Genomic DNA, 143,468 nt, shown 5'->3' on the forward strand with positions numbered 1-143,468 from the left:
CCCCCTTTAATTTTTTATTATTATTAATACTATGAAGCAGAAACAGCTTTTCCGCGCAAAGAGCTAAAGTGAGGGAGACCAGCATCACCTTCAGAATTTCTGCAGGTCAGGTTGCTGTTGATGGCACAAGAGCAGGGACCCTTAATAATTAAAAAGAAAAAAAAGAAATGGCGAGCAAAAAGATGAGCTTTATTCCTAAGGGAGGCAAGCAGCACTTTCCAGACGGAATAAAAAACTGCAGAGAATATGCTCTGGTACCACATTCATCTTTGCTCCTAGCAGTGAAGAAGTCGCTTTTGTGAGTGCAGAAATTGTTCCGCTGAAGGAGGAGGCGAAAATTCTCCATACAGAACTTTCTGCTCGAGATGTGGTGTGTGTGGAAGGGGTCAAAACAATGCTTGGACTGCTTTCTCTCTTTTTTGCCAGCCCTGCTTATTTTGCAGCGATGGCAGTGATGATCTTCCCAGTGCCAGATGATGCTCATTTATTAACCCTACATCTCTTCAGACTAGTGCAACTGTGTCTTCTTCATGAATCCCACCACCTCTTGAAATCATCGGGAGAGGTCTGGTTGCACTTACTACCAGCAACCCCTGACCGGGCCTTCTCTAGGGCTGCCCCAGGGCTCTGGAACACGAAGACGTTGTCCAAGTTCTCGCCTGGCATCTCCAGATAGGGCTGATAGAGACTCCTGCCTGCGGCCTTGAAGATGCCGCTGCCAGCCTGGGTAGACAGTACTGAGCTAGATGGACCAATGGCCTGACTCAGTATAAGGCAGCTTCCTATGTTCTTATGAGCACATGCAGAGTACTGTTCTTTCCATGGGGGAAAAACAATAAAAAAACAAAAAACCTTCAGAGAATCCCCACACTGTGCAGGTTTTCCACAGCAAAAAGTAGGACGGGGTAGCCAACCCAAGGTTCTCTGGCTGTTGTTGGACTACAACTCCCATCATCCGTTTTTATATTATGTCTTAACTTGTACATCTCCTGGAGATTTCTATATCAGGCAGTATAGAAATGTAATCAATTGTCAAGAGCAAACCATCCCCAGGCCCAGGGCTGCAGTCAGCAACATCGGACTCAAGCTGGCTACCCTGTTGGGTATTTAGAAAGGACAAGAAGTAGTTTTCCACACAGTGCATATTAATCTGTGGAATTCCTTGCCACAGGATGTGGTGCTGGCTACCAGCTTGGATGGCTTTAAAAGGAGCTTAGACAGATTCATGGTGGACAGGCCTATCAACGGCTACTAGTCCTGAGGGCTATAGGCCACCTCCAGCCTCAGAGGCAAGATGCCTTTCAAAAGCAGTTGCAGGGGAGCAGTGGCAGGAGAGAGGGCATGCCCTCACCTCTTGCCTGTGGGCTCTCTAGAGGCATCTGGTGGGCCACTGTGTGAAACAGGATGCTGGACTAGAGGGGTCTTCTTGGGCCTGATCCAGCAGGGCTGTTCTTAGGACCCTATGCCAGGGGTGGGGAAACTTGGTCCTCCAGGTGCCAATGAACTACAACTCCCATCTCCCCCAGCCACAATTTATTGTGGCTGCGGATGCTGGGAATTGCAGTCCAGAAACAGCCTTAGTTTGCCCACCCATCCTATGCCAAGGGTTCTCAAATTTGGTCTTCAGGTGTTGCTGGACTCCAGTTCTCATCATTCCCAGCCACAATGGCCCTGGGGATGATGGAAGTTGTCGTTCAATAGCATCCGGGGACCCGGCTTTGAGAACCCTTGCCCTATGCAGCATCTCAGAGTCTTGAGAGGCCAATCCCAGCTTGCTCCCGTCATGATGTAATGCAGCACACAAAAGGGCCCCATCCAGGCCTTGGCCAGGCCCAAGTGCGCAGAGTAGCAAGCACGTGCCTTTAGGCCGAGTACTTTGTCTCTCTGGAATAGGCATGGCAGTGCTATGCACATCCTCGACAGTAAGCTCCGTTGACCTCTGTGGCCTGGCCTTTGAGGATCGTGCTCCATTCAGACCCAAACGCTCCCAGGGATTCTCAGCCTTGGGTCCCCAGATGTCTTCCCCCAGGGAAGGCAACTCCCATCACTCACAGTCACATCGGCCTTGTGGCTGTGGATGATGGGAGTTGTAGTCCAACAGCATCTGGGGACCCAAGGCTGAGAAGCCCTTAACCTCCCCCAGCTTGTGTGAAGGTGGGAAACTGTTTGTGTCAGCTGAGCATAACTTTGTGAAATTAATTTGATCTGTGCCAGTCGGGGAGATCATCTGTCTGTACAATGTGGGTTCGCCTCGCTAGGGAAGCCGTAATCCCTGAAGTGGGAGTTCTCTGCAGTCCGTGGCGAGACAAAAGGCACTCTGCACTTGCTCAGGAGCCCTTTCATCCAGTCATACGTTCCCGGGCTGAGTCTTTTGTGGTGGTTTTTTGCATCCAGGATTGAACACTGGGGCGCTCCGGCACGACGGAAGCCCCGCAGCGTGACCCCCCACCCCGCCCCGCGGGTCCCAGTAGTCCACGAACGCCTCCGCGCCGATCAATCAGCCCGGAGCCACCAGACCCCGCGACCTTGCCGCTCGCCCGTCAGGCAGCCAGTTCCACGGGGCTTGCTACGAAGCCAGCGCGCCGTCGAGCGGAGCCTCGGCGGGGAGAGGAGGCCGGCCCGGGCTCCTCCGGGTCCGTCCCCCCCGGCTGCGTGCCTGCGCTCGCCAAGCCCCCGTTGCCCGCCCGCCTCGGGGGGAGGGAGGAGGGGCGGGGCCCGGCGCCGCCGCCCCGCCCCTCGCCTCGGAGCCTGGGGCTGCCGGCCCCGCCCCCAGGCCCGGCCCCGCCCCCTCCTCCCCGCTGGACTCGCCCGGCCGCCGGCCTCCCTTCGGCTGCATATAAAGCAGGCGCCTGGAGCCGCCCGGCCGCTGATCGGGCTCCGCGGGGGAAGGAACGCGATGGTCAGCCCGAGCGCCGCAGCAAAATGCTGGATGGACACCGCCTGCTGCGAGGGCTCTTCTCCTCCTCCTCCGCCTCCTCCTGCGCGCTGCTAGTGCTGCTGGCCTGCTGCGCCCCGGGACCCTCCGCTGCCTACTTCGGGTGAGTGAGTGAGTGCGTGCGTGAGTGCGTGCGTGGCCGCCGCCGGCATCTGACTCCGGGGTAGGCGCGGGCGGTAGGCAGGCAGAGGCTGCCCGACTGGCAGGCGGGGTTGCTGCCCTCGGCGGCACCTGCTGCTCCGGGGTCAGCGGCTTGCGGTGGGGCCGTCGCGTGCCAGCCTGTGCGCGTTTGGCGCGGCGGCGCGGTCCTGCTGCCGCTGCGGACCTTTGCCCGCCTCGCGGGGATGCGCGGCCGCCGTTCCGGGCACCGAGACCTGCGCGAAGGTAAAGCCGTCCTGCTGTGCGCGCTTCCCCGAGGCCAGCCTGCTGGCACTTCCGAGCAGCAGCTGGGCACAGGATGGCGCGCGCTTCCTCGGCGGAAAACCTGCTGTCAGATGCTTCTTTTGCTGGCTGTCTTCAGGAATGGGATGGAGCCGACTTGGCAGCCCCCTTTCGCTCCCCCCCCCGCCTTAATCAAGGGGGGTATGGGTGGACCGCGGGCAAGCAAGCGCCCTCCAGGCAAGTGGGGGGCGCACAGCGCGCCCACCCGTGAAGGCACTTTGCCCCTTCCGTGCCCTCCCCAGTTATTTTCTGGTGCCGCCACTGCGCGCCCCCTTGCAAAGCGGCGTAACCTCTTTCCGGCTCGCGCAAGGCCCGGGGCCCGGCTGGTGGCCCCTGCCAGTCTCCCGCCTGCAGCCCCTGAACCTGCCGCCGGGCTGGACAAGAGCTCCCCCCGCCCTTTCCTATGGGGCGCTCCGCAGTCCCGGCGCGCGCCCTGGAGGTGCCAGAAGAAATCTCTGCTGCGGCGGGGGGGGGGGGGGCGCCGAAGGGGCCGAGCCTGCTTTCAGGGGTGGGCGAGAGCTGGCGGGCCCCCCCGGCTGGCATTCAGAGGCAGCCATGGGGGTGATCGGGGGCAAGGCCCCGGCGGCCCTAGTCTGGGGGGCCCGTGGCGAGCCAGGGGCGCGGCGTGCAGCCCGGCCGCCTGGCTCGCTCTCCCTTGGCGCGCCCCTTAATCCGGTGCAGCCGCAGAAAGCCGGCCGGCGGCCGCGGCGGCTCTGCCCGCTCAGCAGCGCTTCCTTGGCGTGCAGGAGACTCGGCCAAGCCCCGCCGCGCCTCCTGCCCGGCTGCGAGCTGCCCCGCAACTGTCGGGCTTCCCTCTGGTGCCAGCCTCGCTCGCCGCCGCCGCCTTTTGCGCGCAGGAGGGCGAGGGCCCTTCGCGGTCGGGGTGCGGCAGCCCCTTTCTTGCGTGCCTGGCGCCGCTCTTTCGAGGAACCATTCTCCCCCCCCCCCACCCCCCATGCACCTTGCAGGCTCCTTTGCAGCCGGAGTCCGGGCTGTCTGGGCAGCGCAAGCCTCCAAATGCCTCTAGTTGGGATCGGGTCCATTCGAGTGTTCTCGTTGGCGCCTAATTCTCCCTCCACCCCCGCCCTGGGCGTTTATCACTGGGGGGGGCGCGAAGAGGTGCTAGGAATCTGCTTTTCTATGCTGGGGGTGGGCAGGAGAAGAGGGTCTCATGTGGCAAGTCTCCCCTGGCCCAGTGAGATCCAGCAAGTTGGCTGGGTCTCGTCTCCCCCTCCCCATGACCGGTGGGCACCTGTCTGCCTCCGCTGGGGAGAGCCTTTCCTCCAGCCCAGCGGGCGGGTGCACCCACTCCTCAGGTGTGTGTTAGGAGGTGCCCCAAGGCAGTCTGTCCTCCTCCCCCTCTGGGTGCTCCTTGGAGGCCAAAGGGTTTGCATCCTGGGGGTGCGGGTAGGGAAGGGGAGGTTTGGGAAGTGAGGGGACCTGGGCTGAGCCACCTCCACTGGACCCCCAGCTGCCCCCCTTTGGAAAGTGCTTCTCTTGGAACTGCCAGCAAAAGGATTTGGAGTTGCAACCTGTTGAAATGTCATAGGAGTAGATGTGAAGATGGCACAGAGTCCTTTGCTTAAATCACTCTAAATACTTCTGGACAGGAGGGAAGGGCCCTATTGGGGTGCTGACTGCCCCCTGAGCCAGCCCTCCTGGACGGTTCTGAGCTGGACACCTCTTGCTGCCAGATCACCTCTGCTTCCTTTACTGACCCTTTCCCAGGTCACCTCTAGATCCGAAGTTGCCGCCTGGCAGCTGGAGAACCCTTCCTTCCGCTTTTCCAAAGTGAGCTTTCCCCCTCTGGGACTGGATCTCTGCTTTGGCTGCTACTTTCCCATTTCTCTTGAGGCTAAGCAGGCTTTCGGTTGTGGGGAGGCGGGGGGGGGGGGGGGGAGGGCGCACATTTGCAACATTGTGCTGATCTGGATGCTCTCTGTTTGTTCTTCTTTCCCGTAAAGTTTAGTGGTGGTTTTGTGAGCTGACATTGGTTTTAATGCTTGGGGGCCTCCCTCTTTTCTGTCTCTTGGTTTTCTGCTGGCAATGCAATTTAATGATGACTGTATTAGGAAATTGCAAGAGGCACATCTTGTAAGCTTGGTCATGGGATGAAAAAGTGGACTTCTGGGGAAACCCAAGAACATCAGCTGTGCCACCTTCTGAGGCTGGCTAGCTTCCTGCTGCAGGAGCTGATGGGGGCAACAGTCTACTGCAGGCCCCCCAGGTATTGTTGCACTACAAGTCCCATTATCCCTAGCCACACTGACCAAAGGCAGGGGATAGTGGGAGCTGTAGTCCACAACATCTGAGGACCGAGTTTTGCCAGCCCAGATTTCAGTAGGCCCTCAGTCTCAGCTGGGTGCAAAATGCCAGGGGGCTTAGAGAGGGGGAGAGGAGAGGAAGATGTGTTGGCTAGACCGTGGAGAGCTCAGTCTTGTAAAGAAGTCTCACTGCATCCCTGCACTGCTATCTGTGGCCAGCAAGAAAAAAACCATCTTTAAGCACTACCTGTCCCCCTGGGAGCAAAAATGAATCTAGAATGAATCTAGAATTGTGGCGTGCAATCCTTCCAGCTGTGGATTAGATTTGAGGCTTGAGGTCGGGGTGTGTGTCCTAAAGACCGTGAGCATTCCAGGTGTGTTAGGTGTGGTCTAGAGAGGTCTGGGGAGTTGAGACGTGTGTTTCTGGCATGCCTGGTGCGTGCGGCTACCTTTCCCTCGCCCAAGTGATTGCTCCCGGCCTGTGCTCCTGACTCCAAGCTCTGGCATGATGTGGGCAGGGAGTCAAAGAGAACAGTCAGGAAAAGCTGGATTGTTAAACAGAAGCGTCTTCCTGTATTTCATGAGACTCCCTGTCTGGGACCCCCACCCCCAGCTCCCCTTTAAAGCTCACCAGCCTGTCTTGGAAGTCAGATCTTCCTTGGAGTGGGTCGGTGATCTCTGCCTGCACTGGTAATGGCCGCTTCTTTTTCAGAAAGGCACACCAGGTGTAGAGCTGTCATAGATCAAGAGGCTCCTCTGGGGACTGCAAAATCCCACCCTCCGAGAGGAAAGAGGACCCGATCGATGTGTGGCTGCCTCATGGTCCAGCCTGGATCTTGCAGGATGTCTCTTGTCTGACTTCCGCCCTGGGGCTCTTTGCTCCTGGGCTGCCCCATCGGCCACCTCGCCACCGATGTCTGTCTTGTCCCTGGTCCTGCGCTCTGGCTTGGAGTCCTGGGGGGAGGGGGAGCAGCTGTTCAAGGTGCAGTTCCTGCTCTGGCCAGCAGAGGGTTCCATTAACCCATGAATTAAAAAACAACCCTCTGGTGTTAAGACTTGCAGGTGTATCCTGTTCTCTAAGAAAATAAAATATTTTTCATGGGAAAGTTTTTCTTCTGGGCTCCCCCCCCCCTTTCTGTTCATTTCTATTTGTTTTGTTTCTCTCTGGGAGGATCCATTCTCCGCAGACTGGACTAGGAGGCAAATGCCCCCCCCCCCGCCCAACGCCACCGTGAGATGCGGTTTCTTTAAAGCGAGGTTGCTTTAAGCTTTAATCTGCTTTTCTGGTTGGTATGCACCTCTTCAACCTGCTGAGGCCCTCTTCTTGAGGCATGGCCTTCCTGCCTCCTAACCTGAGGTCTCAGCAGCTGCTTCACACTCCCAGGAACTTTGTGGCCAAGTGCATGCAGTTGTTGGAGACACCTATCACTAGCTCAAGGCAAAACACAACTTGGCCAATTCTGGGTGCCGGGGAACCATGGCACCTAGAAATCTAACCATGTCACCTGGGCAAGGCTGTTCATAGGCCGTTCCTTAAGACCAGGCAGCTCCGTTTCTGCTCCAAGTCCATGTAAGGGCTTCTCTTTATCCCCCCCGCCCTCCACTATGCCCAGCACTAAGTCTGGTAGTTTTGTCAAGGGTCCATGGTCTGGCTTCTAAATATTTGGGCTGACTTCTAGATCCAAAGGGACTTCTCAAGGCTGAGGGTAAGAGAGATGTGGGAAGGCTGGTGCAGCTTAGAGATTTTGAGGACATGTGGGGTGCACACTTATTTATTTATTGTTAAATTGGTATGCCGCTTTTCATTAAAACAATCCCAAGGCGGCTAATGAGCATAAAACACATATACTTCCCTGCTGGTGGTGGTGGGTGTCTGTCTGTTCCATACTAGCAAAATGGCTATTATGATAAAGGTGGATGTGGAGAATCTGTCTCTTTCAGAGATCCCCGAAGGTGTGCAGATATATCCCGCCCTCCCGCCACGAGTTTCCTTTAGGGAACACTGCAGTGTTGAGATTAGTCGGCTGATTCTGCCTTTGTAACCTGTAACTTGTGTAGAGGATAGGCGAATGATATGTGGAGCCTCCATATTCGGGAGCAGCGTACCCTTGAATGCTAGCTGTTGGAGAGCAACAGCAGGGAAAGGTTATTGCCTTCCTGCCGGCTTAAGTGTTTTTCCAGGGATGTCCAGATGGCTGCTCAGGATGTGGGATGAGATGAAACTTTGGGTTGACCCAGCAGAGCTCCTTCTCTTGTCCTCCTGTCCACCGGGGTGGGGGAGAATAAACCACCTTCGGGCAATCCTCAGCCATCAAAAGCCAAACCTCTCCCTGCTTAGCTCTCTGGGTTGGGTTTTATTCTTGCTGACGTTAGAGGGATAGAATGCTGAGCAAGTCTCTGCCCTGAGGAACTTACAATCCCGCTCTGGCCGTGGGACTACAAAAATGAAGGGTGGGAGAAGCAGGTGATGGCCCCAGATGAGTGCGAACAGTTGCTAGTGGGAGTGTGAAGGGTTTGTTTCAGTTGGAGATGCCTGCGATGGACTTGAACGATGGGCTTGAAGAAAGACTTGAAGGGGAGCAAAGTGATGTCCTAGAACAGGGGTTCCCAACCAATGGCACCCCAGAAGTTGCGGAACTACAAATCCCATCACCCTAGCTACAATTTACTGTGACTGGGGCTGATGGGAGTTGGAGTTCAGCAGCACCTGGAGGTTGGGAAGCCGTGCCCTCGAAGATTTCGGGGAGACCAGCTTTGGACATAGGTGGAAGAAGCAGGTAGAGCATTTGGGAACATGAGGCTTGAGGGTGGCAGAATTATTATTATTATTATTATTATTTTATTTTATTTTATTTTATTTTATTTTATTTTACATTTCATATCCTGCTTTTCGTCCCAGGAGTTCAGAGTGGTTTACTACATACTTAAGTTTCCTTCACAACAACCCTGTGAAGTAGGTTAGGCTGAGAGAAGTGACTGGCCCAGAGTCACTCAGCAAGAATTGTGGCTGAATGGGGATTGGAACTCGGGTCTCCCCGGTTCTAGTCCGGCACTCTAACCACTACACCACCCCTGACAGTAGCCCTTGAATGCAGCAGCGCTATAGGCAGCTGGGGTCCCCATAGGTTGGGCTACAACTCCTATCATCCCCGGCTGCAATGGCTGAAGGGCGTTGTGGCTGGGGATGATGGGAGTTGTAGTCCAGGGGCCCCTCTGGGGACCCCAAGGTGTCTGGCGATATAGAATTCCTCTGGCTTGGCTCGTGACGGGTTGGGAACAGGTTGCTTGCCATGTTACGGTCACTTGCCGAAATGTTTGGGGCGTGGAGGGCGGGGAAGGGGGCCGTGCAGAGACGAGTGGAACGGATGCCGATGTTTCTTGGAAGACGTTCTGTTAAGAAACTGGCAAACCGAAGCTAGAACTGGCTTAAATCCCTCCCCCCCGCCGCCGATCTGTTCTGACCGCAGCTGCTCTGCGCTCCCTGCAACATGTGTGGAAATGCCTCTTGCAGCCTGGCCAAACATCTGTAACCGCTGCCCCCACGGCCCGGTTCCCAGGGCTAGCAGCTGGGCAAGGGAGCCTGGCTGGATGGATTCGGAAGGCTTTGATCCTCCTGGAAGGGGGTGGCGTGGCTGAGCACCAGTGCTCACGGAGCAGGATCCGAGGCCCGAGTCTGCCGGAGTCCCACTCTGGAAGCGGAGCTTACCCCCCCGTGTTTTCCTGGCCACGGCCCCTCTGAGCATGCCTTCTGCACATGCCTGCCTGCCTGCTTGACTTGTGTGGGGCCGGGTCTTGGTGGTGCGAGATGCGGAGTGGTGGGGGCTCCGAGCTCTTGGACCGGCCGTGGTGGGGTTGCGTGGGGAGGGAGAGGCTGGTGTGGGCCGGGCCGGGTTGCACAGCATCGGCCTTTCTGCGGAGGGTGGACTACAACTCCCATCGTCCCTGACTGTTGGCCAGCGGCTGGGGATGACGGGAGTAGTAGTCCAAAAGCAGTGGGGGGGCCGCATCTGTGCCGCTCTGGGTGAGGGGAGAGGCTGTCAAGACAGGGAAATGCGGGGCTGTGCATGGCAGGAAGGAAAAATGGCCGTGCGGAGCCATGCTGGTGTCCGGAGGGAAGCAAATGAGATTGCTGGTGGGTCGCAAACGGCCGGGCCACCAGCGTTTCCCTTCGGACCAGAGTTCCCTCCAACAGGGCTTCCCAGATGTTGTTGACTACAACTCCCAGCATCTCCAAGCAAGAGCCATTTTATCGGGGGATTCTGGGAGTTGTAGTCAACAACATCTGGGAATCCCTGTTCGAGGGAACACTGCTTCGCTTCGGAGAACCTGAACCCAACAGCTCCTCCTTGAGCCCTGGGCCTGCTTGAAATGGCCCAGGGCAGCAGAGGTTTCGGCTGAGCTGTGCGGCTTCCACCCTCCAGTTTTGCGAGCAAAGGATTTTGCAGATGGGGCCAACGCACGCAGGCTCCTGTCGGCAGCAAGATCTCCCACTGCCCGTCTCTTGGGTAGGTTTCATCCAGGGGCTCTTCTGGTCTTCCATGGTGCATAGCTAGAATGGAGGGGGTGAAGAGGGCTTTTGTTTGTCTTTATTTCTTTATTATGCTTATATCCTGCTCTTCCTCCAAGGAGCCCAGAGTGGTGTACTACGTACTTGAGTTTCTCTTTCACAACAACCTTGTGAGGTAGGCTAGGTTGAGAGAGAGAAGTGACTGGCCCAGAGTCACATCCAGCAAGTCTCATGGCTGAATGAGGATTTGAACTCGGGTTTCCCTGGTCCTAGTCCTGCACTCTAGCCACTACACCAGGCATCCCCAAACTGCGGCCCTCCAGATGTTGCTGAACTACAACTTCCAGCATACCCAGCCACAAAAAATTGTGTCTAGGGATGCTGGGAGTTGTAGTTCAGCAACGTCTGGAGGGCCGCAGTTTGGGGATGCCTGCACTACACCATGCTGGCATTTACACCAGGGGTTTCCAACCTTAGGTGCCCAGATGTTGTTGGACTAAAATCCCCATTATAGTGGCCTTGGCCATTGTGGCTGGGGATGATGGGAGTTGTAGTCCAACACCTGGCGACCCAAGGATGGAAACCATACAGAGTGTGGTGCTGGGGCCTGTTGAACACCACACGGTGATGCACTCGAGACTTATTGAAGGTGCCCTGTGAGCATATATGTACACTTATCCTTGCAACTGCAGTCCGTTCCTTGATGTTGTCAAAATGAGCTTAGGGATGCTTCAGGTTGGCCTTAGGAACATAGGAGGCTGCCATATACCGAGTCAGGTCCTTGGTCCATCTAGTGCAGGTTTGTCTGCACAGACCGGCAGCGGCTTCTCCAAGGTGGCTAGCTGGAGTCTTTCCCAGCCCTGTCTTGGAGATGCTGCCAGCGAGGGAAGTTTGGACCTTCTGCAGGCAAGCATTCGAGAGAATGTACTAAAATGAGTGACAGGGAATGCCCCCTGGAATCGTTGGTTCCTTCCAAATGGCCATGGAATGCGTTGGCTTGGCCACTTGGAAATTCCAGGCATTCCTTTGGCCCTTTGGGGCATGAAAAGCTGCTTTCTACCAAGTCAGACCCTTGATTCATCTAGCTCAGTATTGTCTACACAGACTGGCAGTGGCTTCTCCAAGGTTGTAGCCAGGACTCTCTCTCAGCCCTCTCTTGGAGATGCTGCCAGGCAGGGAACTTGGGACCTTCTGCGTGCAAGCAGGCAGTTTCTCTTTCCAGAGCATCCCCCCCAGGGGACTATCTTACAGAGCTCACAGATGTCGTCTCCCCTTCAAATGCAAACCAGGGTGGACCCTGCTTAGCAAAGGGGACAATTCATGCTTGCCTCCACAAGGCCAGCTTTCCTCCCTTGGTGTTCAAGTGCAACCTTCGTAGAACGTCCCGGGTTCAGTCCCAAATGCTCCTGCTTAAAGGGGTTTCTGGGAGGCCTCGGGAAGATCGCTCTGCCAGAATCCTTGGAGCTGCACTGCCCTTCAGAGCAGAGGCCTCCCACCTTAGGTCCTCAGATGTTGTTAGACTTCAGTGGCTGCCATCTCTGGCCATGATGTCCCAAAGTGGAAATGAGTCTGGACTTGACGATCCTGTCGTGATACAGTGAGGCACCTTTCCCTCCTCCTTTTTTTGCTCATTGGGTTGGAGTTATGTTATGACGGGGTACCAAAGAGCTTTTCTGGCCGTCTCCCAAATGTTGGATGCATGTGAAGCTGCCTTATGCTGAGTCAGACCCTCGGCCTGTGCCATTGAGAGTTGTCTACACTGACTGGCAGCAGCTCTCCAAGGTTCAGAGGCGTAACTAGGGAAAACGGCGCCCGGGGCAAGCACTGAAATGGTGCCCCCTGTGCCCCCCTGCCGCCCCCCCAACATACTACATTACACTTAGGTTTTTCCTCACAAGCACCCGCCGCCAAGCCAGGCCACTGACTGGCCGCCAGGCGCCAGCAAAGCAATGGGGCGGGGCCGCAGGCGGTGCGGAAGGGACCGCTCGTGGGGGAGGGGGCACCGACGCGCTCCCTTGACTGCTGCAGCACTGCTGCACTGAGCAGGAACCATTTGTATTAACAAATTTTTTTAAAATTTTTTTTAAAAAATTGGTCATGGCGGCGCCCCCCACATGACCAGAAAAGATGGTGCCCGGGGCACCTGCCCCCCCCGTCCCCCCTATAGTTACGCCTCTGCCAAGGTTTCAGGCAGGACTCTTTCCCAGACCTCCTGGAGATGCTGCCAGAGATTGAACCTGGGACCTTCTGCATGCCAAGCAGATGCTCTGCCTCTGAGCTATGGCCCCATCCCCAAATGTGTAGGATAACTGCGCTTTGTCCCCTACAAATGTACAGGGTTAGGTTAAGCATTCACGCCAGGTAGGCATGAGGGCTTGAGTTATAAACTAACCATGGTGGAATCTTTGTCAACCCTTGTTGCCAGAAGTGTGAAGTAAGAGTGTTTCTGAGGATGTGCAGAATGCTTATCCACTGCTCTGCGTTGTGTTCTACATCATACCTTAGGAACATAGGAAGCTGCCATATACTGAGTCAGACCATTGGTCTATCTAGCTCAGTGTTGTCTTCACAGACTGGCAGCGGCTTCTCCAAGGTTGCAGGCAGGAATCTCGCTCAGCCCTATCTTGGAGATGCTGCCAGGGAGGGAACTTGGAACCTAGATGGTCTTCCTAGAGTGGCTCCATCCCGGGAGGGGAATATCTTGCAGTGCTCACACATCAAGTCTCCCATTCATATGCAACCAGGGCAGACCCTGCTTAGCTAGCAATAGCAATAGCAATAGCACTTACATTTATATACCGCTCTATAGCCGGAGCTCTCTAAGCGGTTTACAATGATTTAGCATATTGCCCCCAACATTCTGGGTACTCATTTTACCGACCTCGGAAGGATGGAAGGCTGAGTCAACCTTGAGCCCCTGGTCAGGATCGAACTTGTAACCTTCTGGTTACAGGGCAGCAGTTTTTTACCACTGCGCCACCAGGGGCACACCACCCCTAGCTAAGGGGATAAGTCATGCCTGCTACCACAAGACCAGCTCTCCTCGTCCTTGTGTGTCTAGGCTTAAGGTTTTGACCTCTCTTTCCCCTTGGGATGAGGCAGGTGTCTCCTAGCTGGTGGCTGGTAGGGTAAGCAAGAAGCAATCTGCTGCAGCTGGTGGAAATGTTCCTCCTGAGGGATCCTGGAGCAGGTCCCTGCTACAGAGGATGCTGCCTCTCGGAGTCAGACACTGGTCCACCTAGCTCAGAAGTGTCTGCACTAGTTGGCAGCAGCCCTCCAAGGTTTCAGATGGAGAACATTTCCCAGCCCTCCCTAGAGATTGAACCTAGGACCTTCGGCATGCAAAACAGATACTCTGCAACAGAGCTACAGCCCAGGCAGAATGATTTGGGGCAAGGTCCTTAAGTGGCGCCGTGGGGAAATGCTTGACTAACAAGCAGAAGGTTACCGGTTTGAATCCCCACTGGTGCTATACCAGGCAGCAGTGATATAGGGAAGATGCTGAAAGGCATCATCTCATACTGCGCGGGAGGAGGCAATGGCAAACGTCTCCTGTATTCTACCAAAGACAACCACAGGGCTCTGTGGGCACCAGGAGTCGAAATTGACTTGACGGCGCACTTTACCTTCACCAATGGGCTGGTTGAAGAGCAGGGGGCTGGTGGGCTAGAGCAGGGATTCTCAACGTTGGGTCCCCAGATGTTCTTGGACTTCAACTCCCATAATCCCCAACCAAAGGCCACGGGGGCTGGGGATTATGGGAGCGGAAGTCTAATAACATCTGGGGACCCAACGTTGGGAATCCCTGGGCTAGAGGGTGCTGGTGGGCTGGAAGTGATGTGCTGGAGAAGGGGAGGGCTGTAAGACCTCAAGTGGTGGGTAGAGCATCTGCTTGGAACGCAGAAGGGTCCCAGGTTCAGTCCTTGGCATTTCCAGGTCAGTCTGGGAACGAGCCCTGTCTGAAGTCCGGAGGAGCAGCTGCCAGTCAGAGGAGGCAGTGCTGAGCTAGGTAGACTGATGGGTTGACTTGGAATATGGCCCGGCGTTCCATTGGTCCTCCTCCAGAACAGCCCTGCTCACAAGGGAGCGTGAGTAGAATGCACGGTCTGGGCTGTGTGTGGCAGCAAAGAAGGCCTTGATCTTGCCGCCGTCTGCCTCTTGGCCGCTCCGCCCAGCCGGCTGTGGCAGCAGCTGCTGCCATCTGCCCAACACCACTTCCCAGCCGGCATCTGCAGCATGCATGTTCAGACTAAGCCTGTCGGGTTGTATCGGCCGCACTGGCTGAATCGGACCCCGACTCTGGACTCTATTCGGGAGGCTGGCTGCCCTCTCGCTTCCAGGCTGGTCTCGAAGGAGCCTGCCAGAGGGAAAGCATTTCTCCCACTGGGCCCCGTTGGATCGCAGTCCCGGTGGCCTCCCTCAGTGTCTGGGAGGAGAGCTGGCCTTGTTGGGAGCGAGTGGGAATTGTCGCCTTAGCTAAGCAGGCTCTGCCCGGTCAAGCCGCACAGCTGGGGAGCAAGCTTGGGGAGGGGCCCGTTTCCTTGACCGAGAAAGCTAGCAGGTCTGCAAACTTGTGTGGAGGAGCAGCCGGTCCTGGGGGCCCACCTTTGGTCCAAAGTGGGACAGCCCTGACACAGGCCAAGTGCAAGATGGGAGACCCAGCATTGGCTCCTGTATCTTTTCCCCCTTTGGTTGAAAGCAGTTGTAAAGGCCCCGAACTTGGATAGGGGATGCCGTGCTGAAGTCTGGGGGTTCACTTCCTAACTTGAATCTCCTCCTCCCAAATGGGTGTTAACTGCATAAAGGGAAGAATACGACAGATACCATCACACACACACACACACACACACACCCCGCGCCCCCAATGTGGTTAATACTAACTTCTGGGGCTGGTGATTTGTTGGAGAAACATACTGGTGGGACTGTGTAATTTCATGCTGGCCTCTGACGGTAATAAAGCTTGATTCTGATTGATTCACCGGTGGGAAAGGGTTAACCCCCCTTGCAGCTCTCTTTAGTGCCTTAGTTGTTCTTGCTTTTTAAAACTCCAGTTTTGAAAGTTTCAGCCCCTGTGGCCAGGAGTTCCTCACCTTGAGTTGCCGGAGGTGGACTACAACTCCCATCACGCCCTGCCTTTGGCTGCTGGGGATGGTGGGAGTTTGAGTTGCAACACCTGGGACCCAATGTTGGGAAGGCCTGCCCCGGAGATATCTGCGCCCCCCCCCATGCTGCTCCCCTCTCCCTAGAGGAGTGCATTAAGGGGCCCGGAGGCCTGACTTACCACTAGCGAAGTGGAGCGGGTTGCAGTCTGTCTGTCAAGACGCCTTTCGGCCCTTGGCAGGTGAAGACGAGCCTCCCTGGCCAGTGGCCTGGCTGTCTGAGAAGTGGGAGTCCCCTGCTTGCACCGGAGCGGCTGTCCCCCATGGGGTCTGCCTGGGCTGGGGGCACCAGCGGCTGGCAGCCATGCTCAGCAGATGTCGCGCGGCCAAAGCCCTGTCTGAGCCACCCCTGCTCCCCGCTCGGGTCTGCCGACGGGATCGAGACAGCTGGGGCTAATCTCTCGCCGGCCCAAACCTCTCTTTTGTTTCAAGCAAAGAATTGCCGGCCTCTCCGAATGCAGCAGGGCCCATCGGGGAATCGGGAGAGGAATCTTCCAGGGTTGCTTGTTAAGGAGATGGTGTCAGCCCACAGCTATGCTGCTTGTCTGGCCGGGGGGTGTCCTGGCAACTGGGGTGGGAAGGGACGGCGGTTTGGGTGGCCCTGGGCTGTCTGCTGACTAGTGACTTACTGTCCCTGAACGGGTGTGGCTGCCCCCCATCTCCCCCCGACGTGTGTGCAGTGGGGTGCCTGTACATCTTCCCCTGGAGAGAGGAGTTTTCCGCATAGGTTTAAACCTTTTGCGTTTTGCTTCAGAGGTGACGCTCCTGCCCTGTGCTAACCAGGGACATGCAAAAGCTTTCCGTAGTCAAGCCTGGGGACCTTCTGGAAATGGCTGTGTGGAGCTCTCTTTCTCTGCCCCACCAAATCCTACACCAGCGACCTTGATAAGGAAGTTGGGGTATTTGGGGCACCAGGTGACGAATGCTGGCTTCACTCCGAGGTCACAACTGCCAGGATTCTGCGCCTTCAGTTGACTTTCAGGTGCTCCACACTGTGGTTGTCAGGCAGGTGATTGTGCAATCAATGAGTTTCCCCTTCCGAAACAGTGTGTAGTATTACTCGGACAAGTTGGTTGTGCTGGTGGCTTCCCAGCTCTTGGCAACGTGCACACACCATTGCATCAACAGACCATAGCCATTTCCAGACTTTTACCTCTGCCTGATCCTGCACTTCCTTACTCTTGTGGGGTTAGGACTCTTGGATGGATTGATTTTCAATGCTGTCTAATCAGTGTTGACTCTTAGCGACTACCTAGATAGATAGATTCTCTCCAGGATGATCCGGTTTCAACTTGGCCTCTTCAAGCACCTCCAAAAGAGTGAACGCTGCTTTCAAGTCTGGCCTTCTGTTGGAGAGGACTGTCTCAGGGGCTTGCTGGGTTCAGGAGATCTCTTCAGCCGGGCCACATTGGCCTCCATGCTCTGCCTGCACAATGGGCTTCGTGGCTCCCTGCCCCTCAGATGCAGGGGGCATAGCTTAGCTCCCAAACAGGGCCATGTGGCCCCACTTACAAGCAAAATCTGGCCAGCATCACGTTGGCAGTGTGTCCGGGAGTGACTCTCCCTACCTTTAAAAGGCAGGGAGAACCCCTCTGGCCATGCTGTGAACACGACGCTGGCTGATTTTGCTCCTAAACGGGACCACGCGGCCCCATTTGCAAGTGAAATAATGCCCCTGCGGCTGATGTCAGATGCAGGGGCGTGGCTGGGGCACAAGGCATGGCCCCTGCAGCGTGGTGGCCCGGGCTCTTTGAACCCGTTCATACAATGGTGGCTCCACCTGTGACTATAACTCCCATCATCCCAGCTATTATGGACTGTGGCTGGGAATGTTGGGACTTGTAGTCATGTATGGAGTAGAGAGTGGGCAAAGAATTTTTTCTCCCTCTCACAACTCTAGAACCAGGGGTCATCCCATGAAACGGAAGGTCAGGAAATTTAGGACCGACAAAAGGAAGTACATTTGCACACAGTGCATAGTTAATCTGTGGAATTCTCTGCCGCAAGAAGTGGTGATAGCCACCAGCCTGGCTGGCTTTAAAAGGGGCTCAGACAGATTCATGGAGGCCAAGTCTATCAGTGGCTACCAGTCTGTTGTGTCTGTGGGCCACCTCTAGCCTCGGAGGCACAATGCCTCTCAATACCCGTTGCAGGGGAGCAACAGCAGGAGAGGGGGCATGCCCTCACCTCTTGCTTGTGGGCTTCTCAGAGGCATCTGGTGGGCCACTGCGGGAAGCAATACGCTGGACTTGATAGGCCTTGGGCCTGATCCAGCAAGGCTGTTCTTATGTTCTGTAGCTCAGCAGCACCTGAGCTCAGAGTCTTCCGTGATGTGACAGTGGGTGGGGCTCACAGCCAACGGGCTACCAGTATTGGTTTCTTGGGGAAGACGGGAGGGTCTGCAATGCCCCTCTTGGGTGGAAATGCTAAGACTCTGGTCTCGTGCCTATGCAAAGAGGTGGGGAGGCAGATTCTTCTTGTGGAAGCTGCTAATCCCAACGCAATGAGAAGGAAACCAGCCCCTGCGGTCCCGTCCCCCCCCCCCCACACACACACTTACCGGAAGCCTTTTGTGTTTAATAATTAAGAGACTCGTGCTTTATCTCTCAAATTAAAGTTTCCTGTTAGGCCTCCACAGTAGCAGGTAATTGAGTTAGAGGATCCAGGATTCGGAACCGGATATGGGAGTGGGGGGAGGGAGGCAGTGTTCCCTCTAAGGCATGTGTGTGTGTGCCCACTCACATGTTTTTTGATGTCTTCTCAGTTAATTTTAGAGCCCGCTCTGGCTGAATCCAGAAGCTCCCACTCTGAATGCAGGTGCGCACATATTGGCGCCCGGAACAAAACTCATTCCGCACTCAGATGGGAAAAATTAGAGAGAATCCTGGCGGGAGGGATCTCATACTGCACCCTGTGAGTGTGTGTTTGCTGTGTCTAGTCTAGGCTTGTGCAGTGTGTTTTTTGTAGAGCGGCCATGAAGCTCTCTGGGTTCAGGCCTGGATGGCGAGGGGCTTGCACTTCAAAGGATAGGTGAGGATTTTGTACCCCCACTGTTTCTCTGTTCAAATGCAGAGCAAGGTCCTTGTGTGACTTTTCACAGCGCCACCTGCTGGCCAGCGACGATCCCTTCTGAATTGCTGCTTTTCTGCCAAATGGACCGGGGCAGCCATTCCAAGGCTGTCATCTCAGGCAGCAGATTGACTGGGGCAGCAGTGAGGGGGCAAGCTGCCTTTCTGCCCCCTTCTTCTGTAAATGCCGCCAGGAGGGTGCACACCAGGGGCTGGCATTTAGTATCCTGCCTCAGGCGTGCAGGGGCCTTGAGTCGCCATTGGAAAAGGATCGGTGGTTCTGGGAAAACAAGAGCCGGCCAGCAGGTGGCGCTGTGAAAATGGTGCGAGGTTGCACCTGAACAGCCCTGGCAAGGCGGATGTGTGGAGGGTGAAAATCATGCTTAACTTGCACCAAGGCTTTTCACATCTCATGGCTGACTGCTGTCTGGAAGGACCCTTAAAACCACTCTCCTTTCTCCTGCACTATCTGCTTTATACGCAAGTGGGGAAGACGTGTTCAACATGGCAGCCCTGTCATGTTTAGTTTGGCCCAGTTGCGGAGTGACGTGGGGGTCGTTGATGGCTAGGTTTTTGGGCAGCTCTTTCTGCCATTGCCGCCCTCGGCTGCTGCTCGCCTCACTCCCATGTTGGTGCTGGCAAAGAACCAGTGTGCATGCTCCTGGGGTTGGGGGAGCTGTGCACTGGCTGGCTATGCAGCCGTCCACCCCTCTCCCTCCACTCTTATGTGGGCCAGGGGTGTCAGTGGCGTGGCATCACTACCCTGTGTTGGCTTTGTCAGCGCCAAGAGTGGTGGGGAAGAGGAGGGCAGGCATTGGTTGCCCCGGGGACATGGCCCCATGCCTGCTGTGGGGGGGGAGGGGGTGCTATGGAGGCAGGTGGGGCACAGCAGCCCTGGCCCCTTGGGTGTTCACTGCACATGGCTGCCAAGTGGTAGTTCCACCCCGGCCTGGCCCTGGCAGCAAGATGGGATGCAACAGTGCCTGTGCCCGTGTGGCACCTCAAAGGTCATCTGGAAGAGTCTGAAGCAGTCTTCTTGCAGGCTGAGACATCCTGTGGCAGTCGGGCTCTAACCAGCAAGCGTGCCTGCCTCCCTCCTTCTTGAGAGGAGGCGTCGCATGGGCGAGTGAGCCGGACTGTATTCCGGATCGTGACTGGGAGGGGGGGAAGGAGGAGTCTTGCCTGCCGTCCCTGCCTCGCTCAGTTTGCAACAGCCCAAGGCACAACAGTAACCCCCATGGCAAGACGTTCTCCTCGCAGCCGGCTGGCAAAGATGGAGGCTTCTGCTCCCAGGTTGACTCTGTTTTTTCCATCCTCCTCACTGCTGCAGATGCTGCTCTGAGCGCCTCAGTCGCGTCATGTCCTGTGTGTTGCATGTGGTTCCCAGCTTCTGTTTCCGATATTAAATTGCTCGTTTCCAGCAAGCGTTGAGGGTGGGGAGCTTTATGGTTTGGGTTTTTAGAAACCAGCGTGGGGAGGGGGAAGCGTTCTTCAAGACTGGGTTACTCCCTCTGGCTTAGCACTTGGCAGCCTTCGGCTTCGTGGAAGATGCAAGCGGTCCTCCACCACGGCAGTTCACGAACTTCACTAGGCTGCATAATTCTGAAGCAAGCGCCGATATTTGCAATCTGTGAATAAGACAAGGGTCTCGAATTTCCTCTGATCTACAAAATGTGGAATGCGCGCACACACATTCTTTAATGTAAATTGAATTTTGAGCAAGCTTGATCCTGGCTTAAAAAACCCTCTGACCGAACTCGAGTGTATTGCCAACTCGAGACAAGATGTTGGGTGGTGTTCAAGTCGCAATATGTTAACTGTAAGTCAGAGGCTAATGTTGAGAGCCAGCAAAGTAAAAATCCCTTGTCTCACTCAGACCCATGAGTGCTGGGGTTCTCAAGCTTGGATCCCCAGACGTAGGATGGCCATTTCTCCATTGCGAAATGGTTGATGGGAGTTGTAGTCCAGCAACCTCTGGGGACCCAGGTTTCAGAACCTCTGAATGGGCAGCCAGTATAGATGGGGTCAGGAGTCGACACTGATTTGACGGCACTATTTTACCTTTAACATTGAGTGCCGGGCATATCTTGGCTACTGATATGGTTAGGATCATGGCCAAAAGGTCACATGTTCTCCCATATTGTGAATTCCTCCCACTTCACCCTTTGCTTGCCAAATAGGAGAGGAGATCTGGTCTTGTAGCAAGCATGACTTGTCCCCTCAGCTAAGCAGGGTCTGCCCTGGTTGCATATGAATGGGAGACTAGAAGTGTGAGCACTGGAAGCAGAAGGTCCCAAGTTCCCTCCCTGGTGGCATCTCCAAGATAGGGCTGAGCGAGATTCCTGCCTGCAACCTTGGAGAAGCCGCTGCCAGTCTGTGAAGACAATAGTGAGCTAGATAGACCAATGGTCAGACTCAGTATATGGCAGCTTCCTATGTTTCTAGATGCTCGTGAGATGGCACCTTGATCAGGATTTCCAAGCAAGCTTCAACCTTGGTTAAGAAGCACTCCTCCTTGACTTTAACGCTGCTGGTGCTGATGCTTAACTGCAACGAATAGGCTGTCCTATACCAAGTGCCTGTGCCTGTTCTGTAACAGTGGCGCAAGTGGCCTACCTGATAGGGCTGTTGCATGACTTGGCTCAGTGGAAGAGCATCTGCTTTGCCTGCAGAAGGTCCCAGGTTCAGTCCCTGGAAGCATCTCCAGATTGCGAATGGGAAAGCCCCCTCTCTGAAACTCTGAAGAGCTGCTGCCAGTCAGGGTAGACCAGGGGTTCTCAATGCTGGGTTCCCAGATGTTGTTGGACCTCAACTCCCATCATCCCCAACCAAAGGCCACTGGGGCTGGGGATGATGGGATTTGAAGTCCAATAACATCTGGGGAACCAACGCTGAGAATCTCTGGGGTAGACAGTACTAAGCTAGATGGGCCAACGGTCTGGCCTGGTATAGGGCAGCTTTCTCTGGACTTATATATACCTGTGACTGCCGCTCATCAGTGTTCTCTCTAATTTTTTTCATCTCTGTGCGGAATGAGTTTTGTTCTGGGTGGCAGTATCAAGGCAGTGTGTGCACACCTGCGATCGGAGTGGGGCCCTACTGATTCAACCTGAGCGGGATCTAAAATTAACTGAGTGGACATTAAAAAAAAAAAAGAGCACGCACATGCACACCCCTTAGAGGGAACACTGGCGCTAATGCGTACGAAGTGCCCGCAGATCAGAGTCACTAGGTTGGAGGTTCTAGTGCTTACTGCTTTCAATACTTTAAAGTTGAGGCTCCTCAAACTTGGTTTTCCCAGATGTTGCTGGATGGCAATGTGCATCATCCCCAGAGGCCACCATGGCTGGAGATGATCAGAGTTGTAATCCAGCAACATCATGGGAGCCAGGTTTGAGAGCCCTGCTTTCAGCGGGCTTGCCTTTTCAAGGAGGAGACTCGTCCACTCTACTCTCAGGAGTTAGTGCACACCATAGTTCAGAGGAGCTGAAACTGCTGCATTTAAAACACCACGAGGCTAAGTCTGATTTGAAGGGAGGGGAGCTGGTCTTGTGGTAGCAAGCATGACGTGTCCCCTTTGCTGAGCAGGGTCCACCCTGGTTTGCATTTGAATGGGATGAGCACTGTGTGAGAATGGGATTTGCATTTGAATGGGATTTGCATTTGAATGGGATGAGTACATGTGTGAGCACTGTCAGAGATTCCCCTTAGGGCACGGGGCCTTTCTGGGAAGAGCACCTGCATGCTTGCATGCGGCAGGTTCCAAATTATCTCCCCGGCATCTCCAAGATAGGGCTGAGAGAGCCCTGTCCCTATCCTGCCTGTAACCTTTGGGGAAGCTGCTGCCAGTCTGGGCAGACAATGCTGAGCTAGATGGACCAAGGGTCTGACTTGGTATAAAGCAGCTTCTTATGTTCCGCTGAGCTGGGGGTGGTCCTTCAAAGTGGTTTTGGGCTGTCCTGGATGTGAAATGGGGGAGGAAGAAAAGGAGTGCTGGCAATTTTGGATGACACAGGCTGGCCAGGAAAGGCACAGCACTTGGGCCTTATTTACCTTGGGTCCAGGCCGCTTGGGCTGCCTTGTGGTGCTCTGACAAAGCAAACCATGAATGGAAAAAGCTGCAGGCGAGGGGTGTGTGTGGCCTGCAGCCACGCCACTGTGTTCTGTTTTCCCGCCAGGCTGCCGAGTCAAAGGAGGTCAGCGAATGAATGGGAGACCCGCAGTGGAGAACGAAGCGCTCGCGGTGGCTGCTGCTCTGTGTCGGAAGTGAACAAGAACCCGGCAAAATCGGGCCAGGTTTCCTTTTAGTCCCAGGCTTCATAATCCTGGGTGTCCCCAGGTGGTGCTGGACTCAACTCCCAGCTCCCCCTCTGGATGTTGTTGGGCTCCAATTCTCCTCACCCCCAGCCCAGCCACAATGGTCCATCTGGGGACCCAGGATTACAAATCCCTGCTTTAGTCCATCATAGAGCTGAAAAGAAAACTCCCCTAGAGCTTACACTGGGGAAACCCAAAGGTTCAAGCAGAGAGAAGCTAAACAGGAGAAATTTCAGCAGTGGGTGGAAAGCCTGAGCACCACCCCCCACCCATGCAAGGAAGGTGACTTACTCCAGTTGAGTAACAGTGGGCGCCTCTGTGGATTGCAGCCGTGCTGCATTCCATGCTCCAAGGCATGCTGGAGGTTTCTGGCCTCTTCCGGGTGGCTGTCCTGGGATGCCTCTGGTCTAGTGTGATGTCATGATGTGGCAGCATTCCAAGGGGACTTCCAGAGAGAGGGGCAGCTAGACCTAGGAAGGAGTCTAGTGCTTCCCACATGACTTCTGCCACTGCCTGGAAAGGCACAGCGTTTGCCAGAACAAGGTAGACTGGACTCTCGTGGAAAGCCATGATGATGATCTGCCTCCCACAAGTTGAGAGCTCTGCATGCTTATGCCCTTGGGAGTGCCACTCTAACTTTGGTTGTTGCAGATTGGGGGCTCAGCATCCTTGACTCAGCACCGAGGGCCAGTTTGGGCAATTGGAACGGTGATCCAGACCGTGCAGCTGGGTCTAGTTTGGATACCTGGCTCCACATGATGATGCAAGAATGGGGAATGGCACCAGGAGTAGGGCCCCCGAAGAAGCACTCTTGCTTTGCATGCAATGGGCCACTGGCCTGAATTCTGGGGGGCTCTTCTGTGTTAAAAATGGGCTCTGGCAGAGTGCTTTCCCCTTGCTGCTGAATAACCTGCCTTGTAGAGTCACAAGGGTCCTTTCAGACGACCAGTGCACTACAAATGAGTATGTGTGGGCAGGTTAGTAACTCTTGCAGGCTGATGTGCAAGGCTGTGTGATAAACAGCAGCTGAGTGGCAAATGTGGTGTTGTGCACTCTCTGGAGAGTGCACAACTACCTTGCCCAACCTCTACCCTACCGTAAGGTTGGTCTGTACGTGAGATGAACTACTGATGCTTGCCCCCACTTGAAGGAGCAAGGGCTCCTTCCAGGGCTTGCCAGAAGTTTCGCTTATTTCTTGGCCAGTCTCAACTTGACCTGCTGGTTTCCCAGCCACCTAGCCTCAAAGCTGTTTGTTCACAGCTGGGACCTTGGAGGCTTGGAGGGATCCTTGATCTGGCTAAAGAGAGGACCTGGTGGTTGAACATCCTCTTGCTGGGGACCCTTGGAGCAAATGAGCCTTCAGCTTTCTGTCTCGCTCTAGGAGTGTGTTCATGGCTCCTGAGTGAATTCAGTGGACATATGGATGTGTCAACTGGAACATCGGAAGCTGCCTTAGACAAAGTCAGGCTGTTGGTCCACCTTACTTCATATTGTCTATGCTGACTGGTAGTGGCTTCTTCAAGGTTTCAGGCAGGAGTCTTTCCCAGCCTTCCTGGGAGATGCAGTTGTGGATTGAGCTTGGGACCTTCTGTGCATAAAGCAGATGCGGTGTTACTGAGTACAGCTCCATCGCTGCTGAACTGAATGGAGGGCTCTTTCCAGATCAGACCCTGCAATGGGATCAGGACGTATCTCTGAAGTGTGCTTCCACACTTCCTGTGTTGTGACACTGCAGTCCCTATGCGGACAGTGGGCTGCTGTTCAGATTTCCCATGCCTTGTTTCAAATTTAATCATTGTGATATAGTGCTATGACATCGTATATCCGGCATAAAGAAGTTGCTGTTGTTTTCAGGTTGTTTTTGTGAGATTACTCCCCTTGTTTATGTTTGGAAAGCCATTTGCTTGAACAGAAGCATTTTGCTGCTGTTGAGCAGCTAATTTGGAATTACTGACGACACATTTCACCTGAGCTAGGAAGATACGGGAGCGTCTCGTGCAGGGGTCTCAGGCTAGTTTTCCAGCTGTTGTTGGACTGCAACCCATCATTCCCAGTACACTGGCCAGTAGCTGGGGCTGATGGGAATTGTAGGCCAACAACTGCAGCAGGGTCACAGTTTTAAGACCTCTGTCTAATGCTCACCTCTCCTTTAGCAACCCCCAAAGGCTCACTGCTGGGCTAATGCCCAGCAAACATCCCCAGAATCTGTAGTACAGATCAGTTCGACACTAGACTAGGGATGGCTCCTTGCCATGTACACACCTATCTAACCCAAGCTTGCTGTCCTGAAATCTCTAGGAAGTCCCTCAGTGAAGGTGGGGAGAGTTTTGCTGACCCGTGAGGCTGTCGATATATTGAGGGGTTCGAAGCCAACGTTTCCATGGAAGCCACCCCCTTTCCAGGGAGTTCGAATGGCAAACGTGTTTTATCTACCCTGTACATGAGGCCAAAATACTGAACAGCTTAGATAGGGAGATCTCCAAATTCCAGCATAGGGAACTACCTGCCCAGGCCTGTCTGAGCTACCGTTGGCTGCCCCCAGCTCGTGTGTGTTGTGTTCCTCTTGCTTTAGAAAGGAAGAAATCTGCCGAATGCCATGGAAACCTCCATTTCCAGGAGGGAGAATTGTAGTTCCATGCCGCAGCTTGGGAGAGGACCTCAGCTGTACGCTGCTTCTCTCTCCTCTCCAGGAAGTTCAGCCAGAAAAAATATCAACAGTTCCATTAAAAAGTCTGCTGGTTTTGCTAGAGTAGTGAAATAAACATACCTGTAGGCAGAACGGATTGAACCGCACAGGAAACATTAACTAGAGAGAACACACACGGAGCCTACTCCCTCTCCCCTGTATAATCGACCCGATAAAAAACATGGTGCACGCAGATGGCAAGGAATAAATCAAAACGGCAGCCAGGGGATTGTCCTGGATGTGGGGAGGGGGCGGCTGGGAGAAGAGAACCGCTTGGCTCAAAGGCAGATGCAGCCACAGCAGGGCCAGCAAAAAGACTCTGGCCACAGAACTTGGGATGCAAAGCTCCGAACTGGAGCTGCGGACGCCGTGAGAGCCAAAGTGGGCTACTTGGTCCCTCTGCAGGAGGGGAGGATCTGGAGCACTGTGGCAGAGCATGTGACTTGCATGACAGAGGTTTGAGGTTGGCATGGGGCCGTAGTTCAGTGGAAGAGCATGTGCTTTAGGAACATAGGAAGCTGCCATATACTGAGTCAGACCATAGGGCCATCTAGCTCAGTATTGTCTTCACAGACTGGCAGCAGCTTCTCCAAGATTGCGGACAGGAATCTCTTTCAGCCCTATCTTGGAGATGCCGCCAGGGAGGGAACTTGGAACCTTCTGCTCTTCCCAGAGCGGCTCCATCCATTGAGGGGAATCTCTTCTAGTCTCCCATTCATATGCAACCAGGGTGGACCCTGCTTCGCTAAGGGGACAAGTCATGCTTGCTCCCACCAGACCAGCTCTTCTCTCCTCCTTTGTATGCAGAAGGTCCTCCCAGCTTCAGTCCAGATAGGGCTGGGAAAGGCTCCTGCCTGAAACTTTGGAGAGTTTCAGTCAACTCTCCAAACGCTGCTGGTCAAGAGTCGTCAATACTGAGCCTAGGTGTTCTAATGGTCTGACTCCATATAAGGCAGTTTCCTATGGTGCCTGGCATCTCCAGGCAAGAGGGTTCCAGAAAGTCTGGGAGAAGCTCAAGGCCTCAAGGAGACGTTGTCAATTGAGGGCCTCCACACTGCCTTGCAGCATCTGACCAAGACCAGCGTCTGGTCTGCAGTTGCCACCCGGATGCTTCTAGAAGCTCAAAAGCAGGGCATGGTAGATGAGACCAATGTGTTGTCTCGAAACATGCTGTTCCCTGCAGGAAAGCTCCAGTTGGCTATTGTGGCGGCTGCTATATATAAGCCTGTCTAATCTGAGCCGGTTGATCTTTTGGAAAGGCAGTTCAGGACATCAAGAGAGCTCACCTCCAGCTTCTAGCTTCTCCCCCACCCCCATGGGCTCTCCAGCAACCGAAAGTTCCCTGGACGTTGGTAGCTGTCACAGTTGGACATCTGAGAAGTCATGCATGTATGAGTGTGAAGTGCCCTAATCTTAGTGTGCTACCAAAGGTAAAAGCTCCCAATGGGTTAGAATTCAGGAAGTGCTTTGTGGGAAGGTATCTGAGAATAGGGATGCAGGACATTAGGATTGATGGGCCAAGGCTTCGGAGGTGCAAGGAGGCATGGGTGGGACTGAACGTTGCATCAATTCAGAATAACCAACCGGATCAAATTTTTGTGGAGTGTCCGGGGGGTGCTACTTTTCTGATTCATCTGCATGTTGTCTTGAGCCTGGGGAAAAATCGGGCTTCATTTACACTAGGACTGCATTGGCTGTTTACTAGATTTGGTTTGGGGTGGGATGAACATGTCTTGAGGTGAGTTAATATTGCACAAAATTTAGCAGTCAGATACTGTTCAGCACATGGTTCCCCCGGCAGTCTCCGCTTCCCCCTCTTGGAATGGAATGCCAATCTTTATTGCAGTCATCAACCAGATTAAAAATATCTCAAGTCATAATCGTGCCTTAACCAGTACTTTCTTACAGAACACAGTTTAGAATATAACAATATATAGTACAACTGACACTCATGATTTTATGAATTGCTTCCTTACGCAGTGGAAACATTAATATAACAGTTGGACAAAAGACACAGAAAAGGCCAAAGGCCTACCTGGGAATTTAGACGGCATAGGTAACAAGTGCTAGATGAATATCTCTATAAAACAGACAATCAATCCACATATGCTTGGTCATCTCAACCACTCCTGACTGACACGGGCATAACTGAGAAAAAGGAATATCCAGTTAGCGACCCTCTAAAAGAGCTGAAGGCTGCACATTCAAGCGTGCCAAGGCAAATGCCCTTCTTGATTTGGCAAGGACAAGCTCATATAAATATTTAGCTGGTCAGTGGGGGTGAGCTACACGACCTAAGAAAGGTACGTGTCTGGCTTGGACCCTATCTTCTTGAGTTGCAATACCCCAAATCCACTGCCTGATTATCTCCTTGGCTTTTAAAATCCCTAAGGAGAGCAACACGGGGATACATAACCCATAACTTTCTAATTTCCTCAACGCCCTCTTTCCATGCAGATGCACATTCAGGGCCATAGGTGTGATGCCAAAATTTAGATTCAGATACTGAGAGAACTTTGCAACCCAAACATGTGCCTCAATTGGTACTAACCCCAATTCCAGCCTTAACGCTGCATTCGGCATTCCTCCTCTTGGAATTGGTCTCTGTGTGGACCCACCCAATCAGGGATCACATGGTGAACAGGACAGTTGAGTTGCACTACCTTTGTATATACTGCATGGCTCAGAACCACCAGTGGGAGTTGACTACATGATGACAGCACTCTAGGCATTTCAGCTGGCTGGACATCTTGCAAGAAACAGTGAAAATCGCCAGGAAGAGTGTGTGTTTCTCTGCCGCTGAAAAGGCTTGCCAAACACAGGCAAGTATTGGCTTCGTCTTAGTTAAAACAATCTCCAGAAATGTGCAATTTGGAGCATGTAGGTCCTGTATCTTCTATGCAGTATTCTCCCACTCCTTCCATTCAAACCAGGCAGGAAAAAAAAACCCCATCTGTTGATTTCTTGCTGCCTTGTTGGGTGTAGCAGTCTCTCGGCCTCATAACACCACTTTCCTGTTCTGGCATGTCGTAATCTGGCAAAAACTAATTCCATGGAACATGCCGTGTGAAACCTGGGCTGTTCTCATGGTCTGCCTCTCCAGGTTTTTTTGGTTGTTTTTTTAAAAAAAAACAAAAAACACTGGGCCTTCCTTGCCAGGAGGATTGATCATCCTCCCAGTCCTCTCCTAGGGATGGATGTAGATGAGTGAAAACTTGGCTGTCAGTGTTGAAACATTTGGCAAGGAAGCATCTGGGTTTACTCCCATCTCCCAGCTTGAAGGCTGGTCAATGGTGCTGGGAGCAACAACATTTCAGCAGATGAAGATAAAACACAACACCGCACACACCCTAGCATGTCAACACAAATTGCAGGCTTCCTGGAGCAAAACAGACCCTCCCCTGCTCCATAAATTAGAATACTCTGCTGATGAATCCTGGATGATTGGTCTGTGCATGACCACCTACTCTGAATGGGAAGGTGAAATAGAGATCTGGACTTCCATGGACACCCGGGGCGGGGGGTGGGGGGTGGGAATCTGTGTACCATGTACCTGAGCATTCCAGTTTCCTTGCTCCATTCTTAAAATGAGTGCCTCTCAGTGGTATAAGAGGGCTGTTGAATTGGACCACAAGTCCATTTAGTTTAGCATTGTGCTTCCCCTTCTGGTTAGCCCAGGACTTCGCAAGCAGGGTTCCCAGATGTTAGGCTAAAACTCACGTCATCCCCAGCCACAGTGGCCTTTGGGGGGTGATGGGAATTGTAGTCCAATATCTGAGATTCATGTAGCAGAGTATTGCCTACCTTGACCAGCAGTGGCTCTCCAGGGTTCTAGACAGGAATCTTTCCCAGCTCTATCTGGTGGTGATACCAGAGATTGACTGTGGAACCTTCTGCATGCAAAGCAAGTGCTCTTCCATGGAATTATGGCCCCATCCCCAACCTTCCCAAGCTGAGAGTTCTTGTTAATACAAGTTCCCTCCTTTTTGAGCATCTGCAGAACCAGGATGACGTAGGGCAGGTCTTCTCAAAACTAGGACCCCCTGATGTTGTGGGACTACAACTCCTATCATCCCCAGCCATAGTGCTCAAAGGCTGTGATGAAAGTTGTAGCCCAACGAAGGCCCCAAGGCTGAAAAACCTAAATGTGAGATGATAGACTTGGACTGGGGCCCTGGGTTCAAGTTCCCACTCCACCATGAAGCTTGCTGGCTGCCCTTGGGCCAGTCAGGATCTCTCTGAGAGAGATGTTAATATGCCAGAGTACTAGGAGTACTGCTCATATGCCAGTGCCTGCCATTTTTGGCGTCTTGCAATCTCGGCTGAATCCCCTGCTGTGTGTTAGTTTTCTTTTGATTTCAGTGAACTCCTATTTAACTCAACTGGATTGTGACGACTTCGAGAAATCTACAGCATCTGAGCTCTGGGGGCCTGGGTGCTTTAGCCACACACATGGAAACTGGCTTTTGCTCTGTGTAATCTCTTCATTGTATCCCATTCCCTGAATATCTCGGGGGCCGCACATGCGCTTTCTGTGACTTGTATTTGGGTCAGTCCAACTTGGGATGGTCACAACAGTGCCTGGATTCATGGGCTTGGAGCTATTTATAGGTGGCTTGGCAGCCTCTTTGGGGAACGGCTTGCAAAGCTAGATTATTCCCAATTGTTGTGGTCTTAATATAGTCTTAATCGGATCAGAATACTTTGCTATATTTCAGTGCACCTGTATGTCCCATTTCTTAAAGTGATGTAACAATGCCTTAATGAAGGCTTGCATGATCAGCAACGAAGTCGTCTAGTCTCTTCCTCTTCTTTCTCTCTCTCACACAGATCTGATTGCCCTATGTGGGCCCAGGATAGCTTTCTTCTCATATGGCTTGTGCACTAGAACCATTGGTAGGCCCCCAGAAGTGTAGCTAAGCGCTGTCCTTTCTTCATAGGCCAGTGGCTTACATTGTATGGTCTTGACTTCCCCTATGTCCCAAGGAGCTGTCTGCTACTAGGAATGCTTATACAGTATACTGCTTGGCAACAAAAGTTCTCAAAGCGCTTTACATTGGAAAAGAAAATGGTTCCCTGTTCCCAAAGGGCACACAATAAAAAAACAAGCATCTGGTAGAAACCAGCAGCAACCCCTGTCCTGGAGTTAGACAGGATCGGTTGCTTGACCCCAGCTAAGTGTAAGAAAACCGCCACTTTAAAAGGTGCTTCTTTGTTCAGTTGGAGTGAAGTACCCTTTCCTATGGTCTTTCAAAGACAACCACAGAAGGCTGTGGTACATGCTTCTCTGTTAGACCAGGGCTTCACAACCTGGGGACCTCCAAAGGTTGCTGAACTACAGCTCCCATGATCCCTGGCTAAAATAAATGGTGGCTGGGGATGATGGGAGTTCAGCAACATCTGAACCCCTGCTAACTTGGCAAAGAGGCACCCTTTAAACGTGGTGATTCTCTTTGTTGAGCAGGGGGAGCGTAACTGGCCCTCTCCACCCCCAGCACAGGACCTCCAGTGACTGTTGCTGGGGTCTATCTTATGTTTCTTTTTAGATTGTGAGCCCTTTGGGGACAGGGAGCCATCTTATTTATTTATTATTTCTCTGTGTAAACTGCCCTGAGCCATTTTTGGAAGGGTGGTCTAGAAATCGAATGAATGAATGAATAAATAATAGCAGCAACATCTGGTGGCCCCCAGGCTGGGAACCGCTGTGTTAGACCTTGATGCAGTACTAAGTAAACTGTTGGTTCACTGAGCTCGTCATGGTCCACAGGCAGGGTTTTCAAGCTTGGTTGGGTCCTTGGAAGTTGGACTACAATTCCCAACTTCCCCAGCCATAGTGGGCAAAGGCCCTTCTCCACCATGTGGCATGGGATGATGGGAATTGTAGGCAGACCCTGCTTAGCTATGGGGACAAGTCATGCTTGCTACCACAAGACCATCTCTCCTCTAAACATTCATATTTCCTGCTTGTGTCCTTTTTGGAGATCTAGAACTCTCGAGTCTTTGTAAGATTCTTCCTGGCAAGGCGTAGAGTGGAAGGAGAGCAAGTGCATGAGGGGAAATGAGTCTTTTGCCTTGGCTGGTGAAAGGCCGGCAATATTCAGTGCCTAACTCCGGAGGCTCATAGCACACAGCATTGCTTTGTAGGGCACTTCCAGCTCCTTGCGCTTCCTAGTACTAACAGTTGCCTAAAATCTGTTTGACACAAGATCGATTGGTGGTGTTTAAGCCAAAGAACTGTATTCTCCCACTGCCTGCAAAGAACAGTATTCACATTGTCTTTGGCAGCGAGCGTGACTTGTCCCCTTAGCTAAGCAGGGTCCACCCTGATTGCATATGAATGGGAGACTAGAAGTGTGAGCACTGCAAGATATTCCCCTCAGGGGATGGAGCTGCTCTGGGAAGAGCATCTAGGTTCCAAGTTCCCTCCCTGGCAGCATCTCCAAGATAGGGCTGAGAGAGATTCCTGCCTGCAACCTTGGAGAAGCCACTGCCAGTCTGTGAAGACAATACTGAGCTGGATAGACCAAGGGTCTGACTCAGTATATGGCAGCTTCCTATGTTCCTAATGTTGCAGGGTGGGGGCCAGCAAGGCAGTAGCTGTGGCAGGGGAGAAACCAATGCCAGAAAATGTGCTGCCTAAGGAATATCTGAGAGGTGACAGAAGGATGTAAAATCCTAGCCCCGGGAAACTGCCACACAGTCAGACCCTTGGTCCTTCTCGCTCAGTATTGTCTGCACTGACTGGCAGCAGCTTCTCCAAGGTTTCAGGCAGGAGTTTTTCTCAGCCCTAACTGGAGATGGTGCCAGGAAGGGAATTTGGACCTTCTGCATGTAAGGGTAATATCCGTGGTCTCCCGTCAAGACGTGACCACACCAAGACCTGCTTAGCTTTAGCAAGGTGGCTGGATTATGTGCCCTTAGACCACACACTGGGTTTTCTATGCTCCTTGAACCATCCCATTGATACCATAGTCCAGGGTAGCCAATCTGAGGCTCTTCAGCTTTTGGACTATAACTCACATCAGCCCCTGGAGCCACAATGAATTGCAGCTGAAGATGATAGGACATGTAGTCCAACAGCTAGAGAGACTCAAACTGACTACCCCTGCCACTGACCAACCCCTGCTAACTTGGCAAAGAGGCACCTTTAATGTGGGGATTCTCTTTATTTAGCAGGGGGAGAGTAACTGGCCCTCTCCACCCCCAGCACAGGACCCCTCCAGTGACTGTTGCTAATGTCTATCTTGTGTTTCTTTTTAGATTGTGAGCCCTTTGGGGACAGGGATCCATCTTATTTATTTGTTATTTCTCTGTGTAAACTGCCCTGAGCCATTTTTGGAAGGGCGGTATACAAATCGAATAAATAATAATAATAAATAATAATAATCCTTTTGAAATTAGGAAATTTTACCCACCCACCCATTTTACATGATCAACCTTAAGAGAAAATGACTACAGATAGCAGTGACTGCTTGGAATATAGACATTGATTGAAATGCCCTTTATGGCTAGGAATCCAGAAAATACTAAGCGCATTGTTCAGAGACAGTGGGTTATTCTAGCCTCCTGGCATGAAGCAGAAGACTCTGTCTTGGGAAGATGATTCTACAGCCTCTCTAGAGATCTTATTCCAGTTTGACCCTAAGCTGATCATGTGCTTATCCTGAAATCCTTGCCCATCTGCTTGCAGTGCATAATATGAACAGTGGTTCTCTTCTCTGAGATCCTTGTCCAACATCTGGGCACCCAGATGTCGGATTTCAAAATGTCACTACCACAAATGTAAGAGAACCTTGGCTCTTGGCCACTGCATTCAAATAGAATCTCCAGGGTCCTTTCAGGGTGCAGAGGTTTGGAGCATTTTCCAGAGTAGTGATGGATGTGCTGGCAGATGCTGTAGTGAGCTGCTCATGCGCGCAATGCCTTCTGGACAGAACAGCGTCCCATGTGGCAAAGTAGCCACCCTTCCTGAATCCCAACTACCCAGATCATCCAATGCTCCAGTTAACTTCCTGTACCTCCACATCTGTCTGTGAAATGGATCTTTATCACTCTTGGCAAGAAGATGCTCAGGCTCTCTTTGCTGAAAGGTGCAACTCAGGATGTTGTGAAGGGACCGAAAGTATGAGATACTTGCTTCCTGTTCCCTTTGCATTACCCGCAGTGTTCCCTCTAAGGCGTGCACGCACAAGATTTTATGTCCACCCAGTTAATTTTAGATCCCGCTCAGGTTGACTCAAGACCACATTCTGAATGCAACTGAGCACACACTGCCTTGGTACTGCCACCCAGAACAAAACTCATTTTGTGCACAGATGACAAAACCTAGAGGGAGCGCTGATTATCAGGACTTTAAAACCACTGACATGAGGCCCGTTCACATGGCATGTTTCACACTTGTATGAATGTACAGTGTATACAAGTACAGTCATTCACATGCTGTTGATCATATTGGTTTATGTATTATATGTATTTATCATATTTATAAACCTCCAGATATGTGTATCTCTCGGCAGTGTATACAACTTAACAAAACAAAATGATTTCACAGAATAAAAAGTTAAAACAACTTCATGGGATAAAAACCAGTAAAACAGTTAAAAATTTCGGTTAAAAGCCTGAGAAAACAGGTGTGTCTTGAGGATCTTCTTAAAAGTGATCGGAGATGGAGATGTTCTTATATTCCAAGGCTCTGGGGCAACTATTTTATTCATTCATTCAATTTCTATACCGCCCTTCCAAAAATAGCTCAGGGCAGTTTACACAGAGAAATAATAAATAAATAAGATGGGTCCCTGTCCCCAAAGGGCTCACAATCGAAAAAGAAACAAGACAGACACCAGCAACAGCCACTGGAGGTCCTGTGCTGGGGATGGAGAGGGCCAGTTACTCTCCCCCAGCTAAATAAAGAGAATCACCATGTTAAAAGGTGCCTCTTTTGCCCAGTTAGCAGGGGGCCAACTACAGAGAAAGCCTGGGAGCTTTCCAGAGTGGCTGCTCAAAAGTGGCTAAAGGCCTCGTTCCGGCAAATCGCATGCAAAACGTAAAATCTGCAGGGGGAGCAGTCTTGTGAAAACTTACAACCCACCAAACGCCTTTTTTTAAACGCAGAATACACAGCGTCCTAGCTCTGTATTGTAGCAATTAAATCAGAAACAAGGCTTTGGAAATGTGAACGGCACCCTGCTGTCCGTGTAGCGACTGCGGTGTCACAACGTGGGAAGTGTGGGAGCACACTTCTGAGGTTTGCCGTGACCCTGTTGCAGGGTCTAATCTGGAAGGCGCCCTGGCCCAGAGTCTCTACCAAACAAGCCAGTGGCAACTATAACCAGATCATCTTAATTGGTGGCAGGGTTCATGACCAAGAAACCATTCTCCAGTACCCTGAGTTATGCTGCGCACAGGTACAGAAGTACACTTCCTGTTGGTACCATGTATTTAAAGGGCCCGTATCAGGTTCAGTCTTAAAACAAACTCTGGTAATCATCCTCTCTTTTGCCTGTCTCTAGTACGCTTGTACAGCATAATGTCTGTGCTGTGGTGTCTGTGCAAGCCGAGTATTGCTTTGCCCTGCCCAGGACTTCCTCTTCATTGGAGAACAGCTGCTTTGGAGTACAGGAGGAGTTGAGTTTCAGTCTGGAGCCTCTTTGGGCTGACTCCCTGGGACTCTTAAACTCGGCTTTTCACTCTAGACTTCTTATTCACCTCCTGGCTCTGTGCATCTTTCTCACCATGTCAAAGTGCTGCTTCAACGGCATTCAGTGGCATTCATGTCCCCGACTCTGGGGCTTGTCAGATCGGCATGCACGCCAGCCTAGACTCTTAATTTGGTGCAGCTTTCCTCATTGGAAGAAGCAGCTTGCAGGGGGCTGGGTGGTAGGAAGAGAAGAAACTGGCTTGGCGTGAGAAAGCTCAGGGTCCCGCGATCCCTTTAAATCAAGCTGTGCTTTTGCAGAGTCTGCTGCTTTTATTTTCATCTTTTGACTCCTCCAGAAAGAGAGGTCCAAGGACAGGAATGCAATATTTCAACAGGCACATCACCCTAATTGGAACTTTTGCTCATAGATAGTTGAATGGTATTTGGCACATCAGATTTTCCCAGAGGAGTCTTTTGATCTCGGCTGGGGGGTGTCCAGTATCTTGAGCTCGTCTTCCTCACCTCTCATGAAGTGCCCAGTAAGGCTTATTTTGCCAAGAGGAGTAGCCTTTGATTTGTATGGCCTGGCTACGTAAACAGAGGAGGCACCCAGCCAGTGTGGCCCCTGGCTTCTTTGGGGCCCATCCCTGCTTGTTCGGGCAGGGTGAAGCAAAGAGCACAGAACCCATTGCTCTGCATAAGCAAACTTCTGCACACTGACTCACTTAATCGCGAGCGACTGAGGTGCTTTTAATCAGGTGACAGATCTAATATGTAGCCTGCTAAGGTGCTAGAGTACAAAAGAGATGCATCGGTCAGATGCAAAGTGTGCCTCTTTTCTTCTGAACCGTGCCTTGAAAATGCAATCTGGGGACCTCCTTCATGCAGTCAGCTTACACTTGTTCAGAAAGGCCCTGCACACCAGCTCCCTCTCAGCGTTGTCTGGAGCTTGCAAACACACATACTGTGAACGCTTCAGTTTGCAGCCCTGCAGCTGGACGCCACCTGCTACGCATCTTGAAGTGTCCCCCCCCCCGCCCCAGGCTCTTTCCCTGTGCCCACCTATTTAGTTGGTTGGTTGGTTAGTTTATATACTGCTTTTCATTACAATAAACTCAATGGTTTACAAGAGAGCCAGCGTGGTGTAGTGGTTAGAGTGCTGGACTAGGACCGGGGAGACCCGAGTTCAAATCCCCATCCAGCCATAATACTAGCTGGGTGACTCTGGGTCAGTCACTTCTCTCTCAGCCTGACCTACTTCACAGGGTTGTTGTGAAAGAGAAACTCAAGGATGTAGTACAGCGCTCTGGGCTCCTTGGAGGAAGAGCGGGATATAAATATAATAATAATAATAATATAATTAAAATAATGCATAATTAAAAAAACCAAAAGTACAGATAATAGAAATATTAAAATAATATCTATTTAAAAATGTAATAACCCATTTAAAAAACAAAACCCAAAACAAAGCAGCAGCAGTAAAAACAATACATTCATTCAAAAGCCTGGGTGAAGAGCCACGTCTTTACTCCCCCCCCCACAAAAAAAAAACTGTCAAGGAGACTGAGGAGCGGATGCCAACCGGGCAGCATTCCAAAGCCTGGGGGGCAATGACTGAGAAGACCCTGTCCCATGTGCTCGACAGCCGAGCCTCTCTCACCATCGGCACACAGAGCCGAGCCCCCTCTGCTGATCTTGTCAAGAGGGCAGAAACCTTGTTGTCTGAATAGGCTGTTCAGCCAAGAGTGGGAAAGCAGGGTTGAAAACCTCTTGAGTCTTTCAGGAAAACGCCCTTTCCCCAGTGCATAACTAACATGCAGTGTGCAGCTCTGTGTGTACTTGCATGGAACTGGCTGTCAGATGAATGTGCACAGGGCTGCAGCCTTGGAGAACTTCTTGCCCCAAAAGGTGATGAGTGCTACTAGATCAGGTTTGCTTGAAACGCATAAATGCATGGGTAATGGCACAGTGGGGAAGTAACTTGCCTAGGGAGCAAGAGGTTACTGCTTCGAATCCCCGCTGGTATGTTCCCCAGATTATGGGAAATGCCTATATCAGGCAGCAGTGATATAGGAAGATGCTGAAAGGCATCATCTCATACTGCGCGGGAGAAGGCAATGGTCAACCCCTCCTGTGTTCTACCAAAGACAACCACAGGGCTCTGTGGGCACCAGCCGCCGAAATCGACTCGACAGCACAACTTTAATAGCTTTATAAACGTCTACTAGTCAAGACAGCTAATTGGCATCTCACTGTACAGAGGTGACATACCTCTTTTGCAGCATTTACTACTACAGGGGTGCTCAAAGATGTTGATATTCTACAAGCCCCACAGTAGCCTATGAGGCTATTGTGGCTGGTGGAGGTGGGACTTGGGAGCCCAAGTTTAAGAACCCCTGTAGTATCCTAACAGTAGGTGTGCATCTGCTATGTGCCTGGCTTGGGGACTCTGGAGATGGTGGATGGATCTGGTCTGAACCTTTTTACCTTGAACCTCTGGAGATGGTGGATGGATCTAGTTTGACGCTTGCACCTTGAACCTTTGGAGATGATGGATGGATCTGGTCTGATCCTTGAACCTTTTGCCTCATGCTTAACCCCTGGAACAGCTAAGTAAATCAGAAGTTGGAAATGTGTCCAGGCGTTCCCATTGCATTTGGCATTCCAGTTAGACTCCAGAGGGCCTGTGCCAAGCCTGGCAGGAATAGCTCTATTGGTGGAGGACAGGGTGGGCATTGGGTCTTTGACCCAGTGGCCTCAAATGACCCCCCCTTGCTGGGAATTGCATAAAAGGGTTTTAAGGGATTAAATGGGTGCCATGCAGAGGTTGCTCCTAACAAACATTTTAAGCTCTGGGCATGAATCTGGCTTCGAATGCTTGTCCTTGTTAGTGCTCTCTAAAAAGAGAAGCTACCTTGGCCATGAAGTCTCAACATCTGGTGGTGATGCTGCTGGGTTTATTGCATGCGCCAAGTTCTCACCAGGGGCGACTCATGAACAACTAGTTTTTGGGAGCAAAGAGTCAGCAACACACGTTATTAGGGGAGTGAAGATTGTGCTATACTTTAAATACTTACAGAAGTGAAAGTAACTAACGGGTTGTTTCTCTTGCTAATGGAGCTTGCGTGACACTTTCAAACGTATTGAGCAATGGACCAGATTCCTCTTGGAAAATCGTCTCATTGGATTAGGCCAAACTTTCCAGTCTGCTTTCCAGGCTAGTTTCCTCTTCTACTGGTTTCCCATGACCATGTGGCAGGAAAGACTGGGATGGGGAGAGAGATCAGCACGAGGCCAGCTGAAATCAGCAGGGGAGGTGACCCTGCTCCCGCCTACAGTTGTGGTCTTGCCCTGCCCAGTTAAGAACATCAGAACAGCCCTGCTGGATCAGGCCCAAGGAAGCCCATCTAGTCCAGCATCCTGTTTCGCACAGTGGCCCACCAGATGCTGCTGGAAGCCTACAGGCAGGAGGTGAAAGGGGCATGCCCTCCCTCCTGCTATTACTCCCCTGCAACTGGGACTCAGAGGCATCCTGCCTTGAGGCACATGGAGTTCCTGGCCAGGAAGGCAGTGAAAGGGTTGGCCTGGCTCCTGGGAGGCTGGAGGAGTCTCCTAAGTATTTGGCTGCACTGGCCTCTGCTTGCTGTGGGGTAGAGGAAGGAAGGAGGGAGTGAGGCTTCTTTGAACACAGGCCTTTAAAACAATTAATTCAAGCTATAGGATTGCAATATCTGATGACTCTGTTGTATGACACTTTACAGCAAAGTTTGAGTCTGGTGGGTGAGGGAGTGCCGCTATTCTTTGGAGTAATAATAAGAACAAAAGAACATAAGGACAGCCCTGCTGGATCAGGCCCAAGGAGGCCCATCTAGTCCAGTATCCTGCCCCACACTGTGGCCCACCAGATGCCACTGGAAGCCACAGGCAGGAGTTGAGAGCATGCCCTCCCTCCGATGGTAGTCTGTTGTGAGACATATGGCTTGTTAAAAATGGCTTGCCATGAGGATTTCGCACGAGAGAGGGAAGCCCTCTTGGATGGCACCAGAGGTCCATCTGGTCTAGCATCCTGCTTCCTACAATGGCCCATTGGATGCCTCCTGGAAGCCCACCAGCAGGGCTTAAAAGCAACAGACCCACCCCCCAACTCTTTTTCCCCAGGACTGAGACTTGCTGCTTCTGAATAGGAAAGCTCGGCCGTGATGAGTGATGGCCACTGATGGGCTGCTCTTCTATGAGGTTGTTCAATCCCCTTTCTAGATATTCTTAAACATTTTTGCTCCCTTGATGCTGTAGAAATTTACTTGAGTTCAAGCTCCTCGGTGGCAGTTCTTGTAGACTTTTCTCTCCTCTTCTCTCCCCTCCCCTTCCGCTGGCTCCTGTTCAGGAGAAGTCTGGAGCCAGGAGCCTGGTGGCTCAGCCAGCAAGACCCTCAGTCACGGTGCCCACAGATGTTCCTACAGCTTTTGGTCAACTCCCCAGGAGTGGGTGCCAGCCTGGTCCTCAGCCAGCATGTTGTCACTTGATGCTGGGAACAGGATACGGTTGCACGTTCGCACTGTGGTGGGAGAGCAGGGCCCTGCCCGAAGGAACGTGGGGAGGGAACCTCTTTGCAGCCTCTTCCCAGTGATTCCAAAGGCAATCCTACTGCAGGCTGATTCCGAAGGCAATCCTCCTGCTAAGCAGAGTTAAAATCAGATCAGCCCATGCATGTTGTACTCCTTTGTATCTGGGTGGGTGTTGAAGGTGCAGAGATCGAGGGCAGGTCTACCAAACCCCTTGCCCAGAATGTTGCTGGGGTGGTTAGGACTACTCTGTGCAGACTCGAAGGGCTACATAAGCTGTCACTGTGTTTACCAATGAATAAAACTAGGTGTCTGGCGTTGGGAACTTGGATGCTCCACTGCAAGGGGTAACTGGAACGTAGGAAGCTGTCTTCTGAGTCAGACCCTTGGTGCATCTAGCTCGGTATTGTCTACACAGACTGACAGCGGCTTCTCTGAGGTTGCAGCCAGGGGTCTCTCTCAGCCCTATCTGGAGAGGCTGCCAGGGAGGGAACTTGGAACCTTCTGTGTGCAAGTAGGCAGGTGCTCTTCCCAGAGCAGCCCCATCCTCTAAGAGGGAATATCTTACAGTGCTTGTATGTAGTCTCCCATTCAAATGCAAACCAGGTTGGACCCTGTTTAGCAAAGGGGAAGTTTCATTCTTGCCACCACAATACCAGCCCTACACACTACTTTAAAAAACTCAACAACCTTTGTTTATAACACTTCTTTAAAAATTGCCACCCTTGAATTGTTTAGCTTTAAATTGATGCTCTTGCATAATATATGCATATGTTACCCTTCAATAATATTTACCGGTATGGAATATGCTAGAGGCAGACCGAAATTATGCTGGGTTCTACCGGCTGATCTCTGGGGGATTTGTGGAGACCAGCAAGTGTTTCTCTCTCTCTCTCCCAATAGGATAAGTAAGAAATTCTCTGCCATGACCTAGTGCCCACAGATGCTTATATTTAGGCTCGGTGTTCCTTACCTATAAAACGAGTGTTGCCTTTGTGCAGCTCGGTTTTGTGCTGGAATCTTTGATCGGAAGCAACTCAAACGTAGACTTGTCCTTCAATAGGCAGGCCATGCCAGTGTCCCCCACCACTGTCTTTCACATTGCTCCAGTTGGGAGTAGAAAAACATAGTAGATGACTCAGACCGTAAGCCTGAAGCCTCCTGTGGAACATGAGATGGCTGGAGCTGTAAGGCGTTGCTGGCGACCGTGTGCTGGGTAGAGCAGAAGTATGGGCCCGATTTGGTTCAGCTCTTCCGATGATCCCTGCCATTAACGCCTGCTCCCTTTCCTCCCCACAGGCTGGCTGGGAATGAACCCTTGACCATCCTCCCTCTGACTTCAGAAATGGAGGAAGCTGCCGTCAAAGCCCACTACAAAGTCTGTGACCGCCTGAAGCTGGAGAAGAAGCAACGGAGGATGTGCAGGAGAGACCCTGGAGTGGCCGAGACCCTCATGGAGGCCATTAGCATGAGTGCCTTGGAGTGCCAGTACCAGTTCCGCTTTGAGCGGTGGAACTGCACCCTCGAAGGCCGCTACAGAGCCAGTCTGCTGAAGAGGGGTGAGCTGGGGGACCGGCAGGAGGCAGGCTTCCCCTGGTGCTGGTTCCGGGGCTGAAAGTCGATTATTTCAGTTGGTTCAGCTCCTGGGCTGTTGTCTGAGCCTTCCTCAAGGTGACAGAGTTGCCCAGATGCTTCTGGGAGAATTGGGCAGGGGCAGAGGTTGTCCAGCACAATGATTCCCACCATCTCTGGGCACAGTGGTCTTTGGCTGGCGGTGATGGGAATTTTAGTCCAGTAACACTTGGTGGCCCGAGTTTGAGAACCCCTAGGACAGCGGTCGGCGACATTGGCTCTCCAGCTGTAGTTGAATTACAACTCCCATCATCCCCAGCTGTAATTTATTGCAGATGGGGATGATGGGAGTTGTAGTTCAACGACAGCTGGAGAGCCAGTGTTGCTCTCCCTGCCCTAGGCTAAGGAGTCTCTGAATGCCACTGGGTGATGGAAAGAGATAAATGAAGTGGTTCAGAGATGAGAAATAAAGTAGAGGTTGACAACCTGGAAGCTTTCTGGCTGAACCTGAGAAGTTTCGTCAGCCCAAAGTCTAAAGAGGGGTGTGGCAGATGTGATGGTGGTGGCTGTGGTACTTGGCAGGCTGGCTGTTCTGGGAATGGGGAAGAGAGTCCTGGCTGCAAAACAAATGGCGAAAATAAAGGGCTTAATCTGCAGTTCTCAGCAAACCGTACAGGCAAGGGATAGATGCGCCATATTCTGTTTCTCTTCCATCTGAACTTGGCAATGTCCTTTGACTTCTCCTGCTAAACACCCCCAGTCTCTTTGCCCCTGAAAAATTACCTATTTAACCCTGTATTGTGTGTTTCAAGTCTCTTTCCATATTCTCTGCCCAAACAGCCAGTGTGGTGGGTAGTGTGGTAACTTCAAAAACACACATTTAACTGTGTCTTAAATGATAGGGATGTGTAAAACATTTCGGGCACAGAACGATCTGTGCCTGAAACAGCGAAATTCGGGTGATTCGGGGCCGAACCGAATCACCCACGAAAAGATCCGAGAAATTTCGGGCACGAGCCGAATCACCTGAATTTCGGGCCCAAAAATTCGGGTGATTTGGACCTCCATTTTTTTGCCTTCCTTCCCCCCCTCCGTTTTGAGCTATGATGTCTATTTGAATTCCCCGCCTTTTTGCATCCCATTGACTTCAATGCAAAAAGGTTGGATGTGACGTCTGCTCGAATTTCGGGTGCCAGGGGCAAAATAGTGGGGTTGGGTGGTAGTTCCTAATGGGTGGAGGTTACCACCCCAATTGCAGAGGGATTGGGCAAAGGGCTGATTTTTGGTGAATTTCTGAAGTTTTAGTGTCTTTGGGGCAGATAGTGGCATAACGTGGGATCTGTGCCAAAAGGGTGGGGTGGTAGTGCCTAATGGGTGGTAGTGCCTAATGGGTGGAGGCTACCACCCCAATTGCAGAGTGATTGGGCAGAGGGCTGATTTTTGGTGAATTTCTGAAGTTTATGCGTCTTTAAGGTTTTCCCCGTGAAGGGTGTATCGCTTCACATCGGGGGGAAAGGGGTGTCCGAGAGCAGGGTGGGGTTGGTGGTAGTGCCGGGTTGGGGCAAGGAAGCTACCTGAATTTTTTCAAAGGATTTGGGCAGAGGGCTGATTTTTGGTTAATTGTTGAAGTTTTCGCATCTTTAAGGTTTTTCCTCATAATAAGTTATAATGGAGCTTTCATCAGCCCCATAAGTGCACTTAGGGGGTGTTGGGGTGGCCCAGAGCGAGTGGTGGTGTAGTGCACATAGGGTGCAAACCACCCCCATGGGTTTCTAACCCATGGGGTACAGGGTTCTGTTGTTTCTGAGGTTTTCCGAGTGTGGATTCTATGATAGCAAATGAGATTTTCAATGAGACTCCATGAATCCACTCTAAAAAATTCAGGTAGCTTCCTTGCCCCTACCCGGCACTACCACCAACCCCACCCTGCACTAGGACACCCCTTTCCCGCCGACGTGAAGCAATACACCCTTCATAGGTTGTGCTGGGGATGGATAGCGCCAGTTGCTCACTCCCTGCTAAATAAAGAGAATCACCACTTTAAAAAGTTCCTCTTGCTCAGTTAGCAGTAGGGGTGTGCACAGAACCGGCTGGTCTGGTTTGGTTCGAGTCCAAACTGGACTCAAACCGGACCGGGTCAGTTCAGTCAAACACCCCCTTGAATACCCCACCCCCCGGTCCAGTCCAGTGGGGGGCGGGGTGGTTCATGATTTTTTAAATTATTTTTTAAAAAAACTTATCCTCTCTGGGGGAGTTGCTCGAGGTGGCGGGGGTGGGGGGCTCCAGTTCTCCTCCCCCCGCCGACCTCCCGTACTGTCCAGATCGGTCCATTTGGCCCATCCGGGCCTGCCCCCTCCAGTGTGGTGGTCATGTTTGGGGCTGCCGTGCCTGTGCAATTGGCATCTGTGTGGCCCCAGTTAGAGCAGTAAGGGAGGCCGGCAGGAGGTGGGGGAACCACCATGGAACCCCCCTCCCCCGCTGCCTCGAGCAACTCCCCCGGAGGGGGGTAGGTCCATTTTTTAAAATAAACAAATAAATTAATTAAAAAATCACCAACCCCTCAAACGGCTGGCGGGGTGGTGGTTCAGTCCAGGGTCAAACTGAACAGGGGGAGCTTTGCTTTGACCCCAAACAGTCGAACCGAACAGGTTTGACATCTAACCTTTTTGTACATCCCTAGTTAGCAGGGGTGATGGGAGTTGTAATCCTTCACCTTGGGACTCGGTGCTGGAAACCCCTGTGTTACTCTGCCACATTACTACTTCTGTGCTGCAGGAGCATCATATCCTATCTGGTTGAAGAAGACCAGGCTGGGTTCCTCTCATGCTGGCTGAACGTGGCCTCCTTCCTCTTCCGTAGGTTTTAAGGAAACGGCCTTCCTCTACGCCATCTCCTCGGCAGGGCTCACCCACGCCATGGCCAAGGCCTGCAGTGCTGGGCGCATGGAGCGCTGCACCTGTGACGAGGCCCCTGACCTCGAGAACCGCGAGGCCTGGCAGTGGGGCGGCTGCGGCGACAACCTCAAGTACAGCAACAAGTTCGTCAAGGAGTTCCTGGGGAAGAAGTCCAACAAGGACCTGCGAGCCAGGGTGGACTTCCACAACAACCTGGTGGGCATGAAGGTGAGAGGGGGCACCTCTGTTGCCTTTGGGCACAGACAATGGGAGAGGACCTCATCCAGCAATGGTGTGCACGTTTGGCAGGCAGGAGGCCGCCGGTTCAGTCCTCAACATCTCTCGCTGAAAGGATTACATAGCAAGTGATGGGGAAAGATTTCTGCAGGAGATTCTAGAGTGGCTGCCACTTCTTGCTAGGTTGGATGGCCCATTGGGCTGGCTTGGCATCAGAATGGTATAATGCTTCTAGTTCAGCATTGTTGGCCAAGGTTTGGGTCTGTCTAGCTAAAGCTACCTGTGTGGTTCTGGTGGCTCGAAGAGGGGCTTGGACAGACACGTGGAGGAGGTCTGCCAGTGGCTAGTCTATGGGCTGTATGAGCTAGGCCTGTGTGGTATCGGATCTGGAATATCCAGTCTCGTCCAATCCAATATCCAGTCTTGGAGAGGAGAGCTGGTCTTGTGGTCGCAAGCATGACTTGTCCCCATAGCTAAGCAGGGTCTGCCCTGGTTGCATCTGAATGGGAGACTTGATGTGTGAGCACTGCAAGATATTCCCTCAGGGGATGGAGTCGCTCTGAGAAGAGCATCTAGGTTCCAAGTTCCCTCCCTGGCAGAATCTCCAAGAGAGGGCTGAGAGAGAGACTCCTGCCTGCAACTTTGGAGAAGCCACTGCTAGTCTGTGAAGACAATACTGAGCTAGATAGACCAATGGTCTGACTCAGTTTATGGCAGCTTCCTATGTTCCTATGTCCACTCTCCCTGGTGACATAGACTGTCCCCAGCTCTCCTGCTTCAGAAATGGCGTACCTCTGGATACTAGATGTTAGGGAAGCAGTGGAGTGGGCTTCACTACAGTAGGTTACAGGTGAGGGATGCCAATTTTGTATGCTCCCCGAGTAAGAAATTCCTTGAAAGGTAAAGAGTGGCACATCAGGGAGAGGACTAGTCCATTCTTATGCCCTGGTATGTATATATGCATGTGTACGCGCGCTCTCTCTCTCTCCTCTTATTTTTTTGCTTCAAACTTCCTCTTTGGGGCTAGCAGAAGCACCCAGGGATGGATCCTGCTCTGGGGGTGCTTGTGGGCAATATAAGCATGTGCATACATGTGGTCTCCTTCAGGAAGAGTCTATGCTTTCCTCAGCTTAACATCTCAGGCCCTTTAGACTAGTTTCTTGCACCTGGGGTTCCTAGCCTTGGATCCCTAGATGCTGGACTACAACACCCATCACCCCCCAGTCACAAGGGCCCAAGGCTCGAGACACAAAGGCATTGTGGCTGGAGGTGATGGGTGTTGTAGTCCAACATCTAGGGACCCAAGGTTGGGAGAACCCCTGAGCCTGAAGTATTGTCCAAAGTTGCCCAACTAGTGAACTGGCTCTGCTTGTATACCCTCTTTCTGTGGGGAGGGCCCCAGCTCATCCCATTTAAGTGGCTCTTGTACAACAGGAAGAGGAAAGGCCATAGAATAATAGAACATTGGTTGTAAAGCAGATAGGGCTGCTCTTGGAAGAGCACTTGCATGTAGAAGGTTCCAAGTTGCCAAATGGAGCAACTCTCCAAATGGAGAGTTTTCATAATGGAGGGAAGTAAGAAGTGGGGTCCCCCAGGGATCTGTACTGGGACCCGTGCTTTTTAATTTATTCATCAGTGATCTAGAAGCAGGGGTAAGCAGCAAGGTGGCCGAATTTGCAGATGATACCAAACTCTTTCGGGTAGTGAAATCCAAAACAGATTATGAGGAGCTCCAAAAGGATCTCTGCAAACTGGGGGAGTGGGCGACAAAATGGCAAATGTGCTTCAATGTTGGCATGATGCACATTGGGACAAAAAACCCAACTTCAAGTATATGCTGATGGGATCTGAGCTGTCGGTGACTGACCGGGAGAGGGATCTTGGGGTTGTGGTGGACAGCTCATTGAAGGTTCTGGTCACCACATCTAAAAAAGGACATTGTAGAACTGGAAAAGGACATTGTAGAACTGGAAAACCAAGATGATAAGGGGCCTAGAGCAAGGCTACAACACCTGGGGCTATTTAGTTTAGGGAAAAAACGACTGCAGGGAGAAATGATAGAGATCTATAAAATCATGCATGGTTTGGAGAAAGTGGATAGAGAGAAATTCTTCTCCCTCTCACAGAATACTAGAACCAGGGGTCACCCCATGAAATTGATTGCCAACAAACGGAAGTACTTTTTCACACAACACATAATCAATTTGTGGAATTCTCTACCACAAGATGTGACAGCCAACAGCCTGGATGACTTGAAGAGGGGTTTGGATAACTTCATGGAGGAGAGGTCTGTCAATGGCTACTAGTTGGAGGGCTGTGGGATACCTCCAGCCTCAAAGGCAGGATGCCTCTGAGTACCAGTTGCAGGGGAGTAACAGCAGGAGAGAGGACATGCCCTCAACTCCTGCCTGTGGCTTCCAGCGGCATCTGGTGGGCCACTGTGTGAAACAGGATGCTGGACTAGATGGGCTTTGGGCCTGATCCAGCAGAGCTGTTCCTATGTTCAAGTTCCCTCCCTGGCATCTCCAGATAGGGCTGAGGAGATCATTCTACCTGCAAGCTTGGAGAATCTGCTGTCAGTCTGTGCAGACAATACTGAGCTAGATGGACCAGTGGTCTGACTCTGTATAAGGTAGCTTCCTATGTTCTTAAAGGACCTTGGAGGTCTTCTGGTCCAGGGTTTCTTAACCTTGGGCCTCCAGATGTTGTTGGACTACAACTCCCAGAATCCCCAGCTGCAATGGCTCTTGCTTGGGGACTATGGGAGTTGTAGTTCAACAACATCTGGAGGCCCAATTTTAAGAAACCCTGTTCTAGTCCACTCCCCTGCTCAGTGCAGGAAACTGCAACAGCATCCCCAACAGACGACTGTCCAGCCACTGAAAGAGAGCCTAGCCCTAGTGGACTGTTGCACTGTAAATGGCTTTGGCAGTTCTTCTGAATGTCTAGTCTGAATCAGCTTCCTTGTCACTAACAACCCATTGCTTAGTCTAGCCCTCAGGAGCAACAGAAACGAAGTCTGCTCCTTCTATGAAACAGCCCTTCACATATCTGAAGATGTCTCTTCTAGCTCTCTGCCTCAAACCATGGAGAGCTACCACCAGTCAGGAGATATTATCCTATCAAGCAGACATTGGATCAACTGTTGGATCCCCCTCACTAGACTCAATGGGAGAAAGGAGCCCACTGAATACGCTGCCCTCCATGGAAGACCAATAGTTGACCCAGCATTTGCTTGATAGGCTAATGTCTCTTGCAAACTGCAAAATTAGACTTGCCACAGGTGCCAAAACTACCCTGAGGCCCCTCTGTAACTCACCTTGAATGCAGTCTTCATACTGTAGGCTTCATTACAACATAGTAGATGTGTCAGCAAAGGGGAAATTCCTCAAGAAAGGGTGTCTTTCTGAGGTATGTGTCATTTGCCGTAGATGCAGGAGCTATTTTCAATGTAGCAGTTGAATGTGACCCCACCCTCACAGCAAGCCCTTTGCAAAGGTTGGGAGGCAGATCAGAGATCCCTTCCCTCCAGCCCCAGAGGAATGTTGCTCTTCTGGAGAACTTTGACATTTCCTGAAATGGTAGCTTTTAAGGGGAAAGAAACCCCTGAAAACTTGGGAGTCCATAAGGGGGACGTTTGAAACTGACCAAGCTCCATTAGCTTAGGAACCTGAGTTTAGCCCGATCACTTGCTGCTCAAGAAATGAAGATTTTCTGTCAGCATGGCTCTGTTGCGGAACAGGCTTGTTCTCCAACTTGTGCAGAAGTGCCTTGAATGAAATGAATCAAAGCGGGTTGAAGTCAGACTTGAGATTGGGTTACAATGAAGACAAAAGAAGGCTTGCATAGCGGGTGGAGGAGCCAATCAAAGTAAACTGATGCTAATAAGATTTGGGCAGGGTAGTTTGTGATTGGGCCCTGAGATGCCAACACTCATGGGAGTGTTGCTAAGGCAGGGTTGGGCAAACTTGGTCCCTCCAGTAAATGGTGCCCCAAGAAATTGTGGCTGGGAGGACGGGAGTTGTAGTTCAACAGCAGCTGGAGGACCAGGTTTGACCACCCCTGTGTGAGGCGGATGGCTTTGGGTATGTCCTATAGGGGTGTGCATGGAACCAGCTGGTCCGGTTTGAGTCTGAACCATACCCGAACTGGACTGGGGCAATTCGGTCCTTTACCAGCTCAACCCCCCCCCCATTCAGTTGGGGGTTTGGTCCCCAAACTTACATTTTTTAAAAAACTTACTCCCTCCAGGGGTGTTCTCTGAGGCGGTGGCAGGGGCATGTCCATGGAGGTTCCTCCTCCCCTCACCGGCCTCTTTTCTTGCCAAAACTGGCCCATTCTACCATTCTTCAGCCCATTCAGGACTCCCCCCTCCAGCATGGTGGCCATTTTGGAGGTGGCCGCACCTGCACAATGGGCCTCTGTGTGGCCTGGGCAGCCTCCAAAATGGCTGCCATGTGGGGGGGAAAGAATGGGCCAGTTTTGAACAGAAGGGAGGCTGGCGGGGGATTGGGGATGAACCATACCACCCCCTGTTCAGTCCGACCTTGGACTGAATACACATATCCACTCCACTGCCTGTTTGGGGGCGTTCGTGAGTTTTTTTCCTTTGTTTTAAATTTTTAAAATATATATATTTAAAAACCTTACCCCATCTGGGGGTGTTCTCCGAGGCAGCCCGGGGAGTGGGGTCCATATTTTTTAAATTTAAAACAAAGGAAAAAACCTCAGGAACCCCCCAAACAGGCAGCACGTGTGTGTGTGTGTGTGTGTGTGTGTGTGTGTGTGTGTGTGTGTGTTTGGTTCAGGGTCGGACTGAACAGGGGGTGGTGTAGTTCATCCCCGATCCATCGAACCAAACTGGTTTGACATCAGACCGGTTTGCACATACCTAGTGTCCTGTTTGACTTCCCAGTAACAGCTGTAGAACAGGGGGCAGGCACAAGATGGACAAGCTTTCCACATTATCAGTTGAATTTTGAATTCAGTTGAATTTTGGGGGGGTGTTAATTCTTCTGCCATGGTTGCTTTTTTGCTAATGGCATCTCCTAGCCTCAGTGTCCCCACCTGTAAAATAGGAGCCTTACCTGGTTGCTATTGACTGGGCCTCTGGGTTCTGCTGTCTCGTGTTCAGTGGTGGCATAAGACCTCTGTTCACCTGAAGCAGAATGCCAAATGCAACCTTGCCTGCACACACTATCCTCCCCTTTCCCTTTTTGAAAAACAAATGTACAGGAGGACATCTTGTCCCCCACCCCCTAGCCAGGTGCCACACCAACCTGCTGCTGGAGGCAACTTCCTCGCCTCATGGAAAGGCCACCCCTACTTGGGCTGGTTCTGTGTGTGTGAATTCCGGGTCTGTAGGAACTCAGTGTAGACTTGTACTTCTCTGCAGGTCATCCCAGTGCATGGCTCATGGGCTGCAGGAGTCAACTGGCTCCGTCCCGTGATCTGCTGTTTTTGCACCTGGCTGGAGCTGGTCCTTGGGGTTTCTTCTAAAGTAGATCCTGGAAGCCTGAAGTTGACCTTGGTGTATGTCAGACAGAACTGTGTGTATTTCACACCTGTGCTGTGGAAGCGCAAGTGCATGTCCAGAACTTGGCCCCCTGAGATCCTTTGTGGCTCTGAATTAGTATGGCGTCCTTCCTTCTAGGCACTCGGGGTGGGGCATGGGGTCTTTCTCCCCATGTTGCTTTCTCCTCAGCCCCATGAGGTGAGGTAGCTTGAGAGAGAGTGGCCAGCCCAGGCTCGTCTAGTGAAGTCAAACTTCACAATAGAGGCCGTAGCTCAGTGGCAGAGTACCAGCTTTGCATCCTGGAAGTCCCTGGCAGCATCTCCAGGTCGGTCTGGAAAAAGACTCCCATCTGAAACAGTGGACATCCACTGACACGCTGTACCCGTGGTTCTCGAAGTTGGGTCCTCAGATGTTGACTGCAACTCCCATCAGCCACAATGGCCGAAGGTCATGTTGGCTCAAGATGATGGGAGCTCTAGTCCAACATCTGCGAACAAAGGTTGGCAACCCATGACGTATGGGACATATCTGTCTCCTAGCCCTGTGACATCACGCTGTGCATCTTCAGTAGCCAATTCGCTTCATCCCACCTAGCCTCTTGGGCTGCTCAGTGGCCAGACCAGTTATAAATTAACAGAAGTGCATCACATATGTGTAGGCCTCCCCCACTCCCAAAGAATTGTCATTTGAGGGTGCCGAGAAATCTGTCATATCTCCGAAACTCCCCACAGAACTATGGCTTCCGGCGGGGATGGATTGACTATGAAATCAGTTGCTCTGGTACAGGGATTCTCAATGTCGGGTCCCCAGATGTTCTTGGACTTCAACTCCCGTAATCCCCATCCGCCTTTGGTTGGGGATTATGGGAGTTGAAGTCCAAGAACATCTGGGGACCCGACATTGAGAATCCCTGCTCTAGTATATAGGGTCAAAGCAGAGGTTCTCAGCTGAGCATTTGATCAGAATTTTGAGAGGTGACCAGGGCCAAAGGTAGGCGGACGTCTGCCCACATTTGGAGGGTGGGCCACTGTGTTAGGACCTCTCCATCTTTCATCTGGGACCTTTCAAGGTGGGTGGCTTTTTGCAGTCACATAGTATCATTCTGGGTGCTTCTGGGGAAAGAGCAGCTGTTGGGAAGAATGCTCTTCAGAGAAGAGTCTCATTCCCTCAGTTGACTCCCAGTTTCACAGCTTCTAGTTGGAACTGCAAAAGTGGGGCAGTGTCTTGGACCAGCAGGAGAACAGATCTCCCCTTGCAGCACAGTACTTGAGGTCATGCGCTTGTCGGAATTGCATGCCAACCGGAGCCTCTGAAGATGCCTCCTCCAACAGGCAGGCTTGGTGGTCTCTCAGCAGTCTGGAATGTTGTTTTTCCATTACATGTGAGCGTTCCTGATCATAACGGGCCTCTTGAGGCTCAGTAGAGGGGTTTATCCCCCCCAATCCTTTGAACAAGTAACAAGCGCAATTGTTTGAGGCTTCTGGACAGGGAAAACATTTTCCCCTCTCCTGGATGCCCTGCTAGAGAGCAATTCCTGGGAGCCTCGTCTCTCCCAGCCCCAGGCTTCCAGGGCTTGCCCATTTTTAAAAACCTTGCTGTGAGAAGCTCCCCGGTGGGATGTGTCTCTTCACACCCTGGCCTGCTCAGCTGCAACTCTGCTGCAAAAGGTGAAATAATCGGCTGTCCCGAGCCTCTTGCGCCCATTTCATGCCTCGCTAAGTGCCTACAACATGACCTCAACGCCAGCGACAAGGCGAGCTTGTCTGGCACGAGGGATGAGGTAATTAGCCAGGAGGACTTCTCGGAGCTCCTTCTGCTTTTATTGACGAGCGCAGCCTTTAGAAGATGCTTATTAAAAAAGCAATTTTCCCTCCTGCCAAATCCACCCCAGCTCATTCAGCTCTTCTTGGGGGGTGGAAACTGCAGGGCCCCCACCCTACCCCACCCCCTGGAGCACCGGCAGCGCACTGGACAAACTTCCAAAACGTTGAACTGGGTGGCCGTCCCCTACTGCTCTCTCTCTCTCTTTCCTTCTGGGTACAGTGCTCTTCCCCCCCCTCACCCCCCACCCCCCCGGTCCTCCCTTTTGTATCCCATTAATGAAAAGTCAGAGTATTAGCACACTTGGTTTGTTCCACTGGGCCAGAGTTAAGTGATGTTTTAATTAAATTTTTTCCCTCTTGCCCATGTTTCTCAGCAAAGTATCATTAAACATGACTCTCCGGCTACCTCTGTCTGGAGCGTTGCTATGTTGCTTAATCCCCAGAGGGGCTGACCCCTTGTTTCTCTTCCCCTCCCCCGAGGTATGTCTGGTCAAGCATGTCTTACAAGCCGGAGAGGTGCTATGAAAGGGGAGGCTGTGACCACGGGCACACCAGTTATCCACATTCCCATGTTTCTCGCTTGTGTCTTGCTGCTTGGGTGAATGCAGGCAGTCGTTTACTAAATGGTGGGTAGGCAGAGGAATGTGGGTAGTTGCCTTATACCCAACCAGGCCATTGGTCCGTCTAGCTTGGTATTGCCTACTCCAGGGGTTCCCAACTGGGGGTGCTCCAGATGTTGCTGAACTACAATTCCCATCAGCCCCAGCTACTAGCTGAGGCTGATAGGAGTTTTAGTTCAACATCTAGAGTACACAGGTTGGGACCCCTTGGCCTACTCTGACTTGGCAGAGGCTCTCCAGGCTGGTTTCAGGCGAGGGTGTTGCCCAACCCTACCTGGCAATGCTACCAGGGTTTGAACCTGGGGCCTTCTGCATACTAAGTGAACCCTCCTCCTCCTCCTAATTGGCTGTCTAAGTGCTGAAGCTTGGCATACCCCTCCCCTCAGCCTGACTGACAGGCTTCAGAAAGTTGGCATGGAGTCCTCCAACCGGAATGGATGGGAATTACTTGTCCCATTAATTTCCATAAGACTGCTTCTTCATAACTTCATGTAGACGTGCGCCAGTGACTAGAGTAGCCTCATAGAAGGTGTGCACTTGTTTATCTGGTAATGGCTCCTGTCAGATAAACACTGATGATGCTAGCCTAAGAAGATGGTTGCTATGCCTATATTCACCTAAGGTTGAATACAGGCATAGTCCATACAAATACAGTCATCTCTCACCAACCGCGAGGGTTCTGTTCTGGGAAAACCTCACAGTTGGCGAATTGGTGGTTGGAGAGCAATAGAAATACATTGGAAACGGAGTTAGGGAAATCACAGTCAGGAAAAGACCAGAAAATACAGTTAAAAATAGAAAAAAATCACCCCCTGAGTCCCCGGAAACTTCAAAACAACAACCCAAATTGCCCCCAGATCTTGCCAAACCACAGATATTTGGGGCGCGGTTGGCGAAACTTGCCACAATTTTCCAGTCCCAGATACTTAAAACTGCGATTCGGGAAACCCGCGGTTGACGAGGGGTGACTGTAGGGTAAATAAAATAAATAAGCCTGGGGAATGAGCAGAATATGCGCTCTGCTTTTCAAGAAAGCAAGCATTTAGTGACCTGTAGAATGTCTGCAAGGCGTATGGAATGTGTTAGGAGGAGACATGCATTGGGAAGGGTTATATTGGGTGCTGTAACTTCTATGCCAGTATGACCTAAGAAGCTGCTTTATATGGTCAAATCAAGCTCAGTAGTGCCATTCTTCAGGGTTTTGCATGAGTAGTTCCCACCTTCTGTGGAGGTGCTGGAGATCAGGGTTTCTTAACCTTGGGCCCCCAGATGTTGTTGGACTATAACTCCCACAATTCCCAGACATTGCTGTTGTGGCTGAGGATTCTGGGAGTTGTAGTCCAACAACATCTGGGGGCCCAAGGTTAAGAAACCCTGCTGTAGATTGAGCCTGGGACCTTCTGCATGCAAAGCACTCGCTTTCGCACACAGCTTCAACTTCTCTCCCAGTAGAGCACGGCCGATCGCTGCAGCCTCAAACTCTTATTTCATTTGTGCATATTAAGTAGGGATGTGCACGAACTGGTTCAGAGGCCCTTTTATGGGCCTCTGAACCGGTTCGAACCCTGGCCGGCTTGAAATTTCAATGGTTGGGGGTGGGGTAGCTTTAACGGCAGAGGAAGATGCACTCTCCCCCCCCCGCATTCCCCCTGCTCTCACACAATTCCCTAAAAGCCTGTTGGGGCGGCAGCGTACCTCCCTGCCCCCCCGACAGGCTTTTAGAGAATCGTGCACTGGTGGGGGAAACGCTGGAGGGGGGAGTGCATCCTCCCCCACCCTTAAAGCCACCCCCCACCATCGAACTGGTCCCCTCCAGTTCTGTGCACATCCTTAATATTAAGATGTCCTCTATGAAATGTTCAAGGTGGCTTCCAAAAAGCAAGCAGATAACTGCAAAGCAGGAGACAAGTCTGACATTCTAATCCAATAAAACGGACATTAAGGCCAGCAGCTGGGGGATGGGGTTGTATCTTAGCGGCAGGACATGTTTTTCATGCAGAAGGTCCCAGTTCAGTCCCTGGCAGCATCTCTAGGTAGGGCTGAGGGAGACTCCTGCCTTGAAACCTTGGGCAACTGCTCCCATTCAGTGTAGCCAGTATTGAGCTAGATGGACCCAAGGGTCCATCTAGTGGGATGGACAGTCAGTCTTTCACCCCATCTTAGTGGGATGAAAGACTGACCGTGAAAGGCTAGTGTGAGGGGGAAGTTCAGTGTGGGGAGTCCTAAGGTTCTGTCCTGGGTCCTGAATCAGACACCTGTGGGACATGGCGAAAAGGCTCCACAGAAGATCATAAGCAGCAGGCCGGCTCTCATGGAAAAAGCAGCCCTTTGCAGGTCCTGGGCAAGGCTGGTCCTCTTGTGAGGGGAGGTTGTTGCCTCGAGCAGCAGGAGATGGAGGCACCCAGAAGCCTTCTGCCAGCCTTGGTGTCAGAGCAGCTCTTTGCCAAGCGGTGACACAGAGCTGCTGACTGCCTTGGTGTGGGGTGTATATGTGCCCTTCTCTACCTCCTCCTTTGTGTGCCACTGGGCTAGTTAGGAAAAGGGGCAGGAGGCAGAAGAGGAAATGAGGAAAGGACAATAGTTGCTACAGTATTCGACTGGCATTTTAGTTCCCTTTGATTTCCTCCCTCCTCACCATCATCTGTGCACGAGGGCAGGAGTGGAAGAGGACAGATATATTTTTGTAACTATTGGTACAATAAAAGCGATAGTGGGTACTGTGTGTACTTCACCTGGTAGGGGGAAGGAAAGGGATGAAGAGTGCCTGCACAAACTGGAGAGGGCATTTAGCATCCTGCCTCAGGTGCACAGAGGTCTCTGGCCTCCACTGGCCCTGGTCCCAAGCCATATAGGGCTTTCAGGGTCAAAACTAGCACTCGGAACAGGGCTGACAAGCTAATTTGCAATGGAAGCTGTTTCTATAAAAAGGGGCAGAAGTTCCCTATCATCAACTGTAGTCAGTAACCTGCTAACTTGCTTTGCACAGAATACGGGAAATGGGTTCAGACATGACTTCTTGCAACTGACTGTGGCTTCTTGCCCGCAGGTCGTCAAAGCGGGAGTGGAGACCACCTGCAAATGCCACGGTGTTTCAGGGTCCTGCACGGTCAGGACGTGCTGGCGGCAGCTCTCTCCTTTCCATGAGATTGGCAAGCAGCTGAAGCAGAAGTACGAGATGTCACTCAAAGTGGGCAGCACCACCAATGAAGCGACGGGCGAGGGGGACATCTCCCCTCCCAAGAAATCCGTCCCAGGCCACGGCGATCAAATCCCAAGGACTACAGACCTTGTCTACATTGACGACTCCCCGAGTTTCTGTGTGATGAGCAGATACTCGCCCGGCACGTCAGGCAGGAAGTGTTACAAAGATAAAAACTGCGAGAGCATTTGTTGTGGCCGAGGTCACAACACACAAAGCCGCGTGGTGACCAGGCCTTGCCAGTGCCAGGTCCGCTGGTGCTGCTACGTGGAGTGTAAGCAGTGCACGCAGAGAGAGGAGGTCTACACCTGCAAGGACTGATGTGCGGGGCTCATGTGCCCATGTGGATAGCCCATAGCAATGCAGATGCTGTGCAACAAGCAGGCATGGAGACAAAACAGGGTTTGATGCATTTCTTGGTGACTGGAAGCTCTGCTGAGATGTAAGCACTTTCGTCAGGTCCCAGCTGTGTTCTCTACTTGTTCCCTTCTCTGCAAACCCACATGGGGGTCCAAGCATATGGAACGAAGTGCCTGTTGCGTGGTGTGGGTGCCGATTCTTTGGATGGGAGATAGTATTGTCAAAATCTATGAAACGATTCTCAACTGGATGGCTTGCTCTTCCATCTTGGTTCTTCTTCATCATCGGCCGTCACAGATCCTGACCGAAATGAGGAGTTCTCTGTTTAGGATCAAGAACCTCATTGCCTAGAATTCAGATGCTCTGGTTGGTTTCATGGACTACCCAACTAACCTGAGGACTAAGTGGAGGAGCTGAAGAAACTGTATTAGGCAGAACTAGACAGCGATAAATTAAGGGATGGCACTTGTGGATTTCTGGTTCCAGGTTAGTCCTCCGGAGCAGAAGAACTGAAACCAAGAAAAACAAACAAACGATCCTCTTTGCTGGAGATCCTAGTACATCAGTGGAGCCTGCACAAAGGAGAGCTGCTTTTGTGGTTCCTCACAAAGAACGTTTGTTCATCTGCCTGCACTTTGTAGCAGAGATTGTGCAAACCTTTTTCAAAATTGTTCCAGACAGGGGAAAAAAAGCATTTTTATTTTTTTTAGCTATGGTTCATCATAATCCACCTTTCACTAGCCACCTTCATTACCTACTTCACACTATGAAAATCACCAGAGGCCTTCTTAAACTTCCTATAGACACCGCCATGCACTGCATCTCACGACTTTGTACCTCCTTTTTGCTTCAGTCACCCGGTGGAGGCGGCTTAAAATCCCAGGATGAAACACACCCCGGTTTCTGGACACTCAGTTTTCCGCTGCCTGGTGGTGGAGAGACCACAGCCTTACAGAGCATACTGCTGCTTCTGAATTTCCTTGAATTGAACTGTAAGCCATTCTGGACAGGCTTACTGCTCCCAGGATTCTGTCAAGACAGCATTCCATTTACTCTCAACAGTGGCAGTGATATTAATCTGGCACAAATCTCTATATAGACCTTTAACTTTTTTTAAACCACTAGACTGTGTATTTTTAGAAAACTAGTTTTTATTAACAGCAATGCAAATATTGGATTCCAAGTGACCGGTCAATGAATTAAAAGGACGGGGGAAGCCAGAGAAGGAACAGAAACCACAGCAGTGACCAAACACACTGGTGGTGTGGACGACTTGACGTCCTTCCGTTGCTCTTAATGAGGATATTACAGTTTGTATCTTGGATGCAACAACTTCTCTTCAACAACACTACTTGGATCAGAAATGGCTGGCTGGCTGCCATACTGGCAAAGTGCCTGTGTAGGTGGTGATATTGGCAGTGAGTGTTTTGGATGATGGGGTCACTTCTCTGATTCTCTAGTAGTAGCATTTTCTCTAGTTAACCTGTTGACCTGGTGTTCAGGGGGAGCTGGATAAGAGACCTTCTTCATGGGTTCCATTTTAGCCTGTCCAGTTTTCCAAGGACAGCTTTGTCTTTATTGGACCTTAAAAAAAAAATAGCCACTCATATTTAAGCTATTCTTGAGCATCTCCTAAGAGGGGATGGATTTGGTTTGCTTCATATTCTTGGGGACAAACTGAACTATAGCCCGGTGTGTTGGCCTGCTGTTGGATTGTGGCAGAGATGAGGGAGTGGCACACCGATAGTTGATGTAGGATCATGCAAAAGTGAAAGACTCTATCCCTTCTACATCTTGACCAGCAGCACCCAACCACCTACTCCCCCACCCCCTCTCCAGCCCTGACAGCCCAGCATGGCTTTGCACGATGCCATCCTGACCCACAAAGATGTCGTCCCGACCCGTCCGTGGCTTCCTTACCGAATGGACAAGTCCTGAAGCTACGTGCAAAAGGGTTGTACCTATAACAAGTCAAGACTGAATAGAAACCTATTATTCAGTGTGGATATATATGCTTAAATATAAATATTGAACATTTATTTATTAAGCCTTTTGGAAGGACCTTCTTGTGGTTTCAATGTGGTATTACGTCCAGTCCTCTCTCGAGGCTGCCTCCTCCCTCCTTTGCCTGCATGTGTGCCTTAATTTCCAGAGTGTCTTAATTCCACCCACCCACCCCACAAGGTTGGGCATGGCTACAGAATAAGATGCACACGAGATTCTTCAGGGTTTTGAGGGGAGGGGTATTTGAACTGCTTGGCTTAGTCCCACCTCACTAGAAGAATAGGGCCTGGATTGGTGCCTTGAAAATGGACCATGGTTGAATGATGCAGGCTGTGTGTGAAGGCCCAGCTCAAGCTGTTTTGTTGCCCTGGGTGAAACTGCCACTTGTGCTGCCCTTGGCACCTTGTCTGGGGTTGGGGAACGGCTCGCGAGTCCTCCTGGACTGGGTTCAGTTTCAACCTCTTCCATCATCCCCAGCCATAGTGGCCTTCAGATTTGTACAAATGTCTTTGGCCTTTGCGGCTACAGATGGTGGAATTTGGGTCATCAGATATTACGTTAGACTACGAGAAGCCCTGATGCAGTGAAGTTTGCTGTTGAGCAAAGCGAGGAAGGGTCTAGTCAGGAGAACTGGGATGGGAGACTTGTACCATCCCACAGACCCTCTTGTCTCCCAGAGATCTGGGTTGAAGAGGATGTGATTTCAGGGTCTTCTCAGCCCACTGTTTGCTCAGTGCCACAGCCTATTGGATTGGGACGGATCCAGCTGGTGATGGAGCTAATTCCCCTGATCAGGGTCTGAAAGCAGAAGTGTTCCCTAAAATCTAAAAAAAAATAGTTCTTTGTTCTGAGTCCAGTTCCAAGCCAAACTGCTCCCTGCTGCATCCCCGAACCAAGAGCGACAGGGTCAGATTTTGTCCCCTAACTTCGTCTACTACCTGCTCACTTATCTGCCTGTCTCTCCCTTGCACATCTGGCTTGGTGCAGCAGCAGGGAGATCTCTTCCCGCACAATTTTTTTTTAACGCAGCTAGAATGTTGCTGTGGTCTGCAACTTGGGAGCACTGGGAAATGCAGCTTTCCTAGTGCTGCCAGTGCTTTCCAGAGAGAGAGAGAGAGAGAGAGAGCAGGGAGGGAATACTCAGGCACTTTTAGCTTGACTCTTTGCAAAGCCTTGCTCTGTTGACATTCCTTTTCTGTGGCAGGTGGTGGGATGGACCTCATTACCCTCCTGCCCTGCCCTGGACTGCAGCCCCATTCCCAGGTCCTTGCTTTCAGCCGTACAAATTTCCATGGAAGCATTCGAGCATTGATGGGTATATACAGATTGACTTCTCATTCTGGAATTTAAGCTTGGCAAGAAGTGCCAAAGTGCGTAGCAAGTGGAGATACTTTTCAGATGGCCAGATTTCTGCAAGAAATGTCAAAGGGGGCTACACTCCTCCTCAGTTTACCACTACAGTGTTAATTACAAGAGGAGCTGGCTATGTGTAATGCAACATTTGCAACAGATGCTGCTGCTTGATATAGTGTGCCATTGAGACTTGACTGAACTTTTCTTAAAGACCCGAGGTTTTTTTGAAAACAGAGTGCGACACTTGCCTAGGGGGCCATCAGGCCTCACTAGTATGGGTTGCATGTGGCATTATAACCCCTTGTAGAAACCTCAAGTTCCCCCAAATGCGGGTCAAGAACATTTGAATTAAAACTGCAGAATGCTCATTGTATTGAAAGAGTTTGCACAAAATGAATAGGTAGAACGGCATCTCAAGGCGAACTTGCTGATTATGTTAAAATATGTAATTTGGCCACGTGTGTTACTATTATTAATACACTTTTTTTGTTAGCTGCCCCATAACAAATTGTTTTCTGGGTGGCTGAGGTCACATTAGAAAACATCCAATAAAGGCATATAAAACATGACAGACAAATCACAGCACACAACAAAAAAATACAAAATACAATATAAAATATTCTAAACTTTTTTTTAATTAAAAGCCTGAGTGAACAGCAAGGACTTTACTTGGTATCTAAAAGAACAAAGGGATGGCACCAGGCAACCCTTGGCAAAGAGACACTTTTAAACATGGTATGCTTTTTATTTAGCAGGGAGAGAGTAACTGGCCCTCTCCACCCCCAGCACAGCATCCCTCCGGTGGCTGTTGCTGGTGTCTATCTTGTGTTTCTTTTTAGATTGTGAGCCCTTTGGGGACAGGGAGCCATCTTATTTATTTATTATTTCTCTGTGTAAACCGCCCTGAGCCATTTTTGGAAGGGCGGTATAGAAATCGAAATAAATAAATAAATAAACAAACCCTCACTGGGGAGGCTTTTCCAGAAACAGGGTGCCACCACCGAAAAGGCCCCCTCCCAGTGGCAATTGGGAGAGGCATGAGCAGCGCTGAGAGTACCAAGTGGGTGTTGAACCCTTTCCTGCTGTGATCTTTATTGAAAACTGTGCCCTTGAAATGGCTACTGGCCCCAGAAAGGGGAGGGAAGTTTCCCTTTTGGGAGCACCATTTTCAAACCATTTTCATGCCCAAAAAGGGTTGAAGGCCTTCTCTACATATGCCGTCATCCTGATCATAGCCTCGCAGTAGAACCTATTTGTTATAAACAGGTAGGGTCAAGATTCACCCCTGAACACACATACTCTGGCCAAGAGGTAACCAACCCACAGTGGCTGGTTTTTGGAGATGCCATGAAAGGGGGAACAAATTGGTCAACTACTTTAGTGTAGCCCTATGAACACTTAAAAGGAGGTCCTCTTTAACTAAATGCTGTGGGTGCCCAAGCTAGTGTGCATAGGATTCTCGCTTTAATCTCTCTCTCTCCTTTGGCTTTGTAATCTGCTTTGAGAACTGTTGGTTGAAAAGCAATGTAAGCATTTTAAAACTCTTCCATGGACAGGCAGGGAACGACATTTGGATTTTTGTGTGTGTGCCAGGTAGTCTAGGCGATCTCTGGCTTATTAGTGATTTCTCTAGCTAAAAGTTGTAAGAACATAAGAACAGCTCTTCTGGATCAGGCCCAAGGAGGCCCATCTAGTCCAGCATCCTGTTTCGCACAGTGGCCCACCAGATGCCTTTGGGGAACCCACAGGCAAGAGGTGAGGACATGCCTTCTCTCCTGCTGTTACTCCCCTGCAACTGGTACTCAGAGGCATCCTGCCTTTGAGGCTGGAGGTGGCCTTTAGCCCTCCGACTAGTAGCTGTTGATAGACCTCTCCTCCATGAAGTTATCCAAACCCCTCTTAAAGCCATCCAGGTTGTTGGCTGTCACCACATCTCGTGGCAGAGAATTCCACAAGCTGATTATGCATTGTGTGAAAAAGAACTTCCGTTTGTTGGTCCTAGATTTCCTGGTAATCAATTTCATGGGAAGTTGCAGCCTTTCAAACTGAAGTTCTACAATATGAAAAAGACCATTGGCTTTTTGAAATGTTGGGAATCACTAAAACTTCAGATTTGTCTGACTCTTCTGGGAATATGGATCCAAGCTGTGTACATGCTTGCTTTTTATTCATGCTGCGTATGTGTGCAGCTGTGCAAGGGGTGAAGAAATGAGCAGATGGGAAGTATCTTGTAGCCCAGTCGTATGCATGTTTGCTCAAGTCCCACTGAGTTCCATAGGACAACTGTGCATGCCTAGGATTGTGGCTTTTGAGATGGGCAAAGGAGTGAATGAACTACTGAGTGGAAAAACTCTTCTTTGTATTATAATTCACGCACTGAAGCTGGTGTGCTTTCTGTATGTATTTAAAAAAGTGTATTTATGTTAATGCAAATATTATTACTTCCTTGTTATATATTGTAAATAGTAAGGTTTATTCTCCTGTGGTGTTTTTTAAAAAAAGTTAACATAAAATAGTAACGAGGCACATTCATTACATGTATATAGACAGGTATAATATGCTTACTTATAATGCTGGGGTTCTCAAATGTGGGTCCCCAGATGCTGGACTACAACTCCCATCATGCCCAGTCCCAGTGGCTGGAGGATGATGGGACATGTAAACCAACATCTGGGGATCTAAGGATGCGAACCCCTGCTATAACCCCATTTTGAAATTGGGAGGACATCAGTGTGGCTTCAATCAACCTAAAGTATTGGTAGAACACAGATTACCAGTGAAGGGGAAGGTTGTCACCAATATCTCATGCTCCTAGTCCTTAAACCTTTCTGGAAAGACATGGAAGCTATTTCACAAGCATCCAAGGTCTTGTTTGTGGGGGAGGGTGGGGTGGAGGGGATGGGGATTTTTTTTTTTAAACTTCAAACGGACTTCTGTGTTATTTCAAACTACTCTTGAAACTTCTGTTTCTGAAATCTGCCAGCTGTGTTGAACGGGACTCTGGTGTGCAGAAGACATGCCAAGCCTGAGCTCCCTTGGTTATTCATGCAGTTCTCTAGATTCAGGCCAGGGGCTGGAAGAAAGAGGGAAGCTCCTCTTTAATGTGGAAAGTTCTGTAGGACAGGAGAACTAGTGGAGTTCTCACGTTGTACATCCGTTGTCACCTTATTTCTTTCATCCTAGGGGCTGCACTTTTAAAAGCAAATGCCCATGTTTTGCACACTAAGTTTTTGTTTTGCAAGTGACGTATTCAGTATGGGTACCAGCCATAGAGGACTTGATGGACTGGTTGTAGGGCCATGCATTATATGCCCATGTGTCAGGGTGGGGTGAGGGTGGAATTACATGTGTTGATATGGGCAAAAGTCTTTGAAAGCATTCTATGGAATTTGTGCTTAAAATCAGGGAGCTCAGAAGTGCCTTTGAAAGGGGGGGAAACCCCAGTATTTGGAACCCCATTGATTCTTGTAGCTGTAGAATCCTTGAAATTGGCACATGGAGCTGTGTTGGGCACAGGGTGGATGTCATCATCTGGCATTGTCCCCATGCTTATAGGCATGTGCTTTGTTGAAAGACTCCTTGCCCTGATCTTCTCTAGTGGAGCAGCCACAGGAGAGCGTGAGCTATGCCTGAGGTTACACTTTCAGCAGACATGGGGCAGTGGTGAAGCCCAAGAAGCCTGGCAAGTTCTGCCTGGAGTAGGTCTACTCTCAGCAGAAGCCAGATTCCTCTACAAGTTGGGGCCACACGGCAGACGGGCAGGGATTCCCCAGGAGATGAGTTGATGAACAGGTTCTCTGCATGTGAAAAATGTATGACTGCCTTACCAAGGGGTGCTTGGCTGTATAGCAAGTTTGCATCTACTGTGCTCCACCAGCGTTTCACTCCACGGGCCAGCTCTGCACAATGATGAAAATGGGGTGTCGTTGATGTGAACTGAAACACATGCACCCATGCGCTAGCCAAAGGCTTGCCATTTAAGCTGATGTTCTGTAGGGACCTTCTGCGTGGAAGGCCACAGAGTAATGGCCCCATCTTGAACCAGGAAGAGGGGGAGAGAAGCAGCTCTAACATTTCGAAAGAGCAAGCAAGCACTCTTACATGCTCTGATATCCCGCAACAAGCTTCCCTTCACTGCTAGAAGAAATGGCCACCATTTTCACATTAATCTTCACTACTTGGGATGACACAGCAGATGCAAATATACTTCCAACAGTCCACCCCACCAGTCTAACTGGGCCACCCCAAATCAATAAGTGAAAGTTTTCATGGGTCTGCCAGCAGAACGGGTTAAACCTGGGGTGTGTAAAATCAGCCTCACCCCCCGTTAGATTACAGTGCCCATCATTCCCAGCCTTGGTGGCAAATAGGCATGATGGAAGTTATAATCCAACAGTTTGAGGGCTGAAGTTAAGCAGCACTAGGTTAAAGCTTTTAATCCTCATTTTCTGAAATACTCTGAATAGAACCCAAGATGCCCTAGACCAGGGTTTCTCAACGAGTTGGTCCCCAGATGTTATTGGACTTCAACTCCCATAATCCCCAGCCCCAGTGACCTTTGGTTGGGAATTATGGGAGTTGAAGTCCAATTACTTCTGGGGACCCACACGTTGAGAATCCCTGACAATGGATTGTGTCCAAGGAGAATCATGGTGACTCTGTTGCCCATCTTTTAGCTTCTAGTTCCACACTCTTATTTCAGCCCAATGCTTCCAAAAACATCTGTTTTCATTGTATAGTGATCTAGATTCATCAGGTTGGGGAAAAATGTTCGTAAATCAGACAACTTTTGTGGTAGGTTTGCAGGTCTTACATTGGGAAACGTCATTGGATTCAATGAGCACTGTTGCATCAGTCCTGTGTGTGGTTGTGTCTTTAAAGAAAAGGTTCGGCCGAAGGTATAGGACTCACTGGTGTGCACAACAAGGGCTAACCTTCTGCTGCATGGCTCGCATCCCAAAGGATCCTCTGCCATGTTTGGACATAATTTGCCCCATCCTGGGAAATGTGCTTGCAAGGGAGTCTGGGCCTGGCCATGAAAGGTGGCGATTCTTAAGGTGCCAGCCATTAAGCCGAGTTGAAATATCACCACCTCATCTGCAAGTTGTCAAAAGATGAATTTTGGAGTTGGGAATGGTGTGGGGTGGTGGGGTGGTACCATTCCCTTCCAAATGCCCCTCACCCCATGAACAATGCTAGGACACAAAAGCCAGTTTAAAATTGAGCCTGGATACTAGGTGCCAAAGTCAGGTTATGAGAAGGGGCCCCATTTTGCTAGCTTATAATCTCCAAGACAGGGACGTGTGAGGAAAAGCAGGAGGAGTCACAGCTCTCCTGAGGCCACATGTGTTCAGAATGTGGGGATACCATCTGAAACACCACCTCCCTATGTTGTTCTTCTCCCCTTGACATGTTGTCATGTGGAGTTTGGAGTAGGGGAACTCTCTGAGAGTGTTGATTTTGCAGCACTCGTAAAGGTTATGCAGGAGAGGTGGAGACCTCAGTGGGGCCAACACCATGCCTTGGCCACCCTTGAGGTGTCATTCCAGCCTGGATCTCTCTCTTCCAAGTTTTTGGAAGATCACTTCTCTCTACCATGCTCCAAAAGCCAGCTTGCGGTAAATCCAGTTTCTCTTTTAAAATTGCCACTTGAATTGAGTAAGCATCTTCAATTCCTGCTCTGGGATGTGTGGATTTTTAAAAAAGAAAACCAATCCGTTCAGTATCCATTCAGTCAGGGGTGGGCACACTTGGCCCTCCAGCTGTTCTTGAACTACAAGCCGTAGCCTTGTAGGGATGATGGGAGTTGTAGTTCAAAATCAGCTGGAAGGCCAAATTTGCCCTCCCCTGCATGAAGTCCTCGCTGGTATCTTGATGTGCATTTTCCCCTACAGCAGGGGTTCCCAACCTTCAGTCCCCAGATTTTGTTGGACTACAACTTCCATCAACCCCAGCCACAGTGGCCAAGATGATGGGAGTTGTAGTCCAACATCTGTGCACCCAAGGTGGGGACCCCACCCCCCACTCCGCCCTAGGATATATGATTATGGACTAAGCAACTTCTTGTGTGCACTTGTGAATAGTTCTCCTGGAAGCGTTGTGAGGAGCAAATGCGAACATATGAAGGATTTTGTAGGGTTTTCCTGGGGGTGGGTGGGGGTTAATGTCTTATGGGAGCCTAAATTATTTTTCTCTACCTCATATGTACAGCTTTGTAGGTATAAAATCTGATTTCTTGTGTGACTGTGGAGAATGTATTTAAGTTATTTAACATCTTTGTATAACGAATGAGAACAAATGAAGCAATAAATGTATTTTAAATTATACATGGAGCCTGTCTGTTGTCTTTCCACCTTGGCAAGATGGTAATAAATTCTACCCCTTGGTCCCCAAATCTTGCAGAAGTTTCCAGACATGGATGCCTATGGTGGCTTCACTCCTGGGAAAGACAGCACACATGGATGGGATCTGATGTGGATTGGGGCCATGGTGGCTGGGAGCAGGGGAGGGAAGCATTAATCCTCTTCCTTACACCACGGTTGTGATCCAGCTCAGGAATTACGCCTGCAATTGCCAAACAGACCACACATATCGTAGGTGAAATGGGTAAGTTGTCTGCTTAGACCAGGGTGCTGTCATCAGCCATGAATCCTCATGGCTCTTTGGAATTTTCATGCTCAGAAGCAGAACCCCTCTGAATACCAGGTGCTGGGAGGCAAAAGAAGGGGCAGGCTATGGTCTACAAGCCGATACCAGAAGGCATCTGGTTGGTGACCGTGCACTATGGAATGCATGCCTTGATGAACCCTGCAAGACACTTGTCAGTGCTGATAAGACTTCAGATTTGAACTGGAGAACATCGGAAGCTGCCTTATACTGAATTGGACCATTAGGAACTTAGGCAGCTGCCATATCCTGAGTCAGACCATTGGTCCATCTAGCTCAGTAATGTACACAGACTGGCAGTGGCTTCTCCAAGGGTGCAGGCAGGGATCCCTCTCAGTCCTTGCCTGGAGATGCCAGGGAGGGAACTTGTGACCTTCTGCACGCAAGCATGCAGGTGCTCTTCCCAGAGCAGTTCCATTCCCTAAGTAAGAGGAATCTCTTCCAGTGCTCATGCATGTAGTCTCCCATTCAAATACAAACCAGGATGGACCCTGCTTAGCAAAGGGGACGAGTCCTGCTTGCTCCTACCAGACCAGCTCTCCTATGTGGTGTTGGTGCAGATTGTTCAATAGTGTCTACACTGATTGGCAGCAGCTCCAAGGTTTCAGGCAGGAGTCTTTCCCAGCTCCATCTGATATCAGGGATAGAACCTCAGCCCTGGGGCATACAGATCAGATTCTCTACCACTGAGCTATGGCCCACTCCCTGGAGCTTAATGTGGTTGTCAACTGTCCATGTAGTTGGGCTGTCCAACTTCGATCAGATGAAACGGGAACCTCACTATGTTTGCCGTAGGGATCGCTGGCAATCTCCCTGCCCAGTGACACATGGCTGTTGTGCCATGAATTTACTCCGCAAAGCAAGTCTGCCTTGCACCATTCACACTGAAAAGGTTCTACAAATAGGCATATGACAAATATTTATATACTGCTTTTCACCCAAAGTTCCCAAAGCGGTTTACAGATAGAAATTAATTAATTAATTAAATTCAGGCAGGATGCCTCTGAGTCCCAGTTGCAGGGGAGTAACAGCAGGAGAGAGGGCATGCCCTCAACTCCTGCCTGTGGCTTCCAGCGGCATCTGGTGGGCCACTGTGCGAAACAGGATGCTGGACTAGATGAGCCTTGGGCCTGATCCAGCAGGGCTGTTCTTACGTTCTTATGTTAAATGGCTGCCTGTCCCCAAAGGGCTCACAGTCTAAAAAAAAGAAAGAAAGAAACATAAGAAAGACACCAGCAACAGCCATTGGAGGGATGCTGTGCTGGGGTTGGATAGGGCCCGTTGCTCACCCCTTGCTAAATAAAGGGAATCACCACTTTTAAGAAAAGGGCTCTGAAAAACTATTGGCGGGATGCATCACCATTCCAAAGATCCCTCTGATGCATCTGCATTGTGTGAAAAGGCAGGGCTGTGGGCTGCCTTAGTCCCTGGGCCCTCAACCGTGGGTCCCCAGCTGTTGTTGGCCTACAACTCCCCCTCATTCCAATGGCCAAAGGATAGGATGGGAGTTGGAGGACAGCTGGGTCTCCAAAGCGGAGAACCTGTGCGTTAATGTATTCGTATGCATGGATGTCTTCCACATGCACACCCTCTAGAGGCAGGATGCTGGTATCCTGACCCTCATATTCAATTGCTCAAGAGAGCTTGAGGATGCTTGAACTGAAGCCTGACCATTCGAGCCATTCTCACTAACCTCATTGTAACGAGTTCACTCCGCAGCAAGCAAAAATCAGAGCCAAAATAAGGATAGTCTTTTGTATATATACATTTTTTAAAAACTAGAGATAGGAAATAAGACTGTGCAGCAGAGCTTCAGTAGGTTGTTGAGCGCAGACACAATCCAGTCCCAGCGTATGCTCAGAGCTTCTGAGCCACGCCAACCGGGAATCAAATCACTACCTGAAGCCTTGTCTGGAAGTGTGGCCGCTCCAAGCGGATTTCCAAATCAAAAACCTGCTGCTTTGCGCGCTCCTAACGGGTAACGCACAAGAGAAGGGCAGTCTCTGGTAACGTGTTGGAGAGTGTGTGCCACTTCTCAGGTGTTCCAGGAGCAGGCCACACCACCCTATCTTCTACTCTTCCAGATTCAGTATTTGTTGGAGATTGTCCATTATTACCCTCAATAGGTAAAAAGAACCGAGCATTCAGGAATGAGCACACAGACACTCCAGTTACAGAGTGGGTAGCAGAGGGTGGTTTAGTTATTGCAGCTATTTAGAGAAAACACATGGAGATCCTTGTAGAACTGAATACGAAATGTTTCTGGGTTAAATACACTTCAGTAGGAAAGACCTAGCTCTAATCTAAAGGACTACATCATGGATAGGCAAGGAGAGAGAGGGAGAGATGTTTCCGTCTGCTCTCTAGGAGGAAAGGGAGGGTTGTGACTCAGCACAGGATGTGCAGCGGACAGAGTCCGTCCAGGGGCATAGGGTAGGGGCAGAGAGGGAGACCCTGACTCACTGTCTCTACTCCCAATGCCCCTAGTGGTCACTAGGGCAGTGGGTGCAAAAGGTCGATGAACTGGAAGTCCATCTCCAACAGTATTTGCTTCTGTAGAACACGGCAGCCACAGAGAGATGGGACCTGTGGCTGGTGCCCTCCAGTGCTGCTCCTACATGGATTCAGACTGAACAGGGCACATGTGCAGATCTTTCCTTTCTCTGATGCAGCTAGATGGCATGGCTGTGAGTGGAGACACTTCTGGGCTAGGAGGAGCCCAAGATGTGAAAGATCAACACGGGATGCCTTTCTGTGTGGCCCAGCTGAGAGCTGGTCTTGTGGTCGCGAGCATGACTTGTCCCCTTAGCTAAGCAGGCTCCACCCTGGTTGCATATGAAAGGGAGACTAGAAGTGTGAGCACTGGAAGATCTTCCCCTCAGGGGATGGAGCCGCCACTCTGGGAAGAGCATCACACAAGGTTCCAAGTTCCCTCCCTGGCGGCATCTCCAAGAAAGGGCTGAGAGAGATTCCTGCTTGCAACCTTGGAGAAGCCGCTGCCAGTCCGTGTAGACAATACTGAGCCTGATGGACCAATGGTCTGACTCAGTACATGGCAGCTTCCTACGTTCCTAACCGGCGTCACTATAATTGGATGGAACACGACTGTGGCTGCGTCCCATGTTTCTGTGAACAGCAAAGTAACTACACTTAAGCCTCTAGTTCAGGGTTTCTTAACCTTGGCCCCCCAGATGTTGTTGGACTGCAACTCCCATCATCCCCAGACATGGCCTTTGTAGCTGAGGATGATGGGAGTTGTAGTCCAACAACATCTGGGGGCCCAAGGTTAAGGAACCCTGCACTAGGTTGACTGCCACAGAGGCTACAAATGGACACCTCTAAACCAGGTGTGTCACACTGTGGCCCGCCAGCTGTTGTTGGCCTACAACTCCCATCATCCCCAGTCACAGTGGCCAGTAGCCAGGGATGATGGGAGTTGTAGGCCACTGGCTGGAGGGCTGCAGTTTGGCACCCCTGCCTTGAACAGCTTCCCAATTCCGGCTGTCACCAATGTGGAAAGCTGCTGGAGCACTTTGGGGCCTGGGGAAGCTTCCTATTTTTTAAAAAATATTTATATAGCGCCCTTAGTCCTAAGACCTCCCGAGAGGTTAATATAACAAGATAAAAATGATTTGATAAAAACAGAACAAATACAGCTAAACGTTTAAAAAGCGGAAAGGGACAGCTCATTGGCCAAAAGCCTGGATAAAAAGCGCAGACTTCACTTTCCTCCGAAAGACTGGGAGAGAGGGAGCCAGAGCGAGTTCCACAGCCTGGGGCCACAACAGAGAAGGCCCTGCCCCATGTGCTCGCCAAATGGGCCTCAGCCGGTGTCAGCCGGTGGAGCAGAGCCCTCCCAGCCAATCTAGTCAGATGTGAACTGTCTTATTGCCCTACAGTCACCAAAAGGTAGGCATGAGGCAGCATGGTCAACGTTGACGGCTCAAGCAAAAACATCTCATCTGGCACTTGCAGGGTCTGATCCTGCTCTTGCCCTGACACCAGTTTACTGAAGAACCTTGGAGCTTTAGTCACAGGACACTGCCTTTTCCCGAGATTGGTCCCCCGAGCCCAGAACGCTTTCCTCTAACTTGCAGCTGTTCTCCAAGGTTTTCCACAGCAGAGGTTTGGCCGGGCAGTGCTGGGGATTGAACCTGGGACCTTCTGCACACCACCACGTGCTCCACCATGGAGCGATGGGCTCCCGAGCTGCACTCAAAGCCAGCCTCCTTCTGCTTTCTGCCAGTTGCTACAGCACATGCTGCAAACAGCTCTCGGACCCAAACAAGGAGGCATTGATGGGCATGCCATGTTTCCACCAGCCTCGCGACCACCTCGGGGACGGCCCAGCGAGCTTGGGTGGACCTGTCAGCCATCAATCTAAATTATGCCCACGTCCTAGCTGGCATCCAGATGAGGGAGATGTGGTTTCTTGCCTCCCCCCTCCTTGGCGGGGCTGTTTATGCATGGCACGGTGGGCGGGTGGGTCTGCCTTGGCTTGAGTTGCCTCCCTGGTACCGGCCATGCCACCCAGCTTCATGCACCGTTTTATTCTTTTTTCCATGCGGTCCTTTGAAAAAGCCTGAGGTGTGTACAAGGAGAGGTAGCGAGGTAATAAAAGAGCTGTCACCCTTCTTGCTAGGCAAACAGGTTACGTCACACTGTTTAGTAAACCTGTTTCCCCTCTCATACTATGGAAAGAACCTGTCCTTTTCCAGGCTCCTGGAAAGTCTAACAGCTGCTCTTCCCTCAGCTCTCCCATTCTCCGTTTGCTTTATTTGGGTTGTTGGTGATGCTCAAACGTTTGATTTTTCTTGGAATTTTGTCGTCATTGTCAGGGGGTTCTCAAGCTTGGGTCCCCAGATGTTGTTGGACTAAAGGAGGAGAGCTGGTCTTGGGGTAGCAAGCATGACTTGTCCCCATAGCTAAGCAGGGCCTGCCCTGGTTGCATCTGAATGGGAGACGATGTGTGAGCACTGCAAGATATTCCCCTCAGGGGATGAAGCCGCTCTGGGAAGAGCATCCAGGTTCCAAGTTCCCTTCCTGGCAGCTTCTCCAAGGTAGGGCTGAGAGAGATTCCTGCCTGCAACCTTGGAGAAGCCACTGCCAGTCTGTGAAGACAATACTGAGCTATATAGACCAATGGTCTGACTCAGTATATGGCAGTTTCTTATGTTCCTATGTTCTATCCTCAGCCCAAGGCCATTGTGGCTGATGGGAGTTGCAGTTCAATCAACATCTGGGACCCAAGTTTGAGAACGCCTGCCTTGAGCCATTCAAGAAGCACCAGCCTTCTCCCTGAATAACAGCTCCCCTAAAGGTCCCGCTAAACAGTCCGCGGACTATTTGAAAATAGTCCGCGGAATGTCAGCATGAACTGTATTTTCATTGGCAACTGGTAAGATTGGAACCACCCGTTCTTTTCCATACCGAGGGCCTATTAATCAATACCAAACAGTTGACACTTCAAACAGCTATAGGAGACTTGATTAATCAATGAGGGAAATCGTAGCCCGCAAAGAATGTGTAACGAGACCCCACTTCAAAGGAGAGTTGGACAGTCTGATCCAGGATTCCAGACGGGATGAAGATTGCGCCTGTTTGTGTCTTCACAGAACCAGCTCAACCGTTCGGAAGCTGGGCACCCAATCCTTGACACTGATGGAGTTGAAGGAGCTGGACTGTGTGCAGGATTGTAGCTGTGGTTGGGAAGCTTGTCCAGGTAGGAAGCCTGTCAAATACATTGCTCCAGGATATCTGGTTCAAAGTAAAGAGGTGTTCGGACTTGAATCCACAGCAGAACTTAAACTGGTGGAACATAGGAAGATGCCTTGTACCGAGTTAGACCATTGGTCCATCTAGCTCAGTACTGTCTACCCAGACTGGCAGTGGATTCTCTGAAGTTGCAGGCAGGAGTCTCTCTCAGCCCTATCTGGAGATGCTGCCAGGGAGGGAACTTGGAAGCTTCTGAAGGTGCCCTTCCCAGAGCGGCCCCATCCCCTAAGGGGGTTCTCTTCCAGTGCTCACACATGTAGTCTCCCATTCAAATGCAAACCAAGGTGAACCCTGCTTAGCAAAGGGGACAAGTCAAGACCAGCTCTCCTCTCAGTCTGATGTCAGATTGGGTGTGCCATCGCTCATCTCTGGCCAAAAGGGGATTGCAAGGAGATCAGCCACATCAACTAAAGATGCTCCTTCCATCAAAACCCTTCTAAAAGCTTCTGAGTAAGGGAGCATAGAAAGGTAGCTACTAGGGATGTGCACGAACCAGTTTGGAGGCCCTTTTACAGACCTTTGATAGAAGGTCCAGCAGTTTGGCCGGTTTGATGATGATGGGCAGGGTTATCTTAAAGGATCAGGGAGGGTGATGACAAACCTCAATCTCCTCAACTGCACACGAGCTAAATCTGAATAATGAAGCTGGAGGACAGACACCGAGCAGAGTCACACAGCAGAGCTTTTCCTGGATGGTAGTACCACTTTGAGCTGCAGGTAGCAGAGTGCATATCTGAAAGGTCCCCTGTCTGAAAAGTGCCTTGAACATGCATATGTAGCACATGGAAGAGAGCACTCCAACCTACCCTTTCTCCTGATGTGCTATACTTCTGTATGCAAGGAATCTTTTTCTGCTGGTGGTGGCAGTGGGGAAATGGTCCAATGTGCAACTTCATCCCCGCACTGAGCCTGAAGTGGTGCTCTCCGGGAAAAGCTCTGTCACTTGATTTTTACGAATCAAATTTGATTTGATAAAATTTATATCTTGCTTTCTAACCCCACCCCCCACCACACACACAAGGGATTCAAAGCAGCCAACAACATAAAAAGTCAAGACAATAAAGCATCTGCAGAATGCAATAAAATTAAAGCAGCCTTAATAACCTCATGCAAAATGCAAAACACCAGGGAAGAAAGATTCAGTCTGGCCTTGTACAGCCTCCAAAGTGTGGTAGAACTGAAGTGAATTCTGGAGGTCTATGTAGGGTGGAGATGGTGGGGGCAGGAAGAGACCTCAAGAATTCTCCCCTAATTTAATTTGCAGTCTTTAAATAAAATGTCTATTCTAATTTGAATTTTTTCAACTTCTCCAGTTATTGATGCTGTTGGCTAGAGGGTGAACCCACCCCCCACCCCCACACACCATATAAACATATTGTATTTGGCAGGTGGATACATATTTTATTGCCTTAAAATTAATCAAGGACATTTAAACTTTTGTAAAGGTATCCCTCTGAAATGAAGGAACATCTGAACATGCTCAAAAGGTAATTTCATCTTCTGACATCTTGCTGAATTTTGAACTTGTGTGAAATGCAGTTTCAACTTTGAGGGTGCAACAGTTGTAAACCCTGGAGCTTTGGCTAGGGTGTCCCATGACGCAAAGCCCATCAGGGCATTCCATATGTCCCTATGTTCTATTTTCTAGTTTAACCTGAAGTCCCTGCAAGCTATCGGGGAGCTTCACACACAATTCAGGTTTTTCACAGTGCATTAAGAGTGTCACCCGATGTATATCCAGGGCAAAAGAATCCATTTTATGCGTTGGTTTTTTCGGCCAGCTTTGAGTTTGCAGTAAAGCCTCCCAGTAAACAAACGGTAAAGCCTGCTGTGTGTAAAAGTCCCAGGGAGAGTTTTGATCATCTCACCCCTCTTTCGATGAGCTGCTGGCAGTCTATCACATGATCACAAGCTGCGCTTGAAATTCCCTTCTGGAACATAGGAAGCTGCCATATACTGAGTCAGACCCTTGGCCCATCTAACTCAGTATTGTCTACACAGACTGGCAGCATCTTCTCCAAGGTTGCAGGCAGGAATTTCAACCCTATCTTGGAGTTGCTGCCAGGGAGGGAACTTGGAACTTTTTGATCTTCCCAGAGCAGCCCCATTCCCTAAGGGGAATATCTTACAGTGCTCAAACATGGAGTCTCCCATTCAAATGCAAGCCAGGGGAGACCCTGATTAGCCAAGGGGACAATTCATGCTTGCGACCACAAGACCAGCTCTCCTCCCAAACACCCTTGTTACTTCCTCACCACATGTGTGGAAAGGAAGGAGAAAACTGGGTGCAACACTAGCGTCAGTCCCGGTGGTTTCAAAAGTGGTTGCCCATGCGGTCTGGTTGTGGTGGTGGTTGCTGATCATCAAAACTCTCTTGTAATGCCAGCTCACTAGGCTAGCAGAGGCACCTTTTCGAGTGATGGCTCTCTTATAGTTAGGAGAGAGGAAGCAGGGGTGTCCCTCTTCAACCTCAGCAGAGCATTGCTGTAGGGCTGTTGCTCGTGCTGACCAACTATGGCTTTAGAATGTGAGCAACTTTGGGAGGACAGGGAACCATTTTCTTATTTTTATTCCTCTTGCTATATAAGCCACCTTGAGAACTTATTTTTGTTGAAAATGGTATATGAATATAACAAAGACAATGACTGCTGCTGCTGCTGCTGCTGCTGCTGCTCTTGAGGAGGGCATCAGGAGAGTTCCGTTGGATCAGACCAAACTGAAGGTCTGACTAGCCCAGAATTCTGATTCTAAGGGGTGGTCTTCAGGAAGCCCACAGTCAGGGTTCAAAGGAAGAGGCTCAGTGGCGATCTGTCAGGGATGCTGTAGCACTTACCTGCACTGAGCAGTGGGGTGGGACTAGAAGACCTCAAAGGTCCCTCCCAGTTCTACAATTCTATGATTCTAAAAGCTAACTAAATGTTGTATGAAGAAGTAATTTCTTTTTTCTGTCTTGAATCTACTACCAATCACATTCATTGGGTAACCCTGAGTTCACATGTTATGTGAGAGGAAGAAAACATTTCTCCCTGCTCACCATCGTGCAGAGCATTATTGCCTTTGATTGCAACCAAAATGATCAGGGGCCTGGAGCACCTTCCTTATGAGGTTAGGCTACAGCATCTGGGGCTCTTTACCTTGGAAAAGAGGAGATTACAGAGAGACATGATCGAGGTGTATAAAATTATGCATGGAATAGAGTGGAGAAAAAGAAATTTCTCTCTCTCACACACAACACTAGAACCAGGGGTCACCCCATGAAACTGAAGGTTGGGAAAATCAGGACTGACAAGATGAAGTACTTTTTCGCACAGTGCATAATTAATCTTTGGAATTCCTTGCCATGGGATGTGATGATGGCCACCAGCTTGTATGGCTTTAAAAGGGACTTAGACAGTTTCATGGAGAACAGGTCTATCAATGGCTACTAGTCTGGTGGCTACTAGCCTCAGAGGCAAGATGCCTCGGAATCCCATATTGTAAGCACAATGATGCTATTTCCCCCTATTTTCCATCTCTAGGGGGTAGTCATTGCCAACAACCACTATGAGCATTCATCACTTGAGTTGGTATTGATGGCCAAAATGTGTGGCCCTGGTTCATGGACTAATATAAATACACATGAACTTTGTTTTGGTATCAAATGGTGAAGAAATTTCTGCTAATAATTTAATGTGGTTGCTGCTGGACCAGCCTGTGACTGCAGGCCTCTGTCCCAGAAGGACCATTGCTCGTGTCTTTGCGTTTTTTGGTTCTTCCTTCCCTTCTTGAATCATCTCTGGATGTTTAGCCAGCATCCTCCAAGGAACCAAGCCATCTTTTCTGCCGCACCCAGACTCCCCTTTCCTGTTTCGCTCGAAAACTCTGCAGTTAGATGTGTTTGGCATGACTTCAGGAAGTCAATGTCGTCTTTGGAAATGTCAGCTCAAAGGGGAAACCAGGTGATTCACGTTCCTCATGAGCAAGGCAACCACGGTGGCCTTCTGGAGTCATGCTGTCGTCAAGATGGCCTGCATAAATCTGGAATTCTCCCTGCTGCAAGCAATCGACTTCGGCTTCATTGTCTGTGTCTTTCCCCCTCCTTGTCCTGCAGCCTGTGTGTTTTGGATCCAGTAGTGCCTCTCGCACCGCTGTGCTACGGGAGACGGGGACACGTCCTCCGCACGTGTCAAAAGAGCAGATGAACGTCGGGAGGCTGCAGCTTCCAAGAGTGAGTCATTAGAAGAGCTGATCTGAATAAACAGCTGTGCTAACATTGACTAAGATGCTTATTAAAAATACTGGCAGCCAAAGGAGGGTCGCTCACTATTTGATCATCCTCTCTCTCCCTCTCCCTCATTTTTTGGAAATTAACAAAAGAATCCAGGGAGATTTCAGAATAATATTTTTGGGTCAAGATAAGGCCTGCTGTTCTTAACGGAGAACCATCCACTCTCCTCTCTTCGAGCAGGCATTGAGAACACAGAAATCTGAGCTTTGCCAAGCATCCAACCCATCTCCTTGGGCACAGTTTCATCCACTCCTTCCCTTACCCCTCCCACATTTTCCATTTCATTTTGCTGGGATGGGCCAAAGGTCATTTGCTCAAAACACAGTTCTGAGTAGTGATGGGTGAACCCTCTTTCCCTCTGATTTACACATTTTCTGTTCAAACTGATTAATTAAGAGAATGTCTGTTGGTGTCTGGGATGAATACATTCTTCAGATATTATTATGCCCCGCTCCCAGGGACATAGTCTGAGGGCACACGATGCAGCCACCTTGCTGAAGCTAAGCAGCAATCGGTCTGGTCAGTGTCTGGATGGGAGACTGCCTGAGAACCAAATGGATGTTGCTTTAAGTCCCATGATGGAAGAAAGACAGGGTATGAATGCAAGAAACAATGAATGGTAAAGAAGATGCCAATTGCCTCCTCTGGACCCCAGTGTGCCCCTGAAAATATCACATGGGGCCTAGAGAGCCTTTTTTAGCCTGCAGCCTTCCCAACCTTGATGGGACCCTTTCTAGCAGAGGTAGGGGAGATAGCAGAGAGGGTTTCATCCGGGCTGGGATGGACACAGAACACTGGGATGTGTTGGGTACGTAAGAACAGCCCGGCTGGGTCAGGCCCATGGCCCATCCAGTCCAACATCCTGTTTCACTCAGTGGCCCACCAGATATCCACTCATACATATCCAGTGTTTTTGCACCATCTAGGAGAGGGGTTGGCCACTTGGGCTCTCCAGCTGTTGGACTACAACTCCCATCTCCCGCAGCCACATTTTATTGTGGCAGGGTGTGATGGGCGTCATAGCTCAACAGCAGCCAGAGAGCCAAGGTTGTCTACCCCTGACTGAGGATCATGGGAGCTCTGGTTCAGGGAAGAACGGCTAGAAGCCGCTTGGTTCCAGTGATCTTTCCATCTCAGCCGTTCCAGGAGTCCTATCAACATGCGTGTTTATTTTGCAAGCACTTCCAGGCAGAGGGATGTTTCGTGGGAGCTGAGGTGACATACTGCTATAGCTGCTCGCCTGTCTCTCAGGTATCCAGTTATGTGTGTTTCTGTTTGTTCGCATCGGAAACTGCCATATCCTGAGTCAGACCCTGGGTCCCTCTAGCTCAGTGCTGTCTACACAGACTGGCAGCGACTTCTCCAAGGTTGCAGGCAGGAGTCTCTGACTCTCTCCCAGCCCAACCTGGAGATGCTGCCAGGGAAGGAACTGGAGACTTTTCACATGCAAAGATGCAGGTGCTCTTCCATTGAGCTATGCCCCCACTTCCTTAAGGAGGAGGCCATCTTACCACACTCACATGTAGGTTTCCCATCCAAATGAAAACCAAAGCAGACCCTGCTTAGCAGAGGCAACAATCCATGCATACTACTACAAGACCAACTCCCCTCCCCCTGCTTTCCCCAAACATTCCCAAGAGACAAGACAATAAGGTCATCCTCACGACCATTGCAGCCTGGCGAGGAGGTGGGCGGCATGATTTCACTCACCTCCCCCCCACAATCTTCTATTTTTCCAGCTGTCTCCTGATCATGTGACTCAAGCGCTCACATGAGTGGATTTTGTGTGGCTCTCTGGAGGACAGGGAAATGCATCTCGGCCTCCAGCTATCCCTCAATGCACTGTGCAAGGAGTGTGGTGTGTCGAGGCATTTCCCTCTAGGCGCCTGGCTTTGTGTCTGCTCGGCTGCCTGCAGTTAGGGATGTGTGAATTGGTTGGGGGTTCGGTTCGAACCCCTCCCCCCCGCCATTTCCGTTTGGACCGAAACCAAAACCCCTCAGCAGTTCATGAATTTTTAATATTTTTTTTAAAAATGTAATTACCCAAAGAGGCTTCCAAAAGGCCATGGTGTGTGTGTGTGTGTGTGTGTGTGTGTGTGTATCCGTGAAGGTTCCCCCTCCCCTGCTGGCCTCTTAAATCACCACCATGGCCCGTAATATGATCTTTTTTGGCCCATTTGGGCCTCTGTAATTCTGCACAGTGGCCATGTTGCCGGCCACCACGCATGCGCAAATGGTCTCTGCGAGGCCTGGCATCTGAGAGGAGATCTGGTCTTGTGGTCGCAAGCATGACTTGTCCCCTTAGCTAAGCAGGGTCCACCCTGGTTTGCATCTGAACGGGCGACTTGATGTGTGAGCACTGCAAGAGATTCCCCCTCAGGGGATGGAGCCGCTCTGGGAAGAGCAGAAGGTTCCAAGTTCCCTCCCTGGCAGCATCTCCAAGACAGGGCTGAGAGAGAGACTCCTGCCTGCAACCTTGGAGAAGCTGCTGCCCGTCTGTGAAGACAATACTGAGCTCCATGGACCAATGGTCTGACTCAGTATATGGCAGCTTCCTGTGTTCCTATGGTCCTATCTGCCTTGATGATACACCACATGAATCTGGATTGGGAATTGCGCTGGATTCCATCTTAAGGGAAAGCAGGATTCACCTTTGCCAGGATCAGATCCTTCTGCAGGGTAGCCCCAAGGTTCTGGAACTCTCTTCCAAGAGATGTCTATCTCTTCCTCTCTGTGCTGTCTTTCCAAAGTTGGGTAAAAAAAAGTTTCCTTTTCAGAATGTCTTGCAGCATTGATTAGCTTATCCCGCATGGAGCATAGCTTGCTGCTTTTTAGGCACTGCTTACTGGTTACGTTTTACATTTCTGAGACTGAGCAGAAATGGACACACACACCCGCCCCCAATTTTGCCAGCCCATTCACAAATGGCAAAATGGATGGGCCAATCTGGTGATTTTTCAGGGACAAGGAGACAGGGGATGAGTCCGTTGCTCAGTGTCAGAGCATCTGCCTTGCATTCAGACAGTCCCAGCTTCCATCCCTGGCAAATCCAAGATAGCGCCGAGAAAGACTCCTGCCTGAAACCCTGGAGAGCCACAGCCAGTACTGAACTAGACAGACCAATGGTCTTACTTGGTAGAAGGCACCTTCCTATGTTCCTGTGATGGAGATGAAACGTATTCAGTGTCCATTCAAAAATGTTCCTTGGGAGTATGCTGTGTGATGCTGTCGCATCCTTTGAGAGGCTTTCTGGGGGGAAATGGGGACTGCCCGCCTGTCTACCTTTGCTTTGCTGCTGGTCAGAGAACCCGGAACCCGAGTCACGTGCATGGGCTTATGTGGAGGGGGCCGCTGTTCAGCTGGCTCTGTAGCTGCATTGTAGAACTGGAAAAGGTACAGAAGAGAGCAACCAAGATGATCATGAGAAAGGCCTGGAGCACCTTTCTCATGAGGCAAGACTACAACACCTGGGGCTTTTTAGTTTTGAAAAAAGACGACTGTGGGGAGACATGATAGAGGTCTATAAAATCATGCATGGTGTGGAGAAAGTGGAGAGAGAGACATTCTTCTCCCTCTCCCATAACACTAGAACCAGGGGTCATCCCATGAAACTGATTGCCAGGAAATCTAGGACCAGCAAACGGAAATACTTTTTCACACAACGCATAATCAACTTGTGGAATTCTCTGCCACAAGATGTGGTGACAGTTAACAACCTACAGGTAGATGGCTTGAAGAGGGGTTTGGATCACTTCATGGAGGAGAGGTCTATCATTGGCTACTAGTCGGAGGGCTACAGGCCACCTCCAGCTTCAGAGGCAGGATGCTTCTGAGTACCAGTTGCAGAGGAGTAACAGCAGGAGAGAGGGCATGCCCTCAACTCCTGCCTATAGGCTTCCAGTGGCATCTGGTGGGCCACTGCGCGAAACAGGATGCTGGACTAGATGGGCCTCCTTGGGCCTGATCCAGCAGGGCTCTTCTTATGTTCTTATGAGAGACTGAAATAAAGTTTGAACAATTTGACTGCCAGCCTGTGACTGCTGAGAGGACCAAGGTGGTCACAGCTGTAGAACAAGTGGCAATGAAAGGGGGTAGTGATGGTGAAACAGGTCCAGGGTGAGGTCAAAAGCCTTCTTTTCAGAACTTGCGGCCCAGTATTATTAAAATGCCTCACATCAGACCCAGCAGTGTTCAATGTAACAAGGATTCCCAGATGTTGTGGCCTACAATGCCCATAATCCCCAGCCAAAGGCCAAGGCAGCTGGGGATGCTGGTAGTTATAGTCAGCAACATCTCGGTCTCCCTGTTACAAGGAACACTGATCAGGGATGCTCAGACTTGGGTCCTCAGACATCGTTGGACCACAACTCCCATCATCTCCAGCTACAATGGCCACATGCTTTGGGTGATGGGCATTGTAGTTGGACACCACCTGGAGACCCGAGTTTGAGGACTCCTGACTTACATAAACAAATACATTAAAATGTAATGCTGTTTTAATAATACTCAATATATTATATTACCTTTAATGTCCATTTTGTAACTGTGTTCAGGTTGCCTGTGGGGAAGAAGCCCCTCTGGCCCCATCATAGTCAAACTGCTATCTAAAACACAGAAATGCTTTCTGGTCCTGTCCAAAGTCTGATCAGCTTTCTCAGAGCCTCAGCCCTCCATAAATTTCCCAAGCATCCACAGCCTTACTGCAAAATCCACCCAAAGCCCTTTTTGTGTGTCTGTGTGTGTGTGTGGGGGGGGTGTCTGTCCAGTTTTTCTGCCTTCCTTTCCAGTCCCTGCAGCCCCTTGCCCCACTCTAGATCTGCTGATCCTCGTTTCCTTTGCCTGGTAAATTCTGCACAATGGGTGATCTTTGCCCCTATCTATATTATTTTAATTTTTTTTAACGTGCTGTGGAATGTGAGCTTATTCCTTGTAATGCAGCATTAAAAGAATCTTCAAGGTTAATAATTTGGTTCCCCAAACCAGTTCTCCTTTCCTTTCCTTTCTTTCTTGTTTTTAAAAGGCCCCGTTGCTTTTGCTAATGAAAAAGGGGGGATTTAAGAGCAGGATCTTGAGGCCTCACAAAGGAAAAACAAAACATCATAATAATTCAACAATCCCTTTCCCAATGCATTAAACCCCTTCCGTATTTGAGGGAGTTGGCAATTTAGTAGCTAATCCATTTGGCAAATGCGAGACAGTGCAACCATCAATGGCCCCCAGCTTGGGGTTTTGTCTGGGGGAATGTTTGCGAACGGAATTCAATAAGGGCAGGAAAACGCTCGGCTTGTTTTAATCGGGGCAGGGGGACATTCTCACAGGGCCCAACGCGGGCTGGGCTGGGCTTGACGGCAGTGGGAACCACGGTCAGGATGCCCAAACTGCCGGGATGTCACCATTCCTGAGAGGCAGCCGTGCCTTCTGGTGGGAATTCTTGCCCTCTTGTGCTGGCCCCCGGTTTGTAACTGGGGAAAAGTTAATCCTCTGACATTTCACCCTGCAAACAATATTACTGGTCGCAATTCAAGGCAGGCTTAAGAAGGAAGCAAGGAACTACACACACACAGACACACACACACAGCAGAGTTGAAGATGGGAATGTACATCTCACGCCAAGTTGTATAAGTCCTTTGGATACCAGAAAGGCTGCATGCCTGGTCCCACATTCGTCCTGCCATGAAGATTCTTTTGGAAACTGCATCTCCATAGAACAGGGGTTCTCAAACTTGGCTCTCCAGATATTGTTGTACTACAACTTTCATCATCGCTAGCTATAAAAGCTATTGTGGATGATGGGAGCGGTAGTCCAGCAACAACTGGGGACGTACATTTGAGGACCCTGCCCTGTCTTGGAAAGTTCTTCCCCCTTCTTGCTAGAACATCTATAACCATATTCTGTGGTATAACTACACCATGAGGTTTCCCTGTCCCGTGAACAATGGGCCAATGATGTGGCACAGAGGTGTGGAAACTCACAAGGCAATACTGCTTTTCTGAACTGTTAATCCAGAGAGAAATGCTGTTTTTATGGCAGCCCATTGCCAGACCTTATATAGAGCTCCATTTCTGTTCCAGTGGAAAACTTTATCAGATTTAGAGGGATGGTGTGAAACTTCTCCGGTTCTGTCTTTTGAGGAGATTTCAGCCTTTCTCACGAAATCCACACTGAAATGTGAAAGCAGGCATCTCACGAGGGAGCCCTACACAAGTACGTCACACTAACCCTGCTAGCTCTGGATTCTCTGGCCCAGATCCTGCCAAAATGTACAAAATCCACTCTCTTGGATGGCTGATCCTCCTAACACTAAGGCCAGGGGAAGGAGGGATTGGGGAGAAGTGGTCAAGTAAGAATAAATGATTGATTGATTGATTGATTGATTGATTGATTGATTAAATGCCATCAAGTTGGTGTTGACTCTTATCAACCACATAGATAGATTCTCTCCAGGATGATCTGTCTTCAACTTGGACTTTAAGGTCTCTCAGTGGTGCATTCATTGCTGTCGTAATCAAGTCCATCCACCTTGCTACTGGCTGTCCTCTCTTCTCTTTCTCTCAACTTTCCCCAGCATTATGGACTTCTCAGGAGAACTGGATTTTTGCATAATGTGTCTGAAGTATGAGAGTTTGAGCTTCTTCATTTGTGCCTTGAGTGAAAATTCTGGATTGATTTGTCCTAAGGTCCATTTGTTTGCTTTCCTGGCTGTCCATGGTATCCTCAAAAGTCTTCTCCAGCACCAAAATTCAAAAGCGTCAGTGCTTTTTCTATCTTGCTTCTTCAAAGTCCAGCTTTCGCATCCATAGAGTGTCACGGGCAAGACAATTGTCCAAACAATTCTAATCTTTGTAGGTGTAGACCACATAGAAAGATAGATTCTCTCCAGGATGATCTGTCTTCAACTTGGCCTTTCAGGTCTCTCAGTGGTCCATTCATTGCTGTCATCATCGAGTCCATCCACCTTGCTGCTGGTCATCCTCTTCTTCTCTTCCTTTCCACGTTCCCCATCATTATGGACTTTTCAGGGGAGCTGGGTCTTTGCATAATGTATCCAAAATATGATAGTTTGAGCCTGCTCATTTGTGCCTTGAGTGAAAATTCTGGATTGATTTGTCCTAAGGTCCATTTGTTTGCTTTCCTGGCTGTCCATGGTATCCTCAAAAGTCTTCTCCAGCACCAAAATTCAAAAGTGTCAGTGCTTTTTCTATCTTGCTTCTTCAAAGTCCAGCTTTCGCATCCATAGAGTGTCACAGGAAAAATGATGGTCTGAACGATTCTAATCTTTGTAGGTATAGACACATCACAGCATCTCAATATCCTTTCCAAGGCCTTCATTGCGACCCTCCCAAGTGCTAGTCTGCAGAGTATTTCTTGACTGCTGGAACCCTTAATAAACTTTATTAGTTAGCTGCCCCATAACAAATTGTCCTCTGGGTGGCTTATAACACAACATTAAAACATGAGATAAAAACACACATTAAATCATAACAGATTTTTTTAAAAGGTGGGGGGGGATACAAAATAAAACACAAAACACATTTTAAAAACATTTTAAAAAATAATAATTAGTTACAATCACACAAAAATGTTAAAAATTTAAATTTTAAATTTTAAAAGGCCTGAGTGAACAAAAATGTCTTTTTCAGCCTGGCGTCTAAAAGAACAAAGTAATGAAGGCAGGCGAACCTCACTGAGGAGGCTATTTCATAAGTGGGGTGCAACCACCAAAAAGGCCCTCTCCTTAGTAGCCACTAGCCTCACCTAATTTGGTAGGGGCACCCAGAGGAAGGCCTCCGAAGATCTTAAGGAACGGGTTAGGGTTGGGACATATGAGGCAAGGCACTCCCTTAGGTAACCCACTCCCGAGCCATTTAGGGTTTTAAAGGTTAGAATTAGAACTTTGAATTGGGCGCAGAAATGGATTGGGGGCCCTGGGAGGCAAGAGGGTGTGAAATTTCTGGAACAACCAGTCCATGGAGTGAAACAACCACCAAACTTCCCTGATACTACTGAGTTCAGCTGCAATTCTAGCCTTTTCCAAACTGTGTAGTGTATGTGTGTCTGCCTCTGTGCATTTCTTTTTGAAGTCTTTGGCCCACCTTTTTTTCAAGTTCAGATGTTACAGCGAGTTTTGCTTTGGACACACGTCGGACAGGATACTAAATTGCAGAATCACTCATCAGGTTGTATCTTTCCTCCCTTAATTGAATGTCAGATCTCTCGACATAACTCCTCTCTCTTATAGAATTTGTTGAGCAACTATCAGGAGATCAGAGAAGAGCCTGGACTCAGCCTGGAGAAGGAAGCCAAGTATGATATACAGAAGAAAACGTCTGGGCATCGTGCCATTGGAATATCATCAGATATGAACCAATCCTAAGGGTATGTTGTGTATGAAAGGTAAGAATCTGTCATGCTGGAGTCTTTCTCCTCTTCTCTGCCCCCCCTTTGAAAGAATGTGGAATGGGATAAAAAAAGTAAACTAACATTGATCGGTGTTTGATTGTCTAGAAAATTTAGTATGTTAAGCTGAAGGTCTCTAATGAATAGCTGAAGAGCTTGAACGGCTCTCCGTGCCAAAAAAACCTAAACATATATTTCAAAAATAAAGATAACAGAAGCTCAGCTGAGATGTGAGGAACAATATGAAGGATAAACACTGCCACGTTTTATTTTTTTATTTTTTAAATGGCAAATAAGGATCCAATTAGTGGGAGTGTGCAGATTATACAAAGGAGATAAAAGCTGGGATGTGTAATTGGAAACACTGATGCTTAGCATCAAACTATCCAAAGCATGTTATCTATGCTCAGATGCTTTTCGTGGGTGAATGAAATGGAGGTTGATGCTCTTGAAGCAGTAGAGAGTGGGAAGTTGCTGGGTGTTTGAGAGGTTGGATGGCCAGAGAGACTGCTAATACCATATGAGAAGCCTTGTTATAGCATACTGATGGCCTTTCTAATCTAGCAGTGACCAACCAAATGTGTTGGAGACTTCCTGTGCCCTGGTGGCTTATCCCCAGGTATGTTGCATGTGAATATCAGGCCCATGGACACATTATGTCTGAACAATGAGTGTACAGGATGCACAGGTACAGATCTGTACACAGGTACAGTCATTCAAATGTTATGCTGAATGCAGGTACAGAAGTACACTTCTTATCTGTACCATGCATTTGAAGGGCCTGTATCCAGGTTGGCTTTTAAAATGGGTAGAGTCATTCACAGAAACACATGTACGAGCGTACAGACATCTGTACACTCGTGCATCATAATGTCTGAATCCGGATATGGAGTAAGGTGTAATGGTTAAGAGACTACAGGTTCCTGTGCCCATGTGCATGAGCACATGTTTGAGCAAGAACACTGCTTTCATGTAGGCTTTCAGACCTCCAAGATGGTGTTTAGTTGGCCAGTTTGACTGGGAAGGGAAAGGAAGATGGAAGCTCTCTAAACATGAACTTGAAGGACTGGTACCAGTCAGATACTTGGATCTAAAAGGGGCCTTGTGGATCTTGGGCCCCCAGATGTTGCTGGACTACAACTCCCACAATCCCCAGCGACAATGGCCAACAGGAATGATGGGAGTTGTAGGCCAACAAGATCTGGGGAGTGAAGGTTGAGAATGCCCTGCAGTAATGGTTGCACAGAAGTTCACGGTGGCAAGCTGCGTCCTCCTTTGGCTCAGGGCTTTTGAGATCCAGGGCACTGCAGACAGGACTGGTTTACATGAACCAATGGCACATAGATCACTAGAAGGCAGTTTCCTATGCAATCAAAGTTTTATAAGGATGCTTAAAAGTTTGAACGGACATTCTGAATATCTTCTAAAATCGTGTCCCAGACTTCTGCTACGTCTGTCTGCCTCTCTGTCTGTCCTCCTCTCCTGAACCACTTTGCCAGTACAGTTGGTAATGGTACTATCTGAAAGATGAGAAGGAAGGAAAGGTAATAGCCTGTGCTTGGAGAATGTGCAACATTTTTTTTTAACCTGGGAATGGGCCCATGAACTGCCTCTCCCCCCCCCCACAAGATGCATAGTGAAATAGTACTTCTTTCTTCTCTTAAAGGGATGCATATGTGATTTTGATATCACTCAGCAGCCTTTACATTAGTTACCACCTTGACCTCAGCCCTATTTGCATGTCTAGCAACCAACATACCTCATGTTAAGAAAAGAGATAATGAGGTGAGTCTCACGATCTGTGAGACTTGCCAGAGGGGGTTCTGTGAGGAGAGCAGCCATGGAGCTGGCAGGGGCTGCGGGGATTGGAGGCCATGCGATTCAGGGGCCCACGCGGGACATCCTGGAGAGACCCCCAGGTGGTCTCCTCATATGTTGCCATGCTGCAGAGCCACGCAGCGGCAACACACAATCGAAAAGACGGGGTTAGCGGAGCACTCGCTCCACTAACCTTGTCTAAGGGGAGGACTAGTTAAGCGGGTTACCCGCTTTGAGGACACCCGGGTTTGCCTGTGAGCCTGGTGGTTCTCACGCTTGCCAAAAAGCGGACTAGGCTCCCTTAGTCCACTTTTTGGCGATCGTGAGAATCACCTCAAAAGCTGCAATTCAAGCAAGGGTTGGTTTGGTTTTTTTTAAAATGTATGTTGGCTTATGAAGATGAGAAGCAACCAGAGTCCAGTGTTTTGGGAGTTCCTTGTCATCAGTATGGGGTGAAGTTTAGCTCTGTCTCTCCTTTCCTTCTCATTCTGGAGAAACTGCAGAGGTTCTGAATTGGTATTTGAGAGCAATAGTGGACTAGCTGTAAATTAAACTGAAACCCAGTTTGGACAAAACACAAGAGCTCTTGGACAGAAGAGCTGTTGATCCAACAATCGGAGTCCAGCCCATCTCCTTTGGGGATGCACATGGGTCCCAGAGTATGGTCTAAGGCCACATGATACAGCCACCTTGCTTAAGTTAAGCAGATCTTGGTATGGCCAGTGCCTGGATGGGAGACCCATATATGCCACCTTTGGGAACAGGGCTGTAGCTTGATGGAAGAGCATCTGCTTTGTGTTCAGAAGGTCCCAGGTTCAACCCCTGGCAGCATTTCCAGCTAGGACTGGGAAAAGCCCTTATCTGAAGCCCTGGAGAAGCTGCTGCCAGTCTGTGTAGGCAATGCTGAGCTAGATGGACCCAGGGCCTGACTCAGTAGGTGGCAGCTTCCTATCATCCCATGCACCCTCTTGCAGCTGGGGGGATGCCTCTGGGTCTGACTTTGCTCTGGATTTCCAGGTCGCAACTGCAGCTTGGAGGGCTTTTATCCCGCTTTGGCTGGTGTGCCAACTGCACCCATTTCCTGGCAGGATGGTCCTGGCTGCGGCCACACACCATGCCTTAGTTACAACAGGGCTGAAAACCACCCAGAAACGTCATCTAGAACAAAATCCAGCAGGTAGGCTTTGGGGGCCGGGTTGGGGGATTGTGTCACTGCTGTTTTTCTTTCAGCTCCTTGGGCTGCCGGTCCACTTCCAAGAATAGTTCAAAGTGCTGGTCATTAAATGGCTAGGGACCAGCTGCCCCACCTCCTAAGATCCTGCGTATCCACTGAGGTCAGCTGGGGAGGTCCTCCTGCCCCCATCTGCCCCCATCTGGGGTGTGGCTACTGGGCCTGTGAGACAGTTCTCAAGCCCTGGCTTCAGCCTCAGGGCAAAAACCCCTACAAAACCCAGAGCCACCTGTGCCCCTTGGGGGCCTAGATGGGTATTCTGAAGGCAAAACATGTGCCCTTTTAAACAGAAGCTATGCTGGAAGGCCAAGCAACTGCGGGAGTGCTTCCTACAGCGTGTAGAGGATATCATCACACAACCGTTTTCCTGCCCCCAATCACATCCCATTGGAGTCTAGGAAGCTGCTGTTTACTGAGTCAGACCATTGGTCCATCTGGTTCAGTATGGTCTGCACTGACTGGTAGCAGCTCCCCTAGGTTTCAGGCAGGAGTCCTTTCCAGTCCAACCTGGAGATTGAACCTGGGACCTTCTGCATGCAAATGGATGCTGTACCTCATGATGGCCCCATCACCATTCTCCTTTTGCTACAACCCTATGCTGTAATTCCCTAGGGGGGGATATGTTACAGCAGACAGTGCTCACATGTAGTTGCCCATCCAAATGCAAACCAAGGTGGACCATCCTTAGCAAAGGGGACAAGTCATGCGTGCCTCCACAAGACTGGCTCTGCACCCTAAGTCAAGGAGAGGGTACGTTGAGGGGAGGGGAGGACATGGCAGATCTGATCTGACAAACATGTCTGATACACGCAGCTGGTCTTGTGGTAGCAAGCATGACGTGTCCCCTTAGCTAAGCAGGGTCCACCTTGGTTGCATGTGAATGGGAGACTTGATGTGTGAGCACTGTAGGATATTCCCCTTTGAGGATGGAGCCACTCTGGGAAGAGCATCTAGGCTCCATGTTCCCTCCTGGCAGCATCTTCAAGACATGGCTGAGAGAGAGAGATTCCTGCCTGCAGCCTTGGAGAAGCTGCTGCCAGTCTGTGAAGACAATACTGAGCTAGATAGACCAATGGTCTGACTCAGTATATGGCAGCTTCCTATATTCCTATTCCTATACCCACAGAGTTCTGGTATGACAGCAGGGAGACTTCCAACAGTTTTGACTTGTTGGAGGTCCCTGTGGATGTGATGGACCTCCCTCTGACAGCCCCCAACAGAAGGCAAGTCAGCTGAACATCTTTGTCAGACTGAGACGAATGCACAGCCCTAGTTTAGACGGAACATTACAATGCATCCCTCTTCTTGAATGATGGCCCTGGAAAGGCCATCTCCTGGTCGGTCCCAACCATGCCTGCTTCCAACCCCTCAACTTCATTGTGTCCCCAGCCTCTTGGTGAGCCTCCCTTGCCTCCAGCCCATCTGAACAAATTCAGGACGACCTCCCCCTCTCCAGAGTGCGGAACAATAAGAACTCTAATTAAAGATTATCCAATATCATTTGCGAGACGAGGGCTCGTCGGGAGGCGAGGGGGAGAACCAGCCAGCACAAATATGAGGCAAACAGTCCAACACTTGTGATGGGCTGGCAACGTGCCCAACATACCAAGCAATCCAGTCTGGCTAGCTGAAATCCTTTGAGGGTGGAAAAGCCTAGTTCCATTCAGATTCGAGACAACTGCAGCCAGATGAATCAGCTGGGTGATATCACTTCTGCCTTGATGCTAAGACAGGCTGGTCACATTTCTAACTGTCAGAGCTCTAAGCCAGCCCAGCAGAAAGAAGAACACTCTCCATTTGCGCTCTTTTGTTCTTCTTGCTGTGTTGCCGTGTGCCAGATTTGTCTCTTGCTCCATCCCTCATGACATGGTGGCCATGTCAAACACGAGTGGGGCACTTTTCAGTCCATTCACCCTTTGCGGAGACTGCATCCATTCAAGCTCTGAGAATCTTCTGCATGCTTCTCAGTGGGTGGGTACCAGCGACAGACTTCATACCTCCCAACACAACATTCTTTTCCTGAAGAGGTTATTTTCTTGGGACAAAATCCCCACCCCACCCCCGGGTGTCTCCTTCAAGATTTTTTTTATTTTTTATTTTGCAGTAGAAGAAAAGCAATGAAAAAGTACATAAAATTAGTGATGAACCAAAGTATTGTCTTGGTGACACTTTGGGATGTATTTGGAAGGTTGCAGAGCAGGAGATGTTCCCAAGCCCCTCTCCCACCCTTTTGGTGGCTGTTTGCAGCAGATATTGTAGAACTGGAAAAGGTGTAGAAGTGGGCAACCAAGATCATCTGGGGCACCTTCCTTATGAGGCAAAGCTACAACATCTAGGGCTTTGGGGGTTTAGGACAAAGGGACTACTAAATGGAGACATGATCGAGGTCTATAAAATGATGCATGGTGTGGAGAGAGTAGAGAAAGAGAGATAATTTCTCTCCCTCTCTCACAACACTAGAAACAAAGATCATCTCAGGGATTGCCAAGAAATTTAGGACTGGCAAGATAAAGCACCTTTTCACACAGCACATAATTAATCTTTGGAGTTCTTTGCCATGGGGTGTTGTGGTGACGCCCACCAGCTTGGATGGCTTTAAAAGGAGCTTAGGCAAAATTCATGGAGGGCAGATCTATCAATGGCTACAGATCAATGGCTATAGCCATCAATGTCTTGATGGCTATAGACTGCCTCCAGGCTCAGAGGCAGTTTGCCTCTAAATACCAGTTGCAGGCGAGCAACAGCAGGACATACCCTCATCCACCTCTTGCTAGTGGGCTTCATAGAAACATAGGAAGCTGCCATATACTGAGTCAGACCATATGTCCATCTAGCTCAGTATGGTCTACACAGACTGGCAGCAGCTTCTCCAAGGTTGCAGGCAGGAATCTCTCTCAGCCCTCTCTTCGAGATGCTGCCAGGGAGGGAACATGGAACCTAGATGCTCTTCCTGGAGCAGCTCCATCCCCTGAGGGGAAGATCTTACAGTGCTCACACTTCTAGTCTCCCATTCATATGCAACCAGAGTGGACCCTGCTTAGCTAAGGGGGCAAGCCATGCTTGCAACCACTAGACCAGCTCTCCTCTCTTTCCAGAGGCATCTGGTGGGCCACTATGTGAAACAGGATGCTGGACTAGACGGACCTTGGGCCTGATCCAGCAGGGCTGTTCTTGTGTTTTAGAAGAAGCAAGGCAGTGGGATCAAGCTGCCATGTTCCTATCTCTGCTCCGGCATACCACACAGTGTTGGAAGAGAGGGATATAGATCCCTGCCCCAGCACAGATCCCTCTCTTTGTCCCCTCTTTTTGGGCACAAAGGGGCATTTGTTCCCCTTTTCACTGAAACCCCTCCACTGCAAACTTGATAACCTGAGCTTCCCCTCTGCTTGCTCCCCTGCTGGAAGACGGAGAGGGTTTCCCATTTGCCTTGGTGTGTTGCCTTTGAGCCCTGGTTCTGGGCTTCCTGGTGGCATCGGGATGGCCACTGTGGACAAGAGGATACTGGACTCCACTGCTGTCTGGTCTGGTATGTCTGTATCCTGGGATGATTTCAGCAGAAACAGAAGCCGATGTTCCAAGCAAGGCATCCGGGATGTACTGGGCTACTAACAGGGTCATGCAAACTGCATTCCAATTAGCACTTCCGGCATTGGGCTGCGCAGGGAAGTATTTGTGCTCTCTGCTGCTGCTGGCCATTATCTGATGCATGGATGAGCCTCCTGTTCAAGGTTCTGCACTGGCGCATTGCAGTGTACCCACGGCAACCTGGGCCCAGCGAAAGGTCATTGAGAAAGGGGGCAAAATATCTCAGTAGAGTTGTACAGGCAGGTTCTCTTCCACACAAAGCTACACACATGTGCAGAGCTGCGTTCATAGGGGTGGATAATGCTCCATGTGAAGTTACAATTTGAAGTGTGCAGGCAGCATCAGGTCAGATCCTGGAAGGCAGAAGGGTGCCCAGTAGGATTTTCAGGGATCCAGGGGTGAAGTTTGAGTGCTTTGTTCCAACCATAAAAAGTTGTAGCGGTATATCCAAATATATGTGAATTTGGTTGATTTGCCAATTTCAGGAGCAGGCAAACTTGGCCCTCTATCTGCTGTTGAACTACAACTCCCATCATCCCCAGCCACAACTTATTGTGGTTAGGCAAGATGAGAGTTGTAGTTCAACAACAGCTGGAGGGACAAGTTAGCCTAATCGATACAGACCATAGCATTCAGGTTAGCTTGTGCCAGAATTTTGATTTTTAAAACGTGGAGGCAGTTTTTTGCAACATCTGCCAAATTCACAAATTTTAAAATTTGAAACTTAAAATTTGAAGTGAAACTTGATGCCACTGGACATTTAATATTACTGTTTTAAATGTGCCCGTTTTGATTGGTTCACTGACGTGAATATGGAATTTGCTAAGCTTTAGTCATACAAGCCACCAGTCAGAAGATGTCGAATGTTCTGCTACAGTACATGCCATATATAACCAAACACAGATTGCTACTGCATACGGCTTTCAGATCCTACCAAGTGCCAGCTTTTTGTCTTATCAAGCCCTTTATGGCATGGGTCTGGGCGTGGGATACCTAAAGGAGCACTTTCTCCCAATAGGCCGACCTCTTAGTTAAATTCTTCTTAACAGGCTTCTTCTGGTTGCCCCGGTCTTTGGAGGTCAGGCAGAGGACAATTGGAGACAGGGCCTTCTCAGTGGTGATGCCCCAATTTTGGAATTCTTTCCCCAGAAATATTTATTTGGTACCATCTTTGTTCTCTTTTAGATACCAGACAAAATCTACCCTTTCCATGTGATAACTGTAGGTGGCATTTCTATCTTTTTGGTGATTGGTTAGAACTAAAAAAAAATTGGAAGCTGCATTAAGGGCACATACAGAGAAAGATGGGGTGCAAATTCTGTAAACAAAAATAAATATTAAGTCTTCATGCAAATCCTGTGGATGTCAAATGCTGCAGTAGCAAATATTCAGTGATGAGCTTGAGAATATTCACCATGTAATCCAGAAAAGGTCACCCACCTTCAGTGGCACAACGGGGAAATGCTTGACTAACAAGCAGAAGGCTGCCGGTTCAGATCCCCACTGGTATTATATCGGGCAGCAGCGATACAGAAAGATGCTGAAAGGCATCATCTCACACTGTGCGGGAGGAGGCAATGGTCAACCCCTCCTGTATTCTACCAAAGAAAACCACAGGGCTCTGTGGGCGCCCGGAGTCGAAACTGACTTGACGGCACACTTTACCTTAGCTTAATTCAGAAAAGAGGTTTCTTTGGAGCAAATTCATTCCCTCCTCTTCTCCTTCCTCCTCCTTGCTCAGAGTAGATGTAAGCCTGTCAATTCTTGGGTCCCCACATCCCTCACCCCTCATCAAGCAGAAGGCAATAAGGTCCAAATCCATGCCTGAAATTATTGCTGGGGGCTTGTGAGGACCTGAAGCAATCACTAGTTATTGCCCCACCATTTCTCATTGTACCTCAGGCTGCTGTTTGAGTAAAACCCGACAGGGCTCTGATGAATTTCTCTGCTTGTTCTCTCTTTTCCCCCCTTGCTTCTTTCCTCCTTCCTAACTCTTGGTATCCAATGCCACATTTCTCCAGGCCACTGACAAGCCTAATTACCCAATTATCCCAAACTATACCCAGAACTCATCTCAGAAGAAAAGAGAAAAAAACTCTGAGTGGTGTGTGTGGTATAAGCACACAAATAAATCCAGGGTGTTATAAGTAAATAAATAAAGCAGGCTAGTAATGATTTTAGTACATATTTCTTAACAAATATCATTAGTTTTAAATAAACATCATATGCACATTTCTCTCTCCATATTTAATTCCCCAAACCCTTTGGCAGAGGCTTTGCAAATTCTAGTCCTCTATAAAAGTTCTCCCCAGAAGGGAATTAACAGTGGCTTTTTAATGAATTTTTTAGACAACCAACCATCATTTGTACCTTTATATACATGACAAAGAGATGCACAAATAAGAAAAAAGAAGAGGAGAAGAAAATGGGAGGGAGAGAGAAGGAAGGGAAAGATGAAGAGGGAGGGATTTCTTCTTGGGATTTCTCCTTGAAAGAAACTCTGAAATTTGGGGAGAATTTCCACTTTTGAAGAATTTCTCCACCTCCCTTGACCACTGCAGAAAACAGGGCGCTTTCCAGATTACACGCCGTTCAGCAGTAAAATGCTTCGGCTTGACAGGATCGTTTTGAAAACACGAATAGCTTGTGCAACCATCCTACAATGGAAAAATACAGCTATTTTTTTTTTGCAACGCACATGGAACGTTGTAGGACTAAAACACACGGGTAAAATCCAAAAGAAGGCATAGAAAATGTGAACAGCACCTTGCTGACAGTGCAGGGACCGTGATGCTGAAACACAGGTGGTATGGAAGCACATTTAGTGGACAGCAGTGACACTGTTGTAGCGTGTGATCTAAAAAGTACCCAGGAATTTGAATTAGATGGAGCTTGTGAGTGCTTTCCTGAGGCTCTCATGTCTCCCAGACACTGGACATCTCTCTGGCTTTTGAAATGTCACTAGCAATCCCTCACACACTTAAAAATCTTCATAGCCATGAGGACTAGAAACTTTTTACTTTTTTTTTTTAAAGCTGAAATTTCCACAATCTGCAGTCATTACTGGATTCTGAGGCTTTTCTGCCCTTGTGCAGAATATGTAGCGTGCTGCACATGTCTGTGTCTGAGATTGGAAGAATATCTAAAAAGGAGAAAAGGAAAAAAAATGAAGATGACACTAAGAGGAGTAAGAGAAAGGAGGCAGGAGGAGGGTAAAAGACAGATGTGGGGAAAGCCCCCATGTCTGTCAAGTCCTCTGTCATGCTCTCTGCACACCCGTCCATCACAAGTAGAGGCTGTAGGCACTGATGTTCCTGTGACTACCACTTTTGCTAAAGGGTTCCTGTGACAGCATGCCCCCTCCCCCAGAGATGTCTTGGGGCTACAGGGGATAATCCTTCACATTAGCCAACCTATTAACTATCGCGCCTGTAAAAACAGCCGAGGCCGTCACAGTTACTCCTGGCCCGGTTCCCTCCTGCCCATCAACTGGATGGGAGATCATCTGTAACGGGATATCCCCAGGGCCGTGTGCTGTTGACACTGAGAAAGAAAGAATTTGGGGCTGGAGTGGCACTCGGGTTACCGGTGATTTGGAAAATCCGCCCACTCGAAAGGGTGTTGACAGCTCTGTATACAAACTCTCGCTGCTCAGGATAGTGAGATAGCAGCCGGCCGAAGGCTATAAAGAGCTTGATAGACAGGGCCCCAGTGAGTGCCGGTGGGGAGGTCAGGGGAGTCATCTCTTTTTAAGGCAATGGTGCTGTTCGGGATGGCGGATCTGTGCAGTCCTCTGAATGGAGTGAAGAGTCAATGAGACTTGCTCTGGTGTAGCTGCCAAGTGCTCGAGTGTTGTCAGATGTGCAGCAAATTCTGTGGAGACTCCATACAAAAAAGCAGGTCTGCTCAACTTTGGCCCCCCCCAGCTGTTTTTGGACTACAACTCCCATAATCCCCAGCCACAGTGGCCAATAGCCGGGAATTATGGGAGTTGTAGGCCAACATCTGCAGGAGGGCCAAAGCTGAGCAAAAAGCAAATTCTGCATTTAAGAAGAGCCCTGCTGGATCAAGTCAAAGGCCCATTTCATCCAGCATCCTGTTTCCCACAGTAGCCCACCAGATACCTCTGGAAAGTCCACAAGGAATAGCTGTTGCTCCCCTGTAGTTGTTTCCCTGCAACATAGGCCTACTGCCCCTGAACCCAGAGGTCCCATATACCCTATAACAGGGATTCTCAACATTGGGTCCCCAGATTTAATTGGACTCCAACTCCCATAATCCTCAGCCCCAGCGGCCTTTGGTTGGCAATTTTGGTAGTTGCAGTCCAATAACATCTGGGGACCCAACGTTGAGAATCCCTGCCCTATAACATTCTGCACCTAGGCAATCCAGGTTTTGTGCTATGAACAGATGAGTTCTGCAAGCTGCATAAATTATATACACTTTTATTTTGGGAAGCAGTGTGATGTAGCAGTCGGTCTGCTGGACCAGGGGGAGCTAGGCTCAAATCCTCACTTGACCATGAAGTGGGTGAATTTGGGCAGTCACTATTTATCTCCGCCTAATCGACCTCACAGTGTTGTTGTGAGGATATTTTAGGAAGGAGACTAAGCGTATTCCCTGAGCTCCTTGTAGGAAGGGCAAGATTGTTTAAGCCATTGTGCAATGTTTGCATGCTACTTGGTTGCTATAGCAACCCAAACATACCTGCTTGCAACTTAATAGAGCCTTTATACTCCTCAGGAGAATAATCCAAAATCTGTAGTCCTGCAGCCCGCTTGTATTTTGCTCTGCGGAATTTATATCTGCGAGAAGTAGATGCTGTCCATGCTGTTTGGCTGACAGATTCTAAAAAATTTATAATGTGCATCGCACGAAACACAATTCATGCCTCTGCTGTCATATTTATTTACTTATTTGTTTATTTGACCTGGTCATATTTATGCTTGATGTCAAACGTCGGGTAGCACTCGCATCCAGTTTGCAGCCTTGAGGCCAGGGCTGATTGGAAAGTTTCCCCGTGAGAACGTGTGGCTTGAAATTCGGAAGGAGTTGGGGGTTGGAGTTGCCCCCAAACCATCCTCCCCCACCACTCACTTTGTTTTCTAGCAGCTGCCCCCAGATTTTCAGAGGCAGCACTCTGCTTGATGACATGGGAGGGCTCCTTTGGGTAGCTGGCGGCTGCCATTTTTATTTCCCATAAGTATTTGGGGACAGCGGCCATTTGGGTGAATGGCCTAGCCCCATTCGAGAAAAGAAGATGCTGGGAAGGCATTGGAATGTCCACAGTAGACATTCTGAGGAGCACTCTCTCCCAGCACAACCCCTTCCTAATCCTATGGGTAGTGCCAGTATCAACTGAACTGGCCCAATGTTATATCGTGTGAATTATGGTTCGTCTGGTGGCGACCCAGAGGCGGGCCTTCTCTGTAGCTGCTCCTGGGCTGTGGAATGCACTCCCGGCAGAAATCCGTCATTTGAGATCATTACCGTCCTTCAGGAGAGCCCTTAAGACCTATCTGTTTGGCCTGGCCTTCCAGGGTTTTAAATGACTGACAAATTGTTTTAAATTGTGTTAATTTGCTACCCTGTTTTCCAGGGTTTTGTTTTTTTTTAAACTGTTTGAATTGTTTAATTGGTTTTATTCTGTTTTTATAGTTGGATTTTAACTGTTCACTTGTTTTAATTGTTTTTATCGTGCTGTAAAGTGCCCTGAGCCATTTTGGAAGGGCAGTATGTAAATCTAATAAACTAACTAACTAACTAAATAAATAAATAGATTTCCAATACCTCTTTGGACTGGCTTATATTTAAAGGGGCACTTAGTATTACTGAATGGATTAAACCAGGACATTGCTAGTACGCCCCCCAAGGATCTCAGGTGGGGCCCAGACCATTGGTGCCACAACATTTTTTTTTTTAACCTTGAGGTTGCTGCCAGCACCTCAACTGCCTGTGCAAAACAACCCGCCAGGAAGTAGCACGGTGAGCACCCACTGCCACTTCCCTGCCCGTTTTTCACATGCCCGGCAGTGTGGGTTAGTGCCTCTGCCACCACTGCCAGGACAGAGGAGGAGGAGAGGTGGGGAAGATCTGGGGCACCCCCCAAAACTTTGGGGGCCCATTCCCCATAACCCCTCCAACAGCACCACTGGATTAAACAAATAAAACATCCCGTTTGAATTAAAATACCGTCTGGTTTTAAGTGTCTGTGTGCAGAGGGCACTATCCCCACTCTCCAGCACCCTGCCTTTGAGAGTTTCCAGTCACATGGCCAGAGCCCTCCACGCAGCCTGACACCTCCTCACGTCTGACAATAACATCCCAAAACGGCTTATGTGTCCCACAGCCTAGCATTTCTATTCTCGCCAGTCCAGCAGAATGCGCTGAAAGAATAGAAATACAATTCCGTCCATACAATGCAGGCAAAATAGCTGGGACCGTTTTGCCCGCCCGCCCCCCCCCCCCCCGCCGGCAAGAAGCTATGCTATGAGTAACTCCATCTGGGCCATTAAACCCAAAACCTCTCTCTGGTGTCCATCCGGGAGGAAGTTCAACATCTCCGCTGCACATTTCCCAAAGAGCAGATCATCCCTGACATGCCCAGAGCTGATGTTTCCTCACTCAACAAGAGGCGGGTCAAATGTCCAGGGATGCATCCCAAACAAATTCCACTCAGTGTTCAAACTCCGTGCCTAAAGAAAGCAAATGAAATACCCAGCAGGCCATGGGCTCTAAGCGGGACATTTTCGCCACAGCTGTCTCTGTCCATAGCAACATGCGGCCGGGTCTCTCGAGATGATAGTCTGCTGGGTTGTGTGATGGGATGGCTGGCCACAGGGGGCACTGAAAGGCTGCCTACAGTTTCAAGGCCTCGACGTTCTCCGAGGAATCAGTGGAAAACTGGAGTACACTGGCCACTCTAGCCCAATCTGGACTCCTCTGTGAGGTGGTGACTCTTCAAGGATTACAGTCCCACTACCAGCAGTGGTTCATCCTACCAAGCCAGTCTGTGTGTGTGTACCAAAGGAGAGAGTTTGGGTTGCTCCTTTTCCTCCCACTGTTCTTGAGAACTGTGATGCCTGCAGGCTGGCAATTGATCAGGTGGAACTGTGGGTTAAGCGGTGAATGGTCAGCCTGCATGCAGTGAAGGGCGAGAAAGAGACGAGCATCCGAGCTGCCTCTTTTGGTGCCCCTCCGGCTCTTTAGGATGAGCCACTACTGCCTACGACCTGATATCACCTTCTCTTTTCCTCTCCCTCTCTCTCTCTCTCTCATAGGCTGTGTTTCCTGTAACACGGATTCCCAGATGTTGTTGACTACAATTCCAATAATCCCCAGCTGCGATGGCTTTTGGCTAGGGATTCTAGGAGTTGTAGCCAAAAACATCTGGGAATCCCTCTTAGAGGGAACACTGCTGGTAGGTAAAGGTACAGTGTGCCATCGAGTCAGTGTCAACTCCTGGCGTCCACAGAGCCCTGTGGTTGTCTTTGGTTGACCATTGCCTCCTCCCGCACAGTATGAGATGATGCCTTTCAGCATCTCTTCAGCAAAGAGAGCCAGCGTGGTGTAGTGGTTAGAGAGCCAGACTAGGACCGGGGAGACCAGAATTCAAATCCCCCTTCAGCCATGAGACTTGCTGGGTGACTCTGGGCCAGTCACTTCTCTCTCAGCCTAACCTACTTCACAAGGTTGTTGTGAGGAGAAACTTAAGTATGTAGTACACTGCTCTGGGCTTTTTGGAGGAAGAGCGGGATATAAAATGTAAAAAAATAAAAAATAAATAAAAATCTTCCTGGATTGCTGCTGCTCGATATAAGTGTTTCCTCTAGTCTGGGGAACATACTAGCAGGGATTTGAACCGGCAACCTCGGGCTTGCTAGTCAAGCCATTTCCCTGTTGCGCCATTAGATGGCTCCTAGATGGGGAATTGAACCAGGGACCTTCAACAGGAAAACATGTGCCCTACCACTGATCCTGAAACTGAAGCACGGCTGTAGATCCCCATGGCGAGTGCTTTGTCTCCCTCTGGTCAGGCTGCCTTCTCAGTGCAGGATGCCACATCTGGAATGTGGGTGGTGGAGAAAACCCAGGCACGGGAAATGCTCCGTTGGTCAAGGCGCATGTCAGGACCCCCACCCCACCTCCCTATTCTCGCAAGGGATGGCCCAAGGCATTGTGGAACTCGAGCGAGGAGCCCACACCTGCCTCAACCCACAATTCTGGGGCCGGGGGCTAGCCACCTTGCAAAACTGAGAGTGCAATCTTTGAGAGTGGGGTGGGTGGGTGGGAAGGAGGGCAGGTCACCAGTGGCCTCCTCTTCTCTCTTGGTGCTTCTTGCAAACCTTGCAAAGAGGGGGAGGGGAGGTGCACCTGGCAGAATTTGCAAGCAACAGACGGGCCCTGAAGAGCCGCTGCCCTCAATCAACCTGAGGCGACTGCCTCGCCATGCTGGGAGCGAGGCAGGACAGAAGCCCCCAGCCAGTCAGCCCTGGCGTGAAGCATCAGCTGGGCAGGAGAGGGGTGCACGCTTCATACTCCCAGCGGGGAGTGCTTTGTTTGTCAGCTGGCTGCGGGAGGGGGCAAGGGTCTGCCCTGGTGGAGGGGCATGGGGGGGCCTCGGCAGCCCCCCAAACTCTGGAGGCTCATGGACTGCCGTTTGCTTTTGCTCCATGGTCTCTATTCCTCTGGCATCTGGCAAGATGTTTGATGAATGGAAACAAGGATCCAACCCAAGCTACGCAGTGTGAAAGCCCATTGATTCCAACTGGAGACTAAAGCACCAGCTTCAGTATCTCCCCCTGAAATTCTGCAGCCAGTCATGAATTCTACTTCTGTATTGTGCAGCTATGGATTTGCAAAGCACACCACATCTATCTATCTATCTATCTATCTATCTATCTATCTATCTATCTATCTATGCATGCATAAAATCCAGTTCTGTCTAAGAAAGGCAGGCTGATTGCCCAGTGGTAGACAGAGCATACGCTTTGCATGCAAGTGGTCTCTGGCGTTTCCAGTAAACGGCTCTGGCATGGAAGATCTGGGAAGACCTCTCTCTGCCTGAGATCTTGAGCTGCAGCCAGTCAAAGCAGACAGGATGGTATGACTCGGAATAATGCAGCTTCATAGGATCATAAACTGGGTTTTTAAAAAATTGGATCTCTGCACGGCAGGTGACTGTTGACAATACAGAAGTCTTGCCAGAAACACAGTGACTCCCCTTCGTGAGAAAACAATTGTCCATTATAGAGAACTGCATTTATGGGAAAGTGCATTTCTGGGTGGGCAAACTGTGTCCCACAACTTAGATTTCTGAAACAGAAATCTGTCTCAGAACAGATGGGGTGTTCTGGCACATGGGGGACAAACCACTCCCCCCTCTGGAGCCCCGCTTGTGAGCTGTCCGGAGGCAGCAGGCTGACCAGGGCTTGAAGTGGGATGTGGGATTTGATGATGCTTTGGCCTCATCCAGCAGCCTTTTCCATGCATTGTGCACATCAGCTTTTGGCCTCTATGACATGCTAAAGTAAAGGCTGTAGCAACTTATCCTAATGAGCTGGGGGGGGGCGCCAAAGGAGGAAGCTTGTGTTACTCCTCTCTCTCTCACCTAACCCAAGAGCTTCTCTCCCTGCAGGCTGATGATTTGTCAGGTTAATCGTGCCGCTCTACCTGATGGATGGCCAGCCTGAAGGCAGCGCAGGGCGGGAGAGAGAGGAGCAACCCAAGCTGCCTCTTTTGCCTCCCCCCCTGGCTCTTTCGGGTGATCCACTGCTGGGCAAAGGGCGCATCCCAGCAGCCAAAGAGAATCCTCCCAGCAGGCCGAAGGAGCCCTCCGTTAACGGAGTTTGCCTTCTGCAAACAAACACAAGCCCCGATCTTCTGCTCTGCCCTCCTCTGCGGAGCAGGGTGTGGCCCAGACTGGGATGCAGAGAAGGCCAAGGAGAAGGGAACTCTTGCCTTTCCAGTAACCGCAGAATTAAACAAAAGAGGAAAAAGGAGGATTGAATTCCTACCGCAAGATGATGTTGGGGTTGCGATTTGATACGAGGGAGGTTTTTCCCTCTTTCTTTCCTTGAAGTTATAATGAAATGGAAGGAATGGCCATGCCAGAAAACTCAGTGGCTTGCAAAGCAAAGGCGTTTTCTTTTCTCAGGCAGATACAGGAGGCAGCAGCAGGAGCAAGAAGGACTTTTAAAAAGACTGGGTCTGGGGTGAACGACTGTGGCACTGTAGATCATAGAATGTGACTGATGTTTGATCATTCTCGAGGGCAGCGGCTCTCAGCTTTGGGTGCCCAGATGTTGTTGGACTACAACTCCCATCATCCCCAGCCACGTTGTGGCTGGGAATGATGGGAGTTGTCATCTAGCATCTGGGGACCCCAGCTGGAAAAGCCCTGCCTTCCAGGGTTGCTGTAAGAGGATGGAACACTCTAAAGTGCTTTATTACTGCTCAGCAGGGCTGACGGCTGTTCTGGCTGGCAGTGATGGGAGTTGTAGTCCCACAACAGCTGGAGACCCAAGGTTGGGGATCCCTGCTGTAAGGTAGATCTGTAATGCTCCCCTCTTGATACGGATTTGAGAGCAACATACTCTCCAATATTGCACAGATGAAAAAAAGGATAGCCACTGGTTATTGGGCCTGGGAGCAGAGCAGTACATGCTAACAATGCAATGCTTTCTCACTAACTCAGCACTGGCAAAGACCAGTGTATAGAACTTAGGCAAAGAAAAAGAAAGAAACCAAGCCCAACGTATCTCTGCAGCCTGCCTTTCGTTTCTAGTCCCATCTGGGCCTAGAACTGGCCACTGTATGCTTTCAACATGATTTCCACACCATAAGGGCTAGGAACTTACTTTTCAAAAAGCAATGACAGGTGCTGACATTTGCAAGACGCCGAACTGGGCACCCAGTGCCAAGTTCCCTGATGTGCGTATGGAAGCGTGGGAATGCATATATGCAGAAGGCTGGAAGAGGTCCTTTTTCTTTGGACAGCTGCATTCTGCTGCTTATGGCTGGCCTTCGGCAGTAAACAAAAACAAAATTTGCTTCTGGATTGGAGTCGTCAAATGAAAGCAGCAGCCAATTTGCCCCCGCTGAGGGTGTTTGCCATCTGCATTAGCCTTGGTCTCAGGGGACACTGAATGGAGCCATTATTCCTAGGGTAGTCTTGGCTGTTTAATTCCTACGATGGTGAAACCGTAGACCGCGAGAGGAAAAACCTAATACTTGTGTGACCGGCTTGCCATTGGCCGCCCGAGCTGGTGTCTACCTTGTTTGCGAACCGAGGAGTCGGGCAGGCAGCTTAAGGGGTGATAGACTCCCGTCTCCAGAAAGCAGGGGAGGCAGCGAGTAATTAAAGCGCTATGTAAGGTGGATAGCCGAGCTTGGAGGCAAGGCAAGGGTCCCTATTGATTTCTGGAGGCTTCTCAGTGACAGGGCCACGAACCGTGGAAAAATCAGCCTGGGACCTCCTGGAAAGGCATTCATGATCCCGCTCAAAATCTCTTCCTCCCCCTCCTTACTGTATCTCTTGCCACTTTTTATGAGTAAAGTGGAGAGCTGAAAACAGAACTCGTGGCTGACCCATTCGTCCTCTCTGATGCTTGCACTGGAGGGCATTGTGCTAATTAGGAACCTAGGAAGCTGCCATATACTGAGTCACACCCTTGGTCCATCTAGCTCAGTATTGTCTCCCCAGACTGGCAGTGGCTTCTCCAAGGTTGCAGGCGGGAGTCTCTCTCAGCCCTATTTTGGAGATGCTGCCAGAGAAGGAACGTGGAACCTAGATGCTCTTCCCAGAGCGGCTCCATCTCCTGAGGGGAATATCTGACAGTGCTCACATTTTTAGTCTCCCTTTCATATGCAGCCAGGGCGGACCCTGCTTAGCTAAGGGGACAAGTCATGCTTGCGACCACAAGACCAGCTCTCCTCCCTTTAATTAACTGCCTTTTGAACATGCAGGCACTCCAGGTTAGTTTTCAGTGGTGGACTTGTGTCAGGGCTGTACCATGTCAGATCACACTAAGGAGCTCACATGATGGGATGCTTCTCCATGCACAAAACTTCCCTGGACACAGAAAACTAAAATATCAAGGAGAAGGTCTCCAACCTAACCATTCCTTTGTTGTGCTCATCTCCCATCAGAGTGGAGCGACTGCAAAACTGAGAGCGGCCACTCCACTGCTCGTGAGTTGCATCATAGGCTCCCGGAGGACCCAGTGTGAGTTTCCCCCCTCCTGTCGGCACTCTCGCGCACACTGCTACACTGCTTGTGTGGGGCGCATGAGCAGAAAAGCCCAGAGGAGGCTCAAGTGATTTGGAAGGAAGAGAGCTGATCTGCTGGTAGCAAGCATGACTTGTCCCCTTCGCTAAGCAGGGTCCACCCTGGTTGCATATGAATGGGAGACTTGATGTGTGAGCACTGTACACTATTCCCCTAAGGGGATGGAGCCGCTCTGGGGAGAGCATCTAGGTTACAAGTTCCCTCCCTGGCAGCATCTCCAAGATAGGGTTGAGAGAGACTCCTGCCTGCAATCTTGGAGAAGCCGCTGTCAGTCTGGGTAGACAATACTGAGCGAAATGGACCAAGGGTCTGACTTAGTATATGGCAGCTTCCTGTGTTCCTACATAAGGAAACAGGTAGAAGCCTGCCTTTCAGTGTTCCCTCTAAGGCATGCGCACATACGCATGTTCACAAGATTTTTAAATGTCTGTTCAGTTAACGTTAGATCCTGCTCAGGTTGAATCAGGAAGGCCCCACTCCGGATGCAGGTGTGCACACACTGCCTTGATACAGCTGTCCAGAACAAAACTCATTCTGCACAGAGATGAAAAAAGAAATTAGAGGGACCTCTGCTGCCTCTCCCCTGCCCCCCTCCCCCCACGGTTTGGTCATGAGGATGACCTCCATGTCTTACATTCAGATGGTCTCAGCTTCAATGTTCAGTTTTTTTTTTTAAAAAAAGGATCAGGTTGCAAATTCTGAAGAAAATCTTTTCCCGGATCTCTGAGACCCTGAATTATTGCTACTAGTCAGAGCAAGCAGTGGGATTGAAAGATACCAAGGAGAAAGAGCAGTTGTGGGACGTGAGGTTGTCTTGCTGCATGTTGACTTCAGCGGAAGGAATCTCTCATTATCATTAGCTGACCTCCGAATCTAACCTGCCACATTTCTTTAAGGCATTTATAGCCCATGGCCTCCTTGTCTCCTCCTCACCTCCAGATCCTCCCAACAGACCAGTGATTCAGTTGGCAGCCTGGCTGGGTGGGCAGGGTGCGCCCACAAACCATCTCCCCGGCCAATATGGATATCGAGAGCAGGGCTGGCCAATCAGAGACTAGTATTTAGTAGGGATGTGCGAACAGGTTCGACGTTCGACTCATTTGATGTCGAACCTGTTCAGTTCGAAGGTTCGGAGTCAAACTAAACCATCCCCTGTTTGGTCTGACCCCGGGCCAGCGGGGGGGGGGGGAGCCTCCATGGACCCCCCCCCCCGCCCACTGCCTCCAACTATGGTTCCATGCACACCCCTAGTCTCTAGTGGTTGTTGAGCTACAACTCCCACCATCCCTAGCTGCAGCTGGGATGATGGGAGTCGTAGTCCAACATCAGCTGGGGAGGCTCCAGTTGATCGGGTCTGTCCTAGGGATAGTTTTCTCCCAAAGGAGGGGAAAAAATGACATTGGCATAGGGTACAATGAGGCGGAAGTGGGGAGACCCAAAGCCACGTCCAGCCTCTGGGCCTTTCCAAATTGTACACAGGGCATGCATGCCCAAGGGCCCTGCAGGCATTCCTTGTGTAAAGGGGAAACATGAGGTGTAGCTACAGAGAGATCTTCAAGAGGGCCTGGTGCCTCTTCGTGCCCTTCCAAGACTGAGGAATCACCTTGGCTTGCTTTGTTCCACCGCTGACCAGCTTCCGACTGTCTGGCAGCCGCTGCTGAGCTCCAAAGAGCTGGTGTGTTGCCACTGGACCCCTCTGAGACGCCTGGGGCAGAAACCAAAGGTATTGGGTGTACGAGGAATGCCCTTCCCTCCGGCCAGCTGCCTTTCCCACCACTGTCGAAAGCTGCCGAGGCCTTTCCATTGCCAATGGAACAGCCCTGCTCCCTGGTGGCATGGGTCATAGTCAAAACATGGATCTGGGGCCAGTCAAAACAGAGGCCGGTTACTAATCCCAGTCTAACAGCCTCCCCAACATCAACGCCACGTTCCCATCAAATCCGCCGGCATCCAGTTCTCTTCAGAAGTCAAGAGGCTATCGCTCCACCTCCCTGGTTTTGAGACTCTTCCATCAGCACATTTGACTCTTGGCCTCAGATTTAATATTTTGCACTTCCTCCTTTCACTCATTTCTTCCTCCCCACCACCCTACTCCCATTTTGTGTGCATAGGACAGCGATCCCAGTGAGCAGGGATGTTAATGCCAGTATGGTGTAATGGTTAGAGATTTGGGCTTAGACTGGGGGTGGGTGGGTGGCAGGTTCAAATCCCCACTCAGTTATAAAGGGTCAGGCATTGCAAATGCCTGAGATTAACCTACCTCACAGGGTGGTTGTGAAGATTTTAGCAGGGGAGGGTTGAGCTTCTTTCAGGGAGGATAAGGTGGATATATAATGAATGTACAAGATACCCAGTACTGAATATTCCCCACAAGGGGGGGGACTCACCTAAAGTAAAAAAAGGGAGAAGGGTTCAGCCTAGGGGCTGAACCTTGGGACCCCAAATGTTGTTGGACTACAACTCCCATCATCCCCTTTGGCCATTGTGGCTGGGGATGATGGGAGTTGTAGGCTAACGACTTCTAAGGATCCCAGCTTGAGAACCCCTGTGCTAGTTCTTTTAAAAGATGGAGTTTCTAACCGTCTGCTTGCTCCCCCCACCATGCATTGAGTTCACAAGCACTGCTCCCTCTAACAGGGATTCCCATATGTTGTTGACTACAACTCCCAGCATCCCTAGCTGCAATGGCCTTTGGCTGGGGATTATGGGAGTTGTCAATAACATCTGGGAATCCCTGTTAGAGGGGACACTGTGCACAAGCCCCTCTCCTCACAGAGTCCCACTGCACTACGCATAACTGTTTGCAGGAGCAGACTCTTCAAACTGCCACCACTCATTCTCACGGCTTCCGTGCCTGTGCTGTGGCTCCAGAAGTCACTCTCATTCACATTAGGTGTGCGCTGCTCTTGGGTGGGGTAGGATAGAGAGGAGCAAACGGAGCGGTCTCCTTTGGTGACCCCCTCGCCCCGGCCCGTTAGGATGAGTCACTATCGCTAATATGATGCGCAGCATTATGGCTCCGACTTTGAAGGCAGCCCAACATTGTTCAGAAGCAGTGGTTGCAGAAGTGTTGCAGGTGGGGAAACCAGCAGAAATGCTACTTCTGCAACCACGGTTTCCAAACAGCGTTGGGGCTGCCTTAGAAGTCCACAGCAGCCCCACAATGCAGTGCTATGGAGCTGTAGCACTGCACGTCATGTTGGCCACTGTTTCTTCCCAGTTAAAAAAAGGGGGAAAGGAAAATAAATGAAATGGATGAAAAATGAACTAAATGAAAATGAACAAGTTGTTCTGGTAAGAACTAATCTGCCAACTTTCCTTTCACTATCCCTACACATGGACTAAATTTGGTCCAAATCGGTTAGGCAGTTTACACGTTAGCCCACTTGCACCTCAAATGTACATGCATCTACCATTTTGAATCAGGGTGGATGACATCATTACAAACAATGCCTTTGAGGTCTCTCTATGTGTCCCGACAACTGTACCAAATTTGGCCCAAATAGGTTCCCACTTGCACCTCAAATGTTCACATGTCCACCATCTTGAATCAGGATGGATGACATCAGTACAAACTATACCATTGAGGTGTCCCTATGTGTCCCTACAACTGTACCCAGTTTAGTTCATATTGGTCCAGGCATTGTGAAGTTGATGGGGGTGGGGTGGGACACAGACAGACAGACAGACACACACACCACAGAATGCCCCAAATTGTGCTCTTGAACTAAAATCCCCTGGAAAATTTATGAAGCTGTGTGCCCTGTTGCCCCAAGCACAAACATGTTTGCACTAATGCAATACCAATTTGAAACACAAACTCCAGACCTTGTGCATTTAGCTAGTGCAACATATTTGCTAAACATTTTGTTAATCTGGATGCCAGCCGCCATGTTCCTCAAAGGGGGCTGGACCCAAGTTGAATGGGCCAGACCTTTTGAGCATCAGTGGCTCAAAATTCCCTACCATCCTCCCCCCTCCCCACAAACGGAAAAGCACCATGTACCTGAGTCTTTCCTCTTAGGATAGGCACTCCAAGTCCTTTGTTGTTTAGCTTTGATGGCTCTTTTATGCCACTTTTCCAGCTCAATGCTACCCTTTTTTAGCCCACTTTAAGGAAAGTAAGTTTATGAGATCACCCAACATTCTGTGTGCCTCTATATGTGTGAGTCTGTGTGTCCATGTGTGTGTGCCCCGCCCCCCACCATCAACTTTGCAATGGCAGGTCCAATATGAATCAAATTGGATACAGTTGTAGGGATGCATAGGACACTTCAATGGCAGAGTTTGTGATGATGTCACCCACCCCGATCCAAGATGGCAGACACATAAACTTTTGAGGCGCAAGTGGGCTAACTTGTGAACTGCCTAACTGATCTGAACAAGATTTGGTACAGTTGTAGTGAGCGACACAAAGGGACACCTCAATGGCATAATTTGTGATGATGCCACCAACCCCAGTTCAAGATGGCGGCCATGTGAGGTGCAAGTGGGCTAACTTGAGAACCGCTTAACTGATTTGAACCAAATTTGCTACAGGCGTAGGGACACATAGGGATGCTTCAACAGCATTGTTTGTGATGCTGTCACACACTCCAGTTCAAGATGGCAGAGGTATGAACATGTAAGGCTGAAGTAGGCTAACTTGGGATGGTAATTATCAATTAAGCTTATAGTGAAAGGAAAGTAGGCAGATTAGTTCTTACTGGAACAACTGGTTTAAAGATGGGGGTGGCTAGAAATGCAGGGAATATGCTAAAGATGGCTGCACTGTTGACTGATGTCTACACCCAAACCAGCAGAGGCTTTACCAAAGGGCTGTTGCTGGGGAGTGTTTTCTTCCCACTGTGACAAGGATGATGAAACTCCTCAGACAGCGAGGAGAGAGAGATCAGCCATTATAAACTCCACATTTATGGCCTCTCTCATTATTTTAATTTTCATGGCGCAAACAGACAAGCTGGCAGTGCTGTGAAGCACTTGGCATGGCACAATCATTTAATAACCACCTCGTAAATTTTTTGCTTTAGCTGGCTTCCTACACCCATCCACCAAACGCCCTCGACGTACCCCCATTCAGGATGCTGGTACTTAACAGGACGGCTGGCATTGCTGACGAAAACCCAGGATAATGAGTTGGCGTGGAGAGGCTGTGATTTCACCAGCTTTGAGCCAGATGGCAGATGCATCCAGTTCAGAGATGAGCGATCCAGGCGAGAAATGACACATGGAAGATGCAGTGGGTTTATGATTCAAGACGAAACCCAGAGGACTCCCCCATATGAGGATTAGCATTGCCCCTTGGGTACGCATGTGCATCGCACAAGGTATGCAGATTGAACAAATGATGTTGCACAAGAATAAGCCTATTGGAAATAATGGACATTCTCATGTAGCATCATTTGAGCAACGTTTATGTTTCTGCAGTTTGCATAACTTGCAAATATTATGCACATGCAACATTACTGGGCTAACATTCCCTTGCACGGTATGTCAGCAGGTAACATAGGAGTAAAGGAAACTGCCTTCTACCGAGTCACATCACTGATCCATCTATCTCAATACTGGGCAACGTACTCTTCAATATTGCACAGATGAAAATAAGGATAGTTTTTGGGGTGTGTGGGAAAAGAGCAGTACATGCAAATAATACATCTATTTCTCACTAGCTCTGCACTGGCAAAGCCCAATGCATAGAATATAGGTGAAGAAAAAAAGAGAGAAAGACAGCAAGGCCAACACATCTGCAGCCTGCCTCTCATTTCTCATCCGATCTGGGCCTGGAGTTGTTCAGACCACTGCATGCTTTCAGCATGATGTCCACACCATAAGGGCTAGGAACTCCTTGAATGGAAACCGAGCCCTCTTGAGCCCCTGTGCCGTCTTGGAAGGGGCACATGGTGTGCTGGCAAGTGTAGCCCTTCCCAGCATTTCCCCCATCGTGCTCGTAAGCAAGGGGTCCGTCTCTCTTAAAGGGCCCTCCTGGCACTGTGAACAGCGCAGTACTGTGCAGGGGTCAGCACAGTAGGAAATGGTTCTCACATTCAATGGGGTTTTTTAAACCACAGTGACCCCTGCTTGAAAAATAGTGTCGATCACTGAGTGTATGTTTAACCAAAAGAACCTCCGCCCTCTTGGCTTCTGAATCAGTGGTGAACTCGCTGCTGCAGAAATGAATAGGGTACATGGCCAGGCAGGATAAACTTTTGACAAACTGTAATAGTGGAGACAGTGGAGAGGGTGGAACAAATGATGTGATCCTTGGTTTGAGAAGCATGTCCGTATGTCCTCACTTTTGCAATGGAGGAGACCCCATCCAGATGGGACCCACAAGGCAGCTAGCGACCACCCTAAAACCAGCGATTCACACATTGACACAAACCAGATCATGTAAACCATATTCCAAAGCTTCAACAGGAACGATTAGGGGTGTGCAGAAACCCACCCTCCCTGCCTGAGAAACATCACACACCTTACAGAAACTTATCTGGCTCCCTTTGAACATTCTCAGAAGTGGTGTCTCAGGGGGAATCCTGACATTCGCTCTCAGTTTCATTTTGCGTGAAAATTCGGGGTCAGTCCTTAGTGGTGTGGGACAACCTCGGAGAAATCTCCCCGGTGTCATAGACACCTGCTTGGCTTCCCTTGAACATCCTTGGATGTTGCTCCTTGACTGAAATCCACTTCCTAGTATTATGGTGATTGGTTCACATACCCGCTGAGGCCAGCACAAGAGTGTTAGCGCAAGCCATTTTCAATGCTGCCAATTTTCAATGCATTTTCAGTACTGCAGGGAGGGAACTGGGAACCTTCTGCTCTTCCCAGAGCGGATCCATCCCCCGAGGGGGATCTCTGACAGTGCTCACACTTCTAGTCTCCCTTTCATATGCAACCAGGGGGGACCCTGCTTAGCTAAGGGGACAAGTCATGTTTGCTGCCACAAGACCAGCTCTCCTCTTCAAGAGGCTCAGAGTCTGAACATAAATACAAGGGAGATGCTAGCAGCTGCCACTGGGAGGGCTGCTATGCTGGGCTGCCTAAGGACAGTTGCTCTCAAAAAAAGACAGCCTGCACTTGAAAAGGTGCCTCTTTGCCCAACTAGCAAGGGCGGTTCCCTCCCTCCCATACTGTGTGCCCATAAGATGGTTCTCTGTCCCAAAGGGACTCACAGTCCAGAAAGGAATGCAAGGGAGATGTTAGCAGCTGCCGCTGGGAGGGATGCTATGCTGGGTTGCATCAGGATAGTTGCTCTCCTCCTGCTCAATATAAGACAGCCTGCACTTGGAAAAGTACCTCCTTGCCCAGTTAGCAGGGAAATCAGCCAATCACTACATGTGTGCAAGGAGTATATCCACAGTGCAATTAGTCCCACAGCCCATTATGTTCAAAGCATGTCATAACAGGATGCACAACCTGTGCTCTGCATTTGAGGGATTTGTTCGCTGGATATTCTTTGCAAATGGAACCACGTGCAGCCTTTCACACAAAAGCAGATACGGATGCAGAGTGGTGGACATGTGACTGGTAATCTGCATGCATGTCATATTCATTGCATGCACAGGAGGCCACGTGACCTCTATATTTTCAAAAGCTTCAGACCTCACAGTGACTTTTAAAATAAGGACACGTCCATTCACATGAAAGAATGTAGACACAGAGAGACAGTGATTTTTCCACAGACTGGGACTATCTTTGGTCATCAGGAGTAGTTAAGAGCAGATGTCTGGAAGCCGTTAGGATGATTAGATGCCTTTTACAATTGTATAGAAGATGGAATTGCAGTAGGCGTGGTTTTTCCTTCCCTAGCATGACAAGCTGCTGAAATTCCCTTTTCTTCTCACCTACTACAAGAGCTGACTAACTTAAAAAATAATAATAATCTGGCACCTCATCCTAAGTGCCTCTGAGGATATGCACAATCCACTTCACTGAACAAAACAGAGCGTTTGTAACAGACTGAAAAGTAAAGTGATTTCAATCATATGCAGAGTGCCTTTCTTTTCTAATAGGAAGAAGCTTTTAAAATGTAAGGACAGAGCACCTTTATGCATATGCAGAGTGCATCAGCCCAAAAGGTCCCATCTTTAAAAAAATCTTATAGAAAGTGGGGAAATAACTAAAACATTGAACGCACAGAATTTTGTTCCCATTTTTGTTCTGACATCTGGCCGAGAGGATGAAACTCTGATTAGGACCAGGAAAATCCTGGCCGGATGTCAACCTCGCCACCAACATCTCCAGCATTCTCACAAACACAAGGTAGAAGCTCAGCTGACAGAGAAAATAGCGCCACCTCGTGACCGGACAGCCCGACTTCCTGGGGCAGCCTGAAGTTCAATGTAGAGAATTCCCATCTGGGTTGTGACCTTCGCTGACCCTACTTAGCACGTGAAATCAGATAGGATCACAGAACAAGGTGGTACGGTATGTGTTCAGCACACTGCCAGGATGCCAAGCCAGCAGATGACCTGGTTAAAGATCTTAAATGTCTCTGGAGATGTTTTGGGCTCCCCTCCCCCTTCTGCTATGTAGAGTTTCATATGTAGTCCAAAGGATCCTTTAAAAAAAGAGGGGTTAAAAAAAAATTAACTATGTGTTTGCTGATGCAGTCATTATGGCTGGTGTTTTATCATCTTTACACCCAGAAACAATCCTGAACATGCCTCCCAAAACACCTTTTGGGAAGAGGGTTACTTATATGTGACTTCAACCTTTGTTCTACGGGAAAAGAGTCTCCGTCTTGGGTCCCCAGATGTTGTTGGACTACAACCCCCATCATCCCCAGTCACAGAGGCCAAAGGATGTTAGCAGTTGTAGTCCAACAACATTTGGGAACCCAAGGTGGAGAACCCCTCTTCTACTGGCTTCTGGTGTCATTTTTCTACGTTATTTATATGATTGTGTGTTGGTGATTTTTAACCACTTTTTTTGTTGTTGCTGTAAGCTACTCTGGATGCTTTTAAGCAGAAAAAAACACAAGACAAAACTGTTGATTTTTGAATAAATATTGTCCCTTCCCTCCTGGCCCCTTTCTGTTTTCTTTTCAGGCTGCAGAAATGCCACCCTCCCTCACTGTAGGACCATTCACATGTTCAACACTCATACAACGAGTGTACAGTGTGCACAGGTACAGATGTGTACACCGGTACAGTCATTCACAAGTTATGCTGAATGCAGGTACAGACGTACACTTTCTATCTGTAGTAGGCATTTGAAGGGCCTGTATCCAGGTCCACTTTTAAAATGAACACAGCTACTGTCATTCACACAAACATGTGAATGGGTACAGGCATCCATACACTCGTACAGCATGTCTGCGTAGGCAGTAACACTGGTGGGCTCATTGTAGGAATTTCTTTTGGGGTGAGAGAGGGGGAATCCAAGCAAAACTGTGGATGGTGTTTGTAGACATGATGGTGGTAGACCAGAAATCCCCTCACCCCATTGATAACATCACAGTGAGGGAACTCTGGGGTAAAAAAAATGGCAGTGGCTACTGAGAAGAGTGTCATGGGGACCATGTATCACTGTCCCCTTGCACAGTACTCCAGACTCACAGAAACAGAGATGAAGTAAAGCCTGAAGTAGAGCCCCTGGTGGCGCAGTGGGAAAACTGCCGCCCTGTAACCAGAAGGTTGCAAGTTTGATCCTGACCAGGGGCTCAAGGTTGACTCAGCCTTCCATCCTTCCGAGGTCGGTAAAATGAGTACCCAGAATGTTGGGGGCAATATGCTAAAATCATTGTAAACCGCTTAGAGAGCTCCAGCTATAGAGCGGTATATAAATGTAAGTGCTATTGCTATTGCTAGTGCTATTTCTCTCTATTTGCGCTTCCACAACCAATCCGGCTACTGCATGCTCTTCTTTCTAAATCTTCTGAACGGTCCCGTCCACCCCTCCACATCCTGCTCCTCCTCTAAAGTCCACCTTCCTGCTGGTGCTTCTAAGACAACATATCGAGGTCATTCTCACAACCAGGCTGGGGCAGGCAGGGGACAGGGAGGGTAGGCATGCTCCTACCTGCCTCCTCGCAGACAACCAGAGGCTTCTCCTTTCTCTGCCAATTGCACACCCAGACCGGCATGGGGCAGTGATCGGTAGAGCTGGGGCCTTCTGCATGCCAAGCCACTGATCTATGGCCTCATCCTAGACCTTAGCTTTGTCCTTCAACTGAAAAGGGCTCAACATATTGGCTCTGTACACATACATCATAGGATTGATATGCAGTAAAGGCAGCCATTGCAGATCATGAGGACCCACAGGAAGCCCACCTACCCAGCCCGTTTAAACATGAGAAGTCAAACTTCTGTACTTTGATTTTTACTGAGGGAGGATGGAAATAGTGGCTGTCCTACCTCAGGGTTTGCTCATATGTTAAAATCACTGCATTAAGCTCTTCCCAGCAGCCAGCAGCCATGTTTACCAGAGAGTTCTGCAGCTAGAGGGGCCAGTCAGGGGAGAGCTGCCAATATACTAAGGGCTGCTTCTCTACTGGGAGTGCAATACATTTTGGGATACCCTGTAGGACCCAGCCCCCTTTTCTCATAATGGAGACTGAGGTCTGCGGGGACCAGGCTAGGGGCTCTTCCTTCCCCCAAACCACCCCCAAATGATCATGTGAAAGACCTTCTAGTCTCCTTCTGACCACAAAGACCAGTACCAGGCCATGGGGGGGAGGGGTCTCAGGAGGTTCCCCCTCCCCCGCCAGTCCCCCCGGTATCACAACGGCCTGGTTCGGGCAGTTTTCGCAGGCCATGCAGGTGTTCATTGTGCGTGCACGGTGGCCTCCAAAATGGCTGCCACAACTACACATAGGCCTGGAATGGGCTGAAAACCGCCTGAACTGGGCTGTTATGATATGAGTATCATATGGTTTGGACTGGAACCGAACTGGGCTAACCAGTTTTGTGCATACCGCTAGACTGGACCTGGGACCTTCATGCAAAGCAGACACACTGCCCAACCTTCCATTGAGCTCCTGCAGGAAGGACCCCAGCTCAGTAGAAGATCATCTGCTGTGCACGCAAAAGGTCCCTGGTTCAGCCCCTGGCAGCAACTCCAGGCAGGGCAGCAAAAGACGCTCTTCCGAATCCTTGGGGAGACACTGGCAGTCAGCAGAGACATGACTGACCTCGAGGAACTGAAGGTCTGACTCAGGAGGAGGCAGCTTTTTCTGGAACCTGTTTAGGAGGGAGGGGAGCCCACTGTGGGCAGGGATGGGGTTCCCTGCCTGGAAAGAGGCCGAGACGTGAAATCAACCCCAAGGGACCCAGTTCAATAGTGTGATCCTGGCCTAGCAGATTTCTAGCCCCCTCTGCAGGAATGTGTGGTGTCTCTTCCATAATGCACTTTGGCTGCTACAGAAACAAGTCTCACCTTAGCAAAGCTTCGGGGAAGACATCCGGAGGGAATGCACATACTTCCTTGCTCTTATGGCGACACGAAACACCTCTCTCTTTGGGCTGACTAAGAGGCCAGCAAAATAGGACACTTGCAAATGGGTGGTCTTGGGGGCCCCTTCCCCCAGATGCATTTTTAATTAAAAATAAACACTGAGGACCGCAAGAAATACCTATAAAAGTGAACAGGGAGATCAGCAAAGAAACCCCCCTTTTATGGCAGGGCTTACAGAATCAGGACAGGTGGGAATTCGGGGCAGGAGGTGTTTGCAGCTGGCCAGGGAATCGCCTCTGGCACCAGCCTCGGGGATTGAGGTCCCCCTGCAGAAGGATCTTTCTGCTTTGGTGACTGCAGATTTTCTTCTAAGGAGATATTTCCTATCTTTCTCTCAGAGAGTGAACCTGAGGCATAATTCGCAATAAAATCAAGTATGTACAGAGTGCCAATATGCAGAGTACTTTTCAGTTCAAAAAACGGAAAACTTTTCAAAGGACAGAGCTGAGCACTAGGATGGGGCTGTAGCTCAGTGGGATCTGCTTGGCATGCAGAAGACCCCTGGCTCCATCCCTGGGGGGCAGCATCTCCAGGTAGGCTGAAAAAGAAGCTTGCTTGAAACCTTGAAAACTGCTGCCGATCAGAGTAGACAATACTGAGCAAGGTGGACCAATGGCCGGACTCTGTTGATGGCAGCCTCCTCTGTCTAGGGATGGGGCTCACAGAGTCAGTCAGTTTCTTCTAAGCACCACAGTAAAATTTCTAGTTGCCATGGTGAGATGGCACCTGGGGTTTGGCAAATCCTGGGAGGGAGGGAGCATCAGGCTGGGCACCGTTGGGAACAGGATGCTGGGCAAAGTGAGTGACTCTTTGGCCTGATCCAGCAAGGGCTCCTTTTATGTGCCAAGAGGTCAGCTGATACGCGCCACCCACTGTCAGGCATCACATCCCAATCATAAGATCTAGCAACTTCATTTTTTTTAAAGAAAAAAAAAAAAGAAAGAAAGCTGAGATTCCCAGGAAGCAGAATTCTGTGCTTTTCTTGAAGAACCATCTCGAGGTTTGCTGCACACTGGATCCGCAGCACACAGTGTTTGATTGGGGGCCCAGGGAGCCTACCAGGCAGGCAGCGCCCTGTCTGAGTGAGGTGGCAGCTCAGTTGCAGCCTCCCCAGAAGTAGTCCAGCCCTCCTCCGCCTCCCCCAAGGCACGTCTCCTCATCCGTCACACTCCTTCCTGTCGTTGTCCAAGCTGGCTTGCCTGTACCTGCTGTCGCTAGCAAATAGTTAACACTCCATCCATTCTCTCTGCATACTGGGGGGTGGGCTGGGGGTGGGGAGAGGAACCCGAGTGACTCGGGTCGAAAGCCAAGATTGGGAGCCACAGCCCGTTCCAAAAAAGCCCAGCGACTGTCTAAGGTTTCAACATCTTGTCCACAAGGATCCACAATTAAAATTTCTACTGCTAAAGTTTCACGGGGGAAACAAAAGCTCCGATATTCCTCCGCTTCCTCCCCCTCCTTCCCCGAGCCCCCGCCACCACTCAGTTAAATGGAAGCAATGGGAAACCTCCGGTTTCTTGGCAGCCGCCTCGGCCCTGCTTTGCATAGTTCAGTTCCATCCTATAGCCAAGTTCGAACTTCCCTCCCTCTCCCCACATCCCCACCCTGGAGCTGCATGAGCTCTCTAATTGCAGCCATCATGGTGCTCTCATGCCTTGGCAGAGGCCAGGAGCAAGAGAATCACTCCCCCTAGTTAGAGTCACATCGATTGATTTTGCTGATTTTTAATTTTTTTTTAGCATTTGCATTGAGTCACTCTTCTTACAACGTAGGGTCATAGCAAAAGGAGAATGGGGATGAGGCCATAGCTAAGTGGAAGAGCATCTGCTTTGCATGCAGAAGGTCCTAGGTTCAGTCCCTGGCAGCACCTGCAGGTAGTGTTGGGAAAAACCCCTGCCTGGAACCTGGGAGAAGCCACTGCCAGTCAGTGTAGAGTGCCAGGGCTGCTCAACTTCAGCCCATCCTGCAGATGCTGGCCTACAGCTCCCATAATCCCTGGCTATTGGCCACTATGGCTGGGGATTATGGGAGCTGTAGTCCAAAAAGAGCTGGGGGCCTAAGTTGAGCAGGCCTGGCACTGTAGACAATACTGAACTAGATAATGCTCTAAGGCAACTTCCTTTGTGTTTCTATGAGAAGCATCTACATTGGCCTCCAAAACTGGAGCAGAATTGACTTTTCTCAAATGGGCTGTCACCTCCCTTAATTTCCCACTCAAAAAATGACCTCGATAGTCAGGAGTGGCACACGTTTTTGTGGTGCCGGAGGTGAAGTGCAAAACACTGCCTTGGTGGGGGCCAGCCCCGCTTCGATATTGACACTTGCAAACTTGGAAAGCACTGCTGGGGGTGGGGAGGAGGGAAGGGGGCCAGCAGCCTCTTCTGCTCTCCTTGTGCTTCTTGCAAGCTTTGCATGGAAGGTGAGGAGGAGAAGTAAAGCTAGCAAGGGTCAGAGGGGTCCCGAAGAGCTGCTCTGATGGCAGTCATGGGGAGCATCCTGCTACTCTGGTGGGGCCCCAATAATCTGCTGCCTGAGGCAACCGCCTCACCCTGCCCCATGAAAGGGCCACCCCTGCCCACAATCTTGAGCTTCTTCGGTTTCCCATTCTTTTTCATCTAACTTGGGTAGCTTTGTAGAAAGGCTGTAGCTCTGTGGTAAAGTACGGACCTTCCAATGCTCTGTAAGTGGAAGGCCATCGGTTTAATGCCCACCATCTTCCCTTTCAAAAAATAAAAGATATGGGGGAGTCTTCTTATCAAGGCTGTAGATATGCGTTGGCACTGATGCTGCTCCATGTATATATCGCACCTCAGTTCCACCATTTTCAACTCCCTGAGATAAAGAGCGTAGTATCCTTCAAAGATTAGCATTTTGACACCATGGACTTCACACATTCTAGGATTAAGATCTTAAATACTCTTCCTCCCCCCCCCCCTATTTTTGAAATATATCTATGTGCCAGTTTTTGCCAAAAACTGGGACATTTTATATATACTTCTAAATTAAACCTTACAAGTGTGAAATATCCCATTCTGAACTTCCACAGACCCAAAAATGTGTATTTTCCTGTTCGATTTGGGCTTTCCCCCCTTTTTATTTTAAAAGAAAAGTACAAGATACAAAAGAAATTGTCCAGCTGCTGTTTTCTTTTTTGCCTTAAAATCCACCAAGGAAGCTAGTGGCAGTTCTTAGAAGTAGCCTTCAAAGTCAACTCACAGCTGAAAACCCACAATCCAAAGTGGCTAATGCTTTTATTAGGACCAACAAAAAAGTAATAAAGCATCAGAGAGTGAGGTTTCGAGCCCTACACAGAACTCTTCATCAGGTTAGATTGTAAGTATAAGGATGGGGTGGAGAGAGAAGACGGTTTAGAGGTTTTGATGCAGACTTGGACTGATCTTGGTAGGGTGTGAGATTGTTTCAAAACACACACACACACACACACACACACACACACACACACACACACTGTACCTCCACGTTGGAAATATAAAATCTGGAGATTTTCTCAATCCAGTCTTTAGCACTTACTTGAAACTCACAGGTCCCTTCCAATGCAGGGATGAAAAAAAGTAGAGAAACGAGAGCCACATGCATGTCACCTGTGCACTCATATAACATAGTGGGATCATTCACACAAACAAATGGGGGGGGGGGAGGAACCTACCTACTTTCTCCCAGATGGAGGCTCCTTTTGCCATTGCCAGTCACACACCCAGATGACCGTTGCAGTGATGATTGGCAGAGCTGGAATCAGGAGGAGGAAGTCCTCCATTATCCCAGAACGCATTGCATAGGAAGAGGAGAGGCAGCCCTTGCCAATGCCCTGGCCTTGCAAGCCTCAGAACTCTATGGCCACTGGCCCAGAGAGCTGCAAAAGCCAGGCACCCACATGACTGCAAGCAAGGGCAGGACAGCAGATGCTACTGTCCTACCTAGGTTAAGGGTGAGGTGGGAAAGCTGGTAGCCCGGCTTGGCAGGCATGGGGAGGAGAGGGTTCTGAGGCTCCAGATGAGTCTCTGTACCCTGGTTAACTCTCTCCTACCTGGAAAAGGCTTTTTGTGTGAACAACCTCAATAGGGCTAAGGTAAACCTTATATTATCAAAGCAGAAGGCAAATTTAGTCTGAAAGTAAACTGAAATCAGTTTGGGCATTTTGTCAGTTTTGGAAGGCATTTACATCTCAAACGTTATGTCCTTTTGTGCAGTGGGGCAACCTCCTCCTCCTCAGTTGAAAATTCCTTCTCCCAGACAGCCAACGGCAACATTCTCTAAATCTCAAAATTGTAAGTGGCTGTGTTGGGCCATTAGAAGAAAAGCCCACAATCCAAAGTAGTTAATGTTTTTATTAGGACCGACCTAATATCCAACCAGCCTTTATCCAAGTAGCCCTGTGTGAGCATCAAAATGGCCCCACACCTTTCAGAGGTCGATCTAAGTCTTCATCAAACTCTCTGAACTCCATCTTTAGATTTTACAGACTGCAGAAGGTTGGGGCACCTCCAGCATATCCAGGCAAGTAATTCTTATTTAAAACATATATATGTTTGCACTATAGACTCCCTAAGAGTCACTATTGCCACCCTTTATTTCTGGAAGGGCTCTTGAATTTTAACAGTGGTAGAACAAGCAGAAATTCAACCAGTGCAGCTTGAGCTAGTATGGAGATTCAATGAAGGGCAAAACTGAAATGGTTGCTTTTCTACATGTCTCACAAATGTTGGAAGTTCCAGGCATCCTGCCAGAAATAAAAGTGACAACTTGACTTAGACTCTAACTACCATTTCAGAATCCAGGTATCAAGAGTCATGAGGCCACAACGTACAGGGATTTTCTGTTCTCCTTGCTGCAGCCCCATCCATCTCTCCTGGCCCAGGGGAATGCAAAGTGCATTCTGGGATATCATCCAGAAATGCATTCATCAATGGAAATCAGAAACGTTCTGAGTGCCATACAAGGAACCAAGATGGAAAGAACACCCTCCAATGTTTCTGAAATGAAAATAGGGGCACTCTTATTCTCACACAAGGTATCACTGCTTGGGTGCCCCTCCAGAGTTGCACACTGCTAAAGGCATCCTGGAGAGAATCTATCTATGTGGCTGCTAAGAGTTGGCATAGACTTAAGAACATAAGAACGGCTCTGCTGGATCAGGCCCAAGGCCCATCTAGTCAGCATCCTGTTTCACACAGTGGCCCACCAGATGCCGCTGGAAGCCTACAGGCAGGAGTGGAGGGCATGCCCTCTCTCCTGCTGTTACTCCTCTGCAACTGGTACTCAGAAGCATCCTGCCTTTGAGGCTGGAGGTGGCCTATAGCCCTCCGACTAGTAGTCATTGATAGACCTCTCCTCCATGAAGTTCTTCAAACCCCTCTTCAAGCCATCCAGGTTGTTGGCTGTCACCACATCTTGTGGTAGAGAATTCCCCAAGTGGATTATGCATTTTGTGAAAAAGTACTTCCGTTTGCTGGTCCTAGATTTCCTGGCAATCAATTTCATGGGATTACCCCTGGTTCTAGTGTTATGGGAGAAGAATTTCTCTCTATCCACTTTTTCCACACATGCATGATTTTATAGACCTCTAGCATGTCTCCCCGCAGTCGTCTTTTTTCTAAACTAAAGAGCCCCATGTGTTGTAGCCTTGCCTCATAAGGAAGGTACTCTAGGCCCCTGATCATCTTGGTTGCCCTCTTCTGCACCTTTTCCAGTTCTACAATGTCCTTTTTAAAGATGTGGTGACCAGAATTGTATGCAGTACTCCAGGTGTGGCCACACCATAGTTTTGTATAAGGGCATTATACTATTAGCCATTTTATTCTCAGTCACCTTCCTAATGATCCCTAGCATGGAATTGGCCTTTTTCACAGCTGCCGCACATTGAGTCAACACTTTCAACCAGCTGTCCACTACGACCCCAAGTTCCCTCTCCTGGTCAGTCACTGATAGCTCGGATCCCATCAGCGTATACCTGAAGTTGGTGTTTTTCATCCCAATGTGCATCACTTTACACTTGCCAACATTGATAAGGCACTTGCTGGCACTTAATCATTCAATCAATCAATCAATCAATCAATCAATCAATGGCTCTATCTTGTATTCCACCACTCAGCAATGGCACCCAAAGTACCATTTAGCAACTTCACTGTAACATTTGCCTTTTCTTAAAAACTCAGGAATGTTTAGTAGAATGTTTGATTTCACAGTGGCTCTGGTGGTACTTAGTAGAGAAGGATGACATTCAAATATGTTCAGAAAGTTTTATTACCTGAATAAGTTGTATGAGATAAAATGTAGTAGGGAACAGTGTTTCCTCTAACAGGGATTCCCAGATGTTGCTGACTACAATTCCCAGAATCCCCAAGCAAAGGCCATTGCAGCTGGAGAGGCTGGGAGTTGTAGTCAACAACATCTGGGGATCCTTGTTAGAGGGAACACTGGTGGAGATTGGAGATGAAGCTGATGCACATTTGTGTACCTGTGAAGAACATTTTTAAAAAGGTATCCCGCAATGCAAAACAAGAATGGTTATATACCAGGGACAACTACCAGAAAGTTGGGACCACTAGAAAGTGTGTCAACTGGCTAGCTGGAATACCTGAATGACATTCTGGGAACAAAGGAAGCTTCTTATGTCAAGTCAGGTCATGAGTCCTGACCTCTGAAGCCGTGGAAGATGCTGTTCTCCCTCACCACATTCTGGGAAAAATAGAAATAGAGACAGCCAGTCTCCTGCCTGGGCCATTAAATACCGAAAAGGGTTGGAGGGGAGGGTGGTAGGTTGTGGGGAGGGGCTGAAGAAGCCAAATTGCTTTGGAAGCAATTCAGGCAGGACTGCTTCGATTCAGATTGACTTGGCAGCGTCCTGGTTTGGATCCAAATCTAAGTGTTGGTGGTCGAATTGGGCGAATCACTTCCAAATCAAATCTACCACCAAAGCTCGACACAGTCCTTGTTCTCACCATTGTTCGTGAGACCTTGGAATGTCCAGCCCCACAGTGCCCCCCCAGGGGGATCCCAGTCTCAGCTTCAGCTAGGCTTTCTCGGGCATGGGGCTGGCTAGATGGACCTTTTGGTCTTATCCAGAAGGGCTCCGATGTTCTTAGGGATGAAGTTATTAATAACACAGAGAGGGAAGGGAGGGGAAAGAGCAAAAAGGCAAATAAGGAAGCCAGTGGTAAAGCAGCTCAGGGTTAAGGTCAACCCCACAGGGAGATGGAGAGAGAAAACGGTAGAGCGGATATTAATTTTTAATGTGGTGGAGGTGACAAAGAAATGTGTTCGCAGCTCTCTAGGACGTGCCGATGCCTGCAACAGAAAACACACAGGAATCTCTGTGCACAGGTCAATTGTCTGAAGTGCTGGTCGTGAAGGAATTTGCTTTGGCCCTGTGTGAATTCAGGTTTCCGTCCTATTCCACATGCAAAGCGAGGCAGATTTGAGGGTCTGCTGGGGGAGACTGGGGGTGGTGGTGGGGTCTGGATACCAAAGGAGAATCTTCTCATCCCATCTCACAGTTCCCCTGAAGAACTCAACTTAGTGAAAGCTGGCCTCAGGACCTTGGACACGCTGGGGTGTCCAAGATGGCGCCACCCACAGAGAGGACATTCTAGGAAAGATCTTGAATGTCCTGCTGTAGTGTGCTTAGTGTGTGTGCTTAGTGTGGCTCCCCACTCAGCCACAAACGCACCAGGTGGCCTTAAGAAAGTTGTTCTCTTTGGCTCAAGCCTGCTATCTGCAGGATGGAGAAACTAACACTGTCCTGCCTTCCAGGATTCTGCTAGGGAGGGCCTACTGAGAGAACCAGTGGGGTACAGTGGTTATTATGTCCGAGAAGGACTGGGGAGACCTAGGATCAAATCCCCAACCAGTCATGGAACTCACCAGTCAATCTTTCTCAACCAAACTCTCCTCATGGCGTTGTTGTGAAGATAAGGCTCCCTGAACTCCTTATCAAGAAATAAGAGAACCCCACAGTTATCCCCATGGAGAAGTGCCAGCTTAAAATTTGGGGAGAAGGGGGGGAGCAAAAGGTCCCTTAATATTGCCCTTCGGACTGTTGCTCAGAGGTAGAGCATCTGCTTGCATGCAGGCAGAAGGTCCCAGGTTCAAGTCCTGGCAGCATCTCCAGGAAGGGCGGAGTAAGACCCCTGCTGCAACCTTGGAGAAGCTGCTGCCAGTCAGTGTGGACAATACTTAGCTATATATTGAGCGAGCTGGATGGCCCAGTGGTCTGATTCGGTATAAGGCGGCTTCCTAGGAGGAGCAATGCTGATGCCTCTCCAGTTAGGAACTAATCCATCTGAAAGCACATTTCAGTTCTTTCGATGTACATTCACTAGCACGGTATGAAAATCCTCTCATTTCATTTCCAGGAGAATCCAGCTGTTCTGCAGGGCTCGTATTTGGATGCAAAAGAAAATTGGTCTTGAGTGTGTGGAAAGACATGATCCCCCGTGCCCCACCAGAACTCTACTAGTCCAATAAACAATATGTGTGTGCTTCTCTCAGATGTTTTCCAACCAAAAATAGGGACTGTAGCTCAGTAGTATTGCATCTGCTTTGCATGCAGAAAGACCCAGGTTCCATCCCTGGCAGCATCTCCAGGTAGGGCTGGGAAAGACTCTTGCCTGGAACCCTGGAGAGCTGAGTTTAGGCTGAGCTAGACGGACCAAGGTTCTGACTCAAGTGAAGGCAGCTTCCTATGTTACATAGGAACATAGGAAGCTGCCATATACTGAGTCAGACCATTGGTATATCTTGCTCAGTAGTGTCTTCACAGACTGGCAGCGGCTTCTCGCTGCAGGCCGGAGTCTCTCTCAGCCCTATCTTGGAGATGCTGCCAGGGAGGGAACCTGAAACTTTCTGCTCTTCCCAGAGCAACTCCATCTCCTAAGGGGAAGATCTCATAGTGCTCACATGGTGCCTCCCGGCTCAGCATCCCACCCCTCCAGTGGTGGGGCTCCTCCCCACGTCTGCTGATGGCCGCCATTTATCTACCCACAGGTCCCCTCACCAGGAGGCAATGCAACCATTGGGGCAGAAGGCGGCTGTTGGGAGGAGCAGCACCACTGTGAGTAGAACCAGGGTAAGTTCACCCAGCCTTTGCCTGAATGTTGGCACCGCTTAGTAGCGAAACCTGGGACATAGGAACACAGGAAGCTGCCAAATACAGAATCAGACCATTGGTCTATGTAGCTCAGTATTGTCTTCACAGACTGGCAGCAGCTTCGCCAAGGTTGCAGGCAGGAATCTCTCTCAGCCCTACCTTGGAGGGAGGGAACTTTGAACCTTCTGCTCTTCCCCTGAGGGCTCCATCCCCTGAGGGGAATCTCTTGCAGTGCTCACACATCAAGTCTCCCATTCAGATGCAACCAGGGCAGACCCTGCTTAGCTAAGGGGACAAGTCATGCTTGCTACCACAGGACCAGCTCTCCTCCTCTGGATGAAGGTATTTTGGCTCAGCACTCATTCTGAACATTTAATCATATCACACTGTTTCTCTGCATGGCCCATGCAGTCCAGAATCTAATGCCCAGTTCTTGAGGGCTAGGAGTGACGCGCGCGTGTGTGTGTGTGTGTGTGTAACGAAATCAATCCTTGGGTGCAGGCGATCAACTAGTTACCATGCATTCACCACACCTGAAAGCTCCCTCCTTGCCAACCTCAGTTCTCGTCTGGGCCACCCAGGTGGGGGTCTGAGCAGGCAGCTGATGGTGCTGCGGAATGAAGTTGTGTAGCGGCAGCTGGGGTGGGGTGCAATGCCACTGGGTACCTTTTGCCACAGAGCAGCTTCTCTTTGCAATTGCAGGAGACTTTTGCAAACCAGCTCGAGAGGAAAGGAATTCTGTGCTCGCCTTCTGCAAGAGGGACACACAAGGGCTCATTGGCAAAGCCATCCATGGTGCCTCCCTCTGGTTATGGTCCTTTGCTTCTTCCTGGGGTGCCAGCACAGGGCTGGGGCATGAAGTCCAACGCAGCATGAGGCTCAGGGAAGAGCGTGGTTTTTTATGAAGACCACCTAGAATGGGTTGTGTTTTTTTAAAAAGTGGGACAAGTTACTTCACTTCATGCCCATAGGCTGGGGGGTGGGGCAGGGACAGAATCTCAGCTCCCAGCTATAGAGCAGTGGAAACCCATATATTTTTATACACAGTTGAATATCCTCCAGTGCTGAAGGCCTCTCTGGGGACTTTTGAGTAGCAATTAAAGCCACACTCTGATGTTCCTTGCCAAGGTCTTTTCTGACCGATGAGGAAAAGAAAGAGAGAACTCAAAGCTTTAACACTACATGCTGAAAAAGGTTGTAAAGTCTGAAATGAAAAACCGAGATTATACCCAAGGCGGTGGCGAAGTGCCTCCCAGAAATAGTCAGCTCCAGCTTATGATCTAGAAACAGCATCCCCTCTTGAAGCAGAAGGAACTCTCATGGGTGTCTCAGTCACCCACCTCTTGCTGATCATTATCATTATTTATTATTTATTTATTCGGTTTATATGCTGCCGTTCCGAAAATGGCTCAGGGTGGTTTACATCAAAATAAAACCATTAAAAACAATTAACATTTAAAAAGAAAACTATAAAAACAACATAAAACTGATTATGTGGCTAGGTCACACACAAGGGCAACCCTCTAGCCCTGTACAGAGATGACATTGTACCTGCAGTCAGGTATCTGTACACTGTGAATAAGTATGCAATGCATTCAGAGCTGGTTTGGTGGGAGCAAGCAGGACTTGTCCCCTCTTCTAAGCAGGGTCTGCCCTGGTTTGCATATGAATGGGAGACCACATGTGTGAGCACTGTAAGATATACTCCCCTCATGGGATGGAGCCGCTCTGTGAAGAGCAGAAGGTTCCAAGTTCCCTCCCTGGCAGCATCTCCACGATAGGGCTGAGAGAGACTCCTGCCTACAGCCTTGGAGATGCTGCTGCCAGTCTATGTAGACAATCCCGAGCTAGATGGACCAATAGTCTGACTCAGTATCTGGAAGCTTCCTATTTTCCTGTGATAGGGAATGTGGAGACGAGGGGCAGCACCTTTGTGGGCTCTCTGTGAGTGTTGTCAAGGAGTGCCACCTGGCCACCAAAGCTGCCAAAGGGATCATAGGGGAGGCAACATTAGTTCCATGGTGGAGGCCCAACATAAGTGCACAAGAAGAGCCCTGCAGGATCAGGCCCAAGGCCATTTCGTCCAGCATCCTGCATCACATGGGGATCAACCAGATGCCCCTGGGAAGCCCACAGGCAAGAGCTGAGGCCATGCCCTCTCTATTGGTGTTGCTCCCCTGCAACTGATATGCAACGGCATCTTGCCGCCAAGGCTGGAGATGGCCTATAGCCCTCAGCCTAGTAGCCATGGATAGACCTCTCCTCCATGAATTTGTCCAAGCCCCCTTTTAAAGTCATCCGAGCTGATGTCCGTCACCGCATCCTGTGGTGGTGAATTCCATACATTAATTATGCACGGTGTGAAAAAGTCCTTCCTTTCGTTGGCACACCATGCCACTGTAGGGGTATGCATTTCGTTTCCGATACAAAACGTTTTGTGCCCCAAACAGACCATTTCAGCTCTTTTGTAGCCTAAACAAAACACCCAATGCTCAAAACAGAAAATTTTGTAGCCGAAACAAAACGTCCCTGTTTCGGATACAAAATGTTTTGTTGTTTCAGCTGTTTTGGAACTCCGTTTTGCAATCGCAAAAAGTCTTTCTCCTTCAGTCTCCATTTTGAGTTTTGACATCTGTTTGAATTTCCAGCCCTTCCAGCTTGCAGATTAGTCAGCGAAAGCATGTGCTGATTTGCTGGCAATTGCCTCCTTATTCTTTTTAAGCAAATTTAAGGGTAAATTTTACCCTCATTGGCCAGTGGGGCAGTGTGCATTTCATTGCTGTTGTTTCATACTGTTGTGTGTAGATCAATTGCATTTCTGGGGGGGATGTGGATGTGCAGGACCTTTGGAAATCTGCCTGGTTCTTTGCAAAGCTCTGCTGCTGTTGATGATGTGTGATGTTGATGTTATTTGGGGTGGATTTGGGGCCCGATGGGGGCTTTGGGGGCAGAAGAGTGGTTCAGGTGGTAGTGCCCCAATGGGTGCCTGCTGCCACCCAGATTCCAAATGAATTGGGGAAAGGGTTGATTTTTAAAGAATTTCTGAAGTTGACATGTCTTGGGGCAGATTTGGGCAGAAAGGGGGCCTGAGGGGCAAAACAGTGGGTTGGGTGGCAGTGCCCCAAGGGGTGCCTGCCACAACCCAGATTCCAAAGAAATAGGGCAAAGGGCTGATTTCTTAGGAATTGTTGAAGTTTACGCATCTTTAACGCCCCCCCCCAGGGAATAATGGAGGTTTCAGCAGCACCATAACTCCACCTGGGGGGCACTGGGGTGTCCAGGAACGAATTGTGGTGTAGTGCACATAGGATGTCAACCACCCCCATGGGTTATTAACCCATGGGCTGCTGGGTTCTGTTGTTTCTGAGGGGTTCTGAGTGTAGATTCTCTGGTAGCGTATGAGATTTTCAGTGACAAACCATGAATCCACTCTCATATGCTACCAGAGAATCTACATGCAAAATTCTCAGAAACAACAGAACCCAGTACCCCATGGGTTAGCAACCCATGGGGGTGGTTCGCACCCTATGTGCTCTACACAACCACTTGCTCTGGGTCACCCCGGTGCCCCCCAAGTACAGTTATGGAGCTGCTGAAACCTCCATCATTCCCTATGGGGAAGAACTTTAAAGATGCGTAAACTCCATTAACTCTTTAAAAATCAGCCCTCTGCCCAATTCCTTTGAAATAATTCTGGAAGCTTCCTTGCCCCCACTGGGCACTACCACCCACCCTACTCTGCTCTGGGCCACCCCTCCCCCCCCAACATGAAGCTATACTTTTGCTGAAACCTCCATTATTCCCTGTGGGAAAAATCTTAAACTTCAAAAATTCACCAAAAATCAGTCCTTTGCCCAATTCCTCTGAAATCTGGGTGGTAGCTTCCACCCATTGGGCACTACCAACCCCACCTATTAGTTTTGCCCCAGGGCTGTTTTTCAAATCCATAACATTTCAGATTCGGATTTTGCAATTTCGAACAAAGAACAAAATTGTGGTGTTTCGGATTGGCTGATTTTGAGCAAAGAACAAAATGAGGGTGTTTTGGATTTGGGCCAAAAGCAAAACAGAAAAACAAAACAAAACGCACAACCCTATGCCACTGTTCTTCATCCCACCTTTCCACCACATTCTGCAAACTCACTGCATTCCAGGACAAGGTCTGGAAGTGAGCCAGACCTGAAAATAGCGAGCACGACTCAGGCAACACACAGAAGAATGCCGATTCAGAATAGCTCCCCTCCTCCTCAACCGGTTCCCTTGCCAAGCGCTGAAGCGGCCAACTTTCATCCATCTCGAATTAATTGCAGAGCCCAACGTTGGTCTTCCGCCTCCCAGCCATATCCTTAAATTCTTCCTTTGGAAGCCATCGCAAGTCAGATACTTTTGCTGATGCGATATGACTGATCCCTCTCTAATGAGGAAGTGGCGTCGGTGAGATGAAAGTCCGAGCCCCCGCTGTGTAAAGATATGAACTAATAAAGTAAGCTCAAGGAATATGAAGAGCCTCATATTTTTCCCAGAGAGGATTTGGACTAACCTGGCTTTGGGTGTTTTTGATCAAGCTTGTTGCCAGAAACTTGTTATTAAGGGTTTCAGGAAATAAAGCACCACCCTGCCCACAAACCTACCCCCTACCACTCCACCTGCCTGCCGGTTCATTCATAATTGTATTAACAATTTTCTCAGAAAACAACTACATGCCAAACGAACGGAAGAAGAAAGTAGCTCAAGAAGAAGGAGGCAACATGCTGTCCATGATTGGAGAGATAGGGATCAGAGGATTTCTTAGATTTTTAAGCTGCTAGCCCTCTTGGTGGCTTAGAATGAAAATGTGGAGGTTCTGGCTGCTGATGTATCAGAGAATCACTGGCTGACATACAGAGCAAGAATGCATTGGTGCAGTGGGAGAGCAGCCTGATAAAACCTTTCAGCTAACTGCACCAGTGCACCGAGCGAGCCAGCAGTGTAGGGAGGCTGGTGGCAGCCTGTGTGTGGCTGCTGTGGTCTCCTGGCCCCGCCCCTCATCTGACATCAGACACAGGGGCCCAGCGAGCCATGCCCCCGCCTCTGATTTCAGACCTGGGGGATGTGGTCTCCCTCCCAAACGGGGCCACATGGCCCCGTTTGGAAGGGAGATTGGGGCTGTCTGGGGATGCACTCGTGGCCCCTGATTGGTGGTGGCCTGAGTTCTTTGAACCCGTTCGCCCAATGGTGGCTCCACCCCTGAGCGAGCCCCTAACAGATCTTACTGACTAATTGCACCAGTGCAGTAGGGAAGCAGCAATTTTTGAGGCCCTTTCCTTCCCCAGGAAGCCCCTCAGTATCACCCAAAAATATGTCCCTGAGGGTTGCACAGCTCTTGGGGACATATTTATGGGTGGCATAGAGCATTTCCTGGGGAAGGGTAGGGCATCAAAACTGCTGCTTCCCCACTGTGCTGGTGCCATCAGTTGGGAAGTTTTGTTCGGCTGCTCTCTCACTGTGCCAGTCCATCCTTTGCTCTTCATGCCGGGTGGCCACAATACTTAGCGGTGCATTTTCTGTAGGGCCCATCAGGGTATATTGCTAGTGTGTTCATGGCAGAGAGGTGAGATTTGAATTGAGGACTTGGTGGCTCACACACTTATTGTGTCTACATATTTATTTTATTTATGTAAAGCAGGACTGCCAAGTAAACACTGCCGCTTGTGCACTAGGGTTGCCAGAACCGAAGGGGGTATACTCGTGGGCCAAATGGGCCGTGTCTCAAAGTTTGGCTTTAAAAAAGGCCAGACCTGCCAACGCCCACATGTGTGTGGAATGGTGAGCAGCAGACCGCCACCAGCAGGAGGGGGGGAAGCTGCTCTGGGTCCTCCAGGGGCCCAGCGTGCAGTGCGTCAGCAGTGGAGCAGCTGCATCCATTACTGCGGTCGCTCCGCTCCTCACGATCGCTCCCCTGTCCCAGTCCGCTGCCTGAAATGGCAGCTGGGCAGTCAGGAACTCTGCTACCCAGGGCGATGGTTCACACAATCACCTACCGAGGTAGAAGGGAACGGCAGGTTTTGGCCACAAGGAAGTTTTTTTCCCATACGGAAGGCCAGCGGGAGAAGGGACACCTCCACGGACCCCCCTCCACGGCCTTGGAGAAGCTCCTCGAAGGGGGCTAGCACTCTTTTTTTAATTGACTCGCGAAACCACCTCCCCGAATTGAACCGAACCCAGTGGAGTTTGATGGGGACAAAACTAAACTGGCCCGGTCCTGTTCGGGTCTGGTTCGGACTCGAACTGAACCGGGCGAGTTGGTTTTGTGCACACCCCTACTTGGCCACTGGTGATATTTGTGGTCTAGCACAGGGCTCCCCAAACTGTGGCCCTCCAGGTGTCGCTGAACTACAACTTCCATCATCCCCAGGCACAATCAATTGTAGATGGGGATGCTGAGAGTTGTAGTTCAGTGACATCTGGAGGACCCCAGTTTGGGGAGCTCTGGCCTAGAAATAGCATGCCTTGCTGTCTCAGTTCCAGTCAAGATAAAATATAACCAACTCTTGTTCACAATGCAGGGACTTTATTGGACTCAAAGAGGTGAGACTCCCTGTGGATCTGGCAGCTGCTGGAGAAAAGCAAAAGGAAAGTGTTTCTGCCAGTGACTTCCAAGACTATTCTATAGACCCCAGAAATGTTTATTTTGCAAAGCCCCAGAGAAGAATGCCAGGGTGGGCGGGCAGTTCATTGGTAAGATGGGGGACTTCCCAATCAAGCAGCATCTCAAACAGTTCGCCTTCTGGTGATTGCACATCTGTAGCTTTCAGAGAAGCGCACGTGCACACACAGGCCAACATCCTGACTAATACTGCACTAGCAGAAGGTGGTTGTGCTGGCTCCTTGTGTTGGATCTGGAGTTTGCATTCCAGCATGTTTGCTCTCGTGCAACAAGGCGCACACCCTGTGGCACGCCTCCTGTGTTTTACAGGGAAATTCTGTGCAAAAGCACAACCGCACAGTTCCGAAGGCCTCTGCGACTTTGCACAACTACTTCTTGCCCGGGAGCAACTTGGCTCATTGCACAAGCTGGGCTCCTTAGACGGGATGCCAGCTACCACACTTTTCAGTGATTAGAATCCGATCCGGAGTCGAAATTCTGAGGGTGTAATGTTTGCCTCGCATTCGAGGTGAGCATCAAAAGCTGCTGAGTTTCGTGTGATCAAGTGAGGAGATATGAAATCTGGAGAAACCACTAATGAGGATAGTGGCTGTTCAATATTCAGTCTCTTTCCCTCCCATCACTCCTCCCAGGGATTTTCCCACCAACGCAGACATCATTCTTCTCCTGGTGGGGGGAGCGGTTCCTATAAAAGCAGGGTCCAGTGGCACAGAGAGGCCCCTTCTGGGCTTCTGTCTATTGTTTCCAAAACAACAACTGACTTTAATATTCTGTTTATTAACTTGTGATTAAATGCAGGGATCTCGTCTGATCCATGGCTTACCATCTGAGTCTGGGCTCAAGCTGGAAACCTGTTTTGAATGCTGGGGCTTGGCATATGTGCAGTAATTCTTTTTAAAAGTGCCTTTGATCGCTCGTGTTTAGTGATCAACACAAACCACACAAACACTGCAGTCAACACACTCCCATCCGGAAAATGGGCTTTTGAGTAAGAGGTTGTGGCTAGTGTGAAAGCATCAAGGCATCCAAAGAGAATCCATATAGGGTTTTGTTTTCACATGCTAGCGTGCAGTCAACTCTATGTACAGACTTGCCCACTTGTGGATCTCCTTGAGGGAACCCAATTCCTGTCCCAATACAGCCGGGCTTGGACTTCCAAGAGTGCTCCACGCGGACACCCAGCAAGCTGTATGATTTAGTGGGGAGTGGAATGTCACCCCCACATGGATGCCATGATGGCGTTAGGGGTAGACAGACATTGCCTGTTCTGTACAGTCCTCTTTCCACAGATTGGCTCTGCGCCATCTTCCGCTCTGCCTGACTACGACACCCGCCGCATCACAGACGGGCCGTTCACTGTGGGGAAGGCCATCCGACATCTCCTGCTGAAGCGTTCCTTTGCTGGCTTGACCCCAGCTCTCTGCATGCAGTCCTGTCCTCGTACTGATCCTGCTGAGCTTGGCCTGTGCACGGTCTGTGTGTGTGTGTGTGTGTGTGTGCATGGCCTGGTTGCTGAAGACTTCAGTGTGAGCCACAGGAGGGCCTCCCTCGGAGTGCGTGACCTGCCTCTGATGTCCTGAAGGCAGGACATCAGAGGCAGGTCACGCAGGGAAGGTTGGCTGCTCAGGAAGCTCAGAGAGGCAGCAGGGGGTCCTGCTGGCGTCCAGCAGATCCATCGCCCACTCCCTGCGCCCACACACATGGAGAAAGCAGGATTGTGCTCAAAGACTTCCGTGTTCCAGAGTTCCAGGCATCCAGACGGAGGGAAAGAAATGTCATTCTCAGCAACCTTGAAACAAAGCTGGGGCGATGCAAATTTCTAAGTTGACAAGGGCCGTGCCAAACAATTTGCAGTTGTGGGGTGAAATCGCCATCCCTGGTATTCTCCGTCCACTTGTTTGTAATACCATATCGCCCTTAAACGCGGGCATGGCAGAGTGCCATGGGGTGTGCATGTTCATGGCACATTTCTATGTTTTAATGTTCAAGCATCCGCACAAGCTCCCTCCAGCTGGCTGGCTGCAACTGAGGGAGAGTCGATACAGGATGCTGGTCTTTGAACGGATATCCGTTGGATGACTCAAGTATTAGCTCTCTGACCCTTCTTCAGTAACCCATCCTTGCAAATCTTATCTTTTGATCTTTTCCGTGACATTGAAGGGCAGCCGGAGAGGTCATTGCAGCTGTAAGAAGACTGACAGGTATTTAAAAGTAAAGTGTGCCCTCAAGTCAATGTCAGCTCCTGGTGCCCACAGAGCCCTGTGGTTTCCTTTGGTAGGATACAGGAGGGGTTGACTATTGCCTCCTCCCGCGCAGTGTGAGATGATGCCTTTCATCACCTTCCTATATTGCTGCTGCCTGATATAGGAGTTTGCCATATTCTGGGGAACACACCAGAAGGGATTTGAACCGACAGCCTCCTGCTTTCTGGGCAGGTTGCTTCCTCACTGCGCCATGAGACCTGTGCAAAGCTTCAGCTGCAGCCAAATACTCCACACAGCAACCCTGGCTCCATACTCACTGGGCAGTGCTCTGCTTTCCTCTTGAGCCCCAGCAGCACCAGCTTGGAAGGTGAGCCTTCCTAGCCTTTCCCCATAGAGCTCAATTCTTTAGATTGTGAGCCCCTTGGGGACAGGAGACCAGCTCATTTGTATATTATTCATTGTTCTGTGTCAACCGCTTTGAGAACTTTGGTTTAAGAGCAGTATATAAATATCCATAGAAGTGCATAGGAACCTAGGAAGCTGCCATATACTGAGTCAGACCATTGGTCTATCTAGCTCAGTATTGTCTTCACAGACTGGCAGCGGCTTCTCCAAGGTTGCAGGCAGGAATCTCTCTCAGCCCTGTCTTGGAGATGCTGCCAGGGAGGGAAATTGAAACCTTCTGCTCTTCCCAGAGTGGCTCCATCCCCTAAGGGAAAGATCTCATAGTGCTCCCATGGAGTCTCCCATTCAAATGAAACCAGGGCAGACCCTGCTTAGCTAAGGGGACAAGACATGCTTCCTACCACAGTGCCATCAAGTCAATTTCGACTCCTGGCACCCACAGAGCCCTGTGGTTGTCTTTGGTAGACTACAGGAGGGGTTGATCATTGCCCCATCCTGCACAATATGAGATGATGCCTTCAGAATCTTCCTGTATCACTGTTGCCCAATATAGTACCAGTGGGGATTCGAACCAGCAGCCTTCTGCTTGCTAGTCAAGCATTTCACACTTAAGGTGTGACAGGTATGTAGAAGGACTGTATTTCTGATTGTGCCTGATCTCTCTCTCTCTCTCTCGATCTCTCTCTCTCTCTCTCTCCCCCCACTTTTCTCCATTACACCCAAGGATCCCAGTGTCCATAGCACTTAGGACAACTGCAAGGAGATGACCCTGAGGGAGCAGCTATCTTAGATTAGCTCTCTGAGAGAGCTTACAGGGCAAGACGGTCTGACATGCTCAGAAGCATCCAAGGTGGCAACATGCATAAGATGCTAGGATGTGATCAGCAGGGGCTATTCTGTGAAGAGCCTTTAAGATGCATGTTTAAGCTGGCTTTTAGTCATCTCTGAATGTTCTAAATTGTTGTTTTAACAGTTTGTTTTGTCTTGTTCTTATTGCATTCCTGTTTGTGAACTGCCTAGAGCCTTTGTAGTCAGGTGGTATAGAAATTAATTAAATAAACAAAAAATAATAAATAAATATCACACATGCTCTGGAAAATCTAATGGGGCAGCAGAATCAGAATTCAAAGACACTTTGTGAGTTTCTAAAGCATCACATGTAAGCGGAAACACAACGGCTGACATGATGTGTGGCCTGCTGTTGAGGTGATTGTCTGCTCTGGTGCCGATGTGGACCTCAAAGCAATCCCCGGCCCTGTTAGGAAGCAGCGGTTCTGGGAGCAGAATTTCTGCAGGTTTCTCCATTCACGGCACTGGGGAAAGCAGAAGAAATGCTGCTTCTGCTACTTCCTAACAGCATCAAGGCTTGCTTTGAAGTCCACAGCAACCCCAGGGTGGACCATCATGGTGATGGTCGGCTGTGCATCATGACAGCCACTGGCTTGGTTCACCAAGTGATCATTTTCCAACTTCTTCCTGTGTGAGCGACACACACTGCTGATTTCTCAGACTTCTACCCTTCATATTTCTGGGTCATGTGTAAAGTAGAAAGATGCACATTTACCTCCCCATTGGAAGGTGCAGAAGTTCCCCCTTCATACATGTTCTGGAAGAGGGAAAAGAGGAACTGAGAATTGCTCCTCTGCTTTTTGTGGATTTTTAGAAGTGCCAATCATGTCATATGCTTTTAAAACTTATTTTTAAATTTTTAATTATTTTTTTAATTAATATTTTTCAACGGGATGAACCATTTCAACATAGATACATTTATTTATTTATTTATTTATTTATTTATTTATTTATTTATTTATTTTGCATACTGTCCACTACCAAAGTCTCTAGGCGGTTTACAGCATAAAACAAAAACAAACCAAGCATTTAACAGTTAAAACATATAAAGACCAGATTAAAATATCCATAAAAACACCAACTAACTAAAATGCATGGCTGAAGAGATGTGTCTTTAGCTGTTTCCTAAAAGCCAACAGGGATGGAGCAACTCAGCAGGAAGTGCCTTCCACAGTCGTGGGGCAACCACAGAGAAGGCTCTCCTTTGAGTCGCCCCCAGACGAGCTGGCAACACCCTCAGACAGACCTCCCCTCAATATCTTAATAGGTGGCGGGGTTCATAACAAAGAAGGCATTATTTTAAATTCTGTGGGCCCAAGCCATGAAGGGCTTTGTAGGTCATTACCAGCACTTTGTATTTTGCCTGGAAACCAGTTGGTAGCCAGTGTAGATCTTTTAGAATTGGAGTAATATGGTCTCTACAGGACATCCTGGAGACCAATCTGGCAGCAGCATTCTGCACCAATTGCAGCTTCCAGACTATGTAGCAAGGCAGCCCTATGTAGAGTGCACTGCAGTAGTCAAGCCTGGAGGTTACCAGCATGTGTATCACTGTCTTAAGGTCACTCACTTCCAGGAAAGGGCGCCATTGGCAAACCAGCCAAAGCTGAAAGCACTCCTGGCCACTGCCTCCACCTGAGATATCAGAGAGAGGGTTAGGTCCAGAAGTACTCCCAAACAGTGGTCCCTCTAATTTTCCCCATCTTTGTGCAGAATGAGTTCTGTTCTGGGTGGCAGTATCAAGGCAGTGTGTGCTCATGTGCATTCAGAATGGGGCCTTCTTGATCCAACCTGAGCGGGATCTAAAATGAACTGAGCGGATACCCAGAAACTTGTGAGTGTGCGCACATGCGCACACCTTAGAGGGAACAGTGCTCCGAAACTGTGAACCTGTTCCTTCTGGTAGGGAGAGTAACCCCATCCAGAACAGGCAGATCTATCCCATTTCCTGAACTGCAGTTTCCTACAGTGAGCACATCTGTCTTCTTTGGATCCAGTCTCAGTTTGTTATCCCTCATGCAGCCCATTACTGCCTCAAGGCAGGCATATTGTGAAGTTATGCCATTGCCTGATGAAGCTGACATGGAGAAGCAGATGTGGGTGTCATTGGCGTACTGATAACACCCTGCACCAAATCCCCTGATGATCTCTCCCAGCAGTTTCATGTAGATGTTAAAAAGCATTGCAGACAAAATGGAGCCCTGAGGGACACCATGCAAAAGCTCTCTCCAAGGAACACCTCTATGTTTATAAAGAAAAATAATTGATAAAAAAATTAAATCTTTCAGGGTGCTTTCCAGATTAAACTCTACAACACTGGGGCTATTCTTATGATCACAAAAATCCGGCTAGGAAAATCCTAGTCCGATTTTTGTGATCGTAAGAACCACCGGGCTTGCAGCCGAGCCCGGTGGTTCTGGAACAGCTAACCCGCTCCTGTAGCCCGCCCCTTAACCCGGGTTTATGGAGCGAGCGCTCCGCAAATCTGGGCTATCTGCTCGTGAGTAGCCGTGTCGCGGCTACTCATGAGTAGACCCCCGGCTGGGAGGCTTAAAAGCAGCCTCCTGGCTCGGGGGTCTCCCCAGTATGCCCTGCGCGCTCGCTGTCCACTGTCACTATGGATCTGCTAAGTGTGCTTCTGTACTTCCTATGTCGTGACACTGCAGTCTCTGTGCTGACAACAAGGTGCTGCTCACATTTCCAATGCCTTCTTTCAGATTTTATTTTGCGTTATAGTGCTACAACGTTGCACATGCATTGCAAAAAAGTAGCTGTATTTTCCCATTGTAGGAGTTTGAAATTCTGGGGATTGTTTTCAATACGATCCTACCCCTGTTGTAGGGTTTCATCCGGAAAGCACCCAGCATAATGTACTATTTCTCTCTCAGCTTTATATAATATATAAATATCCATCCCATTTCTCAAAAGCCTTTCCCCTTTTTGATAAACAAAATAAAAAAGAACAAAACAAAAAACATAGAAAAAATATTCTAACAGAAACACTTTGACCACTAATTTCCACAAAAGTATCTTTCACAATGCATACAGTTCCAAGAAGGGATTCCAGATTTCCTGGGATTTGCCAGGAGCTTACAATAAGCCATTTTTTCACAAGGACTTAGAAATAGTAAATCATCAGTCCACTGTTCTGACTCAAGAGTGTCCTTTGCGTTCCGTTTCTGAAGCATAAGGCATTCCACATGTGTCCACATTCGATACTCAGGATGCATGCTTGTTTCTAAAGTGGAAATACAAGAATAATATTCTTGCCAGTTGAATGATTTCAACTAGATCCATCTAGTCCAGCACTCTGTTTCTCTGTTTGGCTAAGTGACTGCCACTAGAAGTTCTTAAACTGCACAGAATGGCTTTTTTTTCTCTTTTTTGGTGTGCAGTATTTGCATTTATTTAGTGTACAATGAAAAATTTAAATGAACAGAGCCCATTTGTGCAATTTGTTATTATTAAGGAAACAAATGCCAGAGTTCCTAAATCGAACTGAATGTTATATTGTAATTTGTTGCTTGTTCAGAAATCATTTGGAACTAATTTGAAGCCATTTCAACTCTCTTATTTTTCCAGTGCCATCGGCATAGGCTAGATGGAGGTTACCGGATGTGCAGCGGGTGGGAGAGAGAGCAGCAAAAGGGATTTTGGCACTGCAGGCAGACTGGTCCCAACTCAAAGACTTCTGAGCAAAAGTCCCCAATATTCTGACAAATCTTCTTTTCACACAGTTCTCACCAATCATATTTGCATGGGGAGGGACTTGTGGGAATCTATAAAATATGGAGACAAGAATATGTGTTTTTTGTTTGTTTGTATTACATATATGAATTCTTTCTTTTTGGACATGGAAAGTTCACATGTTCCTCTCCTGGTCTACAGTTTTTAGTTGTATTTACGATATGTATGCCTTTTTCAATTGTCTGTACTTTTTGCTCTGTCTGGAATTTGACAAGCCTGATTCCTTGAATGGGTATTATTAGAATACCTAGCAAGACACAGCTAGTTCACAGGCATATAGATATCACTTGATTTCTGAGCATTTGCAACACTTGATGATTCAACACTGAATGTGTGAATGGACAACACTAAAAAGCATAGTGTCTCACACCTGTTTCACACATGGCTCAGCTGGAGAACCATTCAGTGGCTTCATAATGTTCACCTCTTCTTTAAGCACTTCAAAGCTCTATTTAAGACTTTTGTTTTTTGCCAGGTTTTTGCCCTCTAGGTTACCTATTTGTTTTTTGTTAGTTACTTTACTTTTTAATTTACAATGTAATTTTTAATGTTACCTTGTTTGTATGTTTTTTTGCACCGCCTGGAGTCTTCGGAGTGGGCGGTATATTAAATGTCTCAAATACATACATACATACATACATACTGTACATTCAAACACATGAGCCCCTACCTGCAGTTTGAGAGAGTATAGTTAGTCTTGCAAGAAAAGCACCAGCCAGTGTGGTGTAGTGGTTAGAGCTTTGGACTAGGAGTGGGCAGACCTTTGTTCAAATTCCCTTTCTGCCATGAAACTCACAGCGTGACTCTGGGCCAGTCACATCTTTCAGCCTAAGTTACCACACAGAGTTGTTGTTGAGGATAAATACAACCATGTACACTTTGGAGGAAGAGTAGGGTATAAATGTACGCATAAAATTAAAAAAAAAATTAAGAGGATTCTGTTGAGTTTCAAAGCTAAACTTAAGTGCATGAATGAAGCAGGTATAACGAGCCCCCAGATCTGGTGACCTTTGCCATCATCACTGGTCCATAGTTATCTACATTCCCCTCTAGGTATTTTTTTAGATGAACATTTAACTATAATTTGTGGCCTTTAGAGAAAGAGAAAAGAGAAAAAGTGCTCTTTCTCTCTCTCTCCTCCCCATACAACATCTGGCCACAATTAGTTTGGTATCTCACATATTTTGAGAGGATGTCAGCAATTTTCCTTTGTTTTTCACCTCATCTCTTCCCCGCCTTCTTCTCTGCAAGATGCAAGACGTGCTTCTGGAGGCAGCAAAATCCTCATTATGTGATGGCCCTTCTCGCCCGCGTCATTTCTTCCCTGAATGTATTAGTCTCAGGACATTCAGATGGCTCACGCACCAAAATCCATTTTCTCCCCATTCTGTCATTCCCAACATTTATCATCACCTCATTCTTCTAGCCTTAAGCACTGTCCGGGGAGTTGCATAACTTCTGTGCAAAAATCAGATACAAAATCAGTCCGTAATGTAGGCTTTTCAAAAAGGAGTCCAACAGACCCACCACTGGAACACAGACAGTGAAATGATATTATGGTTGTGCTGGGACCATGAAAACAACTCTAATTTTTCATTTTTATGGTCTCTTCTGAACACCTTGGAAGCTTATCATTTGCTGCGTGCAGAAATGCACAGAAGATAACCGGAGGACATTTGTAGCAAAAACTGAGTGTTTTTTGGGTCTGTAGGGCAGTGCAAAGCACAGGGTATAATTGGGGGGCAGAATTCTATTCCCTAAGGACCTTAACCTTCATGAATTAACCCCCCCCACACACACACAAGCAACTGTCCCTCACGAATATGAGGATTCGTTTAAAAGTCCATGTCTGTTGATGTCTCAAAAGTCAGAGGAACTGCTGGAGAAGATTTCACAAGGGGGACTTTTTTGTGGTGGCACCTGGTCTGTGGGAATCCCTGCTACTAGAGGTTACAGCACATCCCTCTTTGTCAGTATTTCAGTCATATCCAACCACATTTCTGTTTGAAAAGCATTTTAATTCCACTGGGTTTTTTTCCCCTAGGGTTTTTTTTTTTTTTTTTTGCAGCTGTATTATTTATGATCATTATTTTTAATGTCTTTATTTCACTTTATTCTGTTATGGGCTGACATCTAGACCAGCACTACAGTAATGCAAGGAACAAAGATGCACTCGCACAAGAAGGCCGCAGAGCTGAGCAGTTGCTCAAAGTTGTGCAGTCTCTTGCAGTCTCGGTCCACTTGTGCAAGTGTTGTGCTTCCATAACCAGGACAGCAAATCGCTTTACATCCTTCCCTGCAATGAGGAAGTGGCTTCACAGGTTGTGCAAATGTATCCTGGTGCACTGGTGCAACATTCATTTGGAATGCAAGCTCCTGACTGGCATTAGTGCAACATGTTTGCACTAGAAACATAGGAAGCTGCCATATACCAAGTCAGACCTTTGGTCCATCTGGCTCAGTATTGTCTACACAGACTGGCAGTGGCTTCTCCGAGGTTACCAGCAGGAATCTCTCTCAGCCCTGTCTAGAAATGCCAGGGAGGGAACTTGGAACCTTCTGCATGCAGAAGCTCTTCCTAGAGCGGCCCCAACCCCTGAGGGGAATATCTTCCAGTGCTCACACATGTAGGCTCCCATTCAGCTGCAAACCAGGGTGGACCCTGCCTAGCCAAGGAACAATTCATGCTTGCTACCACAAGACCAGCTCTCCTCCCAGTACTATTAGTCTGGATATCAACCATTGTGGTGTTGTTTTAAAATGATGGTTAATTCCTTTGGGCACCTCCATTTTGGAGAGGAAAAGCAGGATCTATATATTTAATACTCTAAGACACTGCCCTATTTCTAAGCAAAATAGCAAAATAAATTTTATTATGCAGCCACCAACAACCCTTTTCTTCTCCTCACTACTAGAAAATCCAAATCCAACATTTCTGGTTGCAGAAACTGGTGTGAAATTTCGATATCACCTTTCCAACCGCAGCAAGTGCTCAGCTCTGTATGCAAAGCTCAGCTGAAAATTCTTTGGAGAAAATTTTCAGCTCAGAATAGGGAAATTAGAGGGGGGAAGTTTTCATGAAATGGCACCCCTCACTTTTCCTCTGCCACTGCTGCTTGTGTGCATGGTCTTGGCATTGTCATAAAGCCAGTTCAGAGTGAGGGCAGAAGCAGGAAACCCTCACTCAGAGTCTTCTGGCTAGGAAGCACTGCAGAAAATGAGCAGCCAGTGGTACTGGGAAGCAGGGGCACCGCTGTTTGCACTCGTTCCAAATTGCCAAATGCCCCCCTTCACTGCCCACAACTTTGCAGCCTGAGAACAGGGCTGTGAAGTGGGGGGAGGCAGTGCCTCAGCTCAGCCCTGCCTGTATGTAACTTTCCCAGCCCTCAATAATATCTAAGGCTCTGACTAAAAGCGAGGTGAGCAAGGCAGTGTGGTTGCCTGTGGATGGCTCTGGAGGTGTTGCCGGGAATTCTTCTCCCTGACTTAGCCTCTTGTGGCTTGGGCAGCCACAAGCAACTTGCTTAATCTTCATTTTCCCAGCTTACTCATCTGCAGAGCTGGTGGTTATTTTATTTGCTTATTTATTTTGATTTATAGGAGAGCTGCAACCCATTTGGGGACGCGATACGCTCGAGGAAGTCCTCCCAAAACTTGGGTTGGCTGGCAAGTTTCCCAATGGATATTCTCCTAAACTCAGCAAAGTCACATGTTGCCTCTCTCTCTGGAAGGAGAGGCTTCCGGTTTGGATGCTCCTGAATATTACACAAAAGGGGGGCGGTGGGGAAACACATAGGAAACTGTCCCTTCTGGGAAAAGGGGCTCAGCCTTTTCTCTGACCTGCTTGTTTTCTGTCGGTGGAGATTTTGGTTTGTTTTTTTTTAACCTACCAGGTCTGAAGTGATTCGTTCCACACCTGCTCAGCCAATCTGCACCTTCAAAGTGTTGTGAGAAAGCCCACAGGCAGGATCATTTTGCAGAAACTGCTCCTAGGTGTTAGAAGCCAAAGGCCAAGGCTTCTGGCATCTCCTTTCCCACTCAGCAACCCAGGCTGCCCAGCCTATCTATGACATCAGAGCAATTAAGCGCATAGCAGCAGGAGGAGCTGTGACATCACAGCAAGTCAGCCACTCAGGGCGAAATAGGATATAATCTGTGGGCTATGAGCAGGCTGGTTATTACTCCCCACTAGCTTCTCTCAGCATACAAAACTGTAGTTTGGGTCTTCTTTCATTTTAGCCTTACAACACACCCATCTGCTTGGGAGACAGTAAGGATGCTCACACGCGCAGCCTGACTCAGGCTGGGGCACCCTGGACTGGGTTAGGCTTCTTGTGTGGAGTGTCAGGGTCTAACCGCACTAGTTAGCCTGGCTCGTAGTTGAGGTTGAAGGCACGGGCCCTTAACCCAGCTGCCAAGATCGTGTGCTTCCTTGGGCTGCACAAGCCGAGAGCACTCATCTGATGTGGGAATCCTCCAATGCACCATGCTCAATGCATTGTGGGATTCCCAGAGGCCATGAGACATCATCCTGCCCTCCGGAGATCTATGTTGCTTGATACAGTGTGGATCATCTTGGTGCACTGGGAGTTGGGCCACTCCCATCAACTCCAGCCACAATAAATTGTAGCCTGGGATGATGGGAGTTGTAGTTCAACAACATCTGGAGGAGCACAGGTTGGGAACCCCTGATCTGCATCCATTGCACCCCTGGAGTCCTCTCAAGGCCAACAACTGGTGTGGCTTCCAGCAGTCGGCCAAGTGTTCCAAGGAGCTCAGATGCCTCCCGCCATCTCTGTTACCTCCATCTCCTCAGATGGCCAGTCTGCTCTCCTTGACAGACTGTACCTAAAAGCACCCACACAACTCCAGGCCAGAGGACCGTGCCTTTAAATCACTTGGCTTCTGAGGCAGGGAGGTGGTGCTTGGGTGAGTAGTCTGAGCTGGAGGTACAGACGGCTTCATTCCATCTCTGACCTTTGCTAGGTCCATAGGAAGCTATACCAAGTCAGACCATCGGCCCATCTCTCTCAGTATTGTCTACGTAGAAGCTCTTCAAGGTTTCAGGAGAGAGTTGTTTCCTGTCCAACCTAGAGATGCTGCCAGGCATTGGACTTGGCATGTGCAAATGCTCTTCCACTGAGCTATGGCCCCCTCCCTTAAGCAGAGTCTCTCTTGGTTTGCATTTGGATGGGAGTCCACATTTGAGAACTTTAAGATATTCTCCTGAAATACCTTGCAAACCAAGACAGATCTGGCAATTCATACTCATGACCACAAGACCTGCTCTCCTCCCGCAAGAGCAAGTTGCTCACTTGGAGCTCTCCAGGGTGCTGTAACTATTGCTGCCTCACCTTACCACCTCTTGGACCTTGTGAGTGAGTTCTTGCCCATGGGAGAGGACACCAGCATGTTTGTCATGCTGGTGAAGGATGGGCAAGGGGGAACCACAAGGGCAGTTGTCTAGCTAGCAACTGCCTCCCATATTCCTCCCCTCCCACACATCCTCATCCTCAGGGTCAGGATATAGGGTGTCAGGATCACATGTGGAGGGAGGAACTGAGACCACACCTTCTGTCCACCATCCTGATCTCTACACATTCAGTCCATGGTCGGTAAAGCCACGATGCAGGTAGGCTCTCTTCAGTGCTAGGGCTGAGCTGAATCGCCCCCACCCATTTGCAGGTGGTGAACTTGAGGGGGCATTTTTGGAGGTGGGGGTGGGTTGAAAGCCAGATCAATGTAGAGGCAGTGATGGTGGTAGTCGTCCCGCTGCCTGGGTGGTGGTGGCAAGTCCCCCCACAATTCCCCTCAAAATGATGCTGTGCTATCATGGAGTATCTTTCAGAGGCAAAGTGTGCAGCTACCAGCTAAT

The 143,468-nt window shown here is 49.5% G+C and overlaps 1 protein-coding gene across 1 annotated transcript; it reads left to right on the top strand.

Annotated features, from left to right (window-relative positions):
- Positions 1-2,885: 2,885 nt before the first annotated feature.
- Positions 2,886-65,479, top strand: WNT9A (Wnt family member 9A). The gene is made up of 4 exons (XM_053265766.1): positions 2,886-3,038; positions 40,876-41,135; positions 44,008-44,270; positions 55,284-65,479. Exons 1-4 carry the CDS (start codon positions 2,923-2,925, stop codon positions 55,755-55,757), a joined length of 1,113 nt encoding a protein of 370 aa, XP_053121741.1. The 5' UTR covers positions 2,886-2,922; the 3' UTR covers positions 55,758-65,479.
- The last annotated feature ends 77,989 nt before the right edge of the window (positions 65,480-143,468 follow it).

The sequence above is a fragment of the Hemicordylus capensis genome, chromosome 6, assembly GCF_027244095.1.
Source record: "Hemicordylus capensis ecotype Gifberg chromosome 6, rHemCap1.1.pri, whole genome shotgun sequence".
NCBI classification, from domain to species: domain Eukaryota; kingdom Metazoa; phylum Chordata; class Lepidosauria; order Squamata; family Cordylidae; genus Hemicordylus; species Hemicordylus capensis.

Bases quoted from the DNA above. Each gene is read 5' to 3' on its own strand.
- WNT9A (XM_053265766.1), top strand. From the start codon at position 2,923: ATGCTGGATGGACACCGCCTGCTGCGAGGGCTCTTCTCCTCCTCCTCC. The intron at 41,136-44,007 runs GTGAGCTGGGGG...CCTCTTCCGTAG, and splicing joins AGCCAGTCTGCTGAAGAGGG to GTTTTAAGGAAACGGCCTTC. The intron at 44,271-55,283 runs GTGAGAGGGGGC...TCTTGCCCGCAG, and splicing joins ACAACCTGGTGGGCATGAAG to GTCGTCAAAGCGGGAGTGGA.